Source organism: Lissotriton vulgaris, chromosome 8 (genome assembly GCF_964263255.1).
Source record: "Lissotriton vulgaris chromosome 8, aLisVul1.2, whole genome shotgun sequence".
Lineage (NCBI taxonomy): Eukaryota > Metazoa > Chordata > Amphibia > Caudata > Salamandridae > Lissotriton > Lissotriton vulgaris.
The window spans coordinates 1,533,649,036-1,533,793,214 of record NC_141696.1 but is presented as its reverse complement, the minus strand read 5'-3'; the positions used below and the strand labels follow the sequence as shown (position 1 = coordinate 1,533,793,214).

The 144,179-nt window shown below is 46.2% G+C and overlaps 1 protein-coding gene across 1 annotated transcript; it reads right to left on the bottom strand.

Annotated features, from left to right (window-relative positions):
- Positions 1-37,832: 37,832 nt before the first annotated feature.
- Positions 37,833-143,305, bottom strand: LOC147700299 (uncharacterized). Its single transcript, XM_086935663.1, has 5 exons — positions 143,148-143,305; positions 138,856-138,966; positions 119,436-119,546; positions 49,133-54,986; positions 37,833-40,090 (listed from the first exon to the last, which is right to left on the bottom strand). Exons 1-4 carry the CDS (start codon positions 143,200-143,202, stop codon positions 53,557-53,559), a joined length of 1,707 nt encoding a protein of 568 aa, XP_086791789.1. The 5' UTR covers positions 143,203-143,305; the 3' UTR covers positions 37,833-40,090; positions 49,133-53,556.
- Between the last annotated feature and the right edge of the window lie 874 nt (positions 143,306-144,179).

Genomic DNA, 144,179 nt, shown 5'->3' with positions numbered 1-144,179 from the left:
ATCCTGGGTGCGGCCTCAGGATTTATTAAAGAAAGGACTGCGGATGTGCTGAGTTGACCACCTATTTATGTGCCCCAACATCTGGTGTAAACTTTTAGGGCCTCATTTATGAAAAGTGACGCATCGCTGTGTGAAAACAGCGATGCATCACTTTTCATTGCGCCCTCCTTGTGCCATGCTGGATGCGTCATATTTACAGTATGACGCGTCATTGCGCAAGGAGTTACAGATACGTCAGTATTTCAGAAGTATCTGTAGGCGCAAAAATGACGCATTGCTAGAGTGTGTCACAAAAGTGATGCAACTCCATCAATGGGTCATTTCACCTGGGAAAGTCCCATTTCAAATGTGCCTGCGTCAGTCTTAAGCCTGCTGTGAGGCAGGCGTAAGATATTTGTGCATTTGCAACCTAGAAGTGACGCGGTGTAATCTCCTAGATTTTACTGCGTCACTTCTACGAGGCTTACTTGCGTCAGAACGCCCACCCTGCATACATTATACCTGGCGCAGGTATAATGTAGCTCAGGGGTTTACAAAGTGACACATCTACCTAGATGCGTCACTTTGTAAATATGACGCAACATGGCGCATTTTTTACCCTGCTGGTGTGTCACAAAAAGTCACGCAAGGGCTCAAAAAGAAGTCCCTTAGTTTGTACCCCAAGCAGGGCCCAACCGCTAAAACTGCAATGGCCATAACAGATGACCATATTGCTGCACCACTACCTGCTTCCATGGTAAGTCCATCCTCGGCTTTTGACCAATGGGCTGACGCTTTAAGGAATTCACGTGCACCACTGCACTGTCAATATAAGGGGCCACAACCGCTTATCCTAGACATACCCTTAGAGTAGGGTGGGCGAATATAGCATCACCTCTGTCCAAACCACTGATGTCAAAGCAGTCAGCCTCAATGTGGGAGGCTTGAATCTCACAACTAGGAGGCCCGCGGCACTTTCCTTCCTGGAACAGAGCGGGTGAGAAATCTTCCTGTTCCAAGAGCACACCTGTTGTCGAAAGACAATTGCTGACTAAAACTGAGGTGGGTTCTCTGCCAATGCTTGTCCTCCGGGGCTTCAAGTAAAGAGGGAGTGGCTAGATTATTCTACCAGAACTATAGAGGAGAAGTGCTGTAGCTAAAATCAGGGGCAGGCTCCTGGCCTACCACGTCAAACTGGGCACTCAACACCTCACCATAGCAACTGTTAACGCTCCGAAGGAACACAAAGACACTTTCTCACTGGAGCTTTTAGGAGGTCTTGCAGACCCTGCACTCTAGTGCTGGTGGAAGGCAATCTGAATCTGGTAATAGAAAATGATTTAGACAGTTCTGGCCAAACGGAGGCCTTCTCCAAAAGTCCTGCCTGTTTGCAGGGGTGCGGCCTGGCAGACACCCGACGCCTGCAGCATCCCCACCACAGTAACTACACTTTCTTTCCTACTGCTCACATAACGTCCTAGTGTCGTGATTTCCCTATGTGACCAACTTAGTTTGCCCTTATTTCAGCCTGCTCCAAGCACTAGGCAGCTTTGGCTTTGCATGTTACACACAGCACGGTTGTTTTTGTGCAACACTGTTATTCACTGATGTGGTGTCTGTGCTTTCTGGGTTATTAACACCCCCTTAAAAAGGGGTCAGGAACTCGGTGGTAATTCAAACTAAATTTTGTGCTTGAATATATCACACTCAAATACTCCACTAAGAAAAAGACACTTTATATTTAAAAGTGTTTTAATTCAACCGTCTCATCCTGTTGTTTGGGGAAGGTAAAATAACCAGAGGGAACATCTTTAAAAGAGCCCTAATGCAGGTCACTAACATCGAGGATAATATGAATATTTCTATGAATTGAAGTGTCATTGGCAACCTAACACCCTAAAGACTACTTTACTATGAGAGCATGGAGTAGCTTTACTTGCATCTAGAGTTTCTTGGGATGAAGTGCGCTGGATACCTGTTTACAGAAAGAAGCTGTAATTATCATTCGCCGGGAGAGAGTGTTCCTTTAAAAGGAATACAAGCATCAGCTGGGCTCAGCTTTTCTCCTCTCAGACTCAGCTTGGTATCAGCACTCACAATAGGTCTGTTGCAGCAGTACAGCCCTCTGGGGATCCCCGTCAGGACTCCTGGCATTATCTTGTGTGATAACCTGAGGTGAAGGACCTCTCTATTTAAGTGGCCTCTTTAAAAGACCTTTTATACTGTTGAACACTGATTTTATCTTGAATGGGTATTTGAGGATCTTCAGTGACAGAAGCTGTATGCCTCAATATACTATTCTTAAGATACACTAGTATAAGCCACTATGGTAAAAATACGTCAATTCAAACTATTGGTTTTATTTAAAAAAATGATTTTACGTTTTCAAAGCAATTGCCTATACAGCACTGCGGAAGATGAAGAGACCGGTGTACATCAAAATATATCATTAGGAGCATTCCATTTCTCTCCAGGACCTGCAAAGGGAACTGCTTACCTCCCCCAGCCCCCCATGTAATCCCCAACCACATCAAGTCACTCATCATACATGAATTATAACCTCCACCAGCAGAGCCGGTCCTAGGCCTTCTGAGGCCTTCTGAGGCCCCGGGCGAAAGGGAAGATGTGAGGCCCCTCAAACAATCACTTTTAGTCACATACACTCTCAATACCTGACCCTCTGCATCAGTCTCCGGATTCATTATCTGACCTTCAAATATAGATAACAAGGCTTGTGTCTCTGACTGATGTCATATTGGGTGTTTTGTCAGTCATTGTCTGGATCATTTGACACTTTCACGGGATCTTTGAAAGAACAGGACAGACAGCATCTATGTCAAAAGTAGACGTGCCGGTGATCAGGTAGAGAATGGAGTCTTGACCTGCTCAACTTGGAGTTTGGCCACAGGGTCTTTAGGTCATCTTGTACGTCTGAATATGATGTAGTAGAGTCATATGTATGCAGATATGGTTTATAATTAGGAATCCATCCTCTTGGAAATAAGATATACATTTCTATATCCAACTAGCATTGGCAAACCAAATAGGTATTGGCTTTGCCAATGTTTCTTGTTTACATGTTGCACAACAACATGGCTTAAAGGAAAAGAGAGCGCTATGACATGATCAAAGCTGGCTGCCTCATAGTATGTAAAAAAAACTTTAAGCCAAGTTGCACAGCAGTCTTCCCTGTTGTGCGACATGTAAAGAAAAATTGGCAAAGCCAACAGACCTCACATACGCGAAACCTATTGGCTATGCTAATGCTTGTTTTCCAAACAGGTTTACGGTAAATGCAGCTTCTGCTTCCACAGTGTTCCCATTGTCCACTGCGCATTCGAAGGGCATTGGAGCTGCAGCACCGAATGCTTCTTTTGTGGGCCTCCAACACCCACATAACCTGCAAAGAAATGATTCTGATTGACTGACAAGCTCCCAAAGTTAAACCAGGGTGCGAACCTACTTTGCGATCCCGGGTACCGCTTATAGTTGCTCATCACACACTCAAATTATGGAATTCTGTGCAGAAATATTCTGTTTGCAGATAAAAGCAGGATGCCTCTTTGGTTGTCCTTTGCAGCCAAGGATATGATTCTGCCAGGAAAAGTTCTGAAAGCTCGGTTGTGTTCATGTATATTATTACTTTACATTATAAATCATTATAACATTGGAATGCCGAGGTTCCATTCAAAAGACATTCTAGAGTGTAGGCTGCCTTTCAGCATAGTTCACATTTCAGTGCTGGTTAGTGTCTCGTTAATAAACATAAAAAATGTGGCTTTGTTTGTTTTTGGTTTTTTTGCAAATCTTTTAATTAACTGTGCTCATGGTACCATACATTACAGGACAGTATTCATGTACCATGTGATAGAATAGCAGATTGCAATACAGTGTAAGGCATTTGAAGGCACGAGCCGGGCATTCAACTGTTGAAATCATGACTCAGACACTCCCCCCGGCGCCCTGTATTTCCGCCAAGGCCCCCAGACTTTCATCCATTTCTTAGGGCAACCTCTACTCTTGTAAATAGTTTCCTCGGCTCTCTGGCACCACTCTAGGTCGTGCATCCACTGGTCCCACTGCGGAGGAGCCTGCGCCCCCCAACCACTTGCTATGTCTCTTTTTGCCACCCGGCTGCCAGTGCCAGCCAGATCTCATTATACCTAGACCAGTGTCACCCTTGATCATTAGCAGCAAACACCTGGGCTCTAGCGGGACAGGTGAACCCACAACCCTTGCCATCGTGTCGGCGACCTTAGTCCAGAAGGGCACCATCTCTGGGCACTCCCATAATATGTGGTAGACGATGCCTTCCCCCCGACATCCCCATGCACAGAGGGCCAAACCAACAATTTGGCTTTGTTAATGTTCTTTTAAAAGATGTTATACATCAGTGCGGGCTCCGGTACAACACGGCTTAAAGTCAATGAAGCCAAAGGGCTGTGATACTATCAAGGAAGGGCGCGCCATAGAGCTTTGCTTTCATTTACTTTGACATGTTGATCGGCAACCCTTACTGCGGGGCAGGGGTCAAAGACTATTTTGTTACCTTCAGGTAACTGCATATAAAAATAACACACACGCACATTTAATGAAAGAACACGAGCAAGTTAAAGTAATCCACGTGAAACAGTCTTTTCATTATGAAGCCTCAGTTGGCTAATGGCAATTCGTGCATTTGTGTTAGTGGAGAGTCAGAGAACTGAATCCAGGTTGGCACAGTCGGCATAGTGATTTGTTTACATATAGTGCTACGAGGTCCAGGCCTGTGGCAAAAAAACACTGTGCATATGTAAATCATTATTTATATCTATACATTTTAGTAATATATAATCAGAGTATGCCTATAAACATTTCTATAAGCCTCAATAAAAGAATGCACTTCAGAACTCAGCCGGTAACACCCTTACATTACTTTTCAAAAAGAATAAATCTTTTCCGTTAGAAAGCTTCAAGTGACTCCATCAACTAAATATAGTGTAAATGTCGGGACCCCCTCTATGTATATTTTGGTGACCGGGGAAGAGAGAGGAATACGCTGTATATCACAATTTATCAAAATTCCCCCATGGTCAGATCATAATTTCTTTTCAGGCTTCGCTCTCACAATTTAACCATCAAAGTTCACATTTAGTATAGGAATAACAGTCTCATATTTTTCATTTGAATCTCTTTTATTTCTTTTTTTCAATTTTATCAAAATTATTTAAAACAATTATCTTATTTATCTTTTTTTTAAACGTTTTACAGAATCCTTTTTTTTAAGTTATATAAGTGTAATTCATCAGTTCATTAACATTTGTTACAATCCAAATACTTTATACAATGTAACCTCAGTTATCATCATCTATGCAATCAAATCATGTATTTGTTTGTTCTGAAAAGTGCAAAGTGTAAAGATACGGTAAGATCAACTATACCCCTAACACACATAACAAGTACCTCGCATACATCACATTCATACAGTTTCACACGCTTACAAATTCTAAAACAATCTCTAAGTTTGGAAATAACAAAAGATCTTAAAAGTTTCCTAACGCCAGGTCTACGCGTTTCGGTGGGATATGACCACCTTCCTCAGGACCAGCTTAGAAATCGTTTTATCCTTTCATTCTTCTTTGTGTGCAGGGTATCTTCCAATTAAATCCGTGCAAAGCCTTTACCACACCTTTACGTTAGTGGTCGATGTAAATGATCCCAATATAACACCACTAATATCGCTGCAAGTGTCCTTTATATGGTTCTTCCTTCTGGCTTAGATAATACTACAGTTTGTTCTTGTGGACTCCCACAGAGTATCTTGTCTTTAGCGTTTGAATGGGCCTTTTCTTGTGCTTTTATTTTCGTTTTTTTCGGCAAAGGGGGCGCAGGTTTGGTATATCTTTTGGATTTTGATTTCTGTCCAATCTTAGTGTTTTGTGGACAGGGGCTACCTTTCGAATCTTCTTATGTGTCTCCTTTCATACGTATGGCTTCGTTTTGCTGACTGAATTGTGGCAATCGCTCCTCTGAGATGCGGTCTTCCTTCAATGGATTCTTCCTGCCGATTCTCCCCTTACACGGCCTGCCATCGTGCATTTGTGTTAGTGGAGAGTCAGAGAACTGAATCCAGGTTGGCACAGTCGGCATAGTGATTTGTTTACATATAGTGCTACGAGGTCCAGGCCTGTGGCAAAAAAACACTGTGCATATGTAAATCATTATTTATATCTATACATTTTAGTAATATATAATCAGAGTATGCCTATAAACATTTCTATAAGCCTCAATAAAAGAATGCACTTCAGAACTCAGCCGGTAACACCCTTACATTACTTTTCAAAAAGAATAAATCTTTTCCGTTAGAAAGCTTCAAGTGACTCCATCAACTAAAGCCTATACCTGCTCCCAGGAAGCCGTTACATTTGCTGATGAAACAATTGTACACATTTACATTTATTTCAGGTAGCAGGCACCCTGGTGAGAAGCCTTGTTTCTGCTTGAAATTTCTGATTCTCCGTTAGCTTCACGGCACAGAAACCCACCCCTCCCCCTTTCATTTTTCAGGCACAGGCATCTCCAGGACAGCCTTGACCTTTCAGCTGTGCGTTTTTGTACAAGGGTGAGTCAAGGCGGTGGCATGGAAAATGTCAGCAGAGTTGCTGTTAGACTGATGGGGGGAAACTGTAATTTAAAAAAACAAGCATTAGAAATGCAATCGGGCTCGGATTTATTTGAGTTTGAGCTAATGGCATTGTAAATGCCAATGTATTGTTGCTATGTGTTATGGAGTGTGTTCATGTGGTGTGTACTGCCAGTGATCTCCTTGTGAGTGTGCGAATATTGCACCACTTGCCTGTGATGTCCTTCTTGTGAGTGTGAGAAGCTTGCACTGCTGCTGCCTGTGATGTCGTTCTTGTGAGTGGGAGAAGATTGCACCTCAGATGGCTGTGGTCTCCTTGTGAGTGTATGCACTGTCATCGCTAGCCTGTAGATATGCACTGTCATCGCTGACCTGTAGATATGCTCTGTCATCGCTAGCCTGTAGATATGCGCTGTCATTGCTATCCTGTAGATATGCGCTGTCGTCGCTAGCCTGTAGATATGCATTATCATCACTAGCCTGTAGATATGCACTGTCATCGCTAGCCTGTAGATATGCACTGTCATCGCTAGCCTGTAGATATGCTCTGTCATCGCTAGCTTGTAGATATGCACTGTCATCGCTAGCCTGTAGATATGCTCTGTCATCGCTAGCCTGTAGATATGCACTGTCATCGCTAGCCTGTAGATATGCATTGGCTTCACTAGACTGTAGATATGCACTGTCATCGCTAGCCTGTAGATATGCATTGTCATCGCAAGCCTGTAGATATGCACTGTCATCGCTGGCCTGTAGATATGCACTGTCATCGCTAGCCTGTAGATATGCTCTGTCATCACTAGCCTGTAGATATGCACTGTCATCGCTAGCCTGTAGATATGCATTGGCTTCACTAGCCTGTAGATATGCACTGTCATCGCTAGCCTGTAGATATGCACTGTCATCGCTAGCCTGTAGATATGCACTGTCATCGCTAGCCTGTAGATATGCATTGGCTTCACTAGCCTGTAGATATGCACTGTCATCGCTAGCCTGTAGATATGCTCTGTCATCGCTAGCCTGTAGATATGCGCTGTCATTGCTATCCTGTAGATATGCGCTGTTGTCGCTAGCCTGTAGATATGCATTATCATCGCTAGCCTGTAGATATGCACTGTCATCGCTAGCCTGTAGATATGCACTGTCATCGCTAGCCTGTAGATATGCATTGGCTTCACTAGCCTGTAGATATGCATTGGCTTCACTGGCCTGTAGATATGCACCGTCATCGCTAGCCTGTAGATATGCACTGTCATCGCTAGCCTGTAGATATGCACTGTCATCGCTAGCCTGTAGATATGCATTGGCTTCACTAGCCTGTAGATATGCACAGTCATCGCTAGCCTGTAGATATGCTCTGTCATCGCTAGCCTGTAGATATGCACTGTCATCGCTAGCCTGTAGATATGCATTGGCTTCACTAGCCTGTAGATATGCACTGTCATCGCTAGCCTGTAGATATGCATTGGCTTCACTAGCCTGTAGATATGCGCTGTCATTGCTATCGTGTAGATATGCACTGTCATCGCTAGCCTGTAGATATGCTCTGTCATCGCTAGCCTGTAGATATGCACTGTCATCGCTAGCCTGTAGATATGCATTGGCTTCACTAGCCTGTAGATATGCACTGTCATCGCTAGCCTGTAGATATGCATTGGCTTCACTAGCCTGTAGATATGGGCTGTCATTGCTATCCTGTAGATATGCAATGTCATCGCTAGCCTGTAGATATGCTCTGTCATCGCTAGCCTGTAGATATGCACTGTCATCGCTAGCCTGTGGATATGCATTGTCTTCACTAGCCTGTGGATATGCATTGTCTTCACTAGCCTGTAGATGTGCACTGTCATCGCTAGCCTGTAGATATGCTCTGTCATCGCTAGCCTGTAGATATGCGCTGTCATTGCTATCCTGTAGATATGCGCTGTCGTCGCTAGCATGTAGATATGCATTATCATCGCTAGCCTGTAGATATGCACTGTCATCGCTAGCCTGTAGATATGCACTGTCATCGCTAGCCTGTAGATATGCTCTGTCATCGCTAGCCTGTAGATATGCACTGTCATCGCTAGCCTGTAGATATGCACTGTCATCGCAAGCCTGTAGATATGCATTGGCTTCACTAGCCTGTAGATATGCATTGGCTTCACTAGCCTGTAGATATGCACTGTCATCGCTAGCCTGTAGATATGCATTGGCTTCACTAGCCTGTAGATATGCGCTGTCATTGCTATCCTGTAGATATGGGCTGTCATCGCTAGCCTGTAGATATGCATTATCATCGCTAGCCTGTAGATATGCACTGTCATCGCTAGCCTGTAGATATGCACTGTCATCGCTAGCCTGTAGATATGCGCTGTCATTGCCAGCCTGTAGATATGCTCTGTCATCGCTAGCCTGTAGATATGCATTGGCTTCACAAGCCTGTAGATATGCAATGTCATTGCTAGCCTGTAGATATGCTCTGTCATCGCTAGCCTGTAGATATGCACTGTCATCGCAAGCCTGTAGATATGCATTGGCTTCACTAGCCTGTAGATATGCACTGTCATCGCTAGCCTGTAGATATGCATTGGCTTCACTAGCCTGTAGATATGCGCTGTCTTTGCTATCCTGTAGATATGCACTGTCATCGCTAGCCTGTAGATATGCATTATCATCGCTAGCCTGTAGATATGCACTGTCATCGCTAGCCTGTAGATATGCATTGGCTTCACTAGCCTGTAGATATGCACTTTCACAGCTAGCCTATAGATATGCTCTGTCATCGCTAGCCTGTAGATATGCTCTGTCATCGCTAGCCTGTAGATATGCACTGTCATCGCTAGCCTGTAGACATGCATTGGCTTCACTAGCCTGTAGATATGCACTGTCATCGCTAGCCTGTAGATATGCTCTGTCTTCGCTAGCCTGTAGATATGCGCTGTCATTGCTATCCTGTAGATATGCGCTGTCATCCCTAGCCTGTAGATATGCATTATCATCGCTAGCCTGTAGATATGCACTGTCATCGCTAGCCTGTAGATATGCTCTGTCATCGCTACCCTGTAGATATGCACTGTCATCGCTAGCCTGTAGATATGCTCGGTCATCGCTAGCCTGTAGATATGCACTGTCATCGCTAGCCTGTAGATATGCATTGGCTTCACTAGCCTGTAGATATGCACTGTCATCGCTAGCCTGTAGATATGCTCTGTCATCGCTAGCCTGTAGATATGCGCTGTCATTGCTATCCTGTAGATATGCGTTGTCATCTGTCATCGCTAGCCTGTAGATATGCATTATCATCGCTAGCCTGTAGATATGCACTGTCATCGCTAGCCTGTAGATATGCACTGTCATCGCTAGCCTGTAGATATGCTCTGTCATCGCTAGCCTGTAGATATGCACTGTCATCGCTAGCCTGTAGATATGCATTGGCTTCACTAGCCTGTAGATATGCACTGTCATCGCTAGCCTGTAGATATGCTCTGTCATCGCTAGCCTGTAGATATGCGCTGCCATTGCTATACTGTAGATATGCGCTGTCGTCGCTAGCCTGTAGATATGCATTATCATCGCTAGCCTGTAGATATGCACTGTCATCGCTAGCCTGTAGATATGCTCTTTCATCGCTAGCCTGTAGATATGCTCTGTCATCGCTAGCCTGTAGATATGCATTGGCTTCACTAGCCTGTAGATATGCACTGTCATCGCTAGCCTGTATATATGCATTGGCTTCACTAGCCGGTAGATATGCGCTGTCATTGCTATCCTGTAGATATGCACTGTCATCGCTAGCCTGTAGATATGCTCTGTCATCACTAGCCTGTAGATATGCACTGTCATCGCTAGCCTGTAGATATGCATTGGCTTCACTAGCCTGTAGATATGCACTGTCATCGCTAGCCTGTAGATATGCTCTGTCATCGCTAGCCTGTAGATATGCGCTGTCCTTGCTATCCCGTAGATATGCGCTGTTGTCGCTAGCCTGTAGATATGCATTGTCATTGCTATCCTGTATATATGCACTGTCATCGCTAGCCTGTAGATGTGCTCTGTCATCGCTAGCCTGTAGATATGCACTGTGATCGCTAGCCTGTAGATATGCATTGGCTTCACTAGCCTGTGATATGCACTGTCATCGCTAGCCTGTAGATATGCTCTGTCATCGCTAGCCTGTAGATATGCGCTGTCATTGCTATCCTGTAGATATGCGCTGTCGTCGCTAGCCTGTAGATATGCATTATCATCGCTAGCCTGTAGATATGCACTGTCATCGCTAGCCTGTAGATATGCACTGTCATCGCTAGCCTGTAGATATGCTCTGTCATCGCTAGCCTTTTAGTATGCTCTGTCATCACTAGCCTGTAGATATGCACTGTCATCGCTAGCCTGTAGATATGCATTGGCTTCGCTAGCCTGTATATATGCACTGTCATCGCTAGCCTGTAGATATGCTCTGTCATCGCTAGCCTGTAGATATGCACTGCGATCGCTAGCCTGTAGATATGCATTGGCTTCACTAGCCTGTGATATGCACTGTCATCGCTAGCCTGTAGATATGCTCTGTCATCGCTAGCCTGTAGATATGCTCTGTCATCGCTAGCCTGTAGATATGCTCTGTCATCGCTAGCCTGTAGATATGCACTGTCATCGCTAGCCTGTAGATATGCATTGGCTTCACTAGCCTGTAGATATGCACTGTCATCGCTAGCCTGTAGATATTCTCTGTCATCGCAAGCCTGTAGATATGCGCTGTCATTGCTATCCTGTAGATATGCGCTGTCGTCGCTAGCCTGTAGATATGCATTATCATCGCTAGCCTGTAGATATGCACTGTCATCGCTAGCCTGTAGATATGTACTGTCGTCGCTAGCCTGTAGATATGCATTGGCTTCACTAGCCTGTAGATATGCATTGGCTTCACTAGCCTGTAGATATGCACCGTCATCGCTAGCCTGTAGATATGCACTGTCATCGCTAGCCTGTAGATATGCACTGTCATTGCTATGGCTTCACTAGCCTGTAGATATGCATTGGCTTCACTAGCCTGTAGATATGCACTGTCATCGCTAGCCTGTAGATATGCTCTGTCATCGCTAGCCTGTAGATATGCACTGTCATCGCTAGCCTGTAGATATGCATTGGCTTCACTAGCCTGTAGATATGCACTGTCATCGCTAGCCTGTAGATATGCATTGGCTTCACTAGCCTGTAGATATGCACTGTCATTGCTATCCTGTAGATATGCACTGTCATCGCTAGCCTGTAGATATGCACTGTCATCGCTAGCCTGAAGATATGCATTGGCTTCACTAGCCTGTAGATATGCACTGTCATCGCTAGCCTGTAGATATGCTCTGTCATCGCTAGCCTGTAGATATGCGCTGTCATTGCTATCCTGTAGATATACGCTGTCGTCGCTAGCCTGTAGATATGCATTATCATCGCTAGCCTGTAGATATGCACTGTCATCGCTAGCCTGTAGATATGCTCTGTCATCGCTAGCCTGTAGATATGTTCTGTCATCGCTAGCCTGTAGATATGCACTGTCATCGCTAGCCTGTAGATATGCATTGGCTTCACTAGCCTGTAGATATGCACTGTCATCGCTAGCCTGTATATATGCATTGGCTTCACTAGCCTGTAGATATGCGCTGTCATTGCTATCCTGTAGATATGCACTGTCATCGCTAGCCTGTAGATATGCTCTGTCATCGCTAGCCTGTAGATATGCACTGTCATCGCTAGCCTGTAGATATGCATTGGTTTCACTAGCCTGTAGATATGCACGGTCATCGCTAGCCTGTAGATATGCATTGGCTTCACTAGCCTGTAGATATGCTCTGTCATCGCTAGCCTGTAGATATGCGCTGTCATTGCTATCCTGTAGATATACGCTGTCGTCGCTAGCCTGTAGATATGCATTATCATCGCTAGCCTGTAGATATGCACTGTCATCGCTAGCCTGTAGATATGCTCTGTCATCGCTAGCCTGTAGATATGTTCTGTCATCGCTAGCCTGTAGATATGCACTGTCATCGCTAGCCTGTAGATATGCATTGGCTTCACTAGCCTGTAGATATGCACTGTCATCGCTAGCCTGTATATATGCATTGGCTTCACTAGCCTGTAGATATGCGCTGTCATTGCTATCCTGTAGATATGCACTGTCATCGCTAGCCTGTAGATATGCTCTGTCATCGCTAGCCTGTAGATATGCACTGTCATCGCAAGCCTGTAGATATGCATTGGTTTCACTAGCCTGTAGATATGCACGGTCATCGCTAGCCTGTAGATATGCATTGGCTTCACTAGCCTGTAGATATGTGCTGTCATTGCTATCCTGTAGATATGCCCTTTCATCGCTAGTCGGGCAGTAGTGGTGGTGGTTGTGGTACTGCTAGTAGTGGTAGTACTGGTAGTGGTAGTACTGGTAGTGGTAGTACTGGTGGTGGTGGTACTGGTAGTACTGGTGGTGGTGGTAGTACTGGTGGCTGTAGTAGTGGTATTACTGGTGGTGGTGGTACTGGTAGTGGTAGTACTGTTGGTGGTAGTACTGGTAGTGGTGGTACTAGTGGTGGTGGTACTAGTAGTGGTAGTACTGGTGGTGGTACCGGTAGTGGTACTGCTAGTGGTGGTGGTACTGCTGCCCATAGTACTGGTAGTGGTAGTACTGGTGGTGGTGGTACTGGTGATGGTAGTTCTGGTGGTGGTAGTGGTACTGGTATTGGTAGTACTGGTAGTGGTAGTACTGGTGGTGGTGGTAGTGGTAGTACTGGTGGTAGTGGTAGTACTGGTGGCTGTAGTAGTGGTAGTACTGGTGGCTGTAGTAGTGGTAGTACTGGTGGCTGTAGTAGTGGTAGTAATTGTAGTACTGATGGTGGTAGTACTGGAAGTACTGGTGGTGGTAGTGGTAGTAGTGGTAGTACTGGAGGTGGTAGTACTGGTGGTGGTGGTACTGGTGGTGGTAGTGGTACTGGTATTGGTAGTACTGGTAGTGGTAGTACTGGTTGTCGTGGTACTGTTAGTACTGGTGGTAGTTGTAGTACTGGTGGCTGTAGTACTGGTAGTGCTGGGGGTGGTGGTAGTACTGGTGTTGGTGGTACTGGTGGTGGTGGTAATGGTAATGGTAATGGTAGTACTGGTAGTGGTAGTACTGGTGGTGGTGGTACTGGTAGTACTGGTGGTGGTGTTAGTGGTAGTACTGGTGGTCGTGGTACTGTTAGTACTGGTGGTGGTGGTGCATGTATCAATGAGTCTAATTTTTCCTAATGAAATAGCCATTGGCATTACATGAGACACACAACACATTTGTGAATTCCCATTGTAACCGCGGGAAGGCTCTGTTTTCCATGATTATTGCGTATTCACGTTTTTTCCACAAACTTTACATTAATGATGACTGCATGTTAACTCTGCGAGTCAGGCTCGACAGCACGTGTCACGAAGGTCACTTTTAACCCTCATCATTTATTCAACCAGTAGTCTGCATGTCAGCACTTATTAAAATTCGGAAAACAAAGCTTACAGAACCAGAATCCAAATGTTTTATAATAAAGCGCCTTTAAACCCCGTTTTTTAAACCACAGACACAAATAGTGCAGCGCAGCGTGCGAGGAAAAGAAGGAAATGGCGCCCTTTGGAAATGAGAGTATTCAGGAAACACAAGAACTACAGTGTGGACGAGCATGTATGAGTCATCTTCTGTGAGCCTCGCCTGCTGCCTCTCGTCATTTTACATTGAACGCGCTCACCGCTGTGAACGCGCTCGCATCATCTGGATTGCATTACACGGGCACTCTGACAGCTCCTAATTAAGATTAATCACTCTGCGTGCTCGTTCGCGCACAGAATATGCCATGAAACTAACATCAATGACGGACGAAAAGTCAATATAGCCTATCACGTCAAGGCTACTAAATAGACAGCACAGCGAAGACGAATCACTAGGCAGATGCCATAAAACACTAAGGAATGTGTCTGGCCAGAGCGCTAGAGATACCTTTTTTTTTGTGATGTCCTAAACACAATAGCCTAAAAAAGCCAATCACAGGTCAAAGAACAGGTTACTTTTACATAAACATCACATCACCTGTATCCTTTACACTTGTAATCCTTTCTCACATTCCCTTGTCGTAAGTCTAACAAACCTTTGATGAAACTTTTACTTCCTCTCGAGCGTGTATACATGTTTATTGCCTTCTTATCTGAATCTCTACAGACTGAAGTTAGCTTTCAACCATATCCTCAAGTTCACATTTCCTTTAACTAGGAGAACGAGAAACATGCCTGTGAACTGTGATCATAAACTCTTTAAGGCTTGTGTAAACAAATATTTCAATTTTTCTGGAAGTTGCTGATCTTGCATTCTAATTTCTAGTGAAAGTGAACTCTCACCTACCATACTGCTCTTTAACTACAAATAATTCTGCAGAGCTCTTTACTGATGTCTGTGGCAGTGAGACTTCTTTGTATTTCATTTTCTCCTTAACAAGATGCAGAGCCCCGATCCTCCAGACCCATGGGGCCTCAAAGCAAGGGCTCAGGTGCTATTGGACATTAGAAAGATTTCTGGATAGTGTCAAAGAGATATTGGGGCCCATTTTCTGTTTACAAAGGGACAGAGGCCGCTTCCTCAGAGATGCCTCTGTGGCGATCTTTTTGTTAATGCACCATCACTAGCATTACTGCAACAGGTGCTGTTGCACTGAGGCCAGGGGTGTGAGTTACTGCACCCCAATTATGGCTTACAAAGAAAAAGGGTAGTGGGAGCACCTTTGCTAGTATCATGTATCAGGTCATGCTTCCCGTGCACATATCAGGGACCAAACAAGGTGAAGGGAATTTGGGGTTGACAAGATCTGTTTTCTTTCCATATTCAGACAAAGGGGCAGAGAAAACCTGCTTTGTTACTCAGGTTTAGGAGCAATGGCCCAATGGAGTGGACAGATTAGACAGCCTGCTTTGCTGAGCAACTGTAGTGTTGCAGGTGTAGTGTCACCAAGGTTGAGCAGTTTGAGGGACCAACTAAACTCCAATTCTGGCTGTTCTATTATCTTTCCTTGCTTGCATTAAGGCCCAGTGCACACTTGTCGTGCCAGTGTTGCTTTGAGCCTCAGAGAAACTGCTCAAGTTAGAGGAAAATTGAAGCAGAGGAGGAGGTGGAAGCCCCTGTTTTTAGGTCTCGCCTACCGACACAGCGCCTGTGCTGCATACCTTGGCGAGACCTATTGTCATGGATTTCTTGGCCAATCATTGCACATAAGAAAACAGTAGTTCTGTAACACCACACAGCACCAATCCTCCACAACGTATTGCAATCTTCTACTGGTCATAGTAAGACAGAATAACCCACAAGGTACAAAGTCGACTTAAGATCAAAAGACAACCATATTTGACACACTTTGCACAGCTTGTGTGGTTAACAAACCAAACCTTGTGTGTTTTTGAGACGTAATGGGTTTGCAGATATATTTTTTGTGAGTATCATTTTGCCTGGCCTTTTGAAAGTCAGAAAACATTGCAGTCAGAAATTCAGCATAGTTCAGCAGCAATTCAAAAGTAAGCATGTTGAGATGCACTGCTAATAGACTCACCAACTCCAGCCTACAGTCAAAATCACACCCTTCTTACTTATTTAAGTTATTTATTTAGCAGATAACATTTTGAACAAGTACTAAAGAAAAGTAGTGGTGCACAGAATAGAAGGCAGGTGGGTGGTTGACAATCATTAACTTTAGTTATAGTTAAAGATCATTAGTCTGTAGTGTGAACATAGACAGTAAAGGCACACTACTTGATACATAACGTTAGCTAATATGAAACAATGGACGAAATCTGTACATTTACAATACTTTAAGGTGCTAATTATCTTTTTTCTTCCAGTACCAGGAGATAACTCTTGAGCACTGTTTTAGACCTATTTTGACAGTACAGCAGTCTGCTGACCTACTGTTACCAATTCTTTAACATATACATAGAATGGACTTTGACTCAGCCCAGAGGATTAACTTGTTCACTTTATGCTATTGGAAGTTTGGTGCATCATTCCTCTTCCAGGGTGTGCTTCAACTGAACTTAAGGAGGGACTATTTTAAATCTGAGAAGGACACTTAATCATCACACTGTTTTCATAATAAATTATTTACCTTTTACATGTATTCAAGTTCAAGTTCCGAAATTTGTATAGCGCACTACTCACCCAGAGGGTCTCAAAGCGCTTGAGGGAGGGGGGTACTTTACTTATCGAATATCCAAGTTTTTAGTTGCTTTTTGAAGGAGAGGGGGTTCTGTGTAAGGCGGAGGTGGGTGGGGAGAGAATTCCAGGTTTTGGTCGCTAAGTAGGAAAAGGATCTTCCCCCCCATGGTGGATCTATGGATGCGCGGAATTGCGGCGAGGGCTTGGTTGGACGATCGTAGTTGGCGGGTGGGGGTGTAAAAGGACAGGCGTGTGTTGAGGCATTCGGGTCCTAGGTCGTAGAGGGCTTTGTGTGCGTGGGTGAGGAGACGGAACGTTATTCTCTTGTTGACGGGGAGCCAGTGGAGGTCTTTCAGGTGACCGGAAATGTGAGCTTGGCGGGGGATGTCTAGTATGAGTCTGGCTGAGGCGTTTTGGATGCGTTGGAGTTTTTTCTGTAGTTTGGCTGTGGTTCCGGCGTAGAGGGTGTTTCCGTAATCCAGTCGGCTTGTGACCAGCGCGTGGGTGACCGTTTTTCTTGTTTCGGTGGGGATCCAACGGAAGATTTTTTTGAGCATGCATAGGATGTTGAAGCATGATGATGAGACGGCGTTGACTTGTCTGGTCATCGAGAGGGAGGAGTCCAGGATGAAGCCCAGGTTACGTGCGTGGTCCGTAGGTATGGGTGCGGTACCCAGGGCCGGTGGCCACCATGAGTCGTCCCAGGCAGAGGGGGATGAACCTAAGATGAGGACTTCCGTTTTGTCCGAGTTCAGTTTTAAACGGCTGTTCTTCATCCACTCGGCTACTTCTTTCATTCCTTCGTGTAAGTTGGTTTTGGCGGTGTTTGGGTCTTTGGTGAGGGAGAGGATCAGCTGGGTGTCTGCGTAGGAGATGATGTTGAGGTTGTGTTGGCGCGCGATGGATGCGAGGGGACTCATGTATACGGTGAAGAGGGTGGCACTGAGTGATGATCCTTGTGGTACGTCGCAGATCTAAAAGGGGGAGGCGGACACTCTGGGTTCTTCCGGCGAGGAACGAGATGATCCAGTCCAATGCTTTTCCTTGAATTCCGACGTTGCTGAGGCGTTGTATGAGGGTGCTATGACAAACGTCGAAGGCTGCGGTGAGGTCAAGTAGGATGAGGGCAACTGTTTCTCCGTTGTCCAGTAGTGTTCGAATGTCGTCTGTTGCTGCGATGAGGGCGGTTTCGGTGCTGTGTTTGGCTCGGAAGCCGGACTGTGAGGGGTCGAGGGATTTGTTGGATTCGAGGAAGGCGGCGAGCTGACTGTTGATGGCTTTCTCAATGACTTTGGCAGGGAATGGGAGGAGCGAGATGGGGCGGTAGTTCTTAAGTTCAGTGGGATCTGCTGTGGGTTTCTTCAGAAGGGCGCTGAGTTCAGCATGTTTCCAGCTTTCCGGGAAGGTAGCGGAGTTGAGGGAGCAGTTGATGACGTCTCGGAGATGGGGTGCGATAATGGAGTCTGCTTTGTTGAAAATGTGGTGGGGACATGGTATGGTTGGCGATCCTGAGTGGATGGAGTTCATCAGGCGGATAGTGTCTTCGGTGGTTATTGGGTTCCAGGCGCAAACGTTGTTAGAGGGGGGTTTTGGTTCGGAGGTGGTTGGAGAGGACTGGTCTCCGGACTGGTTTTCAAAGCTGTTTAATAGGCACCAGGAACCAGAAACAAACCTTAAAGAAAAAGCAATATTCCCGACCCAGCGAGTTCGAAGTTAAAGAGTGACAAAGAGCAGTTGTTAGACAAAGGGGTGAGAACAAATTCCCTGACAGGGCAACACAACACCTCCACATGGCACTGCGGTCACACCACACTGGACTACGTGGTGGCACTGCACTGAACAATATGGCACAGCAACAGACAACAAGACATCACAATAAACAACATAATGCAACATTAGAAAACATAACGTAACACTGTGCAGTACCACAGTCGGCACCGTGGCGGCTCAACAGAGGACTACACAACAGCACAATACAAGATAACATGGTGCTATGCTGTACAACATGACACCAGAGCAGATACAATGCCATCACCCTAGATAGACTGATACCACACTACACAAAACTAGACAACATGGCAGCATAGCAACAATGTCAACACCAGAGATCGACGGCTGTAGTGAATCTTATGACGAATCTTGCATGGAATCCTAGACTGAGAATATTTGCTGAGGTCTAATGCTGCAACTACGATGTAAATAAATAGTATTGCCTGTGTAGTGGGCAGTAGTAAACTACTCTTCTCAATTGTTTTACAAGAAAATTGAGACTCCTGGAACGTCACTTCTTTACCATCCAGGAACACTGGGATCATACTACTGATAATACTCCTTCAGCACCAACTGTGGAGGTGCGATCACACTTTGGACGATCGGATTTGATTAGTCCTTCTCCATGCCCTGACGAAATTCCCAAGGCACTAAAGGGATTGAAACGCGTTGGCTGTGCCTGTGTATTTTAAGAGAAAATAAAGAACCCATTAAAGAAAGAACAGAAGACTCACAAAATCTATGAACTCTTTATACTATTGAACTCTCTGTACTATTGACTTCACTGAGTGCACCTCTCAATTTTCTTGTAAAACTATTTTGATGGACATCCCTGGCGGCGAATGGTGAGAGTGGTTGCACCATTAGAAAATTGGAAACCGAAGAAGTTGATGTGCTAAACCTTGGTCTGCTGCTGTGTGCTTTGGTTTATTGTATTACTCTTCTCAATTGAACTGCGCTGGTGTAATGTTACATAATTTATCTCTGGCTGAAGCAGTTTGAAACTATGTCTGCACTGCGTGGACCAGGAGGGCACGGAGATGGAGGGGTGTGCATAACGAAGGAGGCAGAGGGGGGGGGGGGGGGGGGGGGAGAAGGGCAGGGACTAAAGAGGAAAGAAGGGGTGGTGTAGGAGGAGAGAATGCGTGATGAAGTAGGGTTGTGGCACATCAGGTGAAGGAGCCAGGAAAGCTATTTGTTCAAAGTCAAGCATCTACAAGGAGAAACGTCCTGCCCACACAGCGCCAGCAGCAACTGAATCATGGGTGTTCTAGAGCACCTCAAACTAGATGGAAACTCTAGATGAAGAACTCTTAGACTCACAATGTATTAAATGGAAGAGCATGCCACGCAGGTCATTACAGAATGACTACAGTGTGAAATGAAAGCACAAGAGCTGTATTTTTCTTTACCACTCAAGTGGTATTGCGTATGCATAATCAAGCCTCTGCTACTGTAGTGAAATGAAGCAGACCTCTCTTACTTCGGGCAAGATAACAAAGCTGCAGAAGAGAAGTGCATTTAGGCTGCGGTTAATCTGCTGCTCGCAGGGTGTCTCGGCTGCAGATGCCAAGCTCTGTAGGGGTGGGCACCACAACCACGGCGGCTGCAGCAGCTCAAGGTGTGCGCTGAATGACTTGAGCAGTGAACGGACTCGCAAGAGGCTCTGGAGGGACGGGACAGATTAACACCCTGTGTGTCCTCCCTGTAACCAATCCCAGTGCCAAGCAGACAAGTGGAAAAGAAAGTGACATTTTATTGTCTGTGTGCAGCGTAGGCTTGGCTCAGAAGGAGCTGCTGTGAATGAATTCTGCCAGTAGCTTGGACTGCGGCTTCTCTTTAACAAAGTGACGTATGCGAAATCTGTGGACCCCAGGACACAGTAGCACGGGGGCCCGCTGTTGGAGATGTAAACTCAAAGTAACTTTCTTTCTGGGTTTCATTTTGGTGTAACTAGCAGTCGAACTCCACAAAGCAAAGTAGGAGAATTATTACCTTGAGTACAATGAGGGCTGGGTGACAAAGGTTACACTCAGTATAAATGGTCTGATTATAAAATTGCAAAATGTGTGTGTTTAAATGTTTACAGTGCTTTCAGTATGCTGAAATTATGCGGACTATACCTACTGAAATGCGTTTCATAGGTTTCCATTAAAAGGACAAATCCTAAGTAGCCTTTAGTTTTGTCGATTAACAAAATGCATACATTTACATTTCTTTCAGGAGGAGGGGCCCCGGAGAGAAAGTGTTGTATTAACACATTCAAGATAAGATAAACTTCTTTATTCCAATCACATGAAACAGGTGTGTCTCTTCCAGCAGCAGTAACAGTACTGACTGGAGTACAACAGCACCTGGCACATTGCAATATATTCCATTACTGTGGCAACCTTACAACACATTCTAATACATCATAAGTTCTAATAAGGAATGCAGATATAACACATCCCCTCTTTATAAAGAATTAGATACAGAAATATGATGAGGCAAACATGCAAAACTTACCACCACATTCCCCTATGGAGAAAGAACAATAACAACACTAAAAAAATTAATTGAGAAAATGAATAATTAACCTGTTCGATGCTGATGACGGAACCGCTCCGTCATCAGCTGCGGTTGGGCTGTGCTGATGACGGAGCGGTTCTGTCATGGCCCGGCCGCCGCGCCTGCGCGGCGCTGATTTTGCGCCTGCGCGGCGCATTCTATTGAGCGGGGCGGGCCATGACGGAACCACTCTGTCACGAGCACAGCTCAACCGCGGCTGGTGACGGAGCGGTACTGTCACCAGCATGCTGCTGCCCCGCCCTGTTAGCGCTGTGGCGGAAAAGCCGCAGCAGCAAAAGAGTTAAGAACAACTTTAATAATCATCTTACAACAAAATCCTTCAATCAGGTGGGTAAATTCCTTTTTCTTCCACTCCTCCCATCTACATCTTCAGTTCTTTTATTTTCAAAATCATGTATAACTGCAGGTGTATTAGGATTCTGGTGACTGGGACCACTGATATCAGTGTACCAAAGAGGATCAGTAACGGACTTGTTTTTATTCTCCACCCCAATTGACTTTTTTTACATAACACAACTCTTTTTAAACTCCACACTTTGCCATTTGCTAAACAAACTGCAGTCTTAAAAACTTCAATAACTCTTTCTGGTTCATAAAATTTGCTCAGACCATTCTTTACCATCATATTTTTTTTAAATTCTTACCCAATCACCAACTTTTACATCAACCATTTTTACATTATTGCAGGAATTATAATATTCCTTGCTCATTTGTTTGATTTTCTACAAGTTTTTTGTACCACTTCTGGAGCCCATTCAAAAACAGTACTATAATTTAGCCAATTTGGATTAAATTTAGTCTAGGAGATCTACCTCTCATCATTATGAAAGGAGACAAACCAATAATGTCATTTTTTGGTTATTCTGTACAGCTTTCTTTACCACTAACTTCCAATCAGTTCCATCAGTAACATCGCCCTGAATTGCTCCTTTCAACACTCTGTTAAATTGCTCAACAGTGCCGTTCCCACTTGGATTATAAAGTGCAGTTGTTTTGTGTTTTAAACCAATCCTGGAAAAATACATTTTTGCTGATGAGGAAGTGAATTGCACCCCATGATCACTTAAAAGGGTGATGGGAATACCTCCAGATAAGAAAATACTATCTAAAAACTCTAAAACAGTGTCTGTGTCTGCTTTACTTACATTATCAATAAATGGCCATTTGGTAAACAAATCCATTAAGACAACTATGTACTCATGAGACTCACCCACAGGACCCATAATGTCAATTGCAACATTTTCCCAAGGTTGATTTGGAATTTCTACATTAGACATGGGAGGTCTCAATGTGTGAAAAGTTTTATCTGAAGAGGAACAGACAGAACAGTTATCTACAAATGTTTCCACTACCTTATCTATAGAAGGCCACCAAAACGAATCTTTGACTATATTCTTTGTTCTCACTATCCAAAAATGTCCTTCCTGACATAAATTTAAAATCCAGTTTCTCATACCTTCAGGTGGAATTACTCTACAACCTCTATAAACTACATCATTATCTATTGAAAGTTCAGATCTTCCCAAAATGCTTTATATTCTTTAGTTAGGTATTCTTTTCAAGGCCATCCTTCGGACATGTATTTGATAATTCCTAATAGGACTTAGTCTTGAGAATGTTTCTCACTTCAATTCTTATGCTCAGTGGCAGCAGTGCCAGAATCATGTACCAATGCAACTTTATAATCACTCCAGGAATCATCTTCACACATTTCTAAAGGATTAAGTAACCTTGATAGACAATCAGCAATTAAATTCTCTTTGCCTGGAACATAAACAATTTTATATATATAATCTTTCATCCTCATTGACATTCTCGCTAATCTAGCAGATGAAGATGAAATGCCTTCTGTGGAGAGTAATTTAATTTGTGGTTTGTGATCACTGCAAATGACTACAGGTTTTCCCCAAATAAATGCTCTAAAGTGATCAAGTGCCCATGCACAAGCTAAAACCTCTTGTTCGATTATAGGATATTTTTCATCTGTAGGTGAAATGGATCTAGATGCAAATAGAATGATCCTTTCTTTTCCTTGGGCATTCTTTTGAGAAAGGACTGCTCCTAACTCCTTATTGCTAGCATCTACAGTGATGTAACTATCTAAATTAGGGTCAAAACGTGATAAATGCGGTACTTTCTTTAAGAACTCTTTAAAATATTTGAATGCTCCTTCACATAGGGAATCCCAACAAAATTTGACATGTTTTTTAAGAAGTTGTCTTATGTTGAAAACTTTTCCAGCAAAGTTAGGAATACATTTTGCGGAGTATTCTGCCATTCCTAGGAAGGATCTTACTTCATCCTTACTAGTGGGTGACGGAAGACTTGTGATCGCATCAATTAGGGATGGTTTAGGTTTAACACCTTCTTCGCTAATAATATAACCTAGGTACTGTACATTCCTTTCTGCAAATTTACATTTGCTCAATTCAACAGTCAAACCCTTTTCATTTTGTAATCTCTCATCATGCTGACATTTTCTCCAAAACTAAAATGTCATCCTGGAAGAATAATACACCCTTTTCTTTGCCTAATAAATTATGCATGTCTTTGCAAAACGGCTGCGGCCGAAGCTAGACCAAATGGCATGCATTTGTATTGGAAATAGCCAAAGGGTGCAATAAAAGTCGTGATTTTCCTTGACTATTCTGATAGCAAAATTTGGTGGTATGCATTTGAGAGATCAATGGTTGAAAACCATGAACTTCCCCTAAGAGAAGAAACCATTTCTGCTATTTTAGGCAAAGGAAAACGATCAATCAAAATATTATTATTAACATAGCGTAAATCAACACACAAGCGGATTTTTCCATTCCTCCGTTGGGCTACTAGAACTGGAGAAATCCAATCTGAACTCTCTATAGGTTCAATCACATCCATGTTTTTTAGTCTTTCTAGTTCCTTGGAGACTTCATCTCGTATAAGTATAGGTACCATCCTCATTTTAGGTATTTTAGGATTTGCATCCTGTTTTAGAACAATGTCATGTTTGAAACATTCCAATGTACCCAATTGTTCTTTAAAAACATTAGGACATTTCTTTGTCAAATTTTTCCTCATTGAAATCCCTTCATCCATGAGTAATATTTTTTCGACGCTATTATTGTCTAAAATAATATGTAGGTTCCCTTGGTTATGCCAACCTAATACTGATGGTCCGTTCTTAGCTACGTACAATTTTCCTCTTGCACGTTTGCCTTTAAATGCAAAACCTACCACCACATTACCCTAGTGAGAAAGATAAAAAACAAAATTGAGAAAATGAATAGTTAAGAACAATAATTTACACTTCAATAATCATCCTACAGCAAAATCCTTCAACCAGGTGGGTAAATTCCTTTTTCTCCCACTCCTCCCATCTACATCTTCAGTTCTTTTATTTTCAAAATCATGTACAACTGCAGGTGTATTAGGATTCTGGTGACTGGGTCCGCTAATATGAGGCACGCCTGCCTTTAAATGCAAAAGAAAGCCATCTGTAACCGATGATATCTATTCTATCACCAGTAAAACTTTCTGGATTCATATCAGAAGGTGATAAGTATTCTCCAATTTTTCCTTTGAATTTTTCTCTCCATACCTCTTCATTTACGCTAGTAAATGGTGAGCCAGAATCTGCATACATTTTTATCCTAACGCCACCAATGGACATGTTGCATTCGTGTTTTCCTTTAGTATTCTTATCATCAATATTGAGTACCAGTCTTTTCAGAGAGGTTTAAAACACTTCCATTTTTATCATTATCCTTTTCCTCCTCACTACTGCTAGGACTTTGAATATCATGAACACATTTCACTTTGAAATTCTTTTTACGGCAAATCTTAGGATAATGTCCAACCACACCACAATTCATGCACTTTTGTCTGATAGCAGGGCATGACTTACTGTATGCTAAATGGCCTTTACTACCACAGCGGTAGCATTTCCAATCAGATTTATTATTTTTCCAATCTATGTTGCTTGTTTTCCCCTTTTGCTCATATTTCTTTTTATGATCAAATTTGCGGTCACATACTTTGCACAATGAATCTTCTTTCTCTGGGTGTAATTCATTTGCACATATTCCAGACATCTCTGCTTTTCGCACTATATTGACAACCTCTTTCAGAGGTGGGTCCCCATTAATCCATAAAAAATCTTGAATGGTATTGTTATTACTATGCATCAACAATTTATCTCTTATAAAATCGTCGTGGTTAGTGCCAAATTTGCAATCAATGGCAAGTTTTTTTTAGTTCCGCACCTTAATAGTCTACTGCCTTTCCTTTGAGTTGAATACGTTGAAAAAACGTGTACCTAGTAATGCCTATGCAAACCTTATGTGTGAAATACTTGTCTAAATCTTGTAAAGCAATTAAGAATGCATTAGAGTCACCAGTAACAACAATTTTGGGCATCCTGTTATAAGTCTTCAAACCTATTGGTCCGAAGGAAGGAGGATTCTTTTCTTTTGTTCAGCAGACAGCTTTTTATTTTCATCTATTTATTTATTTATTTAAGCTTATACCGCGCACAGCTACCCACATTCTTGCGGACCTTCTGTCATGGTATGTGCCTACTCGGCCCCTGAGATCCTTGGGTCATGCACTTACTGTGGTTCCCCGATACAGGCTGTGTCGGGTTGGCGGCCGTTCCTTCCGGGTCAGAGCAGCCGAGCTCTGGAACTCCCTTCCTGTAGAGTTGCGACTGTTAGATGATCTGCTAGTCTTTCGTAAAGCCTTGAAAACCGTTTTGTTTTAATAAATTCACTTTTCTCCCTTTTGTTCTGTTTCCTGTGGTGTTGCATTTTTACCTGCCATGCGCCTGGACGCCCCTTAGCTGGGGCAGCAGTGCGCATTACAAATGTATGTAACATAACATAACATAACAATGGGTTTCCCGGCGCTAGGGATAGACTGTAGAAGAAGGAGGCAGTTTCACCTAGCTTGAGCCATAGCAGACTATTGGGCACGTTGAGTAAAAAGCAATGTCTTCAAAGCCTTACGGAAGCGGAGCAAATTGGTCTTTAGTTTTAGAGCCAGTGGGAGGGAGTTCCAATATTTGGGGCCCAGAGTAGAAAAGGAACGACCTCCCATTTTTGTCAGCTTCCATCTTGGCATTGTGAAGTTTCCCATGTCCGATGACCTGAGTGGACGTAGGGGTCGATAGGGTGTTATCAACCTTTGGAGGTAGGCTGGGGCACTGCCCTGCTTGACCTTGAACATATAGCATAGTGCCTTAAATTTAATACGTTCAGGGATGCTCAAACAATGAAGGTCACGTAAGGCGGCCTTGGCTGAAGTGCGTCTGGGGATGTTTTTTAGCAGGCGCGCAGCCGCATTTTGCACAACCTGCAATACTTGTAAGGTGGCTTTATCTGCGCCCAAGTAAAGAATGTTGCCATAGTCCAGGCGAGATGTTACAAGCGCCTGGACTACGGTTTTGCGGGAGGAGAGTGGAAGCATCCACAGGATCTTATGGAGCCACCGCAGCGTTGAAAAGCAGATGGCCGCAACCTTTGTGGCCTGTTGTCTCATGGTTAACCTGTCGTCAATAATGACACCCAGGTTACGAACTGCGGTGGAAGGAGTTGGCGCAGTACCCAGTTCGATGGGCCAATGGCGGGGACCCCAGAGATGTTTATTCCGACCCAGGATGACCACCTCAGTCTTCTCCCCGTTCAGTTTGAGACAGTTTCTCCGCATCCAGTCGGCCACAAGGGTGAGGCCTGACTTGAGTGCGGAGATGTTGTTCTCGTCTCTCCCTGATAGGGAGAAGACAATCTGGGTGTCATCTGCGTAGGAAAACAGGGTTAGCCCAGCCTGTTCAACAATGGATGCCAAGGGTTTAACGTAAATATTAAATAATAAAGGACTAAGGATTGAGCCTTGGGGAACGCCGCGGGTAGATGGACAAATGGTGGAAGCTGCTTTAGGAGAGAAAACTTGAAAACTTCGGTCATTAAGGAAGGACACCAGCCAGGCCAAGGCCTGGCCACCCACACCTAGAGACTTCAGAGAGTCAATGAGGATGGAATGTGACACGGTGTCGAACGCTGCGCTCAAATCCAGCAGGATGAGCGCCATGGTGTTACCTTGGTCGACACCGTGCCTCAGACTCTCCGTTACCCCCAGGAGCGCTGTCTCAGTTGAGTGCCTAGGCCGGAAACCCGACTGAGAAGGATGGAGAAAAGCGGTGTTTTCGACCAGTTTAGAAAGCTGGGAATTTATATGTCTCTCCAATATCTTCGAAAAGATTGGCAACAGAGATATCGGGCGAAAGTTGGCAGGGTTGGAAGAATCAGCACCCGATTTTTGTAGTAAAGGTATCACCATGGCATGTTTCCAAGGTTGGGGGACCTGGGCCTCGCTCAAAGAAGTGTTCAGTAATTTAATAAAAATGGGGTGAGTAAGGGGATCCAGTTGTTTTAATATTTTGGCCGGGAGCACATCCAGTGGGGAACCAGATCGCACACTGTTTAGACAGGACACAAAAGAAGTGGCGTCTAGAGGCTGCCAGGTAGTGATTGCTGCATCAGTGGTGGTATTCACCAATTCCTGGACCGTTTTAGGGGTGGTGAAAGTGGTCTCTGGAGGTGGAGAGAAATGATCGTAAATAAGATCCACTTTGTTTATAAAATAATCCGCTAAGGACTGACACTGGATGGCATCAAGAGCCGGAGGAGGGGGAGAGGAATTTACACCGGTCAGTTTCTTCACGACGGAGAATAACACCTTAGGACAGTTTTGTGCATCAGTCACTGTTTTTGTAGTGTAGTTTGCTTTAGCAGTTTTGCAGCTGTTATGGTACTTTTTTAAGGCTTCTTTATATATGATTTTACATGAAGGAGAGTAGCCTTTTCTCCATTTACGCTCCAAGGTCTTGCATTGTGAGCGAAGACTCTTGAGTTGTTCCGAGTACCATGGGGCTGGAGGATGATGTGAAACTGTGGGCTTTGACGTCATTGGTAGCGCCCGATTTACAGCATTGGTTAGCCAGAGTTCAGTAGCACTGTTGAGAGCAGTAACTGGTGCGTCAATAGACGGGAGTGTTTTAATCAGTGATTTATTGAGTTCTGGAATGCTAACCTTCCCCCAATTCCGAGATGGCCTCGGTTTTACTGTCGCAGATCTTATTGCTGTTTCAGCCATGTCTAAGGAAAAAGGGACAGCTGAGTGATCGGACCAGGTAATTTGTAGAGCTTCACGGGAACAGTCTAGGGGCAAATTGGAAAAAATGGGATCAAGTAAGTGTCCAGCACAATGTGTAGGACCTGTATTGTGTAATTGAAGGTTAAATGCTTCCAGGGTAGAGAGAAGCTGATTCCTATGGGGGCATTCATTATCATCTAGATGTATGTTTAGGTCTCCTAAAATAGTAAAATTAGACGCTTTGAGCATAACTGGGGCTAAGAGGTCCGGTAATGAAGTTATCCAAGGACTAGCTGTCCCTGGGGGACGATATACCAATAGACCTGACAGCGTAAATTGAGGAGTTATGAACAGTTGAAATAGAGCTGACTCACAGTCTTTTTGGGTGGCATCAACCAATTTACAAGTATATATGATCTTGAAGATAATAGCAATTCCACCCCCCCTGCCGGAATTTCTATCCTGGCGAAGAATAGCATAATTGGAGGGAATGGCATCTGCAATATCCGGACCTGAGCAGTCCCTGAGCCAAGTCTCGGTCAGGAATATTGCATCAGGTTGATGTTCAACAAGAAAGTCATGTATATTGTATCTATGTTGTGGCAGGGATCTACAGTTTATACTCCAGAAACGTAGCGGGGGTCGAGGGGAGACTATCCTGGGGCTTACCTGTCTATTTCGTCTACCATGGTAACACAGGGATCTACACATGGTAGGGGTTTTTAATGAGAAGTTGCAGTAAGGACAGCGAAACTTAGTAGGGGGAAATGGGTAGATGGAACAGTTATTATTAGGGGAACCACGTAGTGCATATAGCTCATTAAAGGAGTATGCGAAAACCATGATGGAAATAATGGCTTTGCTCACCAAAAGAAGAGTATGCCAGAGCCCAGAGCCCGGCCTAGCGCGGACGGGCGCAGACGGGTTGGACTCTGGCGTGACTCCGGCGGGCATCCGGCGCGTCCGCAACGCGTCCGCTTACGCGGAGAGGCCCTTCCCTTTTTAAAGCTATCTGGAGCGCGTCACGGCGCAGCCCGACCCAATATGGCCGCTGTCCTGCCCTCGCCTCCCCGGGACCAACTCTCAGCGTCAATACTCAGCTGAGAGTGGCCCAGACAGCAGAGGGAGGTGAGGAGACAATTCCAGATGCAAGCGCTAAATTAAAATTCATCTATTGCTGCAATATAATTTTAAAAATATTCTTCCCACTCTGACCATTTTATTGTAGGTTCACTGTCAGGAACCCAAAAATTGTGGGGAGGATTGATGGTAAAGTTTTGTTGGGCCATTGTATGTGTTCTTTTTCAACTTGCTAATAGAAATCTATTAAATATTCTTCTCTTCTAATTGTTCTTGCCAAAGAGATATACATCGAATATATAATAATTGTAATAAAAATGATAAAAGCTTCCCACCTGTTTCCTGTGATAAATGTAGTTGTTCATTCCGTTAAATTTCCTCTTCTCCGAATGCTGTAAACGTCGTTAATCTGAAACGCTGTATTTCCTTTGAAATTGACTGAAAATTGCAAACAAAATGGCCCCTGTATCGGGTCACGTTGCGTGACCTTGCAGTCAGGTATGTAGCATCCACGCGTCATTTGAATACTCTAGTGTTCAGCGAACGCTCAGGATGACTCGCGTCATTGCATGTATTCGTTAGGATGCAAGACGCGCAAGTCTTCCGAATCCTGCACTCCATTAAAAGATGCAGGATTACCCAACTTCTAACGGTACAACAGACACAGCGAATCGACAATCCCACGCTGTTAAACAAAAAATAACAAGGTAAAAACAATCTTTAATCGTTTAAGGTTTTACCTGACAAAGTTTCTTCTTTTTTCAAAGGTAGAACTCCTTTTTTTCCGGTATCTTGAAAACAAATTGTCAATTTCCTTAAACGTTGTTATTGCTTCAAAATAAAGCTTGTAGGGAGTTAACACAGAAGTGAAGTCAGGGTTCAATCCTCCAGTCCGTCGCTACAAATTGTTGTATTAATAGATTCAAGATGTGTGTCTCTTCCAGCAGCAGTAACAGTACTGACTGGAATACATCACCTGGCAACATTGCAATACATTCCATTACTGTGGCAACCTTACAACACACTATAATACATCATAAGTTCTAATAAGGAATGCCGATATATCAGAAAGCTCACTCTTTCTTTATCTGCCTATCAAGTCACTTATTTACAGCAGAAGAGAGCCTTCTTCTCCCCTTTAAACCAGCTGCAACTACACCGTTTGGGATGGTGAAATATCGAGTGTTTAGCATTTTCAATGTTTCCCAAGGCACACAGGAAGGCGGCTGCAGCATAAGGCGCACTGATAAGGGTACTTCAACATGCGGTGTGGCTGGGGGGTCTAAAAGGCAATGCAGGTACACAGGATCACCAACAAAGGTGTGGTGGAGTGGATGCCTGCTTGTGCCCCAGGGGCACTGTAAAGTGCACACTACAAAGGAATATGGAAGACACACGTCGCAGGCTGGAAATTGAAAGACAGGGACTGTGTGCGTGTTGCTGCTCGTTCACGAGGCAATACTCCATGGGAGTAAACTTTTTAAAAAAGGTGGGACATGCAACAGCCATTAGCCATTTGGAGGCTGGGATTTTTAGCCGACACAGGAAAAAAGCCAATCCAGAGAGTGGGAGGAGTCAGACCTCACAAAGTATATATAACTGATTGCCTACAGCGCAAGTGCTGTTTAGGCTTGAACGAAAAAGGGTCAGTTTTCAGCAGAAAAATCTGATGTGCTGATGTTGCATTTTAGTCCCTTTCCTGTCATAGTCTCTAGGCCTACCCACACAAGTGAGGTACCATTTGTGTTGGGAGACTTGAGGGAATGCTGCGTGGTAGGAAATATATGGCTCCCCACAGATTCCAGATGTTTTCTTCACAGAAATGTGAGAACATGTGTGTTTTTAGCAAAAGGATTCTGGGTGTGGAAACCTGTTACCAGCCATGCAAATCACCCCGCCCTGAACTCTCACTGGTATCTAGTTAAAAAAAATGTGCTGGTTTGCCAGGTTTCCCAAGGTGCCAGATGAGCTAAGGCCCAACATCCACAACTACCCACAAAGCAAAGAAAAAAAGTGTCTGTTTGAAGCGGAAAAATGTTACGAGTACATGTAGAGTTTTGGGCCCTTTTCTGTTGCAGTCACTAGGTCTACCACACAAGTGAAGTACAATTTTTGTCAGAAGACACTATAGTAAAACAGTTGTTATTACCAATTGGATTTCTGTACATTTATGCCGTACAATTGTAAGTCAGTGAGTACGAAAGAAGACATTGTGAAAAAACTGCCCTCTAAATCATATGCTTGTATGGGTACCCACAACTTCAGAGATACCCGCCAACCACATAACCTCTGCCCATAAACTCCATATCTGATGCAAGATTCAGAAATACAAAGGTTTCCTTCATACCCATTTTAACATACGAATTGTGGTATAGTTAGTACACAATGAAAAACCATTGTACGGTGCAGTTCAGTACGGAGCTGGACTGGCCGTAACAGGCACCAGGCGTTTTCCCAGTGGGCCGGAAGGGTAGGAGCCAGTTTTGTTACTGGGGGTCGGTTTTGTAGCACAGCATGATACAATATCAGCCCCCTGTAACAAAAGCAGCAGCAGTGCTTCTCACTAGCACCCCTCCTCCCAAGGGCCGGTCTGACTGTTTTGACGGGGCTGGTTTTTGTTCCCAGTCCGGCCCGGTTCAGTTGTTGGCTCTAGGTACCTCGGGTTCATGGAGAGCCTACAAACCCTATACATTCCGGTGACCAGAAGGGTCAAGTGGACGTAACGATATATTGGTTTTGTAAATGACCAATCATGACAATAAGTTACAGATAAAAACTTTGTCACAAATGGCTGTTTTTTCCTACTCATTTTCCATATTTTAGTTTATTTGGGAACACCTTGAGGGATCCACAAAAATGACCCATTGCTGAATTCAGGATTGTGTCTATGTTTAAAAACTGTATAGCTTCCTGGAATCACCCATGCGATTCCACCACAAATTGAAAGTAGGTTGAAAGCACAAAATGTATGAAACCTGGGCTACCACTTAGAAAAATGCTTGATAAAGCTCTGTTTGTTCCTGAAAACTGGGACGATGGTGATTTTAGCACAGCAAATCTTTTGTTGATGCAGATACGAAGCAATTTTTCATATTCCCCCACCCCAAGTTGCTATTTTTTTGCACCCTTAGAAGTCCCATAATGCTGGGTAAACAGGAGTCAAATTTGGTGTGGATACCTTACATGGATACAAATATATGGAGGTGTAAGCGTGAAGTATTCCAAATAACAAAAAGGGCTTAGCTGTTCCTTCGAAGGTCAGTTATAAACGATCAAAGGAGGTTTTGGTCTAGTCGTAAAATACCTGGGTTTATAACCCAGTGTCTCAATTGTGAAGACCTTTACCACTCACCTTTGGGCAAAGTAAATGGTTTCTTGCAGTCTTCAAACAATTTCTCACACCTTTTTCTTTTTTTATTTGGTTTCTACTCACTCATTTGTACTGCATCTATCACTGTGTACAGCTAGTTAGATATAGGTGGTACAGAGACAGATCTGCAAATATTATGGGAATGTAGTTATTGTTTTATCAACTAGTTTTCATGGTTAATTACTACAGTGGAAGTAACTGGGCAAACTTGTATGTGCGCTTTAAAAAAAAAAGAATTTTGTTCTTCTATGTGGATTATTTGATTTAGAAAATGTGTCTTCTGAATAAGGAAAAGTTACTAACTGCAATCCTAGTTCTCTTTCGAGGGAATCCTCAATAAAGTTGGAGGCACTGAATATTCTCACCCACAAGAGAGAACGCAAAGCACTTTTTATAAATGTACATAAAAACTTTCCTTTGGAAAATCCATTATCTTAAAATTAAACACACATTTAAGTAAACAATCCACAACTATATTACTCAGATTGTGTTTCTGGTTTCTTAACAAATAAACCAGTTAAAATCTAAAGCCCACACAAAGTGAAAACTGACACCCACTCAAGATCTCCTAGGCGTTTATGCTCAAGGCGGAGAAAATATTCTTCCATCAGATCGAGATCCTCAAGGTCTCATCAAACCACTCCCTCTTCGAATCTGTACTCACCCACTTTGACAGATTCTACTCAAGAATCATATATCATCCACAAGAATCTCTCTTGTGGATGATATAAAGGCCTTCTAGGAAGTACTTTTTATGTCAGTCAATACTCTTTATTTCAGCCATTTGCCAAATAAGAAAGGTGTAAATGAAAACATTAAAAGTACAAGATGTGTGTAGCTATGTACAATATACAAAGCGATTAACAATGGGCCACAACCATCAATTAAGAACATTAAAAATATAATTAGATAAAATCAGTAAAACATTGACCCAGATTCTATATACACAAAAGTGACACTGCATATTAAAGAAGAACATTGATTTTCAATAGGCTAAAACCAGATCCAACAACACCAGTGTTCTCAGCAGTATAGTACATCAGAGTTAGACTATTAATTGAAATAGCAGCCAAGCCACCCTTCCTCCATGATGGGATCTCCTACCGGTAGGTTGAGCGTCTGAGTCTTCAGAGCCCCCTGAGGACTCTGAAAATGTGATTGGTTGGTTCCTCTTGAACCGTCCCCAAGTGGTCTGTCTCTTTTGGGCTGAGATAGTGGTGCAATAGTCTTCTCTAAGGTACGGATAGGCTTTTTCTTTCGTAAAGTTTTGCATATTTTTCGTGACTTTGTCTACCTTTTTCTTTAGTTCATGTGTGTTAAACTCGTCTATGGTTTTATTGAGTTTATCAAGAAGTGCTTTGGTGTCTGCTACACCGTCCCCTCCTAAAAGTTCTTGTTCTAAGTCTTCTATTTCTTTCAATTCTGCTTTAGCGTGTTCTACGGCAGTCTCTACTCCCAGCACCATCCAGTGGCGGGAGCAAGTTGTGGAAATATGACTAAACTCTCCTTTAAATTTGGTGTCCTCTCTGGAAACACCTGGTATATTACTCACTTGTAATCCTTGAGGTATGATTCCATAAGATGTGGTCTTAAAGTACACACTAGACTGAAGTAATGTGGGTTAACATTCAACGTCAGTGTCCTGACACCAGATGTGCAAAAGACCATGTGTGTCACAGTAGCAATGTCCTACACGATTCTTCCTTATGATTCTTATGTATTTGTGTACGCTATATGTATAATAATTTGACATTGTATATGATAAATATCTTGTGTATGGCTACGCCACAACACGATTCCATCTATGAATGTTTACTCATTATGCTATATTACTGTTATTAATTTGCTGATTTTATTTTTGTGTTATAACTAGAATGACAATAGAAAAAAATTACATAGGTTATTTACATGCCTTCACTTCGCCTTCACTTCGCATGCAGCTGGAACTATTCCACCAGCACTGACAACTCCATATATAGGCATAGAAAATAGGTCTGGAATGCATCTTAGACCCTACATATTGTGGGTAAACATTATCTTTTGAGGCAAGTAACAAATTGCATCCAATAAACATAGAGAACTCCCGGTCATGGCATTACATGCCGTCATTTTAAACACCAGTTTTTTATTTAACCTTCTCCTTTCATTTTTTTACACATCCAAGACACCTTCAAGTTGTGCCAGACAATACCCTCAGAAGTGTACAACGTAATATCTCGCCCTCGAGATCTATTCTTGAAGGATAGAATCATCCTTTAGCCCGGTCTGCCCGCATGCGCCACCCATGGCCAGCAGAGCATGCATGTGGACTGTAAATCAAGACCAGAGAGAAGCGAACAGTCTTATAATTTCTCGAGCAGACAGACGAGTGCAGTTCTCATTGATATCACTGGCGAAATTTTTCCGCTGCAGATTGATTCTGAACCCCGCATTGGACTACCTGAAATATATTCAATACCGGTAAGAGATGTGAATGTATTATCCAGGGCTCTTTTCCATCGGTATGGAAAAAGGCTATTGTGAAGCCTCTACTCAAGAAGCCGTCCCTCGATCCGGCACTTTTGAAAAACTTTAGACCGATCTCCCTTCTGCCTGCCCCCGCCAAGATGCTTGAGGCGCATCTTAATTTTCATCTGTCCTCCTTCCTTGAGTCATCCGGATACCTTGACAACACGCAACACGGTTTTAGAAAACACCACAGTACCGAGTCCGCCCTCACCTATGTAGTCGATAATATCCGACGCAAAGTGGACTCTGGTCTCACCACGGTATTGGTTTTGTTGGACCTCACGGCCGCGTTTGACACCCTATCCCCGGCCATTCTTACATCTCGGCTTAGGGAAGCTGGTGTCACGGGGTCGGCCCTGAGTCTGCTCAACTCCTTCCTGTTGGAAAAAGAACAGAGAGGGATGCTTGGGAACCACCTCTCCCCTGCTAAGTCTTTGCAGTGTGGGGTGCCACAAGGGTCGGCTTTAAGTCCGACCCTGTTTAACATCTATGTGGCTCACCTGGCAAGACTAGTAAGATCGCAGGGGATGGAGGTGGTGTCCTACGCAGACGACACCCAGATAATGGTGTCACTGGCTCACTCCTCCGTCAGGTCATCGGCTGCCAGTTTCAGGGTATGCATGCAGTATGTGGCAGACTGGATGACTATAAATTCCCTGAAACTGAACGGCGAAAAGACGGAGGTGTTGATTTTTGGGAAGGACCAAGATGCCTGGTCTGATGAGTGGTGGCCATCTTCTCTTGGAATCTGCCCCACTCCCTCCCAATCTGCCAGGAATCTGGGTGTAATATTCGACACCTCGCTCTCTATGACCCTTCAAGCCAACAGAACCGTGGCCACTTGCTGGGGTGTGATTAGGATACTCAATAAAATCCGTGGGTATCTCTCCCCCCAGGCTCGTAAACAGGTTGCAGTTGCCTTGGTAGGATCAAGGTTAGATTATTGCAATTCTCTGTACACGGAAGCCAATAAAAGTCTTGTTCACCGACTGCAGATTGTGCAGAATGCTGCAGCTCGGTTTGTCCTGGCTCTCCCTAAATCCTCCTCCGCCACTGCAGCCAGGAAGGAACTTCATTGGCTCCCTGTCCACCACAGAATTTCTTTCAAAATTCTGTGCTTGGTCTACAGAGCTCTGGCAGAAGGCCCCTCGAGCGCCATTGGCCCCCTTCTCACACGCTACGTCCCTACACGAGATCTTCGCTCTTCGGGACTTTGTCAACTGGCTGTTCCTCGTGTTAAATTAGCCAGATGGGGAGCCAGAGATTTTTCCGTGGTTGCCCCGAAGCTCTGGAATTCTACCCCTATCCAAATAAAAACCCTTCCCTCAATTGAGACATTTAAAAAGGCTCTTAAAACCTGCCTTTTTAAGAGGGCATACCAATGAGAAAAGGCTGTAGAATGGGGGATCTTGCTGTCATATTTGATTTAGGCGCCTTGACGCCCATTGGGCTAAGTTTGCGCATAAGAAGACTCGGTTCATTCGTTCATTCATTCATGTGTTTGTAGGCCCCCTTCCTGACACAAGCTGGATTCTGGCACAATTACTTATGAATACTTCCTGTTATTTTAGGATTCTACAACGAAAAAAGGATCGACGTTTACCGCAGTAAACCAAAGGCCCCCCCAATTATCTCAGGCCACGACTAACCACGCGGTAAGAGAGACTTTAAGTAATTAACATTTTCCTTGCTACAATACCTTCTAACAGTGACACACGCCCTTCTGTTGCTACTTGGCACAATCCTCTCATATATATTCCTAATGTAAATAATCATTTTAGCCTTTAACCATACAGTGGCCGGCTCGGCCCTATGTGAATATCCTCTACTACCCTTCAATCCCAATAGGTGCTCATCAAACTGTCAGTCATCCACCCGTATGACAACGTTTTTTGTTCAGAAATTCTGGTAGAGTCTGTCCTTCGCTTACATTGCTTCCCATTGAAACATTGATTATCATGTTTCAGGTGAGGAACTGATGAGACCCCACATTGTTAGCTGGGTCGAAACGTAGTCGACAACTTGAAGCAAACCAATTCTCAGTTCCTACTATTATACTAGGAGGCTGCTAACATTTATTGTGTATCCACTGAATGGTTGTTTTTGTAACAACATTGAAACCTTGTTTTTATGTCACAAAAAGTCCCAATCCATACTGACAGGTTTCACTTGGGATACTTCGCACTGAAATTCTATAACAAATGTGAAGTTATATAAAAAATACCTTGTTTCTCTACACACTCTGTATTACATGTCATTTTTTTCTCTGACATCTATGTACCCCCACTTTACTGCGATTGTGCCGATATATATATATTGTAATATCAATCATTGAGTGTCCACAGGAACCTCTGTTTTTTTGTTTAACTCTTTCTTTCCGGTTACAAGCCTTTGCAGTGGTAGGGATGTGTTTTAATCTAATCAAATCATTAAAAATAAATTTGATCTCATCCCCACGCTGCAAAGAAAACGGTGGCAGTAGCCCTGGCCTATTTAGACTGGATTACTGCAACAGGTTATATGCCGGGCCAAACAAGCAGGTCTTAAATAAGTTACAGATGGTTCAAAATGCACCTGCACAACTGGTCTTAAACTGCTGGTGTGTTAGTTGGCCGGAAAACCCTGCACTGGTCGTCGATCCACAAGAGAATTTTATTCAAGCTTCTTATAATCACTTTCAGGGAAACAGGACCCTCATACTTGACCGCTAAATTTATACCCTATGTCACTGTTAGAACACTCAGATCCTCCTCAGCTAATTTATTTAAACCCCCAATATTTAAACTCCAATCTAGAGGTGGCAAGTCCGTCTCAGTCTAGGTAAAAGAGCATTGAACACCTTGCCTGCACAACTAAGACTCTTGGAATCAGAGATGCTCCTCAGGAAAGCACTTAAGACCTGGATCTTTACAGCTCCAGACTCCCTCTGTCGCTCTTTGGTGAAATCCAAAACGATCTGAACCTTCTGCTCACCCCCGTATAGTGCCAAGAAGCTCCTGACAGAGTGACTGTGCACTTTATAAATGCACAAATCAATCAAGAAGTGTGTTTCCGGTGGCTTGAGTAAGCCTATTTTCCAGTTGATCTATCTTTAACAACCGATGGTTGTGTTAAGAGCGTAATGTGATATTGGTGGTGTGGGTCCTATTAAAAGAGCGGGTACCGTTTTCATTTTCTATATCCCCAGCCTATCAGGCTACGTTACCCACAAATTCCCCCATCTTCTTTCAGACTGCCTTTAAAAAAGGTCATGCTTTTGATTTTTTCACATATATTAACAGTAGTAATTTTCTGAAATTAAAACGTCTTTCTTCCTTAAGATAAAATAAATGCAGTCTTGCAAATTTAGTCTGCAGATAGGCCACTTAAATTCTATTTACTTATAAAAATGTGAGACTCTGGCAACTACTGGTAGCAAAGTAGACAAAGGTGAAACAGGTCTTGGGTTGCTTGTATTTCAGTTCAGAAAGAACCCGGTATGGCATTTTGGGTTGGACTGTTCCTATTGGAGCCAGGTCAAGAGAGGTTTGCATATGGCCGAGTCAAATCGGAGGGGGCTTGGTGGGAAAATGAATGACGGGTTTGAATTATACCCTGAGCAATTACCAGCGGCTATTGCCTGCATCCTCCCATCACCTTTTGTGTGTTTGATGTACCGTCCCAGGTGGCCAAGGGTATGCCCAGACATGGGCCCCTTGTGCACTGTGCCACTGGAACCAAACTACACATGACTGAAGAACCCCAATCAGGGCAAAACTGGCCTTGGGTCGCTTGTGTTCTGGTTCAGAAACTACCTGATTTGGCAGTTATGGCTAGACTGTTCCTAATAGAGCAGGGTCAGGACTGATTTACATATGGTTGGGCCTAATCAGAGAAGGCATGGTGGACAAAAGAACAATGGATTGGAATGCTACTCAGAGGGATTGTAAACATCCTCCTATTACCTTTTTTTGTGTTTGGTTTAGGGTAGACAAAACAAACCTACAACGGCTAAATAGCTACCCAAGATCACAAAGGGAGTCCAATAAAAAAAGCAATCCAAAGGGGAAGCTTTGCAAAAAGGAAAAGAAAGGAAAATAACAGGCACTCAATAGGCTATGCTGCATTCTAAATAATGAACACCCATGAAATGTAAGACATGCATGTAACAACATTAACAATGGGAATATTAGTTGGCTTCCCTACTTCATTGAGTCTTTTGCTCTATCAGACGCATGGAGGGCATTCCATCCCGAAGAAATGCAGTACACCCTTTTCTCCGGCGCCTACCGTAGCTCCTCTCAAATCGATTATCTCCTCCTGCCGGCCTCTCACCTACTCTACTTGTAAGAGGTCCGCCACCTGGCTCGCGGTATCTCTGACCACTCTCTCCTATGGACCAGAATAGTGCTGGGGGATCAGCGGATCGACATGGTAGCACCCATCAATCCCGGGTATCTATGACGAACCTCGGTCCGAGCGGACCTGCAAACAGGGATGGACTGTTACTTTCAGGAGAACCTTGGCTCAGTCGACTCTCCTCAGACGCTCTTGGAAGCATTTAAATCTGTTGTTAGAGGAATGGCTCTCTCACTCCTATCGGGAGTCAAGAAAGAAAACGCCAGGGAACTCGAGGAAGTGGAGAGGGAGGTTCTGAGCCTAGAGGCTGAAGTTGGGAGCGGGGATTCCCTGGAATTAGAGCAACCTCCTGCGCCTAAAAACAGATGAGTACAAAACTAAAGTCACAGATCGCGTCAAGTCCTGGGTAAGTGAAAGAGAATGTAGGGTATATGAATGGGGAGAGAAGGCTGGGAAACGTATTGCCTGGCTGGATAAAAAGGAAAAAGCTAACCGCCTGGTGCCGGAGCTTATCTCAGACTCGGGTGCAGAGATTACAGACCTGTTAGACCTAGGGAATCCTAGACTACATAGGGTAGCCTGGCACAGAGGGGGACAGCTAACCTCTAATGCTTTGGTGAAGTACTTACAGAACCCACTCACAGTAACTCAATGTCTTACCACTAAAAATAAAGGACGCCACTCCACTTTTAGAAAAATACGAATGTTTTATAAAAGAAAGCTATGGTTTCTTGTTTGGTTCTGCAATAACGTTTCACCTCTTCACATGCAATATTTCTGCATTGATGCACTTTCACATTCGCAATTTTTACATTACTTCCATTGAATACATTTGCCCCCACGTCTTTCAGATTGGTAGGTATCAAAATTCCACTGTTAGCTTTACTTCAGAATATTTGATCACAATATTCAGTTGGTAAATAACTGAATGACACTCTCCTGTAAATGAATCAAGGACTACATTACAATAGGACTGTAAGGCAATAATGGCTGGAAGGAACAGTTGTTCAAAAAGAGGACCTTACTGAAGTATTGGTAACTGGATTAGGCAGCTGGACATCTGAAAGGAGACAGGGTAGTTAATACCTCAATACATTTAACCCCCTAGACTCCTCTAAGCACTCAGGGGTACTGGGATAGTTTTTACTCCTACTCCTTCTCAATGGGAGCTTCCCCCTGCCACTCATGTCATACACTGCACCACAGCCCGTTCCTGTTCTCCTATAATGCCTGCCCGCCCTATTGCCCCAGTTCTAGAGTCCCGTTTGGATGCGTGCAGCCCACACACTAGGGGGAAGCGCCTCTGAGGGAAGCTCGATCTGTGTTCCCACACGGCGCCGGGAAGCGTTACTTTTCACCGCCCCCCCCCACCAGAGAACTCTTCCCAGCTTACTTCAGGGAGCGGTCAGCTTCGGTTTAGTTCTCTTGTCGGAACCTTCTTCGTCGTTTCCGACGCACCTTCCACGACTGCTCACTGGGCTGGGAAGAAGTCCGAAGGGCTCCAGCGACGTTCTTCCGCCCGGCTCCTCTCACTCCCGACTCCGCCCCCGTCCAACCTCTTGGGCGTCCGTCGTCTTCTTCAGTTGCCGCCGCCGGCCTCCTCACACAGGGCTCCGCCTCCTCCTGCAATCTCCCTGCCTCTTCCGGCGCTTCCACTGATTCCTCCGGACAACAACACGGGTCAGCTGGGCTCTTCCTCCTCTGCCGATCTCGCGTCAGGGTATGCACTCGGCGCCAGCGTCACCTTCAGGTAGGAACAACAGCTGGTTCCGCCGCTTTTCTTGTCAAGGTGGATGTCGGACTCGAGTGCTGCAGTCGTGACTGTTCTTACTCCTTGCCTCCTGAATTCTGGGCCAGTCAGCTTGACACTGTGTCCAAGTTCGCCCCCTCTGCACACGTCCTTCAGGGTGGGACTGACAGGTCACTGGAAAGCCACACTACAAGAGTCACAGTTATTCACAGAACTCCCCACATAGTCCCTGGTTTCTGAATATGGTCGCTGTGACAGTGGGGTTTGGTCAGCCTAGGAGGGGGCACTTCCCAGTAGAGCGACAGTCGGCCCCAAAGGTCGATCTTGTTACTACTAGTACGCTATCCTCCTCCTCAAGTGTCCTCTCTCCGCACTAGTCACTCCTAATATTGAACAAAATGGCTGCTGGTCACTGGCCTTTTATAGGCTGGCCTCAGACCCCTGGAATCTACTAGATGGTTCTGGAACCTTCCTCATGTTAGCCTATGGGTCTGCCTTCCTTAGATGTCCGTTATGGCAGTTGGTGGACACCATTTTAGGTTTCCGAGTGTCCCTAGATTTCCAGAAGCTTGACTAGGCCTCACAGACAATGAAGGGAAAGATGGCGACATAATCAAGGAACACCTAGCCCCCTGACAATACTGAAAAATCCTGGTGAACATAAAAAATATAGAAACATAGGGAGGCTAAGGGTGACAAAAATAAATAATATTGGTTAGAACACCCCCAGATGCAGACAGGTCTAACACGCGTCCCCCCCAGCTGAAAGTGGGGAGAGCTACCCAATCCCTTTGGAGTTCTCATCACTAAGGCGGAAATACCTAGATAGACCGTCTGCGTTGGCGTGATCCATTCCAGGCCGATGTTCCACCCGAAAGTCCATTCCCTGTAGGGAGATGGACCACCTTAACAACTTGGGATTCTCCCCCTTCATTTGCATCAGCCAACGAAGGGGCCGGTGGTCGGTCTGAACCAGGAAGTGCGAGCCAAACAAGTATGGACGCAGCTTCTTCAGAGCTCAAACCACCGCAAAGGCTTCTCGCTCAATGGTACTCCACCTCTGTTCCCTGGGGAGTAGTCTCATAGACAGGAAAACCACGGGTTGATCCAAGCCCTCATCATTTAGTTGCGATAACACTGCCCCAATGCCATGTTCTGACGCATCTGTTTGGACAATGAATTCTCTTGAAAAATCAGGGGCCTTGAGTATTGGAGCAGTACACAATGCTTGTTTTAATGTCATGAAGGCTCGTTGGCAAGCCTCCGTCCAGACTACCCGTCGGGGTTGTTTCTTAGAGGTGAGTTCAGTGAGGGGTGCCACAATGGTGCCATACCCCTTCACGAAGCGACGGTAGTATCCAGTGAGGCCCAGGAAGGCTCGGACCTCAGTTTGAGTCTTGGGGGGCTCCCAGGCCATGATAGCCTCAATCTTCGCCTGGAGGGGCTGCACCGACCCTCTGCCCACCAAGTGGCCTAGGTACACCACCGACCCCTGCCCGATCTGACCCTTGCTGGCCTTGATTGTCAAGCCAGCCTGTTGCAGGGCATGAAGAACAGCTTGCAAATGTTGCAAATGGTCCCCCCAGCTGCTACTGAAGACAGCAATGTCGTCCAGGTAAGCAGCAGAAAAAGCTTCCATACCAGAAAGGACCTTGTTCACCAGCCGCTGAAAAGTGGCAGGGGCGTTCTTGAGCCCGAAGGGCATCACACAGAACTGGTAGTGTCCCTGAGGCGTGGAGAAGGCTGACCTTTCCTTCGCTCCATCAGTAAGGGAAATCTGCCAGTACCCTGAAGTAAGGTCAAAGGTACTCAAGTATTGGGCAGCTCCCAGCCGGTCGATGAGTTCATCCGCCCTTGGGATCGGATGAGCATCAGTCTTTGTTACTGAATTTAGTCCTCGGTAGTCCACACAGAATCTAAATTTGGGTGTGGTGCCCGGCGGGGCAGCTTTTGGTACCAAAACCACCGGACTGGACCAAGGGTTACTAGAAGGTTCAATCACTCCTAGCTCCAGCATCTTAGAGACTTCACCCTTGATGCTGGCCTTCACCTTGTCCGACAGCCGGTAGATCTTAGACTTCACAGGTGGGCTGTCGCCTGTGTCCACATCATGGGTACACAGGGGGGTTCTACCCGGGACAAGGGAGAACAGTGAAGAAAATTGCTCCAGGACTTGGCAACAATCTCTCTGCTGTTCAGGAGTCAGGGATGGTGAGAGAATCACTCCCTCCACCGACCCATCCTTTTCTTGAGACGAGAGAAGATCGGGGAGAGGTTCGCTTTCCTCTTCCTCTGCTCCATCGGTCACCATCAATAAGACAACCTCGGGCCTCTCATGGTGTGGCTTGAGGCGATTGGCATGCAGCACCCGGTGGGGCTGTCTCGGGGTCTTAAGGTCCACCAAGTAAGTGGCCTTACCCTTTTTCTCCAATACCTCAACGGGGCCTGTCCAACGATCCTGGAGGGCATTTAGCTCTCCAGGTTCCATCACCCACACTTTTTGTCCAGGCTCCAGTTCCACTGGGTGAGCATTGTGGTCATACCACTCCTTCATAACTGCTTGGCTGGCTTCCAAGTTGTCAGAAGCTTGCTTCCACAACTTGGCCATTTGGCTCCGGAAGGCCAGCATGTAGCTCACCACGTCCTGGGGAAGCTTCCTGGGAGTCTTTTCCCATCCATCCTTCACCAGACTGAGAGGACCGCGTACAGGGTGCCCATACAGAAGTTCAAAGGGGCTGAAGCCCACTCCCTTCTGTGGCACTTCCCTGTAGGAAAACAAGAGACAGGGAAGGAGGACGTCCCATTTCCTCCGCAGGCTCTCAGGCAGACTTCTTATCATGCCTTTCAAGGTTTTATTAAACCTTTCCACAAGACCATTGGTCTGTGGGTGGTAAGGAGTGGTAAACCGATAGGTAACACCACACTCCTTCCACATGGCCCGCATATAAGCTGATAGGAAGTTGGTCCCCCTGTCGGACACAACCTCCTTGGGGAAACCCACTCGGGTGAAGATCCCTATCAGGGTCCTCGCCACTGCAGGTGCAGTGATGGTCCTCAGAGGAATTGCTTCTGGGTACCGTGTGGCATGATCCACTAGAACCAGGATGAACCTGTGACCAGCTGAAGTTGGTGGATCCAATGGGCCTACAATGTCGATGGCCACCCTGTCAAAGGGGGTGCTTACAACAGGAAGGGGTTCCAGGGGAGCTTGTAGCTTCACCCCTGTTTTCCCACTGGCTTGGCAAGACACACATGTCCGACAATAGGTATCAGACGCCACTCTCATCCGAGGCCAGTAAAAGTGGGGGACAACCCGGGCAAAGGTCTTGTCCTGTCCCAAGTGTCCTGCCAATGGTATCTCGTGAGCCAGTTCTAAAAGAAAGGCTCTAAAACATTGAGGGACCACCAAGGCCCTGGATGAACCATGTCCAGGTGCCTTGGGCTCACTGTAGAGGAGTCCTTCCTCCCAGTAAATCTGGTAGTTCCCTACAATGTTCCCTGCTGCCTGGGCTTTGGCCTGTTGCCGCAGCCCCTCAAGAGTAGGACACTCCTTCTGAGCTTTGCAGGATTCCTCCCTGGAAGGACCTCCCTCCACATGCCACTCAGCGGGGATGGGTAGGTTCTCCAAGGAAGCAACATCCTCCTCCATGGACTCCAGATCCACCTCCGCAGGTGGCCTATCTATCTCAAGGGGTAGTGATGTTGAGGCAGGTCCCTCCTGCCTTCTGTCCTTCTCTTCTCTGGCAGCGGGCTGGGCCATTGTTCCAGGCTCCAGCGTAAGCGAACTACCCCTCCGGGTATCGCGGACCTTGTGCTGACACAGGCCCAGTCAGGTGTACCCAGCATCTCAGAATGAGTCTGGTATTCCACCCCCCTCCAAGCATTGTGCTCCATATCATTTCCTAACAGGCAATCAACAGGCACGGCAGGGCTTACGGCAACTCGAAGTGAGCCTGCAACCCCTCCCCACTCAAAGGGTACTTCGGCCACGGGATAGTGGCCTAATCTGCCATCACAGCGGGATGGAGTATAGTTGGGATGACCTGCTCTGGAGACACCAGTTGACTCCTCACCATAGTCATACTGGCTCCTGTGTCTCTCAGAGCCTCCCCTCTACGGCCGTTGATGGTGACCCACTGCTCATACTCGGTAGTATTGGAAGGAAATTGGGTCTTTGGCACCATCTCCTTATCACCCAGGGACACTAAAGTGACATCCACCCGCTCCCCTCCGTTACCCAAAGGCATCTCTTCCCCGAGCACTACACTAGTTGTTCCCGGGGCTTTTCCTCCAGTGGGAGGGGGTGGTCTTTTTGGGCATCTCACGTCTCCTTTATAGTGTCCCACACCACCACACTCGAAGCAATGAACAACCCTTGGCTGCTGACTTTGGCCAGGATTAGGGTTGCGGGGTGGGTTAACCTTAGGGATGAATCCTCTGCCCCTTCCTTGAGAAGTATTTTGTGGACCTTTTGAGAACTCCCTCTTATTTTCTCCCCCCCTCTTTCTTCTGGGGGGTGCCCTGTCCAGACTTCTGGGAATCCCCTCCAGTCCCCTTCGAGGACACCCGGGTACTAGCCCAGATGTCCGCCTCCTCAGCAAGCTTCCTGGGGCTGGTCAGCTTGCTGTCCACCAGGTGTTGACGCAGCTCGGGAAAACATTTCTCGAGTAGGTGTTCCTTGAGTATGAGGTCATATAAACCTTCATAGTCCCCTACTTCGCTGCCTTTCACCCAACCCTCCAAGGCCTTCCTGGCGTAATCAAGAAAATCCACCCAATTCTGTGTGCCTAGTTTGTGGCTACTCCTGAATTTCTGCCTATACCTCTCAGGAGTTAGTCCAAACTTCCTTATCAGCGCCACTTTCATTGTAGGGTAGTGGGTTTGCTCATCCTGCTCCAGGGCCAACAAGGCATCCCTGCCAGCAGGTGGCATGTACTTATATAGCCCACCCCCCCAGTGGGTTTCCAAGGTCCCAGGGGCCCTTAAGGAGACCTCATAGGCGGCTAGCCACTTGGCAATATCATCACCGGGGGTGTAGCTAGCAATGACATCCTTGGGTAAGTAGGGTCTGGGTTCTCTGGTGATCTCTTTGTTCTCGCTGCCACCATTGTTTGGATTGGGGGATCTTAAGGTTAAGGCTTGAAGGTCTAACTCTTTTATTGTTCGTTCGTGGGCCAACCTCCTGTCCTCCCTCTCCATTTCCATCCTAGCTAAATCCAATTTTAGTCTCCTCTCTTCCCTCCTGTCTTCTAGCTCGGCGTCAGTAAAACTCCTCACCGAGACGCTGCTGCCCTCCCTCGAAAGTGTCCTGGGACCTGTCAGCAGATTTCCCCCTTCCAGCTTGGTACAGCATTGCAGTCTCAAGGACAGTGTCCCTATCACTCTCTTCTGTGTCCTATTCCTCCACTATATGAGCTTCCACCCATGCCCTTATGCTTGTCAGTAACTCGCTTTTCTTGGCACCTTTTTTGAAGAATACCCCCTGTTGTTGACACCACTCTTTAAGTTGGGTCACAGTGTAGGACTCTAGCTCTTCAAGGTTTAATTCCATTCTTCAAATATAGGATTAAATGAGCACTCAGGAGAGAACTAAGAAGCGTGATCTGAGGATAACCTCCACCCACCACCAGGAGTAAATTTGGAAAATCAAAATATAAATTTGGGAGACCACTTGGAGAAAACTCCAGGTGTAGGCCCGTGGTAATCACTGCGTTACTACTAAGTGAGTGTAAGTACAAATCCGATATCCCACCGCTGAAACACCAATTATGTTAGACCTAGGGAATAATAGACTACATAGGGTAGCGTGGCACAGAGGGGGACAGCTAACCTCTAAGGCTTTGGTGAAGTACTTACAGAACCCACTCACAGTAGCTCAATGTCTTACCACTAAAAATAAAGGACGCCACACCACTTTTAGAAAAATACGAATGTTTTATAAAATAAAGCTATGGTTTCTTGTTTGGTTCTGCAATAACGTTTCACCTCTTCACATGCAATATTTCTGCATTGATGCACTTTCACATTCGCAATTTTTACATTACTTCCATTGAATACATTTGCCCCCACCTCTTTCTGATTGGTAGGTATCAAAATTCCACTGTTAGCTTTACTTCAGAATATTTGATCACAATATACAGTTGGTAAATAACTGAATGACACTCTCCTGTAAATGAATCAAGGACTACATTACAATAGGACTGTAAGGCAATAATGGCTGGAAGGAACAGTTGTTCAACAAGAGGACCTTACTGAAGTATTGGTAACTGGATTAGGCAGCTGGACATCTGAAAGGAGACAGGGTAGTTAATACCTCAATACATTTAACCCCCTAGACTCCTCTAAGCACTCAGGGGTACTGGGATAGTTTTTACTCCTACTCCTTCTCAATGGGAGCTTCCCCCTGCCACTCATGTCATACACTGCACCACAGCCCGTTCCTGTTCTCCTAGAATGCCTGCCCGCCCTATTGCCCCAGTTCTAGAGTCCCGTTTGGACGTTTCACTGCTTGACAAGTAATTCGTTTTAATGTGTCCCAGTTCCAGTCTACAGCGGCGCACTTTCGTGAGGAGTTCGATGCGTGCAGCCCACACACTAGGGGGAAGCGCCTCTGAGGGAAGCTCGATCTGTGTTCCCACACGGCGCCGGGAAGCGTTACTTTTCACCGCCCCCCTCCCCCCCCCCCCCCCCCACCCCCCACCAGAGAACTCTTCCCAGCTTACTTCAGGGAGCGGTCAGCTTCGGTTTAGTTCTCTTGTCGGAACCTTCTTTGTTGTTTCCGACGCACCTTCCACGACTGCTCACTGGGCTGGGAAGAAGTCCGAAGGGCTCCAGCGACGTTCTTCCGCCCGGCTCCTCTCACTCCCGACTCCGCCCCTGTCCAACCTCTTGGGCGTCCGTCGTCTTCTTCAGTTGCCGCCGCCGGCCTCCTCCCACAGGGCTCCGCCTCCTCCTGCAATCTCCCTGCCTCTTCCGGCGCTTCCACGGATTCCTCCGGACAACAACACGGGTCAGCTGGGCTCTTCCTCCTCTGCCGATCTCGCGTCAGGGTATGCACTCGGCGGCAGCGTCACCTTCAGGTAGGAACAACAGCTGGTTCTGCCGCTTTTCTTGTTAAGGTGGATGTCGGACTCGAGTGCTGCAGTCGCGACTGTTCTTACTCCTTGCCTCCTGAATTCTGGGCCAGCCAGCTTGACACTGTGTCCAAGTTCACCCCCTCTGCACACGTCCTTCAGGGTGGGACTGACAGGTCACTGGAATGCCACACTACAAGAGTCACAGTTATTCACAGAACTCGCCACAGAGTCCCTGGTTTCTGAATATGGTCGCTGTGACAGTGGGGTTTGGTCAGCCTAGGAGGGGGCACTTCCCAGTAGAGCAACAGCCGGCCCCAAAGGTCGATCTTGTTACTACTAGTGCGCTATCCTCCTCCTCCTCAAGTCGCCTCTCTCCGCACTGGTCACTCCTAATATTGAACAAAATGGCTGCTGGTCACTGGCCTTTTATAGGCTGGCCTCAGACCCCTGGAAGCTACTAGATGGTTCTGGAACCTTCCTCATGTTAGCCTATGGGTCTGCCTTCCTTAGATGTCCGTTATGGTAGTTGGTGGACACCATTTTAGGTTTCTCAGTGTCCCTAATTTCCAGAAGCTTGACTAGGCCTCACAGACAATGAAGGGAAAGATGGCGACATAATCAAGGAACACCTAGCCCCCTGACAACACTGAAAAATCCTGGTGAACATAAAAAATATAGAAACATAGGGAGGCTAAGGGTGACAAAAATAAATAATATCGGTTAAAACACCCCCAGATGCAGACAGGTCTAACAAGACCCAATTCACATTTCAAGTGAGTTTGCTGCGCATTACTCCAATGTGTATCGGACAGGAACGTCACGGTCGGAGGCGGACTCGTCCGAACTCCTCTGGGATATCAAACTCTCGGCCCTATCTGAGGATGACCGAAGCTACTAAGAAAGTGATATAACCAAAGAAGAGATTGCGCAAGCGATCGGGGCTCTCAAACCGGGGAAGGCGATGGGGCCCAACAGATTGCCCATTGGGCTCTATAAGCTGCGCCCAGACAAACTGGCCTCGCACCTGAAAGCCATGTTCGAAGATAGTGGAGAGGCGGGGGAGCTGCCACCTGACCAGAGGCTGGCGTCTATTGTAGTTATCCCTAAGGACAGCAAACCAAAAGACAGGTGTGCCTCTTATAGACCTATCTCTTTACTCCATGCCGAGCCTAAAATACTCGCCAAACTCCTGGCCAACCGACTGTCAACGAGTTATTAGTTCCCTGGTACACCCAGATCAATCGGGCTTCATGCCCCGCCGTAACACGGCGCTGAACTTAAGACGAGTACAAGGAGTGATTGAGCGGGGCAAAACGATCCAAGAAAGTTTGGTAATCCTGTCCTAAGATGCATCTATGGCATTTGATACTCTCGAATGGCCTTATCTATTTGCTGTACTTCTAAAGTTGGGATTTGGCCCATAATTTATATCTTGGGTTTGGCTCCTCTACTCTGCACCTGTCGCGCAAGTGTTGGTTAACAACAAAAGATCTGAGCCATTTACACTCGGTTGAGGCACCAGATAGGGGTGTCCGCTATCGCCCCTACTTTTCGTCCTGTCTTTGAAGCCCTTGGCGGCTTGGATCCGGAGCGAGCTGGCCGTACGCGGTATGACATGGTCGGCAGAATGGGAGGATTGTATCTCCCTCTACGCAGACGACATCCTCCTCTATTTGACCTCGCCCGCAAAGTCCCTCCTGATGTGTTTTAGATATCTTCACATCCTTTGGTAGGTATTCGGCTATTCTATAAATTGGAATAAATTGCTTTTATATACCCTATCAGGCATGACCCAGTCTCTCCCCAGGGAGAGTCCAATAAAGGTAGTGTCAGATGGATTCCGTTACTCGGGGATTTTTATAACCACAGACCCAGGGCTACGCTATGAGAAGAACTTGCTCCACCCACTGCAGCGTCTTTGACGCGACGTCGCACACTGGAAAGAGCTCCCTCCTTCTCTCGCTGCTTGGCCGAGCAGCGCTTTTTAAGATGATGTCCCTGCCTCGCGTCCTCTATGCACTGCAAAACTACCCTGTTCCGGCCCCGGCGCGATATTTCAAACAGATTGAAGATCTCCAGCGACAACTACTTTGGGACAGAAGACCAAGAATAGCGCTTTCCAAACTAACCCTAAACTGGTACGAAGGAGGCATCAGTCTCCCAGACATTAGGAAATATCACTGGGCAGCCCATCTCGCAGCCATCAACCAGGGTACGTATCGTGCTCCGGGTGACCCAGGTTATGCCATGGACAAATGGCAGCTACCGGGCGGGATGTACAATAGAGCCTTGTATGCTAATCCTAGGAAGCTTCTCCTTACTGGGCCCACCTCCCATTCGGTCAGAGTATGGCACGAAGTCAACAAAAGCCTGGGTTGGAGTCTGAGACTTACCCTAGCAACACCCCTGTGGGACTCGGAGCTACTTGGCAGTCTGCATGGCTCCAAGGGATTTGATAAATGGGACCTCATAGGTATTTCCCGGGTGGGCGACCTCAGGGTAAAGGGTAAAATACTAAGTTTCAGCAAGTTAAAACAGCAATGCGAACTAGTAGACTCAGAATTCTTCCGATACTTACAAATCCGACATGCGTTAACCACTGCAATCACTGGGTACTCCCCCCACCCTGACTTCTCCCCCCAGGAGGATAGGTTATTGGATGGGCTGTTGCCACAGAAGGCAATCTCATTGACCTACATAAAACTGGTGAACAAAATGCCCGATCCCCTGGACAAGCTCCGGGAGTCGTTTGGAGGCGGATGGTCTCCTGTTGGAAGACGAAGAGTGGAGAGAAGCAGTGGCCTCCCCTCGAGAGGTCGCGATCTCTGTGCAACTCCGTTTGGTACAGTTGAAAATCCCACACAGGGTATACATCACGGGACCGTAGATGGACCGCATGTGGTGGGGTGACAGCACACACTGCAGGTGAGGCTGTGGACAAGTGGCCACATTTATGCACATCCTTTGGGAATGCGAGAAAATTTAAAGGTAATGGAGGGGATAAACGGGATCCTGAGTGAGGTTTTGCACAAATCTGTCCGTCCCGAGGCCAAACGATGTCTCCTAAATGTCTGGGAACCCGCTGACCTGGGAGGGGCGGAGAAGCTGTGGGTCACACTAGGAGCTGCGGAAGCCAAAAGAGACATAGCTCAATTATAGAGAGGACTGGTACCCCCTACTGTTGTAACATGGAAGCAAAACATGAGAAAACAGTCTATGTCGCAAGAGGGTGCCCCAAAAATGGTCCAGAGTCTGGGCTAAGTGGAACGCCTATAGAGAAGAGATTTGTGTTGCACCAACTGCTCCCCTTGGCAATGTAACTATCACCTTGAATATCCTATCCATCCCAAATATTGTCTACTGTATTTGTTCTATGTCCCCTGTGAAAAAATGTGCATAATCATGCCATATCTTAACTACTGATGATTTTTTAGACTGTTTGTCCATTTATTAAAATCAATAAAAATGTTTTTTTTTTTAAAACAATGGGAATGTGAGGTAAAGCACTCAGGAGCTCCACACTGTAAGACTGAAGCTCAATATGGTCCTCACCCACAAATGCTAATATATATAGAAACTGACTGAAAACACCCTAATATAGGATAAACATGTAAAAGCATGGTCTGAGGAGCAAATACCAACTGGATGTTATAAAAAAAAATAAGAAAGAAAACAGTGGAAAAGAAACACTGCCTAGGTTATGAGCTGCACCCATAAATGCTGGTGGTCAAACAGGAATACACAGCCACAATAGACCAGGAACTAGAGAGGAGTGTTTAACAAAAGAAAATTAAAATAAAATAAAACCCCCAAAAAAAGAGGGTAAAAATTGAACTCTAGACAATATGGAAGTAAACACCAGATAAAGGAAACTGGAATCTAAGCTGGTAGGGGAAAGAACGAAGCAAACTAGAAACTGGAACTAAGGTAAAGAAAGGCAAGGATTGGGTAAAAAATGGAACCACAGAAGGAGCAAATGTTCAAGCATCGAACAACATGGTGCTAGCTCAGGAATCCGGAATGAAGCAAGCAAGCAAGCACTGACAGGTGATAGTTCAGGATAAGACAAGGCTTAGGATTCTTCCGGAAACAAACAGAAAAGGTTTGACTACTCTGACTCTATGACCTGCACTTCTTCACACCCACTGAGCCATGTAACCTATCTGGCTCACACATTACAAAACAACAAAGGCATGGGTACCATTTCTCATAAACCAAGTTACTGCAAAATATCACAAATAATATATCAACTTTGTATTATAATTCATCTTCAGATACCATCTAAAAACCCCCTGAGGACAAATATCAACCTCCATAAATCTTGTGACCCATCCAATTGATTTAAAAAAATGGATCCTTAATCTAGTCCTTCATTGTTTTTGTTTACCTATCAGAACACAACTTTTAGAACAGGGTCTAAATTGGAAGTTCCTGTTTTTGGACGTTTTTTGTTTCAACTGATGTGACAGTACAAGCTCTATAATCATGAGCTGAAATGTAGGTGCCAGTGTCTTTAGGAAGTAGCCAGGCTCTATAGTCAAGGGTAAAGATGAAGAGCTAACGGTGCCAGAGTGTTTTACAGGGAGCTAATACGCGTTTCATGGTGCGCTGCTCCTTCCTCAGAGCTTACTTCTTAACGACCTCAGAACATGAGGAATACTATCTATACAGGCTTGTCCCTTTTACATGACAAATTCTATTCTAATTGGATCTAATATTAAAGATGAACGTTTGGTCACCTGAGGTGATCCTTGTTATTATGATGCGGCTATAGGACTGTCAATAAAGCTACCTTGATATTTTAGACCCAATGCTTGCAAAGTGCCTCCCCGTTTGTTGAGGTGAAGGTGGGAAAGAGAAGGTGGGAACTGCAGTTGAGATGACTGGCCTACTTTTTAGGCTTTAACTGGTGCTTCTGAAAACTTATATTCTTGTGGAATCTTTTGCCACATGCGGTGCAGTGATAGGGTCTCTCTTCTGTATGTAATCTTTGATGTGTTAAGAGAGCCCCTAGTAGTAAAGCTTTTTTTTGCAACTAGTAGTTTTCTCTCCTGTATGTGTTCTCAGGTGCTTTTGAAGATGGAACGTGAGAGTGAAGCTCTTCTCACACTCAGGGCAGTGAAAGGGCTTCTCTCCTGTGTGAATTATGTGTCAAGTTATAAGATGGCAACAATGGGACCCCTAGCCATGATGTGCTTTAAGATGCTTCTGAAGGTATGACTTTTGAGTAAAGCTCTTCTCACACTTGGTGCAGTCAAAGGCCCTTATATCTGTGTGAGTTCTTTCATGGCCTAGAAGATTTGACTTTGTAGTGAAGTTTTTCTTACACATTGTGCAGTGGTAGGGCCTTTCTCCAGTGTGGGTTCTTTCATGGTATATAAGAGTTGACAATTGACTAAAGCTTTTCTCACACTCACTGCAGTGATGGGGCCTCTCTCCCGTGTGTGTTCGTAGGTGTCTTCGTAGAGCTGGCTTGCGATTAAAGTTCTTCTCACACTCAGTACAGTGATAGGGCCTCTCACCAGTGTGTGCTTGAAGGTGCATTTTTAGAGCTGGCTTGCGAGTAAAGCTCTTTTCACACTCAGTGCAGTGAAAGGGCTTCTCCCCAGTGTGAATTCTTTGATGAGTTAGAAGTTGTGACTCTTTAGTGAAGCTTTTCTCACACATCGTGCAACGATAGGATCCCTCACCGTGGTTTGCATAAAGGTGGTTCTGAAGGTATGACTTTTGAGTAAAGCTCTTCTCACACTTGTTGCAGTCAAAGGCCCTTATCTCTATGTGAGTTTTTTCATGGCTTAGAAGATTTGACTTTGCAGTGAATTTTTTCTTACACATCGTGCAGTGGTAGGGCCTCTCTCCAGTGTGCGATCTTTCATGGTATAGAAGAGTTGACTTTGTAATGAAGTTTTTCTCACACATTGTGCAGTGGTAGGGCCTTTCTCCAGTGTGGCTTCTTTCATGGTCTAGAAGAATTGAAAATCGAGTAAAGCTTTTCCCACACTCACTGCAGCGATGAGGCTTCTCTCCTGTGTGTGTGCGGAGGTGCTTTTGTAGATCAGCCTTACGAGCAAAGCTTTTCTGACACTCAGTGCAGTGAAATGGCCTCACACCAGTGTGGATACTTTGGTGAATTAAGAGATGTTGCTTTCTACTAAAGCTCTGTTCACACTCAGAGCAGTGAAAGGGTTTGACACCTGTGTGAATTCTTTGGTGAGTTAAAAGAAGGTCCCCTCGAGTAAAGCTTTTCTCACACTCAGAGCAGTGATAGGGCCTGATTTGTGTGTGGATTCTTTGGTGAATTAAAAGATGATGCTTTTGAATAAAGCTCTTCTCACATACGGTGCACTGAAAAGGTCTCACTTCTGTATGTAACCTTTCATGTCTTAAGAGACTTTGCTTTTCAGAAAAGCTCTTTTCACACTCTGAACAGGGAAACAATATCTGCTCTGAATGGATTCCTTGATACACCACAGGGAATGTTTTCTTGTTAAATCTCTTTTCATCCTGAGTACAGATCAAAGGTTTGTCAATTTGGTGGACAGTTTGGTGTTCTTCAAGGGAGTTTGGAACAGGCTCTTTCCCATTCATATCTTTTGTTTCGGATTTGTTGCCTGCAGAATGAAGAGAAGGAAAAATATAAATAGCTAATTATTCTAAAAAATAAAAAGCACACAATGTTACATTTTACAGTTAAACAGTCTTAATACAGGAAGACAAAAACGTTAACTATAACAGTTCTCTATCAAATGTAGTTTCATTAAATTCATTGGAGTTAATAGTCCTCAGTCATAAGATCAATGAACAACTTTCAAAATAGAAACATTCTGCAAATCAGGGAAATTGAAAAGTAAAGGAAAAGGCAACATTTGCTTTACATATTTTACATTTTAATAAATCTAAATATTTACAAATATTAAAACTCCTTTAGCAGCTGAAAAGGCACTTAACGTAGCACTCAGAGACAAAACTGCTCTGTCACTTTAAGGTCCCTAAAGCAGAACAGGGACAGTGATTCCCTCAGTTCATTTTGACAGTCTAAATAATCTTACAAGAGAATAGAAAATTCCCTTTGGGTGGCTCCTCCAAACAGGTGGAATGGTTGTTTTTGAATCTAAGGGAACTATCATTCACAGAGAATTAGTGTTAAAGGTAACAAATCTTTTCTTCTGTTCAAGGGATCCTCAAACACTAAACAGAAAAGCAAGCTCATCATATCCTAAATAGAATTTAAGTCAAAATAGCAAGAGCATCTGTTGCATGCAAATGAACAGCTGAAAAGCTCTAGAGGTAGTTCTGTATCAAAGATATCAGTATCTTGAATTTGACAGAGGTTTCTTAACATGGATTATATATACACTAGAAATGGGCACCTCCACATAAACTTTAATGTACAAACAAAATAATACATGCGCATAGAGGTTTTGTTAGAGTTGCAAGCCTCAAAGACAGAACATTTTACTAATCCATCCATCAATACATGAAGAGGAATCCTTTTTCTTGAATTAGATGAATACAAGGAAATAAATAGTCTACCTCAACTAGAGAAGTAGAAACTTGATGACAGCCCGAAAATGAGCGCAACAAAAACATTCCGCAACACTAAGAGCCAGTGAAGCTCAGTGTGAATCTTATAACACAGGGACTCTAGCACCATTGTAAACAATAATGGTATATGTGGAAATACAGTTTTTTTAGTAATGGACGAAAGCCCCTTCATTTTGTATTTTCCAGCAACCATTTTGTGTTAGTCTTTTCTAGCCTGCCACCTCAGCACATATAGTGTGGCCGCTTCATCTGCACAAGGAAATGTTGATACATCAAATGACCCCAGAGCACATATTTGTACTTTACTTCATAGCACGCAAGTAGAGCAGGGTACATTGCCAAAAGGTCAATCCAATCATTGTTTAACTTTCCTATTAAACTAATGCCATATGTTTTACAGCTAACAAAAGACTGCTGATGGTAACAAATTATTGTTGACACAAGAGATGTAACCTTTTGTTCCATATTCGGATGACTAATCAAGTGAGCGCCTGCCTCTGTAACCACAGGCCTGTCTATATTTATAATTGGCACAAGTTATGCATAGTTCTGCTGTATATCTTGTACCACGAGATTACTGATGACTGATGGGATTTATCTTTATATTTGTGTTCTTCATGCCATGTATACATATTTCCAGAGTTACTGGTCCTGACTAGTACGTAAGATTGTCCTGGGACCATTAATCATCCTTGGCAGTTGCTGATTTGTCATATCCATTACCACCTATGCTTGTTCCAGCACAAGCATATATAAGGCTGTCCTTGACTGTGTAAGTGGTCCACTTCTCTCATAACCACATGGAGCTGTGAGGTGGTGTACCCGCTCGAGCGCAATAAATCTTTTTATGTTTCAGCTACCTCAGACTGCTGGTCTTCCTTTATGAGCATACCTGGGCGAGGTAGAAGAAAATCCACTTCGACATATGATTCACCAATAAGCAAGCTTCTCACTGGCAGACTTCCCAAAATTAGGAGAGAGACTGGCAGAAAGAGTTGACACCAGCAGTCCTTTAGCCCTAACCTACAATCCCAGACACAACATAAGAAGCATCTCAGTTGGTTCTACATCAATATCAGGGACTCAGTAGAACTCCAGACAGCTCTACTAGAAACTGAATCAGATGCAATTATGGCCAATAAACCAGAGCTACCTAAGTAGGTTCTTCCTTCTAAGGTCGCCTTTACGGACGACTCATCTGCTCACTCCAAAAAAGCTCAGGCGAGGCAAATTGAGGAATCTATTGGCATTCAAATAAATGGACTTGAAGTGGGAGCTTAGAATCTTTAGAATATTGGGTTTGTGCAACCATTAGGCATAAGCTTGTCATAGGGAGTTCCACTGGACACAGTAGAGGAAGACGGAAATCAGCCCCCAAACATTTGAGTCGCTTCTTTGCCATACTAGAAGAAGTGTTGATAGAGCTACAATCAACCCAGTTGGAGGGCGAAAGATATGAAAAAGTTTCAGCAGTATGAAGGAACAGATGATTGGGCTATGTGCTAAAATTGAAGAAAAGGAACAGCAATTGTCAAGACTGTGAGGATAAAATCCACAATACTACTAAATTAATTTAGTAACTGGAAATGGAACTAGCATTGCTCAATGAACAAGACCATCTGTAGAATCGCTACAGATGTTCCAAAATGCGTATTCAAGTACCAGAATGCAATGAAGATGTTGTGATCTCTATTCCATTCCTTGAGGGTTTATTAAAATTCGTATGTACTGCTAGCATACAAGCAAAACACAACATGTGTCATTACATACTAATGGAGTTACCCTTAAAGCTGAAGGACCTGGCTATAGTGCAATACATACAATAAAAATGGTCCAAACGGACAATCCAATAGTTTCCTTTTAAATTAACTTTATTTTGTTTTGAACAAAATTGCAGCAATTATACATTGACAGAGGTCGAAGGCAAGTGATCGTTTACTACAGATAGTACTTTTACAATCGGAATGGAGAAGTGAGACAATCCGGATAGGTTAACTCAATTAACATGTACAATCACAATACAATTGCAACAGTCCACAAGAAATGGATAGATATCATTTCTCCGAAGGGAAGAGTAGACACAGAAATACATCACAAAAAGAAATGCAAACTGGATGCAAAACATTCAGATTATATATGAAATCGATGATATTCATACAATATTTACAAATGGTTTCTCCATTCAGGACAACAAAGTTATCAGAAAAAGTGCACATGTACAGATTAAAGGGAAAAAAAAGAGAAGGGGAAAGACCCATAACATAATCAATCTTTTTAAAACAGAGCCTGTCCATATATCCAATTAAACAGTTTGATTGTGTTCCACTCTTAAGAGGTATTTGCTTGAGTCAATTTTGCCTCATTATAGACAGTGTATTCAAACCAGGCAGTAGAAGCAAGGAATGTCGACGTTTTGACCCGAAAAAAGGGAAAGAGGCCCGTGAGGGCATTAACCATGAGTCTTCATCAGGACATGGTATACAATAAAAAGGGGAGCAACCAGGAGTCATATAACCTCAGTATGAGGACTGATGAATGAATTAGAGCAAAAGGCAGCCGAATCCTCGTCTAGAGGGAAGCCTCTCCTATCTCTTACATACCGAGTCTCCTAAGTACTGGAAAGCGGCCTTAAGTACATAAATCTTGGTCCGTAGAAACAACCAGAACTCCTCTGCAATATCAAATAAAGTAATAACCTTATTAATATGTGTAACGGTGCCTCTTGTTGGGATAAACCCATGTTGGTTTATTGAGACAAGAGGTGTGATGACCTTCGATAAGCGATTCGCTATCATTTTCGAATGTATCTTGCTATCGCAATTAAGCAAAGATATTGGGCGGTAGGATCCAGGTAATTCAGGAGGCTTCGCCTTTTTAATAAATACAACAATTGAAGCTTCGTTCCAAGTATGTGGAGCCTTCCCAATTTGTGCCATTCTAAAAGTCTCCAACATGACCTTTTTCAATGGTTCAAAAAAGCACTTGTATACTTCTCCGGGAATAAAATTCGGGCCTGCCGCCTTTCCATTCCATATACTTTTAACTGCCGCCTCTAATTCCTCCATAGAGAAGGGACTATCTAAGAATTCTATCTCGCTATCAGATAATTTATTGATCATGCCCTCTTCCGGCACCGGGCCCACTGCTAAATTTGACTGGTGAGTGTATAATTCAGCGTAAAACTGCTGAAATATATACAATATTTCCCCCGGCTCCTCATGAACCACCCCCAACTGATCCTGTAGCTTGGGGATCATACGAGAAGTCGCTTTCATTTTTAATCTTAAAGCCAGCGATCGACCAATTGCCTCCCCGTATTCATGAGTGTGTCGTCTATTTACTAGATATTTATGCCCTATCTCTTCACTCCATACCCCAGTTATACCAGCCAGACATAGTGCTACTCTTCCCTCGGCCTCAGATACATTCAGTGAATTATCCTTCTTCCCAATTTCCTTGATCAATTCTTCTTCCGCTATCCTTAAGCAATTATAAAGATCTCGCATTTGAGAGCGTAGTTTATTTTGATGATACAGCCCATAACTCACCGTCTCCCCTCTAAAGCAAGCCTTGAATGTGTCCCATATCGTCTCAATGTTAGCCGAGCCTAAATTGGTGTTCATAAATTCTGATATCCATTTATTCATATATGCTCTGTACTGTTCATCAAGGCAAAGCTTTCTATCGTACGTAAAACTCCTAGACTGATTTGTCTCTTTTACTATGGGGCACTCGATTAAAATTGGGGAGTGGTCCGATGATACCCTAGGGAATATTTGCATCTTTGTCCCATAATGCATAGATGTGGGGATCAGAAAATAGTCCAAACGGACAATTTGTTTGTGCGGAGAGGAATAATAAGTGTACCCTGGAAGTGTCGGATGATTTTTGCTCCAAATATCTATCAAACCATGATCACTAACCAAGTTGTATAGAGCTTTAAAAACTTGTGGTTTGCGACCCTTATAGTTCTCTGGACCAGCAGCTAACTCCCTAGTATTTAAGTTGATATTCAAATCCCCACATACAATTAAAGGGGATCTCCAATTCGCAAGTTCCATATTTAACCATCCCAAAACCTCCCCCTCGTCCATATTAGACCCATAAATTGAGCAAATTGTAAATTGTCCACCCCCCACCTTTAATTCCGATATTACCCATCTGCCCCACTTATCCGTCAAGTTACGAGCTGAAGTGCACAAACTCGGTCTGGAAAGAATCTAGCGCTGATATTACTTGACGCTGAGAAAGCGTTTGATCGTGTGGAGTGGTTATATTTATGGGAAGTGATGAAAAGAATGGGATTTGGAAAGGCTTTCTTAACAACAATACAGGTTCTATATTAGTCACCTAATGCAAGAATAGCTGCTATGGGCCTGAAATCTGAAAAGATTATTATAACTAGAGGGACACGACAAGGTTGTCCGTGTTCCCCACTGCTTTTTGCTTTATTTATAAATCCTTTTATTACTAATCTGTTAAACTCACCTCACATTAAACCATTTATTGTTAAAGAAATTACATAGTCAGTATTCGCATATGCTGATGACATTGCGATAACTACAGTTGACCCTGGGGAGGCAAAAGAGGAGATTGAACAATTAGCTAGAGAGTTTGGTGCCATTTTGGCTATAAATTAAACTCAGCAAAAACTCAAGTTCTGTGTACAAATAACATACAATTCAACGATCCAAGGGCAACAGATGAGGTAACATATTTAGGTACAAAAATTAAAACCCAAATGCAAGAGATAGTCGACAGCAATTGGGAAGAGACAACACAACAAGTAAAGCAATCATTAGAGAGGTGGGGCGGCTGCAATTATCTATAATTGGTAGAGGGAACATTATCAAAATGAATGTTCTCGCTAAGATATTGTATTTATTTTGCAGTATTCCCTTGGAATTTCCATTGAAGTATATACAACAACTTCAGTCCATGTGCTTGAAATTTTTTTGGGCTCCGGGGAAAACCCGGCGTGCTATGAAATGGCTGATGCTACCCAAGGAAAGGGGAAGGCAAGGGTTACCGGATTTTCTATTTTATTATTATATCTGTTTTTTGCAAAGAATGAGACTCATGCTGACAGGGGAACCAACTGAGGAAGAAGCGGAAGCTCCTTCGATATTTTTCTTGTTATTAGGAGAACATGCAAAGGGGTGTTTATTAAAGGATTTGGAGGGGAACTATTACAAAACGCACACGCTTTAAGGTATTGGAATCGGCCTTTAAAGTATGGAAAAGCGTACGGAGACTTATGAACTTTGGTAGAGTTACACATTACACCCCCTTTAGTGCGGATAAATTACTCCCTTCCGTGTTTTTGGACAGAGTGGCAAAGGACTGGTCAAAAAAAGGGATATGTAAAATTGGTGAGCTATATGATACTAACGCAATATTTGTTACATATGGAAATCTAGTTGAAAAATATAAGTTGTCCCAATCCTCTTTTTTTAAATATCTCCAAATTTGAGATTTTTGTTTAAAAAAGCAAATTAAACCTTCTCCCAATAAACTAGTCGAGGGAATTAGTGTCAAGAAAAGGATAGGCTCACTATATTTAATCTTGATGGAGTTTAGAACTGATGACATGCAAAAATACAATACGTACTGGCAGAATCAGCTAGGAGAATTAGAATTGGACATTCAAGATACCATATGTATGGCTAAGGAGGTATGTCTGGCTGCTAACTTAAAGGCTCGAATATACAAGTCATTGTTTAGGCTATACTACACTCCTAAGCGTATGGCTACCTGGGGTAACAAATATGATGGTAAATGTTTCCGCTGTGGCGGGGCGGATGCTGATATGCTGCACATTTTCTTTCATTGACTTAAGCTATCGCATTTCCTGACCAGTATGGAAACATTTATAGCTAAGGTTTTGCATAATCCGCTTAAGATTTCTCCGGCGCTTATGTTACTGGGAATAGGACAAAATGTTTGTAATGATAATGTATTAAGTAAGCATAAATATTTTTTATTCATTGCCATGACCGTAGCGCGCTTGTGTATTGCAACTGAATGGCTTCAGCCTGAGGCCCCTACGTTTGAATTTTGGAGAGCCAAGTTTTATAATATTTTTGAATTGGAATGAAGTTTATATGCTTTGAAGGGGGTAAGGAAGAAACTGTCAAGCCCGCCCTGGTGTCAACACGCTGTGCCCCACTGCCAGGAATAAGACTCAAAGAATTTCCGTGGTATTACCGTTCCTGTGGTTGCAGAAATTCATTGAGGCAAGAACGGTATACCCGGCAGGTCAAGGCAGCGCTGTGCCGCTTTAGCGCAAGGTTAGCGTTCTAGCCTTTCACAATTCGAGCGGCCATTTTGTGCGCTCCATCCCTGAGTACTGCGCACTTCAACCGTCATACTGAAGCGAGCGGCAGCATTCTGGAGAGTCTCCTCAGATTCTCATTCTGGTTGCCGTTCTTTTGGACTTTGTCATTCCGAAGAGGATTCGATTTTGTCAGCTCCTCACAGCCTGTTTCGGGTCATTCCGGAGTCGCAGCTTTTGTCCTGCTTTGACCCTCCTCCACAGCAGTTGTGAGGTAAGCCGCTACGGACGGCTCCTAGCGGATGATCCTTCAGTTTTGGTTTTCCTCGACCAAGTACGTCACATATATTGCTCATTGGATTAAAGACTTTGTGGAACTGGTTGCTGAGTCAGTTCTCGTCAGTATCATACCAGTTCAGTTCCTTCAGGTTCTCCGTCAGCGGCCAGCACTTGAACTCTTCATGTGAGCATACCTTTGAACTCTGGTGCTAAGAGTCATATGAGACTTGTTTGCTCGATTCACTAGAGCGTTCAACTAATCACCTCAGAGACTTTAAGAATTGTTCTTGCGGACCTTCAGTTGGGATTGCTCATATCCATCAGGTGTATCCACTTCATCCTAGAACTGTATCCAGTCGGAGAAGTGTTTAGGGGTTATAATATATGCGCATATAGGTTATACCCTTATCCACACACACACCAAGTAATGTCCTGGCATTTGCAGAGTAAGACGTCATTCTCCATTGTCATCTGAGTCAACCAAGGAGAGCAGCTCAATCCACACTCTTATCAGGTGGTACAGCTCGAAACAATGATATCGTAGAAGAGTAAAGTTGCTTGAACTGTGTATTGTGAATGGTGAATTCCACTCCTTGAAGGGACGTATTAATTTGTGGTTACTTTGCAGGTATCCTCAACTCAACCAAACCTAGACGACACCAGGGTGTGGCAGCCTCTCTTGTTTGTCACCCACTTCCCCTTTCCCTTTCGTTCCTGGGCTCAGAGGAATCTGGGTGCAGGGGCAATTGGGAGTTGGGAACTTATCTTCTGAAGACCCTCGCTTGATCGCCCCCACAGACCATAGGAGTTCAGGTTAGTCCTCTTGACAGAAACGCACTGGTATGTTAATCTGGGGTGCTCTCAAAGAATATTTGGAGTAATGCTGAGTTTATCAGTTTCTAACTTCAATGTTTTGATATTGTTTATATGTGTCATTTTACTTTACACATGTTGTTTTTTTTTTCCTTTTTTCTTCTTTTGTACTTCTTCCTTCTCTTTTTTTTAGCTGGCAATTGTATTAACCGTATGAATTCAATCTGTATTGTTACCGGCATGACTGTGGAAATAAAAAAATTATAATAAATAAATAAATAAAAAAGAAACAAACAGAACTAATCTATTTAGTTGAAGGTTGGAGAGTTCCTCTTGAATGAATCAATGGACTGGCTAAGTAACAAAGGCTTTGTAACGACCTGAGTGTCATTATGTTCTTGCCTAAGGGTTCTAGAGCTTCTACTCTGTAAAAGCGTTTTTAAGAATTCTCACAGGGCAGTTGCTGGCGCTGTGTGGATAGGACGTTGTGAATTATCATCTTGAAATATTATTTAAATAAATATATATATTATCTATCTGCATTCAGTGTACCTACTTCATTACACTGGCGACGATCCTGAGCCGAACCCTCAGCTGCGATGAATCCTCAGCTGCGTTGTTTCCTGATCTACGCTGTCAAGACACCCTAACACACTTGGATCAACAAAACAAGGTACTGTGATCTGTTTTGTTTTGCCTACAATCCCTCCAGCCAATACCTCTTGAATTCCTGCATTTCATCGCTTTCACAAGGAATTCGTGAGCGCGTTTTTCTCTACTACCACTGCTCTGAGCTTAAAGTAGTTTATTACTGTTCGAGACTTAAAGAAGCATAGACCACTTTCTTCTTACGTCTATTTTGGGTTTAACATTTTTGGGCATGTTATTATCATAATCAAAGCCAACGGAACTGATGGATTACTTTCCAATAATTTGCTTACCTCGTGCCGAACGGAAGTCAGCCTTACTTTTACACTGCTTGGGCTCCAAAGGTCAAGAAGTTTTCGAACATTTATCTGACCTTCATGACTCAGAATCCAACAATCTCAACGAATTTGAAATCTGTTTGTTGAAACTTGACAAACATCATCTTCCCAAGGTCAGCACTATCTTAGAACGTTATCATTTTGGGAAACGATTACATGAGCCTAAAGATCTGTTAAAGTTTATGTTACTCACATACGCAAATTGGCGTCCACCTGTAAGTTTGAAGCGGCACTTGAAGAACGCATACGTGACAAGTTTATACGAGGCTGTGAAATAGAAAAGCTGATGGATGAACTGTGACAAAAGGACGACCCTACACTTGATGAAGTTCTTTTGATTGCTAAACGCATTGAACATTCCCTTGCTTGTGTGGAAGTCATAAAAAAAGAAAATGGCAACCTTAACACAAATAATGATAACGTGCATGTAGTAACTATTACTAAGACACTTAAACAAAAAGAATCCCAATCCAAGACTTATAAACAAAATGATTCACAAGCTTCTGGGTCTAACAAATATTTTACTGGAAAGTGTTACCGCTGTGACAGTCCTAGCCATATAGCCAATGACAAGTCGTGTCCTGCCTTGTATGCCAAGTGATCAAAATGTGGTAGGGTGGGTCACCTAGCACAAGGGTGCAGAGTGTTTAAGTTCAAGAAGAACAAGCAAGTGAAAGAAGTGTGGATTCAGAATGAGTCTGACTACAACCAAGAAGAATTACATTGTGGAGAAGTCTTGACTCAAGCTTCTTCTCTGAAGGTCTACAAAAATCCAATTGAGTCTGTTGAAATTAATGGCCATCCAGTCAAAATGCTCTTTGACTCCGGGGCTAAGATAACTCTGATACCAAAGTGTTTTTATGACTCTACCTTATTAGGTAAGGTGAAAGTATTTAAACCCGACATTAGGCCTCTTGCTTATGGTGGCCAACTTATCAAGTTGTTTAGATATATTTGGAGGGCCACATAGAATACAAAAATAAATTGACTGCGGGGAAAATTTACATCTCATCCAGGGGCAAAAGCTTGATTAGTTGGATTCACCAAGCTGATCTGGGAGTCATGCTATTTCATGGTGGAGATCCTTGCATCGTTTTGAAGGAAAACCTGTGTTCACCATCTTTCGATTCTTCTAGTACAACTGAACTATCCAAAGTTGTTCAAGTCAATGATCTACGGAGTGAATTTGAAAAAGTTTTCAGCGAAAAACTAGGTTGTTTGTCAGGATATAAGCATAAGATTTTGTTGAAACCTGGGGCTGTCCCAGTAGCTTGCAAAGTACGTGGTGTACCTTTAGCAATGTAGAGAGTCCATGGAGAAGGAACTGCAGAAGTTACTTGACAAAGGAATCATTGTCAAGACTGAAGCTAGTGAATGGTTGGCCCCCGTTGTGCTTGCATGCAAGGCCTCTGGGGAGGTGGGGCTTTGTGCGGACTTGCGCGCGCTCAATCGTTCTGTTGTAGCTGATAAATATCCTCTCCCAAACATTGCAGAAATGCTGACACAATTAGATGGAGCTGCGGTCTTCTCCGCTTTGGACCTTACAGTCGCATACCACCAGATTAGGATTCACCCAGACTCAATGAACCTCACTGCATTTATAACGCTGTTTGGCAGTTTCAAATTTACAAGACTTCCTTTTGGTCTCAATTCTGCAGCCTCTGTGTTCCAGAGAGCTTTGGAAGATGTTTTACAAGGGTTATCTGGCGTAAAAATTTACCAGGGCGATATTCTGGTATATGGTTCTTCACAAGAGTTTTTTTTTTTTTTTTAAGCCTTTTTTTTTTTTTGAAGCCTTTATTAGATGTTAAAGCAGTATATACTACACACAGCCTTCGCCTACAACCTGAGATCTCAGGCCGGCAGCCTCGTAAAGATAGGGGGGAGGGAGGGTAAGGAGAGGCACATACTGAACACAACATGACAGGATGATTAGACACAGCATGTCGCCTACAACCTTTTAGGGCCGGCCGCGTGAGAAATGAAGCACAGTCCGGTAGAGCATAAGACATAGCAGTAGGAGAAGGCAGATCGTATACAAGGAGAGTGCAAATGAGGCTTCTTTTGTCATTTTTCCCCCCAAAAAACATAGAACTGGGAACAATCCCACCTGTTATGTACCACCATACCTTGTATGTGGATCAGAGGATATAGGAGTGTGGCACCACAGAATACAGAAAAAAGAATACAGAGGTGGTCTCCGCCAGAATAAGTGTGGTCCTCACCCTGGGAATGCTATTGGCTAACACGGGATAGGAGGGGAAGAGAGGAGGAGGGGGGAGGGGAGGTGGGGGGGGGACATCACATCTCTAAGTCTGCGAGTTCAGTAGAGTGCCAAGGTCATGTGTGTAACGCTACGTGTAACATGGTGGTGTCGCGAGTAACGGGGCGCCGCATTGGTAGGGGTCAGGCTGCGGAGCTGGGCATTGAGTATAGGAGGACTATCTATGAAGAGGAGGCGTAGGAGTACCGTGGGACAGGGAGGGGGGGGGGGAACGGGACAGGGCGCAGGGTACAGGCAGGCTCGGACTCCGGAGCGCACTCCCAGGAGGGAGGAAAGAAGGGGAGAGGGCTGTGCAGTAGAAGTACGGTAGGGGCAAGGAGCAGGCCAGGGACAGGGGGAAGGGGAAGAGCACTTCAAGTATCAGGTTGGTCTTCGCTCTGGTGACGGAGCAGATAGGCAGTGAGGGGCCCCCATATATCCTTGGGGCGTGATTTGTGCGGTAAGAGGTCAGAATAGTTGTGCAGGTGATCCTGCCAGGTAGACATCATATGGAGCCAGACCTTGAATTTGGGAGCTCGTCCTCTGCCCCAACTACAGGCAACCTGGCGTTTAGCCAACAGAAGGCCTAGTCCAAAAAAGAAATTCGTGAGCCTTCAGTGCCAGGACCGCGTGCCCCAGCAAGGCAGTTTTTGGACAGGGCTCCATACCGATCCCAACCATATCAGATAGAGCTCTGAAAATGGCACTCCAATATTCCGCCACTGCAGGGCAGGTCCACGCCAGGTGGAAGAAGTCAGCCCCTTCCGCTCCGCAACGGAGGCAGCGGTCGTTATTTCGGAGGCCAAGACGGAACAGTTTGGAAGGAGTGAAATAAGTACAGTGCAAGAATTTAAAGTGGATTAAGCGCAAACGAGTATTACCGGTTACTGCGGTGGTGTGCGTGCAGCTTTCCTCCCATTGGTCGTCAGAGAGCGGTGCGTCAAGGTCCCCGTCCCACTCGCTGCGGGCCTTGAGCGGGGGAGGCGATGGAGCAGGCTGAGCATGTTTATAAAGCTTGGATACCACGTGCTTAGGGGTGTCGGTTTGTAAAAGCGAATGTAAGGGGGGGGGGAGGGGGTTTCCGGCTCTTCAGGAAAGTTCGGGAGGACTGCTGTGACATTCTGCCTTAAACGGACATAAAGGAATGTGTCCATGACAGTGGGGGGGGTTTCCCCAAAAAACTGCGCCGAGGAGCGGAACTGCCCCTGGAGGAAAAGATCCCCCCAGGTATGAATAGCTAGCCTCTTGAGGAACCTGCGCCCTATCTCCTCCCCGTCTATGCTCAGTCTAGGGTCGTGAGCTAGGGGCATGCAGGGTGAGTATAGAAAGGTAACCTCCATATGAGCCGCAATACGACGCCGGGCCTGGACAGTGTGTAGGAGAGTAGGGTCTGCAATCCTATGATCACCCAGATTTTTTGCTTTTGTTTCACTGGTTTACGACTTTCTCTGGCTGTGGCCCTGCCAATCAGACCCACAGCCTGGCTGTTCTCTCTCTAAATTACAACATGTACCCTAGGTGCATTTACCAATTGGTACTGGGCCACCTTATCAGACCCTGTAACTCAGGGCATAGGTGTACCCAGGGCCTACCAGGGGCTGAAGCATGTATTATGCCACCCCTGGCTGGCCTCCTAAATTTGACACAACTGGCTGCATGACAGCTGGGGCAAAGTCGTGTAATCACCCTTTGCTATAGATATAGTATACCTATATCTAACCCTAGAAATGGACACACAGATTCCTATCAGTCACTCCTATGGCAGGCCTTGACAATCCTGAAGACAGAGTGCTTGGAATCGTGTGAAATGGTGCTCTGGCATGAGCTGAGCCCGTTTGCAGCTTGCGGAACCAAGTCCTAATAGCTGTTCCATGATAACGCATACCATATACTCTTAAGTGCATTATAATCCTCGCGGTTAAATGCTATCTTTGGTATTGCTTTATCAAAACATGTCGAGTAAGGTGTCATACGAATTGGAATACTAACCCCTCGCCAATTCTGGCGACGGGGTTAGCATTCCACCCTTCTAGAGGGACACGACATGTATGCAACTGTGAACCCCGGTTAAAGTTAAACGAAGCCTCAGCTCCACAAAATGGATGCTGCCACCACAGACACGAGTCTGACCTCCTGCTGCTGGGAGTCCTTCCAGCGAAGAGAGCCTGGACAAAGGGTTTCCTGTCCGGGGCGGTGCTAGCACCATCCCAGACAGGGTTTTGTGTATCCTGGGTAGGCAGGGCTTTACAGGAAGGTGACTGCTGAGTGGCACCCCGGTGCTCACTACGCATAGGCCGGTCAGAACCAGTTCCAGGGGCACACCAGCCCCTGGCCTGGGGAAAGTCCGGCATGGGAGAGGGGTGTAACCACCCCCCTCCTAGTCCCACCCATAGGCAGGACCTAGTCACCGGGTCAGCCCCTTTTCTTAGTATAAAGATAGGAGCGGGCCCCCTGTTCAAATTAGATCATCTTTGGAATCAAGACACGACTTTCTATTAAAGGACTTCAAGATTTCTTCTTCAAGATTCTCCCTTGTGACTAAGGAGTAGTCACCCTGCATCAGCGGGCACCATCTTAAGAAACACTGCGGTCTGCTGCAAGTCCTTCCTCCGGAATCCGACTTCCCTGGCACCTCTGACCTCTACTCACCTCTACAGCCAAGCTGAGAACCGTGAGTGCGACGAGACCTCGAGGGACCGGCCATCTTCAAGACTGCACAACATCTTTCCAGCACGACCGCCGAGGGATCCTCTGGTGAGTGCTTTGGGGTCCGAGAAGCCCCGACCCTGAGCAGCTCCAGCACCGAAGTTCAGCCTCCCAGCATCTCCACGATCTGCGTGGGGCCCTTCTGCTTTTCGCTGCTCACCGCGTTGTTTGGCTACTAGCCCGCTGGCTTGTGGCCTTCTTAACAACGCCCGACGACATCACTGCTGCTGGTCAGGTTGCTCCAGACTGGCCCTTCCTCCCTTCCAAAAGAGGAGCACCCCGGACCCTCCTGGTCCACTCAAGACGCCATTTTAGGTCCACCGCGTGGGCTTGAATTAGCCAAGGCTTTGTTGCCCAATCCTGGGTGCAGCAACGCCGACAGCTTCAACCATCGTGGGACAGCTCGCTCCACCATCCTGGTCGCCGACAACGCCTCCTGGTCCGTGTGATCTGCAGAGCCCAGCGTCGCCCACTCACCTAGTCGAGGTGACTACCATCCGGTGCACTCCTGGTGCCACCTGACTACTGGCTAGTAGTCTCGAACTTGGTCCCCTCTGCTTTCAGGTATCGTCCATCTTCAAGATCCAGGCTTGGATCACTTCGAACTCTCTTCACTGGTCGCCTGCCAGCATCTTTCTTCCAGGCTCCTGGTCCGTCTACGATGATTCCCGACGTCTTTTGAGACCTATGCAGCTGCAGCCCCTGGGCTAGGTAACTTCGGCATTTCGGTGCCCCAGCATAGCCTCACTATCCAAGGGTCAGAATCCACTTTCGTTTTCCTCCTACCAGGTCGGGTTCGCCCGAGAACACTAACTTTCTGAAATCTAGCTACCATAGACTTTGTCCTGCATCCCGCGTGAGAGTGCACACTCTGCACCCGAGTCCCCTAGGCCTCCTAGAAGTAATCTGAAGATTCTATAGTCAAGACCTAGCGATTCCAAAGCCTATTAGTACTGTACTTACCTGCTAGTAATTTCGCATTCCACTTTCAGAGTATATGGTTTTCCGTGCCCCTCGGGCATTTGTATATACTGTGCTAACTTAAGTATTTTCGTAAGAGTTTTGTTTTGTGCTTAGTACCCTGTCCTCATAAAGAGTACAGGGCTGTTGTGATTCTAATAAATACACTGTTTATTTTCATAACACTTGTGTGGTGTCCTTTCACTTGGTATTCAAGGGGTATATGTGATGGTATAACAGCTGGCTTAACACGCCCTCTCGAGTCTTTAGCCTTAGACTGCTCGTATCCACGCTACTAGGATAGCTGGTCTATAAGGTTGACTTACAACCAATCATCAATAAGGGTTGTCTGGACGGATACATAGTGTTCACTAGAATAGTGAGCACTGCATATCAGGCCAACTTCTCACACAGTGCAGTCCACAGTAGTAGGGTCCCGGTCGGTCGCACTCGAGTCGGTATAAAGGTATCCTGATGGTTGAACGGGACGCATATAACCATCCTCCACGGCTAGATGGGCCATGAAGGGAGGGGGATGTAGCCAGTATGCCACAAAGTGAGCCTGGGCACAGTCATAGTACCTCCGAAAGTCAGGAACATCAAACCCGCCTTGGTGATAGGGTAACTTCAGCGTCTTTAAACTGATCCTAGCCTGTTTGCCACCCCATATCAGTCTCAACAGTTGGGAATCAAGGGCACGAAAGAAGTGGGAGCCTGGGCTATAAGGAATATTGATGAATAGGTAGAGCAACTTAGGAAGGACAACCATTTGTATTAGGGAAATGCGTCCTGCCATCGAGAGTGGGAGATGGATCCATTTAGTAATGTTGTCCGTGATTTTGTCCAGGGCAGTGCCATAGTTAGCCCTAATGAGGGCCTCGCGATTACGGGAGACCACTACACCGAGGTACTTGAGTTCCTCGGATTCCCATATCAGAGGATAGTCCAGAGGGAATCGTGCGGTCTTATCGGTTAAGGGGAAGAGGGCAGACTTTGACCAGTTAATCTGAACTCCCGAGATAGCACGGAACGTAGTTATTTCCCGTAGCAGGGGGTTAAGGTTGTCTTGTGGCTTGTCAATATGGAGGGTGATGTCATCTGCATATAATGCGACTAGGAGCTGCCATTCCGGGTATATCAGAGAGCGATGGTTATGATGCTGTCGGAGTTTGGCGGCAAGCGGCTCAATGGCTATCGCGAATAGGACGGGGGAGAGGGGGCAACCTTGTCTGGTGCCTCTACGGATGGGAAAGGAGGCAGATCGTGCTCCATTGAGGAGAACGGAAGCGCGCGGCTCACCGTAAAGCAACTTAATCCAGTCGAGGAAGTTGTAGGGGATCCCCATGCGTTCAAGGAGGGCAAATAGGTAGTCCCACTCAAGGGAGTCGAACGCCTTAGTGGCGTCGAGAAATACCGCCGCAGCTTCGCATCTGGGGTTAATGTCTTGTAGGGCGGCCTGAAGGGTGCGTAAATTGTGCGAGGTCGCTCTATTGGGAACAAAACCCGCCTGGTCAGGAAGGACCAGGAGCTCCATTAGCAGGTTGAGGCGGGATGATAGTACCTTCGCTAGGATTTTGACATCCGTATTAAGTAGCGAGAGGGGCCTATAGGAGTCGCAGTGTTCAGGAGGCTTGCCTGGCTTCAATTGGGAAGTGATGAGTGCTTCAGGCATGGACGAGGGCAAAAGGCCACCCTCAAGGGAGGCATAATAAACCTGCTGGAGTATAGGGGCAAGGATATGAATATATGCTTTGTAGAAATCGACCGGTAGGCCATCGGATCCCGGCGATTTGCCCGACTTCATGGACATGATGGCGTCCTTAATTTCATCCACTTCGAGTATGTGGTGTAGGAATTTTTGTTGGGAAGGGCCAAGCCAGGCTATAGCAGTATCATCTAGGTAGGGACTCAGGTCAATAGGAACCGACCTATGAGAGGTGTAAAGAGAGGAATAATGTTTGGTAAGAATGCGGAGTTGCTCGGGCAGGTCTCGTTACGGAGTTTGGTGCTCATCCAACAGAGTGGTGACCTAGCCATTGTACCTATGGGGGCGTACAGCAGAGGCAAGTGCCCTACCGGGCCGATCTCCCTCCCCAAAGACCCGCGCTGTATGTTGCTTGCTGAGAAATTTGCACTCCCTATCCGCCGCCTCAGTATATTCGTTCAGTTTGTCACGAAGGAGAGCATTAGAAGAGTGGCCCCGGGACTCGCTCGCACTAGTGCGCTCTAGCTCCCGCAATTCGGATTCAAGTTTGCGAAGTTCCCCCCGTATGGATTTGAGTACACCACCCCCTTTAGAGATACACCACCCACGGACAGTGACCTTGAAGGCCTCCCACACCACAGTGAGGTCAGATACCGACCCTACATTCCGGTCGAAGAAATCTTGAATGTCTCGTTCAAGGTCAGCCCTGAAAGCGGAATCAGTAAGATGTGAGGGGTTGAGGCGCTAGCTGAGATACGGGGAAGTCTCAAGGGGGATGCGCAGTGAAATGAGGACCGGGGAGTGGTCCGAGAATGTCCTTGAGAGGTGTATGGCTTTGATCAGCCAGGGGGAAAGGCCCAATGACAAGAACACATAGTCTAACCGCGCCCATGTGGAGTGTATTGCCGAGTGGTGAGTGCCCTGCTTAAGGGAAGGGTGTAGGTGTCGCCAAGAATCAATGAGGGAGTGATCGGTAAGCAAGGAAGAGAGGACGCGTTGAGTATGAGAGTAGTGCGCCGTTTGTGGGTGAGAGCGGTCCATGCACGGCCTGACGACGGCATTAAAGTCACCACCTAGTATCACGTGACCTATACCTAGGGTCTGAATTTTTCCCCATAATGTGAGCAGCGATGAGGTGTCATCGACGTTGGGGCCATAGTAGCAGGCAAAAAGGACCGAATGGGAGTGTAGAGTCCCCCAGACCATGCAGTATCTCCCCCCGGGGTCCGCCTCCGTCTCTACCTGATGGGGATTGTGAAAGAGATGAGTTTTACCTCGGAAAGTCACTTTCAATCTGGCGGGGTAGAGCATAGCATAGGGAATCTCCTGCGCCTGGAGCATCTTTTTAACCGTTGCGTATTTACGTCTTGCTTCCTGAACAGTGGAGGTGAAATCCGGGAAGAAGGACAGGGTGGTGTTGCAGTAGTGTACAGTTCCCACCTCCCTCGCTCTTCGCAACACAGAGTCTCTGTCCCTATAATTCAGGAAGCGCACAATGATGGGGCGCAGAGTTGCTCCAGGAGGCGGGCGGGCTGCCAGGGATCTTTGGGTCCGCTCAACAATGAAATGTGACGAGAAGGATTCCCCACCGAAGAGTTCGACGAGCATGTTCTCCACGAAGGTCTCCATTTTACCTGTGTTGGTGGTTTCAGCAAAGCCCAGGATGCGGACATTATTGCGCCGAGACCGCGCTTCCAAGTCCTCGTTCTTGTCAGAAATGAGTTTGATCGGTCTATCCATTTGAGTGACCTGTTTACTTGTTGAGGTGGCGCCATCCTCCAGGACGGAAATTCTATCCTCCGTTTCCTTAATGCGGGTGTCGTGCTGCTCAAGCTTAGAGACGACGCTGTCCATGCGAGTGTTGATGTTGTCAATCTTGGCGTCAATCGTGGAGAGACTCTGCTTCAGACCCAGCAACAGCGTCTTCCAGTCTTCCTCTGGAGGCTCCTGGGAGGTCGGACCCCCGTCAGGCTCCGGAATCGATTTGGGAGTCTTTTTGGATTCAAAAGGAATCTTGGATTGCCTGGCGTCGTTGCAACCCATGACACCTCTGGGCGCCCGCGTTGATGAAGGGGAGACGGACGCCAGGTCGCATGGAGGACCGGGGCGAAAGCGCAGGCAGTGCCCCACCGGCCGAGAGCTCGCTAGCAGCGGAGAGGCAACGTGCGAGGAGGCCACAGGAAGAAAGCCAGATGATACTGCCACAGGATATTCAGCAACAATGGGCTGGCGGCACCGCGGACCAACGTCCCACTCAGTGACCCAGTTCAGGCAGACAGTTCAGCAAATTCATCCAGTGCACTGGTTTTATAGGTGAGAATGCAGGCAGTAAGGCAATAGATTGTGCAGCTGCAGCGGGGGGGGGGGGACGGGGGTGGGTAGGTAGAGAGAGCAGAGCCCCGGGTTGTAGGTTGGAGTTCTGAGTGAGGGTGATTGGAAACCTGCCATTGAAAGTGATCCCGTCATTATTGAGGTCTGCAAATTAGTGATTAAAGGTTCTGAGAGTGGCATTAAGAGTTAGAAAGTTCATGACGCACATTCCAAAACCTATGTGTCTCCTCATTCAGTTTCTTCTGGGTTACTTTGGAAAGGTACTAAACTTGTTCCACCCCTCTCTATTAGATCTAAGATTGCACAACAGGCACATCGAGGTCTTCAGGGTGTCTCTAAGACAAAAGAAAGAATTTGTTTACACTTTTGGTGGCCCGGAATTGATCTCTTAGTTGAGCGTATGGTGAGAGACTGCGCAGAGTGTAATGCCTCTGATAAGATCTATAAAACTAGAATCCAACCCATGGTTGTACATGAGGCTCCTGTTCGATGTTGGCAAGAGGTTGCAGTAGATCTTTTGGGCCCCATTTCTAGTAGCTAGGGCCAGTCATATGTTCTTGTTCTAATGGACATGTTTTCTAGGTGGCCGGAGATTAAGATAACTAGCAGTATCGAAACTAAGGATGTCACTAAATTTCTTGATGAGTTCTTCTCTCAAGAGGGTTTCCCCGACTGCCTCCTTACCGACAATAGAGTTCAACTGGTCTCCGGAGAAATGAAGGAATTTTTGTCTGAGAATGGGATAAAAGACAAACGGTGCGCACTCTACCATCCCGAGATTACTGGGATGGTGTAAAGGTTTAACCGGGTGTTAAAAGAATCTATTCAACTAGCCAGAACTCAAATTAGAGACTGAAAGTCTGGAATGGCGGAACGTGTAAATGCATATCGTCTCACCCCTCATTCCACCACAATCAAAGTCCCGTTTGAGCTTTTTCGTGGGCGGAAGCCCAACACCTTGATGTTCCAAGCATGGATGAGAAACAAAAGTGAGACTGTTGATGTGTGTCCTGCTCCAGGTTCTAGCCTAGTTTAACAAAAACACTACGGTGGAGGAGGACCTGGGGGAAGTTTAAAAACCAAGCTCTGGATACAATCCCCATAGGAACCTGTAAACAACAAAAGGTACCAGAGGGTCTCAAGAGATGTGCCCAGAAGTATAGTATAGTATATTTTTTCTTGGTTTCTTCTTCTCTCACTCACTTTTTCCTGCACTGCACACCCCAGTCCCATGTCTCTGGCCACTCATTAACATCGAGTGGCACACCACACTGTCGGTGCCTATACCTTCTGAGGAACCCCCTCACCACCGGGTTGACCTCTGACTGTGGCACCGATCTTCTCAGACGGGTGGTTCGGATAAAATCCCAAATGATGAAGGGCGGATCTGTATGGTGACTGATGGGTATTTTCCTCATCCTTTGAGAGCCTTCTGTGCCGCATCTTTTTAGAGTCTTGGGTGTTTGGTTGGCTTCTCTATACTTCTGGGCACATCTCTAGCCTAGTTTATCCTGACATGTCCTGATGCGGAGAAAATGTTTAAAGATTTTGAGGAGGAAAGAGTATTTTGTCACAAGACATGCCGCCACTCACACTTGTGTGAAAGTAGGAGACAGGGTGCCTGTACGTCTTCCTCAGAGGTGTGTGGGTTTCTCCAAGTTCTCTTCCCCATATGTAGTAAAAAAAAAATTCCAGAATGCTGTGCGTCTATCTCTAGGTTGAGACATCAAGGCCGAAAACGGAGTTGGGGCGGCTACTATTGCTTTGATTCGCAAGTGTGGCGCATCATTCGGACCATAGATCCACCCATATGCGTGCGCCCGGTAATATAATTCTAAATCCGGAGCATGCAGACCGCCCTCCTCGTAGGGCCGAATGAGTATATCCCATGCCACTCTGGGCTGCTTCCCAGCCCATGCAAGTCTCAGAACTAGTGAGTGGAGTTGTCGGAAGAAAGCCCCCGACAGCACCATCGGTATGTTGTTGAAGAGAAACAGGAAGCGAGGCAGCACTATCATTTTCAACAGGGATATGCGGCCCTTTAAGGACAAAGGTAGCTTGATCCATTTGCTCACATCGTCTTCCAACTTGGAGACAGCTATCCCGTAATTTTCCCTGAGAACCACCTCAGGGTCTGTGTGCAGACGGATACCCAGGTATCGGACCGAATCAGTGGTCCACTGGATAGGATACTCCGGGTCTACTCATCGGGTGGCTGGGGTGAGCGGGAACAGGATTGTCTTGCTCCAGTTCACATGTATCCCTGAAAGCGAGCTGAACAGCACCACATCTCGCAGCACCGTCGAGAGGGTATCCTCTGGTTTTCTAACATATAGCAAGGTGACGTCCGCGTATGTGGACACTATCAGATTGTACGTGGGGAAACAGATACCTCGGTGGCTATGATATTCACGCAGGGCGCAAGCCAAGGGCTCCGCTAATAATGCGTACAGGAGGGGTAAAAGGGGGCAGCCCTGTCTGGTGCCGCGACCCACAGAAAAAGGTACAGTGGTCAAAGACCCTATTCTGACTTGCGCAGTGGGGGAGGTATAGAGCTTATTTATTAGTTGCATGAAAAGTTCTCCCACTCTCATACAGTGCAGTACCAATCGAAGAAAAGGCCATTCGATGGAGTCGAAGGCCTTTTCCATATCTAGGAAGACTGCCACTGCTGGTACATCCTGGCGTGTGTGTTGGAATGCCGCAAACACAGTGCTTAAGTTGTAGGTTAGGTTACGATTAGGTACAAAACCCGCCTGCTCTGGGGCCACCAGGGCAGTAATTAGGGGGCTCAGTCGGTTCGCAATAATTTTTGCAAAGATTTTCGCATCCACGTTCAGTAACGATAACGGCCTATAAGAGGCGCAATCCTCAGGAGGCTTTCCGGGCTTGAGGATAGCCACTATAATAGCTTCCCTCATTGTGGGGGGCATTTCTGCTGCTTCCGCAATCTGCTAAACCAGCGTCAGTAGGCGGGGTATCAGCAGGTCTGAGTAGGTTTTATAAAAGGAAGCTGGAAAGCCGTCGCTGCCCGGGGGCACTGCTCGCTTTCATCGATGACAAGGCCCACACAATCTCCTCCCTCTCAAAGGGTCGTGCCAAGAACGCAGGGTGCCATGGCAAATGAATATGTGTCAGGTAATCTAGGATACGTTCCTCTGTGGCTGGGCCTCTAGAAGCGTAACGCACTGCATACTATTCTCTAAATCGGACTGCTATCTGCTCCTCCGGTATCAAATCCCCATCTGTGGGGAGCGTAGTGCAGGAGTCAACGCACCACGTCTTCTTTGCTTCGCTATATTCGCCAGTACCGCTCCTGGGTGTTCCCCCTCCCCGTACGATTTAGCAACTGCGTATTTCCCCAAATGCTTTACCTCAGCATCCGCTTCCTCATGATATTCCCGTAACGTTTGGGCGAGGTCCTGGACCAGTTCAGCTCCCGAGTCGTGCAGTCTACGCTCTTTGATCTCCCATAGTCTATTTTCTAGTAAGGACAGGCGGCCACAAATAGATTTTTGCACCCCTGCATGTTTGGATATAGCCACACCTCGTAAATAGGCCTTGAACGCCTCCCAGACTGTCAAGAAGAAGTCCACTGAGCCTACATTGTTGTCAAATAATTCCTCTATGGCAGTGGCTAATTCTTCCTGGAATGCATCATCCAGTAGGGAATAAGGGGGGAGTCGCTAGGAAAAGGGTGGCGGTTTTCCTGTCATAGTTCTAAGCGTGAAAAGCACTGGCGAATGGTCTGAGTAAGTGCGGGGCAACGTCTTGAGGAGATGGGATGTGATCAACCAATAATCAATTTGAGTGTGGATGTCATGCGGTGCAGAGTAGTGCGTGTAACCCCCCTGTGTCGGGTGTCTAGTGCGCCATAAGTCCTGCCGTCCAAGTCTTATAATTTCAGCATTTAAGACTCCTGCTGAAGCTGACCGGTGCCGGTCCGGCCCATCAGATCTGTCTAACATTGGCTGTCTTACCATGTTAAAATCTCCCCCCCATACTACATGATCCCCACATAGGTCACGTACCTTCCCAGCTAATGTTAGGTACAGTCGTAATTAGGTCCATAAGAGTTGACAATATGTAAAGAAATTCCTTTCCCCTTACATTCCGTAATGACATATCGGCCCTCGCCATCCATAGCAAGTGGTCCACAGAATTACACACTATAGATAAAACAAGAAATGCATTTCATTCATTAAATACCATTCAGGGTCTGAATACTGAGTGGTCATTTGGTAATTTTCCCTCTTTCTGATTATTTTTTTAAATAAAATATATTTATTGAATTTTCAAGACATAGCTTAAACCCAAATAACAAAACATGCTGTGCAATACAAACGGCTCCAACTCCCTGGTCAATTGTCTGTACCTGGAGCTTAAAGTAATCCCACCAAGGACCCCATATTGTTAGATGCGTTTAAGGCAGCCGTGCGCTGCATATACCAGCCACTCCATTTTGGAACACCAGTCCATAGCCCTACTGCCAGCCCTGCAAGTATGGAACAGAAGCTGTTTTCCAATGTGGGATATATCCCTTTTACCAAGTAGCGTCTCCCAGTCCCACAAGATCTCTCTCAGGGCGCCTCCCACCTGGTCCTTTAACAACCCCAAGAGGCAAATCCGTGGTGTGCATTTAATTGGCCTTCCCAACACCCCTGACAACATTCCCAGGAGGCGGAACCAGTACCTGTGTATGATGTGGCATGATAAGTCTGCCCCTTCTGCTCCACATCTATGACATGAAGACGATCGAAGCTTGCCCGCCCTCCATAACCTTAGCAGTGTCAGATATGTAGCATGGAGAATTTTCACCCGAATCCTCCGGGCTGGGATGATATGGCTAATTCCCTCAAGGCCATAAGTGCTTCCCTCCATTCCCTGTCTTCCAAAGACCGACCTGGGAATTCCATCAGGGACAGAGGTTGACAAACAAATCCGTAAAGTTGGTGGCCAAGGAGCTGTACATTTGAGAGGCCCCACCCTGCCCTAGAGGAGCCATAAGAACCTTACCATACAGGGAACTCAATTCAGGGACCACCTCCAGGGAGAGCTGGTGGAATAACAAAGCGGGGCAAAGCTGCAAGAATCTAGAAAACTGAGTGTGGTGCAGTTGGAAGTCGGCCTGCAAATTCTAGAAGAACCACGTATGTGAACCATGCCACATATCACCTAAATGTGAGATCCCGATCAGGTCCCATCTCCCAAACCTCTCAGAGCCAACCACTTGAAGAAGCAGAGTACCCCTCCAGAGGGGGGTCTGGAGTGTGACCATATGCTTCCAGCAGGCCCATTTCACGGCTGCCCGCCACACCCTGAAAATTACCTTGGTTAGGTCTAGGAGAGTGGGGGACCGTTTACCCATACATACAGTCCACGATCACACCCATGACATAAGCGCCATTTCCAGTAGTTATGCTGGATCTTCCGGACCGCCATAAAGCCAGTCATTAAGGACTACAAGCTGAGAGTCCCAATAATAGATGTGTAGGTCGGCTACAAACAGGCTGCCGTCAAAGGTAGAATTGTACGCATTTACCAAAGGCGATTTGGATGACCTGATGGGCCCATAAAGAGTGCTGCACCGCAGCCTTTTTTAAACGAAACTAAAACCCAAAATGCTGTGGTGAAAGTTCTACCAAATATATAAAAAATGTGGCAGCACTATCATCTTAAACAATCCTTCCCATGATATTGAGGAGGAGAGAAGACTGCTGTTCCAGGTCCTTGTACAAATGTGTCACCGGGGCATCAGGTTCAAGAACTAGACAAGACTGGGAAGAAGTGAGATGTAAAAGACAAGAAAGATGAAGATTAGCCGACAGACCAGTACATAGGCCCGCCAATTGTGACCCTGCAGGGAGCCTGCCAGAGGGAATAACAAGAACTTAGAACGGTTGACCAATAAACTAGAGGCTTGGACATAAAGGTCAAGCATATGTAGCATTCTAGGGTAAGGCGGCTCGAGTTTATTCAAGATGAGCAGTACTTCGTCGACATAAAGCGCAATACGATACTCCTCGACCCCCACTCCCCCACCGGAACTCCTGTAGCTGTGCTTCACAACTACCCACGTCGCCAGAGGCTCAATCACAAAGGCAAAGAGGAGGAGGAACAGGGACAACCCTGTTTGGCCCCCCTCTCAGTAGGGAATGGTCACATAAGGGAGCCATTCACCAGGATTCTGGCCGGGGAGCCTGCATATAGAGTCTGGACATAGGCAATAAAGTGAGGGCCCAATGTCCATTCAAACCAGAACGTCAAAAAGAAAATCCTAGTTCAGGGAATAAAAAGCTTTCTCAAAATCTATAAGGAGGAGAGCATTTGGTCCGGACAGTAAATAACGGTAGGTCACAACCACTTGTACTCTGTGGATACAGTGCCGGGTATCCCGCTGTGGCATAAGCTTGCACTGATCGGGGTGGACAGGAGTAGACAGTTAGCCAGCACTTTGGCATAGATTTTAAGTTCAGAATTGATAAGCGAGATTGGGCGATAGGAAGCACACTTTATGAGGGACTTCCCTGCCTTGTGCAGGACCACTATGGTCGCTTCGTTCAGTTCTGCCAAGAAATGGCCATTGGATATCGTGCCACTGCAGAGAGCCAACAAATGGGATATTTAGGCTGACCGACAATTCTTATAGTACTGGGAAGCCATAGGTACCCAGCGTCTTGCAAGAGCTCATGGCAGACATGGCAGCAGACACCTCCTCGAGGGTCAACGGTTCATCCAGGTCCAAAGCATCCACCGTCGCACGACAGCATAGCAGCAGGTCTGCAATCATGGGGTGGGGTGGACTCATGTAGTGGCCAGAAGTAGGGAGCACATAATGCACAGTAATAGTCTGCAAAAGCTGCCGTGATGCCCCATGTCTCGGTTACCAATCCCCATTCTAAGGCACGAATGCTAGGATTCACCCTATCCCCAGGCCCCGAAAAGCCAGCCAGTACAGGATTTTGCCCGACTTGTCTCCCCACTGCTTGGTGAAGCCATTCAACATTGTCTGGCCTCTTCAAGGCAGAGCTGCTGCAATAAGAGTCTATCCAGCGCGAGCTGTCATGACTCACCAGCATCTGCAGCAGACTAGGCCTCCATCTGTGTTATGCGAATCTCCAGATACTCGATCTGCAATAACTTCTTCTGATCTTAATTGCATAAGTGCATACGTACGACCCCCCTTCATAAATGCCTTGCCAACGCCCCAAAGTGTCACTGGGGAATCCACCAAGCTGCATATTTCACACTAAAAAGGTGTCTATCTCCTGTGAGAGGTAGTCCACTGCAGCACAGTCCATGAGGCGCCACACAGGACACTGCCCCTGGGCTTTGAACCCAGGTAGACAGTAATTGGGGCATGGTCTGATATACCTCTAGGAGGATCTCTGAGCCCTTAAGGAGCAAATCAGTAGCAGGCATAAATACTCAATCAATACAGGAGCTAGTCTTATGCGCTGAAGAGGTATGAATGTATGTTCGTGTATGGGGGTGCCAGGTACACCAGACGTCGCAAAGGGCCAGGCAAGAAGCCTAGTCCACAAAGAGGAGGCCACGATCGAGGCCCCAGACCAGGCCCTCAAACTCTTCAGTCGGGGGACATTGTCATGTTAAAGTCCCCACCCACAATGGTGATCCCCTGAGGAAAGCCAGTCAAAACCTGTTTCCCCACATCCAATGTAGGAGCAGACAATTGGCAGGGGACAAACAATAAACAAACTGTGGCCTCTCCATTAAGTATCCACTCAACAGCGACATAACTTGCAGAAGGGTCTGAGAAGCTACGGGTAACAACCATGGGGAGATGTTTGTGAAGAAGAATAGCTATGCCACATGAACCCCTGGCTAGGAAGGGACATCAGATGCCAAAAAGGTGCGTTTCTTGAAGAAAAAACACCTCATTTGAGTGACGTTTAGCAATCGCCGGACTGGGAACCACAACTGGCCCTGGCAAAGTGCTCGGTCGGCCCCCCTTCCCCACTCGGGGCGTTCGGAGGTGCCGCCGAGCTCTTTGCCAGGACCGGTTTTCGGCCGATTTTGGTACAGGGCCGATTTTGCAGTTATGCTGCAAAAACGGCCCTGTAACAAAACGGCCACCACCCGTGCGGCGCACCGGGGGATTGCCCGGTGCCCGCTATTGCCAGTCCGGCCCTGCGTTTAGCAAACCCCAAGATCGCACTCCGCTTGATGCGCCGTTAAGACTGATGACATTCTATGTCATTCATTTAAGGGCCTTCCGGTTTCAGGGAGGGCACCAGGATCCAGATAAGTCCCAGAAGAGCAACCATTGGAGAAGAGGCACCAATGGATCGCAGCCTGCCTGGAACAAAATAAAAAACACATGCACAGCCTAATGGGCTGAACCACCCCGAACATACCCCTCAACCACCTCACCCCACCCTTCCACCCTAGAAGCATCCGTCCCCCAACTATAGAAACTACTATCAAAAGCAAACCAAGTTCTGGAGTAACGAAAACCACATCCAGCCCCCCATAGTGATACTCATGAAGAAGGATATAGGGGCTCATGCATCAAGCTAATTTGCGATCGCAAATGTTGCCAATCGCAAAACAAAACTGTTTGTGTTCGCAAATTAGCCATTCCCAATGCATGAAACAACATTTCGGGAAAAAATGTAAATCGCATAAATAGGAAATCGCGAAATTTGCGAGCAAAATTTTTGCGTTTCCTTATTTGCGATCATCAATTTAGCAAATACTTATTTGCAAATCGCAAATAAGGAATCGGAAAGCCATGAGTGAAAAATCGCAAATAGCAATTTTGGTGAAATTCGCTATTTTGCAGTGCTATTTTCAGAATACCACAGGCAGGTGTTAACCAGGTGTAATAATTCCCTACAAGTGATAAACATTAGCAAACTATTTAAACAGACCCAGGAGGCCTAAGGATCTTTCACAATGGCAGAGCTCAACATTATGGGGAGGAGGATGAGGCTCCATGCAGCAGCTCAACGAAGAAGGAGAATACAGGAGCGTATTTTTCTGAGTGCGCATCACATTGTGTATACGCTAAATGGTACCATGATCCTTGACCTAATAGCATAATTGGATACCCTACTGCGGCACCAGGCTCGTAGGACCAATGCCATTCCCACTCATGTGCAGGTCCTATGTTGCCTGCACCCACTTGCATCAGGCAGTTCTCAGTGTGTAGTAGTGTTAAATTCAGTAAAATAAAGATGAAGGGTCCTTGTTGTAATGTTCATGTAGTATATTTATTCTTGAGATTAGATAGAAGGTACAGCATTCAAGCAGGAATGTAATATGGTAAGAAACCCCACCGGGAGCAGATAACTTCCTGCTCAGCCTCAAGGTAACTGATAAATCCCTTGAATAGCAACAGGTAGAATCATGGATGACATCACAGAGACATGACATAGACAAGCAGACACTAACACTAAGGAGGGACAAAGAGAGAGGAAGAGCAGGATATAACACACCTCCCTCCTTTAATTGAAAAAAATGAATACGATGAAACAGAAGGCAGAAGCAGAAAGGCAGGAGAAAGAAAGAACATAAATGCACAAGAAATAAACACCCTCTTCAACATGATGGAAATAAGAGTATCAAAGGGGAGCAGGTACAAAGGTTGTACAAGCACCGTAAGCTAACAAAATAATGTAAGCTTAAATGAAATGAAAACTGAACATCTCAATACAATGAGCAAAGTACCGTGGATAGAAAATGAAATATCAACTCCTCAAATTCGAATATTTTCTATTCCTCTAAAATAAAACACAATAAAAATGAGCCCAACTCCTCAAAGTAAACACATGAACTCCTCTAAACATAGAGCACAGTAAAAGTGGTCCATGAGAAAACAGCTCTTCACAGAAAATGCACAACTTCTCTATCAATAGAATAAAACTGCTCTAAAATAAAGCACAATTAAAATGAGCTCAACTTCTCAAAGTAAATACATGAACTCCTCTAAACATAGAGCACAGTAAAAGTGGTTCATGACAAAACGGCTCTTCACAGAAAATGCAATACCCTTCACTATCAATAGAATAAAACTGAGCCCATGCAGCTCCTCACAGTAAGTAACAGAAAATCACCAATAAAACTGAGCCCTGCGGCTCCTGACAGTAAATAGATGAACTCCTCTAACCATAGAGCACTATAAGTGGTTCATCTGAAATGACAATAAAATTGAGCCCCTATGGCTTCTAATAGCAAGCGCATGAACACCTCTAACAGTAGAGCACCATAAAGTGGTTCATAACAGAAATAAACATCAAAATTGAGCATCACTCTATCTCATCATCACTAAGAATGAAAACAAACTGGAGCACCTCAACATAGTTGAGCACATAAATGACCCCAATAAGCATAACGCCTACAAATCATCACCAAAATGAAAGCAAATGAGCACCTCAACAAAGGTTGAGCACAAACGTGGCTCCAGTAAAGTAGGCAATAATAGAATAAATTATTTCAAAATGTATCACTTGCAAATCCACACAGAAAAGAACATGTAACAGCATACATACATAACCTAGAAACAGAATTCTAAGCATTGAGCATATAAATAGATATTTAGCACACCACAGTACTTAGAAGAAATGCACTCAAGGGTAAATTACAGCGCTAACTACACATTGCATAAATTAGGAAATATGCAAAATTGTTCACAACATCTTAAACATAACAAATCAAAATAATAAAAGTAGTCACCGTTGTCATTTGAATGAAGGGAAACACAAAAAGCTCTGTAGAAATGTCCATGGGAAAATGTAAAGAAAATCAAACAGTACCTTGTTGGAGAACACCATTTTTTTTTCAAGGGAAATACATAAATAAATAAATCATGAAACAGCAAACACCGGTGAGCGATCTCTCACCCGGGTTACAGATCCAAACGTAGTGTAATGTCAGAAATTAATGGTGTGCAGATCAAGTTCCAATTCTCGAAGTCAGGCATGTAGACAGACTCCCAAATGGTGTAGAGCCAAGCGCTGGCATGTGAATTCCAGCACAGTTTGCAGAGTATGCTCAGGACGCGATTGGCAGAAATAGGCATCAGGTCTCAGCGTAGGCCACACGGCAAGCCAAATAATAAAGTAGAATAGCCGTCTCTTCACTCAAACTGCCAGTGCACATCCTCCAAGGTACTGAAACATGGAGTTAACACAGATTGATGCAGGCAGACTTTAATTTTAATTGCAGGTTGTAACGGTCCCAGTTAGTAGCGCTTTTGTAAACAGGAGACCTTTAAACAGCAGGTTGGCACAAGTTGCGCAGGCAATAAACTGAAGTCACAAAGTGAGCTGACAATCTTTTAAACAGCAGATTCCAGAAATAGCACAGGCACACTTTCATTTAAACAGGAGGTTGCAGAAGTTGCACAGGCACACCTAGGACAGACAGCAGCAGCAACGTTACTCACGTAAAACGCTGACTCACTAGATGAAAACAGGGAGACCTTTAAGTTTGCTCTAGTGCCAGATGATTAAGTAGTAGTATTACTTCAGCAAAGGTTATTCCAATGCTCTGGGTTGAGGCTGTCAGTTGGATTCAGACAGCGGTGGGGTACCCAGAAGCAGGAAAGTAACTTTAATTGTTTCTCTTCTTGTCTTTGGTTGCAATGATGTCCTTTTTAAATTCAATGAAGTCCTTTTTCTTTTAAATGGGGCCTTTTTTACCTCGTCGCCAGTGTTAAATTCAGTAAAATAAAGATGAAGGGTCCTTGTTGTAATGTTCATGTAGTATATTTATTCTTGAGATTAGATAGAAGGTACAGCATTCAAGTAGGAATGTAATATGGTAAGAAACCCCACCGGGAGCAGTTAACTTCCTGCTCAGCCTCAAGGTAACTGATAAATCCCTTGATTAGCAACAGGTAGAATCATGGATGACATCACAGAGACATGACATAGACAAGCAGACACTAACACTAAGGAGGGACAAAGAGAGAGGAAGAGCAGGATATAACAAGTAGCTGTAGGGGTGTCACAAAGCTCCTTGTCACGTTTTTAAATGAATTCCTGAACGCCATGATGACAAGGATCCACATCCCCATTAGCTTCCCCACAACCACACAAAAATTGCTCAAGACTAAACTGAACTTCTATCCGGTAGCCCGGTGTACCCAAGTAATAGGTAGCATAGATTGTACGCATGTTGCCATTTGTCCACTAGCAGTGAATGAATACATTTTTAGGAACCATAAATCATATCATTCACTTAATATCCAAGTAGTCTGCAATGCAAACAATATCATAACAGACATTGTGGCTCAATACCCTGGAAGCACACAAAACTCCTATATATTTCGACACAGTGGCATACACACTCGTCTGCTCAGGAGTGATTTTGGGGAAGGACATCTACTTGGTAAACGTATATAATGATTGCTCTCACACAATGGCCAAATGGCAATGCATAACTGTCACTAACGGTTTGCTCACTACCCTGTAGGTGACGGCGAATACGCCGTGCGCAACTACATATTGACACCATGCCTCAGCCCAACCACTCCAAATGAGCAGCGGGATAATGCAGCGCATATCGCCACACGAAGTCTCATCGAGCGCACATTTGAGCTGATAAAAAGTCGCTTTCGCTGCTTCCACAAGAGTGGCGGAGCGTTGCAGTACTGGCCCGGGAGCTGCTCCAGAATTGTGGCTGCATGTGCCATTTTGCACAATTTCGCTACCAGGAGAGGCATACCCCTGGAACTGTCAGACAGCGAGCCTGAGGTGGACAACCATCTAGTGCCACAACTACGACCAGCAGCTGGGGCAGGCTTAGCAGAAGGAGACGTGCAGAAATTACACAACATTATTTTTGCGGTGGTTAATGGTAAGACATGACACAGCATGTTTGAACTGTACTGCATGTATTTGCATTTAACTATGTGGTTGTGTTAAAGCACACATACCAGGCGCTAATTAGCACAGTGATTGTAAACAACATAAACAACAATACCTCATCATCAGACTTATATGACAGTCACTACTATGGCATTGTCAATGGTTACATCACCATCTGTGAGTTAGTCTGGCAAGGCCACACTATTTTTTTCGACCAAGTACTCCCAAGCGCCTTTCACTGGCCTCATTCTCGACCCTCATGGAGGCTTTGGAAGGTGTTGTGCTCCTAGTAGTGTGCCTCCTGCATGGAGTGACTGGCACCAACAGACTACTGAGGCTGGACGCCTCCTCATTCCCCTCTTCTCAGTTACATTGCTGCTGTCAGCATTAGCAATCTGGAATTGCTCTACAACATTAGTATTCTGGACCAGCGCCCTAGCCACATCCCCATGACAATGGCTCATTTCGAGCTGCATGGCCACAGACCGACGGAACAGCAGTGCTGTATTGTTGCTCAGGCAGTTCTTAGGTTTGTGTGGCCATCTAGGCGCAATAATAATTGGTGAGGCCTTCTTCTTTGCGACACCTGGTCCTACTGCATCACCCTGCTTAGCTCCTGCATGGCCTCATTGGACTGCCTATTGCCTTCCACCACTGCTGTTGTCAGCTCTTTCACACAGATTCTCATTACTGCCATGTTTTTAGCCATTTTGCTGAGTTGTGCCTGCATCGATCTCATGTGTTTTGCCTGCAGGCGCTGCACCCTCAGCATCTGGCTCTCCAGCCCACCCCGGACATTTGGACTTTTGTCCTCCCGTGATTACATCAGTGCCCTTGATCTACTCCTGGTTTGTACTACGCCGGACCTGTGACTTGGGTGTTTATGTGGCTGTACCTCGAGGCTGGCTTGTCTGCGGAGCAGGTTCACTCTCCTCCTCAAGTTCCATATGCTACAGTTGTGGGACTGGGGACCTGCGTCTAGTGGGGAGTCTCACGGCAGTCCTTTGAAAGCCCCAGGGAGGGAGGGCATGAAGTAAAGGTGAAGCGAAGGAGAGAAACCAGAGCCACTCTTCACCAGTCGAGCTCCGTCACCTCGGCAGTCACAGGCAGTCGTGCAGTCTCACTCAATACAGCCCCGGAAGTCTCCGGCTTCGGCCAGCATGAGGCAGCAACTGTTGGGGAACTCCTGGTGCACGACTAATTAAGCCGCCAGATTAGAAGGCAGAGTTCAGCCACCACTGGTATGCCCCAGACCCACCACAGATCACAACGGCTTCAGGGCGAAACAGACCGTGTCCTTAGGTCCCAGAGCTTACTCGAAGGCAGGCCGGAACCACAGGGAGCAGACAATTATCGCCAGCAGCAGGATGAAGATGGAGTCTTATCTGGAGAGCATACAGCTAATGGTGGGACGTCTGCCATCTTGCAAGATCAGGCCATGCCCCAATTTCTGATTATTAGCCATATCTTGTGATTGTGATGGAATAGAATGAGGTGGTGCTGGTAATTATTGTGGCAAAAATATTTGAGTAGGTTGAAAGAAATACCCTGGTGAAGAACCTATGCTGGGCGTTGCCTGATATTGCAGGTATGGTTGACATTTGCCTAGGAGTAGAAGCTTAAGCGTGCGTTTGGGAAAAATCGATAATAATCTGTTACAATCATTTTTAGATCTCCAACCTTTGCTAATGGCAGTTGCGTCACCTTTCCCTGCTGATCTTAGATAGCTTGTTATGAGGGACCCATACCATATTGCCATCCATCATTGTCTTCCTCATATTTAACAAAACACTGGTAGGTGTGTTCCCTTTTACTTGAAGTTCAAACCCCTCCTTCTCTGATATTCTACATTCCACTGAGTTGGGCTATGAGCTGGGCCAAATGTGGCTTCTACATTCGATTCTCTTAGTCAAAAAGGTGTCACAGGGGAAATATGTTTTGGTAATAGAGTACCTACGATGCTCATCCGAAATAAATGTTAATCTGGATTATTTCACAGTGGCTAGTATATCTTCTTTTTATAATGTCACTGACTTTTGTTGATGGTGTAATGACCTTAAAAGTTGTGTTGGTCATGGCTATAGGATATGTAACTGAAGATGTGGTAAGTGTAGTCATGATGATGTTATCCTGACAGATGTAGACCATATATAGGGTCTTCATGTGGGTCTTCAGAGTGAAGTATCTTTTTACCACAGTTCCCACATGGCCTGCAAAGGTTCTTCTTGGTAGCTTTAGACATATTCTGATCTGTAAACTCCTTGAAAATTGTGATAATTCACACACATGTCCCAAGGGACTCCCTTCTCACATAATGTGAAGTACAAATCTGGCCTGCATAGCCTGGGTGAGGAGAGGTGAATAGTGTGCTTTGCGGATAGGCTGATTTTGGGTGTTTTCTAATGATTTACAATTAAAAAAATATTTAGTCGCTGCGAGATTTACAACCTTAGAATATCGGACAGCTGCCAGTTCAGATCTTGAAATCTGTAAAAAGCTATTTTTTAAACATTAAAATGTTTTTGCTTTCACCAAACAGAGTCAATGGCTTATCCATTTCACAGGATGGAACTTACTGGGAGAATAATTGTGAGCACAAAGACAGTAGTGATACCAATTGCGTGAGCAACTGGGACATGTTCAAGACCCCTACAAGAGGGATGGAGTTAGCCGTGGCAACACAAGTCAACAGGCTGCTGGAGGACAGACTGACAAGGGAACAGACTGAACTTTAAAGGGCAAATAAATCTGAGTATGTTCTAGCCACCTGTAAGCAGACTGCAGAGGTAAAGGCATTGTTAAATGTGCTGTGCTCTGACAGAACTGAACTAGTTTCTCTCAAATTGAAGCAAGCAATGTAAGAAAGGGCAATAACGCTGACAAGATATTTCCAATGAGACTGAAAGCCAAAGTGCTAAGTCACATATAACCAGACTGACAACCCAAAAGAGGTGGGGGGAGAGCGTGGGAAGAGTTGTGGTCAACAATGAAATGGTCTGAAGTGAAATGCTCCACTCATTCTTCAAATGCTTGTACAATTTGGAGTCTGAATCCAAATTAAGTCACCGCATACCATCCCCATTCTAGGCTCCCTGCGCTAGAACTAGCAATTGAACAAATTCAAAGTCCTCAAGGTTTTCTCCACCACCTCCTTTTATTCCGGATGTGTAATTTTCCAGCCAGTCTCAGTGGATTGTTCTGAAACACTCATAACAGCCATGGGCTGAACAGATGGTATTTAAGTAAATATGGGGACTTAGTGTTCTCACACAGTATGTCTCCAATGAATCAACAATGGCACTAGTGGTGCTACGCACGCTCAACAGAGTATCAGGTGGAAAATTGAGGCCCGCAAGAAGACAAAAACAAGAGCAAACATGAGCGAACATCCCCATACTTATTTCCATCCATAACTGGAAACTGGGTAAAGCAGTAACTCATCCCTGTACATAGTTAATAACGCAGTTTATTTATTTAAAAGGTTTTATATAGCGCTGCTGGACCCAAGAGTATCAGAGCGCTTTACATGCAGGTAACATATCATGACAAAATAAACAATGTGCAGTTTCCTAGCATAGGATAAGAAATAGCAATCAAATGAGAGATGGAGGCAAAGAAAGAGAGAACTATTAAGGGGACGATGAGTGTTGAGAATTAAGCGATAGATGAGAGTGTAGAGAGGGGGAGAGAGAAAAAAATAAAGTGGGAGGGGGGTGGGTCGAGCAGAGAACAAGAAAAGAGTGAGCAAAGTCAGGTTAAGTGACAATTAGGTACCCCAATATTTGTTGAGAAGAAGTATTTAGAGTCTTTTTTTGAAGAGAGGGTAGGAGGGGTTGCAGGGGAGATCCTTGGGTAGAGAGTTCCAAATCGTGGGAGCATTACCAGAGAATGCACAAGCTTGAGTCTTTTTACATTTAAGTCTGGGAGGGATTAGGACAAGGGAGTTAGTGCTCCTCAGGGATCTGGAGCACCCTGCTTTTTGTAGTTTGTCTGAAAGGTAAGAGGGGGTGTTTTGGTGAAGAGCTTTGTGAGTGATACATGCAATCTTGTAAGTGGATCTCCCTTCTATTGGGAGCCAGTTGAGATTTTTGAGGACAGGATAGATTTGGTCAAATCTTTTACAGCCAGAGAAAAGTCTGGCAGCGAGGTTGAGAACCGATTTGAGCGGTGCAAGGTAGACTTTAGGGGTGCCAGCGAGTGTGGCGTTACCGTAGTCAATCATGGAAAGGACAAGTGATTGGACAATGATTTTGAGTCATCAGCTGGAATAAAAGGTTTAATATTTTTGAGGTGGTGCAGGGTGAAGAGGGAACCTTTAGCTGCATTTTTAATATGGGGGATGAGATTAAGATTCTGATCTACGCAGATGCCTAGGGATTTGACAGAATTAGAGGTGGAAAGGAAGCAATTAAGTGCTTTGATGTCAGTGATCCAGAGTTGGATAGGAAGGGAGTTGTTTTTAGGAGTGAAGAGGATGATTTCCTTTTTTTCAGGATTCAATTTGAGATGATTAAGATGGAACCAGGTTTGGACTTTATTCAGGGTATCATTGAGGTGAAGAATGTCATTGTGGGATTTGATCTTGTAGTAAAGTTGGGTATCATCAGCATATAGGTGGTAACTGATTTTAACCTGTTTGAGAATGAGGGTGAGTGGTTCGATGAATAGATTGAATAGGTTGGGTAAAGGATAGAACCTTGTGGGACCCCAAGTGAGATCGGTTAAGGTTTGGAGAGGCAGTGATTGAGCTTAATTTGTTGGGAACAGTTTTGAAGGAATGAGGAGAACCATTTGAGTACAGTGCCCTCAAAACCAAAGCGATCTTTTACAGTATTAAGAAGGGTGTGATGGTGGACAGTATCAAATGCAACCGAAATGTCCAAGAGGATGAGTAGTGAGGATTCACCTTTATCTAACGACCGATGGATGTCATCTGTAATATTGAGCATAGCAGTTTCGGTGCTGCATCCCTTTCTAAAACCAGATTGAAAAACGTCAAGGAGCTTGAAGGAGATTATATGGTTATCTAATTGAGACAAGACATTTTTCAAGGGCTTTAGAGAGGAAGGGAAGGTTTGAGATAGGGCGAAGATTGTTAAAGTCATTAGGGTCAGCAGAGGTGTTTTTGAGAATGGGGGAGATTTGGCCTAACTGAAGGGAGGCAGGAACACAGCCAGTGGAAAAAGAGGAGTTGACAATATTGGTCCATATTGGGGCAATGGTGTATTTGAGTTCTTGGACCAAATGGGCGGGAAGAGGATCTTTGGTATGAGAGGATGGTTTGAGTTTAGAAATGATGTTGATGATAGTGGTTTCTGATACTGTACAGAATTCACTCCAGGAAGCATTGTTTTTAGCATGTTGGCTAATATGCGTGGAGTCATGTTGTGGGGGAGCAGGGAGGGGTTGAGATGGATCGTGGAACGGCATAAAGGAGGATAAAGGTGTAGTAGGAATGATCGGGGGTGTTGGCCGAGGGGAGATTGGAGTGAGAGACGGGGGGGAAGAGAAGGATAGTTTGATTGTGTTGATTGGAAAAACAAGATAATTAGGAACAATTTTCACTGGCGGACAAGACCTGACACCAGACAGTAATGACTATATGTGAACAACGTGCATGGTACAAAAATATATAAATTTTATTTTATTGAGAAAGTTTCTTTATAGTTAAAATGCAAACATTTTTTTGTGTTTTTCTGTATATATGTCTCCTATGTACATGCGATGATCAATCTACACATACAATGTACTATACAATTTCGCTCATTGCAGAGTTCAGTAAATTTCAAGACATTTCATTATTTGGAGACTATATAGAAACTGCTGAACAAGCTGATCGTTGCAATCTAAAAACATGGCTAAATGTAACAACTCGATTGTGTTGACTTTATTTGATAAGAAGCTGGCGATTTCTTTGCATCTTTTCTCAGTGGCAGTTATTTTCGGAGGGCCGGAGGAAGTTTGTTTTTTAACGATGTTAAAGAGTTCTCTGGGACGGTTTCTAGCCTGATCAAGTTGTCACCGGAGGAAAGAGGCTTTTTCAATGAAAATGTGTTTTTTGTATTTGGCTCTGGCAATTCTAAGGAGAATCAGATTACCAGAGGTGGGATGATTCCTCCAGGCACGTTCCAATTGCCTTGTCTTTCATTGTTAAGATCGGACTTAAACCATGATTTGGGAGGGATTTTTGTTGTTGTTTGAGTTTGATTAGGGCAATTTGGTTGAGGGCTTCAAGAATGGAATTAATATCATGTTTGGTTAGGTCATTAGTGTTGTGAGAGAGAGGGGGGAGAAGTAAGCAAGTTTTGATTAAGGATTCCAATTCGCCAGGTGGAAAAAGGTGAAGATTACGAGTGGGTTTCATAGGTAGACTGCCAATGGGGGTGGGGCGAGTGATGGAGCTATTCAAGGTGAAGAGGATGAGGTGGTGATCAGACCAGTCAACGGGAAGGATCCTAGAGAGCGAGGCCAGATCCTTGTTAGTCGAGATAGCATCCAGGGTGGCACCTTTGTTGTGATTTGGGGATTGGCAGAGTTGAGTCAGGTCAGTGATGTCCATGGTGTCTTTGAAAAGGCAGACAGCAGGGTCTTCGTTATTATTCCAGTGGATGTTGTAGTCGCCAAGAAAGAGATTCTTGGAGTGGGAGAGCGAGAACTGAATAATAAGATCAGACCTCTCCTCAGTAAAAGCGATACAATTTCCAGGGGGGTGATAAATAGTGTGTAATCGAATGGAGGAGGAGCCAGGACAGAGGTACTCGAAAGTGGAAGGGTCTTGTAGATGGACTTGCGAGAGATTAAGTTCATCTTTAAAGATAAGGGCAAGGCTACCTCCTATTTGATCGATTCTATCAAATAGGTTTCTAGAATGGTTTCTGCAATCTCCGTTGCGTGGCAGGAGGCAGATCGGCAGTTAATCAACATGCAACAGAGGGGAGTGGGGTCAGACAAATGGGTAGGGGGACAGGGGGGAATAGTTCTAAGATGTTGTGGGGGTCTGGGTGATACCAGAAGAAGGGGGAATCTACTTATTCCTAAGAGAATTGGGATAGCAGACTGATGGTTAGGGGGAATAGTGGATGAGGATGGTGAGGTAGAGACAAGGGAGTTAGTAGAAAAGTTAACTTCCAAGGGCATTGGGCAAGGGTCATGTAGTGGAGGGGAGGACATGTTGGTAGTGCAAGGTGGCACGTTATTGGTAACTACAGCGGGTTTGGATGGGGTGGAGTAGTTAAGAGGGAGGTGTGAGCAAGGTGGGGTGCTGTTGTTGGTAACAACGCTAGGCGGGCTGCTGGTAGGAGAAGTGGGAGGAATGTTGATGTGCCACGATGAGATGTATTGTGAGGGGACCGATGTATGGGCGTGTTCAGAGGAGAGGGATTTTGCAAGTAGTGAGACCTCAGTTCTGAGGGAGGCAAGTTCTAAAGCAAGGGACGACAGGAGAAGTACAACGTTCAGGAGCGATTGTGTGAGAAGTGAGGATGGAGTGGATCAGTAGTTTTAAGGAAGCTAGAAGAGTTAGAGTTATCAAGGAGAGAGGGATTGTGGGGAGGGAGGAGGGGAAAACCTGGGGGGAGGAGTGGGGAATTATAGTGTGGGGGAGGATCATTTTTGGGGAGAGTAGGGATACATGGGATAGATGTAGGTAAGGCCTTCGTTTTAGGTAGACAGTTAGGACATTGCGGTGGAGAGATAGAAGGGTTGGCGTATCTGGTATATTGTTGGATGAGAGAGAGATGAAGGGAGTGTGAGAAAGAGGAATTGGTGGCGGAGACGTGAGGGCTGTTGAGGGGGTATGAGGGGCAGTTATGGGAGGAAGGAGAGGATATGAGTGTCAGTGTTACCAAGGATTGTACAAGTATCTTCTCTTTCTTCCTTTAAAATCGTTCAAAAAAACCACGCAGCAGCACATTGAAGAATGAAGCATATTCATAATGATGAATTGTAAAAACATGTTTTAAACTACTCTAACATGTTCTCCTTTTAAAACCCCAGCACTCAGCGTTAGGGTTAGTAAAGCCATCTTAGGGGTGACTTATTAATATTTCAAAAGAAAGAAGCCTGTCGAAATGGTTTATTTTGACAGGCGGGATTGCAGTTTTAAAACTGCAATAGCCAGGCTACAATGGTAGGACTGCGATCAGACAGTCACTGTCACTGTCACTGTAGCCGTATGAGCATGTGGGTGCTGCAGCCTGTAGGCATTTAATTTACATGCCCTGGTAATATATACCAGCATTTGTAAAGGGCACATCTACCTCCGGAGAGGTGTCCCGGCGCTGGGGGCTATCAGGAAGATTAAGCAAGCTATTGCCCAGAGTCACATGGTGCTGGGCTAACCTGCCGCCGGCGATCAAACCATGAACCCCGTGGTCCAGAGTCGGGCACCCCGGCAGTTGCGTCACACCTCTTCCTGGTAGGTACAATATAATAGAGATCTCAAGGTAAGTTAAATATGCCAATTAGGTGCTTTACAAATTGTCAGGTTTTAGGGGGTCCGAACATATGCTTTGGGGCCTACATACAGTAAACACGGCAAAAAGCTAACAAAAAGTGGGAGAAAACATAAACGGGCAGTTTTCTACAGCACCAATTTCTAAACAAATTACTGGAAAAGGCAGTGAGTGGATGGTCTGCATCAATAGGGATAGTACTTGCAAATTACACATGAAAGCACTTAAAATCAGCATGAACGGGGGACATGGAATATTTATTTTGTAAGCGAAAAGATTCGACTCTTAAAAAAAAATGTATTGTCATGCAGCCCTATACCTTCACCTTGATAAAACCAGAAGACCTTACAAAAGGCAGTGCGACAGTTAGAGGTGGCCATATACTCTTTTTCATGCATCTTAGTTGGCATCTCTGTGGTGTAGGTGGAGGGACTGTGCCCAAAGTAAGCTTTTATTCATAAACCAGAATAAAAACTAGAGAATACTTATGTACCTTTCTAAAGCATGGAACTTTAATGATCTATTGCAGCCATGGAAATGCAACCATTTTCAAACCTCTGCAATACCTTTTTTAAAGTTCAATATGAAAAGCTCATTCACTACTTTATTTAGGTTTTATCTATTCTTCTAACAATCATTTGAAGTCTTTTGTTGTCTGTCCTTGATTCTTTATGTAGATCGTTTACACAAATTCACAGAATCACATAAGCAGTGACAGGGCTGGTGATCCAGATACTTTACTGGAGACCTTCCTCTATATTTTCAGAGAGCCATCTCGTTCTTTCTTCTGACAACGACTCTCTCTATGTGTTGCTGGGTTGGTCTGAGATCTTATGGTTTCTGGTAGATGAACTTGGTGAAAAGACTTCAGTTCCTCCTGTGCTGCCTCATGTATCTTACTACTATAGCTACGTCAGCTCATCTAGACCAGTGACCTATTATTAATGTAAAATCAGTGTCACTCCAACTTGAGATCTAACCTCATTGGTCTCTGACTATTGTGATTGATTCCATATTTCAGTGATCTGATGTAGAAAGAGCCTACCTGATGTGCAGAGGGTGTTTTTAAATTCCTTCGTGTACTGATCAGCTGTGGGGTAGGCCTCTTCTTTGATGCTCTGTGAGATCATTACAGAGGAAAACTCTTCTGGAAATAATATAAACAAAAAAGACTTATTTCCGTCAGTGACAAGAGGATGGTTTTTCTTTGACCTCTTTCACCTCTCAACTCGCCTCAGTGCATCACTGATTCCGTATGCTGTACAAATTATTGAATTGTTCACAGATATTCATGAACAGTAGAATGGAGTAGCAAGTTACTCCAAGATCAAATGGGTGACTTAGACAACAGAAAGAACATTGCAAACAAGTTGTAGAGAAAAGCCTGGCACATTCATGCATCAGGCCTGGAGTCTGAAGCCAGAAAATAATGGGTAGCAAAGTGTGGACAGCTCTCCCTGTGGTACCTTTATAAATTTCTACAATGGGGACATTGCTAAACAGAGCAGCAGTGATCACTTTCCTGATTGTAAAGTGGGCCACTGGTTTATCTGGCAATGATCTAAAGGTCTTCATATAGCAATAACAATACAAGAGACCACTCACCTAGATAGAATCTGTTTGGAGGAGGCTAGTCCTGTGTACACAACTCCATAATTTAAACAAAGATGTATTCCCCATGGATGACTTTAGACTTTTCTAGGTACTACCATAAGGTGCATAAAGACAAAATGGTTCCCTATAGAGAAGGCACAGAACCTCCCTCCCTTTACCCTTCTTCCCAAACGGTGGCCCTTCCAGACCCTTTGTAGCCAGAATCCTGAATCATGCAACTGAGAGTGGCTCAGACTGGATGCACTGTACAACATGATATTGAGAAGATCATGCTTTTTCTGGACTAAAGGTGGGCAGTCCAGTAGCAATGCAGATTCTTTACGTAGGTCAAAAATAAACTAAAAGCAATGGTGTTACCCTAAGTGTGAGAAGTTGGCCCGATATGCAGCGTTCGCTATTCTAGCGACCGCTATGTATCGTTCCAAACGACCCTTATGGTGATTGGTTGTAAGTCAACCTAAAGACCAGCTATCCTAGTAGCGTGGATACGAGCAGTCTAAGGCTAAAGACTCGAGAGGGCGTGTTAAGCCAGCTGTTTACCACACATGTACCCCTTGAACACCAAGTGAAAGGACACCACACAAGTGTTATGAAAATAAACAGGATATTTATTAAGATTCACAACAGCCCTGTACTCTTTATGAGGACAGGGTACTAAGCACAAACCAAATCTCTTAGGAAAATACTTCAAGTGCACAATTAAAACAAGTGTCCGAGGACACGGAAAGTTTAGTGGTCTCGGGCGGACCCGATAAGGCAAGTCGGAAGCGAGGGACTCGGGACCCTAGAGTAAGGAGGCTATGCAGGCACCGAAATGCCGAAGTTACCTAGCCACGAGGGCTGCGGCTGCACAAGTCTTACAGGCGTCGGGGGTCTTCGCTGACGAGCCAGGAGCCGGAAGAAAAGGAGTTGCTGGCCGGCGACCAGTGATGAATAGTTCGTAGAGATCCAAGCCTGGATCAGAGATCGATGATACCTGAAAGCAGAGGGGACCAAGTTCGTACTACTAGCCAGTAGTCAGGGGGTACCAGGAGGGCACCGGTTGGCCGTCACCTCGACCAGGTGAGTGGGCGACACTAGGCTCTGCAGTCTCACGGACCAGGAGGCGTTGTCGGCGACCAGGATGGAGGTGCGAGCTGTCCCACGAAGGATGATGCTGTCGGCGTCGCTGGGCCCAGGATTGGGGCAACAAGCCTTGGCAGATCTCAGGGCCACGTGGTAGGCCTAAGATGGCGTCTTGAATGGACCAGGAGGGTCCTGGGTGCTCCTCTCGGAAAAGGGAGCAAGGGCCGGTCTGGAGCAACCAGGCCAGCAGTGTTGTTTGTCGGTTGTCGTCAAGGAGGGCACAAGCCAGCGGCTAGTGACCAGACAACGTGCTGGGCAGCGAGCAGAAGGGCCCCACGCAGATCGTGGAGATGCTGGGAGACTGCACTTCGGTGCTGGAGCTGCTCAGGGTCGGGGCTTCTCGGACCCCAGAGCACTCACCAGAGAATTGCTTCGATGGTCGTGCTGGTTAAGAAAGCGTGCAGGTTTTGATGATGGCCGGTCCCTCGAGGTCTCGTCGCACCCACAGATCACAGCTGAGCTGATGACGTGGGTAGAGGTCAGAGGTACCAGGGAAGCCGGTTCTCGTAGAGCTGGGTCGTCGGATCCTTGAGGAAGGACTTGCAGCAAACCGCAGAGTTCTTAGATGGTGCCTGCAGATGCAGGGTGACTACTCCTTAGTCACAAGGGAGAAATCTTGAGAAGAGCCTCGAAGTCCTTTCGTAGAAAGTATTCTTGATTCAAAGATGATCTAATTTGGAAGGGTCCCCGCTCCGGCCTTTATCCTAAAGAAAGGGGTGGGTACATGACTAGGTCCTGCCCTAAGGGTGGGACCAGGAAGGGGGGTAGTTACACCCCTCTCCCCTGCCGGACTTTCCCCAGGCCAGGGCTGGTGCCCCTGGAACTGGTTCTGACCGGCAGATGCGTAGTGAGCACCGGGGTGCCACTCCGCAGTCACCTTCTCGCAAAAGCCCTACCTACCCAGAATACACAAACCCTGTCTGGGACGGTGCGAACACCGCCCTCGACAGGAAACCCTTTGTCCAAGCGCTCCTCGCTGGAAGGACTCCCAGCAGCAGGAGGTCAGACTCGTGTCTGTGGTGGCAGCATCCATTTTGTGGAGCTGAGGCTTTAGTTAACTTTAACCGGGGTTCACAGTTACGTACATGTCGTGTCCCTCTAGAAGGGCGGAATGCTAACCTCGTCGCCAGAGTTGGTGAGAGGGCAGCATCCCGATTCGTATGACACCTTACTCGACATGTCTTGATAACGCGACACCGAAGTTACCGATGTGGTACGCGTTATCATGGAACAGCCATTGGGTCTTGATTCCGCAAGCTGCAACCGGGCTCGGCTCGGGCCAGAACCTAGTTCACACGAGCCCACGCACTCTGCCTTCAGGATTGTCAAGGCCTGCCATAGGAGTGACTGATAGGAACTCGGGTGTCCATTGTATGGTTAGATATAGAGCTACTATACCTAAAGCAAAGGGTGATTACACGACTTTGCCCCAGCTGTCGTGCAGCCAGTTGTGTCAGATTTAGGAGGCCAGCCAGGGGTGGCATAATACATGCTGCAGCCCCTGGCGGCCCTGGGTACACCTATGCCCTGCGTTACGGGGTCTGATAAGGTGGCCCAGTACCAATTGGTAAATGCACCTAGGGTACATGTCGTAATTTAGAAAGAGAACAGCCAGGCTGTGGGTCTGATTAACAGGCCCACAGCCAGAGAAAGTCGTAAACCAGTGAAACAAAAGCAAAAAATCTGGGTGATCATAGGATTGCAGACCCTACTCTCCTACACTAAGCACTCGTGTTCCTGACCACAAATTGAGGGTCAGCTTTAACGACAAAGCCATAGGCTTGGGTAAAAGAACATGAAGTTATCTATTGAAATGGCGAGCGATCCAACCGGTTCTTTAGAGGCAGTGGATTCTCTTGGGTCCCCTAGAGCACTGCGACAGCAATCCCGCAAGGGATGTTTTAATCATCCTGGACAACTTCACAAGAGTCAACGCAAGGAAGTGAGGTGTCCCGGGGGCTCAGGGAGGTTTGGAGGTTCGACCACTGGTGCGGGAGAGGCCGGCTCAAAGAGAAACACTGGGGCTTTGATTAAGGGTTTTAAGGAGGGCTTTATTGTTATATACGTTTTCTTCATGAAAAGGTAATGAGTCTCTAGTCTCTTGTTATCGCTGAATGCCGCGGTGCCTTCTGGACGTGGAAGTCTTTGTCTTGATACGTCTCAATAGCAGGATCCCACGTGGTACCGGAAAGAAAAGGAAATCAAGAGAAGGCGGATTACTGCCTGCACTCTGGGTAGAAATACACAAGGACCGGGAGTGAAGGAAACGCAAAACCCCGTGAAGTGCTCCAGTTATCTACGGGAGTGACGGAAGGTGCTCGTGCTCAGGGAAGGGTTTGGTTGCAGGAAGTGTCACACCGGGGGCTGTCTCCGCCTCCCAACCCAACCCGCGACCCGGCCCCTCTCTAAGCCACGCTCCTCCCGTGGGCGCGTGGCAGGGCGACTCGTCCGACCGTTGGCCTCCTGGCTTGTCGTTTCCGTCTGCTTCTCTTCCTTGACCTGGTTCCGCGCTGCTCTCCTCATCGATCTCCTCCGTGGGGGAAACGCCGTCCGTCTTCGATGCCGTGCTTCCTGCTTTTGTCGTCACTAGGGGCGTGACTCCACAATCCCAGCCGTCGGCCTTAAAGGAGCCGTATACGTTCACCCCTGATGGCCATTCCGTTTCTGGGTCTCCGTCTTCTTCATGCCACGTAGAAGTCTGCGGCTGTTGAGACAAGACGCAAGGTGAAAGGGGGGTGGCGCACCACCAGTCTTTATATTCAGGTGTCTCTTGACAGTCAATCCCGTGACACACCTCCCCCCCTGGCATCTCCCGATCGGGGAGAGGGAACACCCGGGACAAAAAGTCTGCATTTGCATTGTCTTTTCCTTTGCGATGTTGCACAGTAAATGCATAGGGCTGTAAGGACAGAAACCATCGTAACACCCGGGGGTTGTGGCTACTATTTTGGTGCATCCACTTCAGGGGAGCGTGGTCTGTATGTAGAACGAAGGGCTTGCCCTCCAGGTAGTACTTTAATTTGTCAATTGCCCATTTAATTGCCAAGGCCTCCTTTTCGATGGTAGAGTATCGGCACTCCCTGGGAAACAATTTCCTACTGACGTATAGGATCGGATGTTCAATGCCTTCTTTGACTTGTGATAGTACAGCACCTATCCCCTGATTAGAAGCGTCCGTGGATAACATAAATGGTTTGCTGTGATCCGGCGAGATTAAAACAGGAGCCGTTGTCATCGTGGACTTTAGAAGGTGAAAAGCCTGTGAGGCCTCTCTCGATGGGTTACTAAATTCCTTGGCTTTGGCGTCTTTGCGGAGCAGATTGGTTAAGGGGGCTGCCAATTCTGCAAAGCCTGGAATAAAGCGCCTGTAATAACCCACTAGGCCAAGAAAGGCTCTAAGGTCTCTTTTGTTATTGGGGAATGGAACTGCTGCTATCGCTCTTACTTTTTCGCTTTGGGGAGCGATGGTTCCTTCACCCAACACATAGCCCAGGTATTTCACACTTTGAAAAGCTGCTCGCGATTTTTTTGCGTTGATGTGGAGTCCTGCTGTTTGTAGGGCTTCCAGAATGGTTTGTAAGTGTCTCAGATGTTCCTCCCAGTTCTGACTGTAAATGACTATGTCATCCAAGTAGGCTGAACTAAAGTGCGAAAAGGGATGTAAGACTTTGTTCATCAGGCGCTGAAATGTTGCCGGAGCGCCGTGTAATCCGAAAGGCAGAACGGTGAACTCAAAAGCACCTTCATCCGTTACAAAAGCTGTTTTCTTTCTGTCCTCCTCCCGAAGGGGGACCTGCCAATACCCCTTCGTTAGGTCAATGGTGGTGATATATTTAGCGTCTCCAATTTTTTTCAATCAAGTCATCAACTCGAGGAATTGGATACGTATCAAAATACGAGACAGCATTTAATGCTCGAAAGTCCATACTAAATCTTTTAGTGCCATCAGGTTTAGGAATTAGAACAATCGGGGAAGATCAAGGACTCTGTGAAGGGCGTATGACGCCCAAGTCGAGCATGTCCTGCACTTCTTTCCGTACAATCTCTTTCCTTGCTGCGGGAATTCGATAGGGTCTTTGTTTTACCACTTCCCCAGGAAGGGTGTCGATGCAGTGCTCTGCTAACTCAGTCCTTCCTGGTAAGTCGGAAAATATTGCTGTATACGGGGTTAGAGTCTCTGTTAACTCTTGTTTTTCCTGGGGAGTCAGCTCTGGGTTCACCACCAACTGTTCTAGAGTAGAGATATGTCGGGCATCCATCTGCCCTACGAATTGTCCCATCCGGGGTAGGGGTCCCAACCACTCTTTCAAGAGATTGATATGGTAGATTTGTGATTTGTGAGGGGTTAACCGGAGTCTATAGGTAGTGTTTCCGATTTTTTCAGTGATCTGATATGGGCCTTGCCACTCATGCTTGTTCTTAGTACTGATGGAAGGCAGTAGCACTAGAGCCCATTTTCCTACCTCCAGTGATCTTAATCTTTTACCCTTGTCATAGGATTTCTTGTACCTCTCATGTTGATGCTCCATGGAGGTATAGGCGAGTTCTCTTAATTTACCAAGTCTGGTTCGGAGCTGAGAGGTGTATTCCAACATGGATTTTTGCTCCTGGGACGTTTCGTTTTCCCACATCTCTTTAGTGATGTCTAGGAGACTCCGGGGCATCCTACCATACAGTAGCTCAAACGATGAGCATCCTAGGCTGCTTTGCTTTTGGGCTCTTATCACATAAAGGGCGATAGGTAGGAGCCGATCCCAGGCGGGCCCTTCAGCCGTCAGCATTTTTTTTAGTGTTTGCTTCAGAGTCTGGTTGTATCTTTCCACCAAACCATCGGTTTGTGGATGATACACCGAGGTTTTCAAATGTTTTATGTCCAGCGAGGCACACACTTCCTTCATTAATTTTGAGGTGAAGGGAGTCCCTTGGTCGGTCAATACTTCTTTAGGAAAACCTACCCTGGTGAAAAGTTCCACAAATTTTTCAGCGATGGCAGCTGTGGTAGTGTTCTTTAAGGGAAAAGCCTCAACAAACCGAGTGGCATAGTCCACGATTACCAATTCATATAGAAAGCCTCTCCCAGTCTTTGGTAGGGGCCCTATCAGGTCCATGCCCACTCGCTCGAAGGGGATACCAATTATGGGCATCCGTTGTAGGGGGGCAGCCGGAGGGCGCTGTGTGTTTCTTCGTTGACAGACCTCGCACCGGGCACAGAATTCTTGAACATCTTTGTAGATACCCGGCCAATAGAAGTTTCGCAGGATACAGTCAGTGGTTTTTTCCTTGCCGGCATGTCCTGCCATCAAGTGGGCATGTGCAAAGAATAACACTTGTTCTCTAAAAGACTGGGGAACCAATAGCTGCATCTCTGCTTCTTGGTTGGCTTGTCTATATAACAAGTAGTTTTTGATCAAAAAGCGGGGAAATCTTGGAGAGGTCTGATCATCTGAGTTATGGGCCGCTTCCCAGGCGTGGAAAAGGGATCTATCTTCAGCCAGAGCAAATCTGAAGCTGCGATCAATAACCCAGGGTTCGGGGGATAGGTAGGATGGGATATTCACCCCATTCCTGGCTGTGGAAAGGTGTTCCTTAAATAGGGACAGGAATTCTGGATTGTCGGTCCCCAGGATCATATCTTCAGGCAGGGAATCAACTACCCCCACGCTAACAGTACAGGGGTCTCTATCCTGCGGTGTGAGTGTGATGGAGGCCACGGGGTAAGGCTTCACGTCCCCATGGACGCACCTGATATACACGGGACTCTTATGATTCATCTGACCCGGGGTAACGAACCTTGACTGTACCACAGATTGCCTACACCCTGAGTCTAACAATGCTTTTAATTGGAACCCATTCATCCTTATACTCACGTAAAACGTGCTGCCCATTTCGGCGGAATACATCACAGTCCGGGGCAGATACCCCACTTCCATGGGTTCCTCATGACTCTTCCTTTTTGGACACATCCTGGCGATGTGGCCCCACTCGCCACATTCGAAACACTGTGGTCCTTTTGTCGGAGGAACCATCATACCGGGTGGTCTGAATGGTCGGGGAGCCTCTAGTACTGGTTTCGGCCTTTTGTCCGTTTTGTTGGTAGGAGTACCTTTGGAGGTCTTTTCTGGCTCCCACGGAATAGACTTGGGTTGGGCCCTTGCATATTGTGAGGCCATCTCAATGGCTTGTTCTACTGTCAGGCCTACATGCTGTTTGAGCCAACGCTGGGTCGCATATGGTAACGCCTCCATAAACTGCTCTACATAGATTTTATTCAGTATCTCTTCCTTTGTACACACATCGGGGCGAAGCCATTTGTCCGCCGCCATTTTTAACCTGAAGAACAGTGTTTTCGGGTTTTCCCCAGGAACCCCTTTCTCTTTTCGGAAGCGGACTCTATAGGCCTCCTGGTCCAAGCCTAAATGATCCAGTATGACCATTTTAATAGTTGCATATGGGGTTGTCCCCAGGGGATTCGCTGCTTGATATGCAGATTGGGCTTCGGCGGTAAGGAGAGGGGCGAGAAAGAACGGCCATTTTTCTTCGGGCCAGCTCATTGCCCGAGCCGCTCTTTCAAAGTTTACCAAAAAAGCGTCAGGATCCTCACCGGGTACATATTTTTGAAGGGCCATTCCTGACGGATGTGGAGTGTGTACACGTCCTTCGCCCGTGGCCGCCTGTTGGACAGAGGGTATGGGAATGGACTTAAGGCCCTCTACGTGTGCGGTCATGGTTTTAGTAAAAAGTTCTCGGTCCGCTTGAGCAATGGACAGCTGGTTCTCCACGGCCCATTCTAACTTCTCCTGCCCCTTTATGAGGTGTTCGATCAGGGTCTCCATCTTGGTCTCACTGATGGATGGTGAAGTAGATCCCACTTCTGACACCAAATGTCCCGGGGGCTCAGGGAGGTTTGGAGGTTCGACCACTGGTGCGGGAGAGGCCGGCTCAAAGAGAAACACTGGGGCTTTGATTAAGGGTTTTAAGGAGGGCTTTATTGTTATATACGTTTTCTTCATGAAAAGGTAATGAGTCTCTAGTCTCTTGTTATCGCTGAATGCCGCGGTGCCTTCTGGACGTGGAAGTCTTTGTCTTGATACGTCTCAATAGCAGGATCCCACGTGGTACCGGAAAGAAAAGGAAATCAAGAGAAGGCGGATTACTGCCTGCACTCTGGGTAGAAATACACAAGGACCGGGAGTGAAGGAAACGCAAAACCCCGTGAAGTGCTCCAGTTATCTACGGGAGTGACGGAAGGTGCTCGTGCTCAGGGAAGGGTTTGGTTGCAGGAAGTGTCACACCGGGGGCTGTCTCCACCTCCCAACCCAACCCGCGACCCGGCCCCGTACCTCTCTAAGCCACGCTCCTCCCGTGGGCGCGTGGCAGGGCGACTCGTCCGACCGTTGGCCTCCTGGCTTGTCGTTTCCGTCTGCTTCTCTTCCTTGACCTGGTTCCGCGCTGCTTTCCTCATCGATCTCCTCCGCGGGGGAAACGCCGTCCGTCTTCGATGCCGTGCTTCCTGCTTTTGTCGTCACTAGGGGCGTGACTCCACAATCCCAGCCGTCGGCCTTAAAGGAGCCGTATACGTTCACCGCTGATGGCCATTCCGTTTCTGGGTCTCCGTCTTCCTCATGCCACGTAGAAGTCTGCGGCTGTTGAGACAAGACGCAAGGTGAAAGGGGGGTGGCGCACCACCAGTCTTTATATTCAGGTGTCTCTTGACAGTCAGACCCGTGACATGAGGTTAAATACACTTTTGTACAAGACTATGTGGCTCAAAGTAACCCTCAATTCTGACTTTTGAAGCCACGGTACTGGGACTCATCACTTATCTCAGGAGAGGCTTGTGTGATTCAGTCCTTCTCCATTCACAATCAATGTCCGAGTTCGACTGCGTGAACTTGCAGTACTTATCCCCTGCTCAACCTTAACTTTCATGTAAAACACCCTGGGCACGTACTTTATGAAAAGGTAGATGGTGGTTTGACCTATTTTATCCCCCCATTGCATTATTAGTTATTTCTTAATGGGTCGACAGATGCTTCAAGTGCATAAGTATAAAGTAATGGTAGTAAAGGCAGCATGCCGAACATATAAAAATGAACTTTAAAATATCACCGCTAGTGAACCGCTAATTAGGAAGTCCACTCCCATGTACATCTTACTCCATGTCAACAAGGGGAAATGGCTTTCTTTATGTCAAAGGTGAAAGCTCAGTCGCTCTTAACTCTTAGATGCGACGGCAGCAGCTCGGACGGCGGCGCGCTTCTTGGGGATGAGAGGTGCTCTTCTTCGATGCGGTGCAGTGCGACAGTTCCAGCGGCGACACCCTCCTTTGGAGTTGTGACGCCAGGCACAGCTACGGCCACACGCTCCAACCTAGTTGAGAGATTCTTCTCCTGATGCGATGCAGTGCGACAGCTTCAGCGGCGACACCCTCCTTCGGAGTTGCGACGGCAGGCCCAGCGACGGCGACACAGTACTTGTTGAGTCGCACTTCCAGCTCCTTGCGACATGCAGTTCCTCAGAAAGCCCAAAACAGCAGCAGGCACTTCTAAAAGAACTCTAGGAAGCTGGGGGGTGAAGTCTGTTGTCCCCGAGTCTTCAGCAGGAGGCAAGCTCTTTTCCAAGCCCTTGGAGATCCTTCACAAGTTGAAAGCAAAGTACACAAAGTTCCTTTCTCCTTCCTTTGGCAGTAAGGCAACCACTGCAGGCTAATCCCCCAAGCAGCACTTCAGCTTGGGAACAGTCTCTCCTCAGTTTCATCAGCAGGTTCCTCTCCTCAGTAAAGGTTTCTTCTTGTAGCCCAAAGTGATCTAATTTCATGGGATCAGGGTTCCAATATTTAAACTACAAAATCCTTTGTTCTCTGAGGGGAGAAGGGCCTTTTCCCTGTCCAAACCAGTTCTGAAGCACTCCGTTTACCAGACTTCTCCTTTCCTTTCACAGTGCAGGGCAGGCACATTAGACGCCCCACAGGAGGTGGAGCCAGCATTGTGGAAGGCAAGTACAGTCCTGGAGCACTTTGTTTACAGGACTCCTTCTCATCTTTCAGTGTGCAGGGCAGAGACATCAGCCGCTCCCCAGGGGGTGGAGCCAGCATTGTGGGAGGCAGGCACAGCCCTATTCAAGGTTCAGTTGCAACTCCTCCCTCCCATCTAGATGCAGATCTTTCTATTCACCACTGGATGACTCAGCCTGTCTCTTGGAATCCCTCAGGCCTGTCACAAAACCAGACAAAGGAATACACAACCTAGCAGAGGCTGGTTTGAATGGTTAGACAAGCAAATACCTACTTTCTAAAAGTCTTATTTGCAATCACAGAATATTAAAATAAACTTTACTAAACAATGTATTTTAATATTCTGAGTTCAGGCATACTAAATTCGAATAAACATGTAATAATCTAACAACCCATTCTGGCCTATGGAGAACAGGTAGCCTTGCAATATTGAAAAACGAAAATGGCTGTAATTCACTATTATGACATGCCAAACACATCAGGTCTTGTCCTACCTTATACTTACAATGCACCCTGGCCTTGGGCCTACCTTAGGGGTGACTGATATGAAGAAAAAGGAAGGTATAGGGACTGGCAAGTGGGTGCACTTGCCCAGTCAGCCTGAAAGTAACCGACATGCAAGCAAGCTCTGCAATGGCAGACCTTAGACACATTTTACAGGGCTGCTTCTGTGGGTGGCACAACCAGTGCTGCAGGCCCACCAGCAGCATTTGGATTACACGCCCTGGGCACACTCAGTGCACTGTACGAGGATCTGACAAGTAAACCAAATATCAAATCATGGAATCCCTAATCAATACGTCAATTTACAACAGGGAGCACTTGCACTGTGAAACTGGACAGCAGTGGCACAGTGCCCAAAGCATCTAATACCAGCAGAAATACATGAGGCAACAGCAAAAATGGAAGGGAGACCAACGTCAATGGTGCCAGGTCTAACACTTGTCCCCTCCAGCTGAAAAGTTGGGAGAACTACCCTAAATCCTGGGAGTTCTCTTCACTAAGGCGGAAAAATCTGGACAGACCATCAGCGTTGGTGTGTTCTGTACCAGGGCGGTGTTCCTCTGTAAAGTCCATACCCTGTAGGGAAATGGACCACCTCAACAACTTTGGATTCTCATCCCTCATCTGCATACACCATCTGAGGGGCCTGTGGTCTGTCTGAACGAGTCCCAAACAGGTATGGTCTCAGCTTCTTCAGAGCCCAGACCACAGCAAATGCCTCACGCTCAATAGCACTCCACCTCTGTTCCCGTGGAAGTAACCTTCTACTGATAAGGGCTACAGGTTGATCTAGGCCTTCCTCATTCATCTGTGACATAACAGCCCCCACACCATGCTCTGAAGCGTCTGTTTCAACGATAAACTCTCTAGAGAAGTTGGGTGCCAGGAGCACGGGCGCTGTGCACATGGCGGCTTTCAGGGCCTCAAAAGCTTTCCGACAGGTGTCAGTAAAGATTACCTTCTTGGGCTGCTTCCTGGAAGTCAGCTCTGTCAAGGGGGCAACAATGTTGCCATACACCTTAACAAACCTCCTGTAGTACCCTGTGAGACATAAGAAGTCTCTCACCTCTGTCTGGGTTTTTGGCGGTTCCCAAGCCAGGATGGTGTCAACCTTGGGTTGTAGGGGCGCCACCTGGCCGCTCCCAACTTGGTGTCCGAATACACCACAGAGCCCTGCCCGATCTGGCACTTACTCGCCTTGATCACGAGGCCTGCCCTCCGCAGTACCAACAACACTTCCCAGAGGTGGCGCAGATGTTCCTTCCAACTGGCACTGAACACTGCAATGTCATCCAGGTAGGTGGCACTGAATTCCTCCAGTTCAACCAACACCTGGTTGACCAACCTCTGAAAGGTGGCAGGGGCATTCTTCATCCCAAAAGGCATAACACGGAACTGGGAATGCCCATCTGGTGTGGAGAATGCGGACCTCTCCTTTACCCCATCAGTCAAGGCGATCTGCCAGTACCCAGGCGTTAAATCAAACGTCTGAGGTACCGTGCAGCCCCTAGCCGATCAATGAGCTCATCAGCTCTGGGGATGGGGTGCGCGTCAGTCTTCGTGACTGAATTGAGCCCTCTGTAGTCCACACAGAACCGGAGTTTGGGTGTGGCACCCGGTGCTGCAGCCTTCGGGACCAAGACCACTGGGCTGGCCCAAGGACTGCTAGAGGACTCAATTACCCCTAGCACAAGTATCTTTGAGACCTCCTCTTGGATGCAAGCCCTCACCCTGTCAATTACCCTGTAAAACTTGTGCTTCACAGGTAAGCTGTCTCCTGTGTCCACATCATGGACACACCAATCTGTGACACCAGAAACCAGGGAGAACAGATCAGAAAACTGTCCCAGCAACTGGCGGCAGTCATTCGGTTGCTCAGTGGTCAGGGTGGAAGAGAGGTTAACACCATCCACTGACCCATCTTGCTCTGAGGCGGACAGGAGGTCAGGAAGAGGCTCAGTCTCCTCCTCCATTCCACTTCAGACCTCCCTAAGTGGGGCTTAACGCGGTTGACATGTGGGACCCTCAAGGGGTTCCTAGGAGACCGCAAGTCCACCAAGTAGGTAACTGGACTCTTGCGCTCCACAACCTCAAATCGTTCAGTCCACTTACCTTGGAGCGCGCAAGGCTCCACTGGGGCCATGATCCACAATTTCTGGCCAGGTTGAAGCTCTACCAGAGTGGCATTCTGGTCATACCAGCACTTCATCTCCTCCTGGCTGGCTTCCAGATTCGCCTCATCGAGTTGCCTGAAACGCCTAGTCTGGTTCCTGAAGGCCAATGTAGCTATATGCATCTTGGGGAGGTTTCCTGGGAGATTGCTCCCAGCCTTCTTTGCCCAGACTCAGAGGTCCTCTGACTGGGTGTCCATAGAGAAGCTCAAGGGGACTGAACCCTAGAGATTTCTGTGGCACCTCACGGTATGCAAACAATAGGCATGGTAAGAGGACGTCCCACTTACGCCTCATGGGTTCCTCAAGACCCATAATCATGCCCTTTAGGGTTCGGTTGAACCGGTCAACCAACCCATTTCCTTGGGGGTGGTAAGGAGTGGTGAACTTATAAGTCACACCACACTCCTGCCACAGGGACTTCATATACTTGGAAATGAAGTTGGTCCCCCGCTCAGACACTACCTCACGAGGGAATCCCTTTCATGAGAAAATGCGACAGTTCCGGCGGCAACACCCTCCTTCGGAATTGCGACGGCAGGCCCAGCGACGGCTTTTACACTTTTACTTAATCAAGTCAGAAACATCTAACTGTACATACCAGAATGTCGCTTACCTAGTTACTCGTGTGGTGGCACCATCCCAATCTTAAGGACCCGCTGTGCAGCCTCTAAAATATCCCCAGGCTTAGGTTGAAGCCGCATACAGCCCTGGTAAGCATACTGCAGGTTCACCACAGTTTTTATTTCCCCCACAACAGGATCTTGATGGGCTGTTATAAATAATACGCTCTCCTCCTTCCTTCCTTCCCCCCTTTAGATTGGGATGGTGCCACCACACGAGTAACTAGGTAAGCGACATTCTGGTATGTACAGTTAGATGTTTCTGACTTGATTAAGTAAAAGTGTCTGACAGTTGTCCTGTCTATGTGTCTAGTGTACCAAGTGGGATCTGTGTCAGCAGGAGGCAAGCTCTTTTCCAAGCCCTTGGAGATCCTTCACAAGTTGAAAGCAAAGTACACAAAGTTACTTTCTCCTTCCTTTGGCAGTGAGGCAACCACTGCAGGCCAATCCCCCAAGCAACACTTCAGCTTGGGAATAGTCTCTCCTCAGTTTCTTCAGGTTCCTCTCCTCAGAAAAGGTTTTTTCTTGTAGTCCAATGTGATCTAATTTCATCAGGGTCCCACTATTTATACCCCAAAATCCTTTGTTCTCTGAGGGGAGAGGGTCCTTTCCCCGTCCAAACCAGTTCTGAAGCACTCTGTTTACCAGACTTCTCCTTTCCTTTCACAGTGCAGAGCAGGCACATCAGACGCCCCACAGGAGGTCAAGCCAGCATTGTGGAAGGCAAGTACAATCCTGGAGCACTTTGTTTACAGGACTCCCTCTCTTCTTTCAGTGTGCAGGGCAGAGACATCAGCCGCTCCCCAGGGGGTGGAGCCAGCATTGTGGGAGGCAGGCACAGCCCTATTGAAGGTCCAGTTGCAACTCCTCCCTGCCATCTAGATGCAGATCTCTCTATTCACCACCAGCCTGTCTCTTGGAACCCCCCAGCCTGGTCACTTACAAAACCAGACAAAGGAATACACAACCTAGCAGAGGCAGGTAAGAATGGTTGGACAAGCAAATACCTACTTTCTAAAAGTGTTATTTGCAAACACAGAATATTAAAATAAACTTTACTAAAAGATGTATTTCATTATTCCGAGTTCAGGCATACTAAACTCGAATTTCTACCATGTTCCCTGAGTCTGTTAGGATTATTAATCTAACAGCCCATTCTGGCCTATGGAGAACAGATAGCCTTGCAATAGTGAAAAACTGAAATAGCTGTAATTCACTACTAGGACATGCCACACACATCAGGTCTTGTCCTACCTTATACTTACAATGCTCCCTGGCTTTGGGCCTACCATAGGGGTGACTGATACTAAGAAAAGAGAAGGTTTAGGGACTGGCAAGTGGGTGCACTTGCCCAGTCAGCATGACAGTACTAGACTGCACGCAGGCTCTGCCATGGCAGACCCTAGACACATTTTACAGGGCTGCTTCTGTGGGTGGCACAACCAGAACTGCAGGACCACCAGCAGCATTTGGATTACACGCCCTGGGCACACTCAGTGCACTGTACTAGGGTCTGACAAGTAAACCAAATATCCAATCATTGAATCCCTAAACAATACGTCAATTTACAACAGGGAGCACTTGCACTGTGACACTGGACAGCAGTGGCACAGTGCCCAGAGCATCTAACACCAGCAAAACTACATGAGGCAACAGCAAAAATGGAAGGGAGACCCACGCCAATGGTGCCAGGTCTAACATGTTTCATTTACACGCTGCGCACCACATGGACTACAACCAGAGACGAATCACCAAGGGAAATAGTCCCCCTGGCTGCACTATCATTCCCCGTTGAATCCAGACTCCTGCTGACTTTAAACAGCGCCCTATAGATGTAGGGTCGGGGCGTAAACATGTTTATGTTTACGCATTTGACCGGCGCGTGGGTGCGAAGAGAGATCACTCCCACCAGCCGCTGCCACCCCTAGCTGCATCCCGGGGATGCTGGACTCGGAGCAGGTGGAGAGGGTGCTTAGGCAGCCGAAGGGCTCAGATGTAGGTGGAAACTGTAAAGCACACGCATGAATCAAAGCTGCGTCTTCTGAGCCCTCCAAAAATATAAATTCACAGAAGAGAGGAAATGGGAAAGAAAGAAATATGTGTAACTGAAAGCATACAGGCAAGAGCGCACACAAGCACAAGAGGATAACATAGATGAAAAGACACAACTCACCTTGATAGGGGGTGTTGGATGTGGTCAAAGAGGAGGAGGAAGGAGGTTTGATTTTAGCAGAGGTTGGTGGTGGTATTCTGGATACATCGGTTACAGTGGCACGTGATTTCTAAATATATGACCAGAATTACTTTGTGATGAGGTTTAATTAAAATTATACAGGACTTCTGGATTTGCTCAACTGTGAAAATTCGAACTTAAAAGTGTTACACAAGTACTTTTTAGAGCAACTTATGAGTATGGTTCCTCCTGAAGTTGTCTGTTTACGTATATTTACGCGTGTTCTTCAAACTTTTATTTATTTGTTAATTGCTGTGACTAGATGTAGAGTACATGTACAGAAGAAGTGGGTGTGCTGGCAAGGCCACGCATTAAAACCATATTTAATATGGTTATAAGTCACGCACACAAATACTTGGAGAATGCATCGTTGTGCGTATATTTACGCACGTTCTTCAAGCAATTATTTATTTGTTAATTGCTGTGTCTAGATGTAGAGTACGTGTACTGAAGCAGTGGGCAAGGCCACGCATTAAAACCATATTTAATCTATACTAATATAATAAAGAGAGAGCCCAAACCTTTGAGGCGGGTAATCTCCGGAACCACAGCACCAATCACAACACCCAATACAGCAGCGTTGGAAAGGGCAGTTGCAGCAGAAGGAATTAGGCTATGCAGACGCCCACCATATACATTTAAAAAGGTAAAAGAACTGTGCCAGCAAAGTATTCCCTTGTGGGCGTGTCTGCATTGTGCTGTGGGCGTGTGCTGGGGGCGTGACAAACGCTGGGGGTGTGTGGTACGTTCCGCCCTTCATGCCATGTCTCATATCGTGTGCAGGGGGCGTGGGCGTGTGTGGGGCGCAGGATTACAAACAAAAAAAGCGAGGGTTGTGTCCAATATTTCATTGTTATTTCTTCCCAGGTTCTGTACATTCCAGCTCCGGGTGTCCACCCTGCTCCCTTTAAATACCCATGCACCCCATAATCATAACCCACCCTTATTCCTTGAAATACCCCAACACCCTTAAACACTAACCCATCTTAACCCTATAAATATACCCTGTACCCCAAAACCCAAACCTATCCCTAAACCCTCAAAATACCCCTGTACCCCAAAACCCAAACCTAGCCCTGAACCCTATAAATACCCCTGTACCTCAAAACCCAAACCTACCCCTGAACCCTAAAAATACCCCTGTACCCCCAAACCTACCCCATAACCCTTAAAATACCCCTGTACCCCAATACCCAAACCTACCCCTGAACCCTAAAAATCCCCCTGTACCCCCAAACCTACCCCTGAACCCTTAAAATACCCCTGTACCCCAATACCCAAACCTACCCCTGAACCCTAAAAATACCCCTGTACCCCAAAACCCAAACCTAGCCCTGAACCATAAAAATAACCCTGTACCCCAAAACCCAAACCTACCCCTGAACCCTAAAATACCCATGTACCCCAAAACCCAAACCTAGCCCTGAACCCTAAAAATACCCCTGTACCCCAAAACCTAAACCTAGCCCTGAACCCTTAAAATACCCCTGTACCCCAAAACCCAAACCTACCCCTTAACCCTAAAGATACCCCAAAACCCAAACCTAACCCTGAAAATACCCATGTACCCCAAAACCCATACCTATCCCTATCCCTAAACCCTAACACTGCCCCTGTACCCCATAACCCATACCTATCCCTAAACCCTAAAACTACCCCTGTACCCCATAACCCAAAACTATATCTGAACCCTTAAAATACCCAAACACCCCAAAACATATACCTCAGTACCCCAAAACATATACCACTATACCCATACTTACCATATCCAAACATTAAAAAAAACATGCTTTTACCATTCATGCATTTACAACGAATTTCGTTGTAAATGTATGCGTGGTAAAAGCATATAAAATGTAATGCCATGCGTTATAATGGCATTGCGGAGTCATGGTACTTTCGTAATGAAAGTATGCGGAGTGATGGTATGCGGAAAGAAAGTTGCGGAATAATGGGTGTTTACCCTCCCCGGTAAGTACATTGGTGGCACGGCGGCCCACATCTCCAGCAACATACTCATATTTTTTCACCACCGATTTGAAAAATGCACAGGTCCCTCTCATTGATGGCCAGCACCGACATACACTTTTAGACACCCCTCCCGCCACAAGTTCTAGAATTGCGAACTTTAGAGCTGGGGAGCTACGTTTGAATCTTGGCATCAGCTCAACATCCTGTGATTCCAGGCAAATCGCTTTGTCTCCCCGTGCCCACGTAGACATATATACAATGATTGCATTTGATGGAAGCAACCATTTGGGATGTATAACTTAAATAATTCTGAATCAAATTCTAGAATGATATGTAAATAGATAAACAATGTATTTTGTTTTATAAAATATTGAGAGCTTAGGGTGTTATATTTTGATAACTGCTTATTTCCTAAGTATAGGATACTTAGATGTTTTTTTAATGGCATCTTTGTTATTTTTAGGGTCTCCCAAGATATGATTTTTTATGTCCTGAGGATGGTCTCGGAAACGCAAGAATAGAGACCGAAACGTCGACGATTGCTTTTTCTACCGGATAATAAATTAGATTGTAAATAGGTAGAAAAGCTTTTGCAATTGTTGTATAGAGAATTTTTATAGATCAATTTATTTGTATGTTCTCTTACAACGTTGTTTATCTATCATGTACCCTTGTAACAAATATTAAATCTGAATACTCTTTCATATACACCCTTTCTCTTGCTCTCTTTTGTCTCAAAAAGATCACTGTTCAGTGACAAACAGAAATTAACTTAAAAAGACATTTGTCACAGTTGTTGTGCATTAACGGCATCAAATATACCAGGTCGTACAATTGTAGATATTTAAAATAATATTCGAAACATTAAGACAATTAAAACCCTTGAAGGTTCAATTACCATAACATATCTATTGCCCAAACCCTCAAGGGTATATTGGGTTGCTCACTTTTGTGTACCATGTTTATGAAAGAGCACCGGGCAGGGACATTTCCTTCTTCAACTTCTTAATGTGGTAAGCAAAACATGGGATCTGTAGGAACCTGGTTAGGTATATAATACACAAGAATAATGGTTCCCTCACAGGAAGCAAACAACCTTCACTTCCTAGGCAATAGTAATATTACGTGTAATAGTAGAAACAAAAAGCAACATTTGTGTAGTAAGTATCCATATATTATGGATGCACAAGCCTGTGCCAAATGCGGCTAACTACATTCAAGTATTGAATTGTAATTGCATTTATATAGCGCTTACTACCCCTGACGAGGTGTCAAAACGCGTTTTCGGCGAATAGCACGCCACTCCGGAACCCATAAAGGATTAGTGGTGAGTTAGTGTAGTGAAGTATGAAAGTAATTTGAGTGGTGGATATGTTCATCAGTTATTTGGATTCAGAAGGATAGTGGAGGGATAGAAGAGGGAAAAAGGTTTGCATTTATATAGCGCTTGATACCCCTGATGAGGTGTTGAAGTGTTTTTCCAGCAAGTAGCACACTACTCCGGAGCCCATAAAGGAATAGTGATGAATTCCTATAGTAAAATATTAAATTAATTTGAATGGCAGACAAGTTAGTCTGTTGAAAAGGATAGTGGAGGGATAGAAGAGGGAAGGATTTAGACTTTTTGTTTGTTTGTTTTGGAGCTCATAGCAGTAGGAGGAGTCTTGGTAGACAATGACAATACTTCACAGACAAGTTTCGTACAGACAAGTTTTGACAAAATAGCAGTAGGTGCTCCTTGTGAACGGCACAGTATTTAGTGAATGGTGAAAAATAGAGAGCAAAAATGTGAAGTGTCAAATAAACCAAACATTAAATTGACTAAAATGGCTTACATTTTCATAACAGGATGCCAGGATCCCAAATGACCCAGTCATTTTCGCTTGTAGGAAAAGTTAATTAAAGTAAACACATTTATGGTGAAGGTTCAACCCCTAAGCATCAAATTGTAATGGATTCTTCATCGGGACCAAATAGGTAGACACCTCATGGCCAATGTCATTAATAGCAGAACCAATCAGGGAAAAAAAGAAATTGTAGATCAGTCATTGAAATGCAGTCAACAAAAGGTTGCCTATATATATATATATATATATATATATATATATATATATATATATATATATATATATATATTTATATGCAGTAACTCGGTTACACAAGATCATATAGTTTATGTATGTTGACGGCACTGAAATCTAAATGGACCTTGTGAACAGCTCTGCAGCGACTGTATCAATCCATTATTAATATAGTTCAGCACTATATATGAATCCCCACTGACCACCAGAGTAATTTAACGCCATTCAAATGGGACATTTCTGGCTGTCAAATGGGCAGTAAAGCTGGGGTGCGAATGAATGAAAGAATTTTGAAAGTGCACAGCTACGCAACAGAGTGTCCCAGTGCTACAAATGTACAGGCAAACATGCAAACTAGCCCAGGAAAGGAGATAAAAGAGGTAGATTTTGAGAGATTTCCTTAAATAATGATTTGTGGGAAATGGCACTAAGTGATAGCATGGAACCAGTTTCTGCTTCGCTGGCAAATACCAAGAATGAAATCCCGCCGGTCCAGGCCAAACGAAATCTGGGTACCTCTACAGCAGTGTCGTAGTGGAGCAGAGCACAGGGACTGGAGTGTTCACTGTTTATATATCTATCTCTTCTGTTCGATCACCATTGTTTGGAAAGACTAAGAATTGGCAATAAGGATTAAAGCAGATCCTTTGTAAGTGTTAAGCGCCCAACAAACCTCAGTAGGAGAAGTAACTGGAATTTTACACTACCTGAGTATTTATTATACACATACTAATACTGAGGAGGTTATACAATTCCACAGGATTTCACTGGGCAGATTTGTTGTGTGTGACTTATTTACAGGGTTGTGGACCCACAGGAGTATGACTGGGCACCATGTTATGTTAATGTATCTACATTTCAGCTGGTGTCTTTATGAAAGCGTATTGGAAACAGAAGTGTTTAAGCCTGCTTTCTACGCCGTCAATGAATTAAATGCACAAACAGTGAGCATGTTAGCCGACTGTGTACAAAAAAATTTAAAAACGAATAAAATGCCACATGTCAGGAGGTCACCTATGCTCAAACAGGTGTCTGAATTGTTGAATTCATTTTTTAAATAAAACATATGTAAATCAATAGCCACATAGTGACATAGTGAGAGGAACACCTTCGAGAAGAAAATAGATTAACACTAAAAACATTAAAATATAAGAAGATAAAAAACAAGATAGAGGTGGTAAAAAAAGAAATCAAGATTCAGCAATATCCACAGACATTAATCTCAACCACAAATTAACCTCTACTCCAAAAGTGCCTCTTTGTAAATTATTGGACAATAAAGTAGTACTGAGCCCAATAATGACTAATTAACTTTCCCAACGGGTCTGCTTCTGGTGTATCAAATGAAAGATGAACTTGCACTGGGGGAGTGTGTTGAAAGTTATCATGTGCTGTAAAAAAATGCAGACATAATTAGAACGTGATTTGTACAATAGGTACAAAGCTTGGGTTAAACATGCCGGGACACATTTCAGTGCTATTCTTATTAGTAGGTCAAAGCAGTGTTTGATGACAGAGCTCCTGTATGTTCAGCAATCAAAGATTGGGATCCCTTGGATGAAGGCCATCTTTGTTACTAAAGATGTGCTCAGCCAGCTTCTAAACTTCAGACTTGCACTGGACCAGTACACACAAAAGTGAATAATGTGCTTCTCGTGAACCATGGCCTCAACTTCAACTGTAACGACTACCGTATTATATACCTCCCAACTCCTACGATCAACTGTATTTATATATATTTATAGAATAATTTTTTTATGTAACAAATGCTATTGATTTTACAAGAGAAACACTGCTCAAAAGGCCGACAAATCAGGAAACTGGAAACATAATGTAGAAAAAAAGTAGAAACAAAAACAAATGCCTGCACTGTTTGCCCCACCCACATTCTTGCAAAATGAAACATAGTATGCCAGGAAACAAAACCACGCTGTCGTTGAAAGTGTCTCTTTAGATATGGTTAGCCTGGCAATTCACGTGGTTTCGAATGTAGTGCACAGAGTCCCTGCCAACCAGGTTCCCTGTGCCAGTGCCTCTTCCCTAAAACCATCCACTATTGGTACTTCTGCCCACTGTAAGTCCCTAGTAAATGGTACCCTGGGTACCTAGTGCCTGGGAGCTGAAGAGGGCCAGTAGGGAACCCTGAATAGGACCCTGCCACGGCCTCAACTTCAACTGTAATGACTACCAGATTATATACCTCCTACGATCAACGGTATTTATAGAATGAAGCATCCAGTTTATATGAGCTGTGGCGGGGTTAGTGATCTTGATGTACTGCTCGAAACATCCATGTCGTTGGGCTCCCATCCAACCTTTCTTTTCCTGCCAACTCCTAACTTTTTCCAATGCTGGGTCATATTGGGTCTTGTTACAATTTCTCTTACTGTGAACTTCAGCCCTAATGGTGTCATAATATTGGTTAATATATGTATAACCGGTGACTGCCAGCTTCGTTGTAGAAGTGACCTGTTAATGATCCTAATGGAATCATCACTCCAAATGGACCCTTTTGAGCTTTACAATAGATTCCATATTCCTACAATATAATGTGTGTAGAAATAGATGACTTACCATCTGGAGTATAGACCTTTTTGAATTCCACTTGGTTCTGATCAGAAATCTCATAGTCCCCTTCCTCTTTTTTGATGCTGCCGGAGTTCATTTCTATTGTGAACCCTCGTCCTGTAGTAACAGATATATGAAAGAGTGGTGTCAGCCATAAGCGCTGCAGATGCAATTCTGCATCTGTCACCTCCTGCATGCCTCATCAATTTCTGCATCCATTTCATATGATGTATGGAAAATTCAAGCACGCACAGGCACATACAGCTCAAGCAAAATCACAATGGCAGTTCTAAGTTGAAAATAGAACTGTTTCTATCTAGCGTCCTGATGACAGTATTGGTCACTCCTGTTTTGCATTCAACAAATGTTATTGATTTTACAAGACAAACACAGCTCAAAAGGCCGACAAATGAGGAAGCTGAAAACATAATGTAGATAAAAAAGGTGAAACAAAAAGCAATTCCTGCAGTTTGCCCCACACACATTCTTGCAAAATGAAACATAGTATGCCAGAATACCAAATCACCCTGTCTTGAGAAAGTGTCTCTTTTGACATGGCTAGCCTGGCAATTGGTGTGGTTTCGATTGTAGTGCACAGGTTCCCTGGCAACCAGGGACCCTGTGCCAGTGTTTCTTCCCTAAAGCTATCCACTATTTGTACTTCTGCCCCTGTAAGTTCCTAGTAAATGGTACCCTGGGTACCTAGGGCCTGGGAGCTGAAGAGGGCCCCCTCAATAGGACCATGCCACTGCCCTAACAGCTTGCATGCCCTGGTGAGGAGAAAAACGACAAAGTCGACATGGCACCATACATGGGGGCCATGCCAGTCAGCATTGCCTGACGCTATAGGTAAGTCACCCCTCTAGCAGGCCTTACAGCCCTAAGGCAAGGTGCAATATACCACAGGCAAGGCCATTTCTGCATGAGTAGATATGCCCCTACAATACTTAAGTCAATTCTTAAGTATTGTAATTGCCAGGGAAGCCATAAGGAGTACATGGGCTGGAAACTTGGCAACTAGAGTTACCCAGCACCATGATGGCTTCACTGAAACCAGGAGTGTTTGGTACCAAACAACTCTTTGTAATTAATCCACTGATGCCAGTGTGAGATTTATTACACCATGAACTCAGGGGGCACCTCAGAGGTGGCCCCTGAAAACCTACTGACCCTGGTGTGACCAATGACTGGCTTTAAGCAGCCTGCCACACACTGACATGTTTCTGGACCTCTGGGTGGAGAGCCTCTGCTCTCCGGGACCAGAAACAATGCACATCCTGGGCGGAGGTGTTACGCCTCCATCCCAAGGATAGGCCCATGTCTTGAATTGGAAGCTTCAAAGGCCTGCCACCTTGGTAGTGCGACCCCCAGCCTCTGCTGCTAGCAGAAGATGAAAAACTTTAAAAAAACAAGGTGGTGAGCCCACCTTTGCCAACTCCACCCCTTGCTGGAGAAGGCAATGCTAAACACACTTTTCAGTCCCCTCATCTTAAAGAGGAGGGGTCTCTTCCAATCAGGGCTAGGATTATGCCCCTCCAACAGCAGGGTGGCATAATTGAGGATGTAGTCCCCCAGGTAAGGTGGCCATTGACCCTCCCTGCTACGCCCCCTAAATCCCTCAGACGTTGAAAGTAGATCTGCAACGACCTAAGAAGATAGAAGACATCCCAAAAGCCAACCCTGCAGAAAAGCCTGAAGACAATGCCTGCCTCTGCTCCAGTTCTACCAGCTTGACTCCAGCTTCAAAGTGCCTGCAACCAAAAGCTGACCTGTCTTGCAGGCAGTGACCTCTGAAAAGCCTGGAAGGACTGTTGCCTTTGAAAAATAATCGACTCTCCCGTGAACAGCGGACCTGTCAAGAAGAAATCAACTCTTAGGACTCCTGTGCCATCTGGAACCGTGAGTCCTGCCCACTCTGCACCCGATACCTATGTCCAACCGATCCAAGGAAGGTCCCCCAGCAACTAGAACCTCGAATCTAGCATTGTTTGACCTCCACAACGGCGCCTGCATTGTGAATCTGAAGGGTTCCCCCAACCGTGACCAACCATGTAGGAAGAAACCAGACAGACAAAGGCACCCTTGCACCAGCAGCCCCTAGCTTTGGAGAGCTTGCCCAGCGGTGCCCCTATGACCACTAATATCCCACCTTACCTGTGGCGTAGCTGGGTTTTCTGCCTGCACACTCCGGTTCAACGCCTGCAGCCTGTTTTCCAAAAGAAGAATCTCCATAGGATTGCATTGGGTGCCCGACACTGAAATTGCACCCTGCACCCATCCGTCTCGGTGCCACTGGTGGTGTATATTTGGTACTGCTTTGTGCCCCCCCCCCCCCCCCGACTGGAACTGTAAGTTGTGCACTTAACCTGTTTAACCGCATTATTGTTTTCCTCCATAGCATAACGTTGAACTGTTCAGAAATGGCACTAATGCCCTCATTACGATGGCAGTCGGATGAGCGTCGGACTGCCATCGTATCAGGACTTGCCCCAATTGTAGGGATTTTACCAGGCACATGCATCAACCTGTTTTGCGAGCGCAAACGGTGCGATTCGCAAAAATCACCCGTTTGTGCCCGCAAAAAGGGCTTTTGCGATGCATCAAGGTGTGAGGCACTCGCAATTTAAGAAATCGCAATTTATTGAGATTTCTTACATTGCGATTGCATTTAAGGAATCACAATATGCGATTCCTTAAATGCAACGCATGTACCCCTTAGAAAAAGAGAATTTGCTATTTGGGGTTGCAAAATACATAGAAATTACTCTAGTCTGTATTTTGCAAAAACCTTGAAAAATGCACTAAAGTAAATTTTTCAAGGCTTTAGGTTACACACAGACACACTTGCCCTTGGGGAGTGTGTGCAGAACACGGGTGCACATCACAATTTCAGGTGTGCAACAGGGTGTCATTTTGACACCTTTGCACCCTTGAAATTGCATGAGCAATTTGCGAGTACCTACTGGTACTCGCAAATTGGGTATGCAATTTCCCATTTATTTCTATGGGCCTGTAGGCCCATAGGACAGAATGGGAAGCCATTCCTTAATTGCGACTCGCAATTAAGAAATGTTTAGAAATCGCTATTTTAATAGCGATTTCTACATGCATAGGCTTTTGAGAGTCACTAATTGCGATTCCTCAATAATCGCAGTTAAGGACTCGCAAAAGCCTACTTTGATGCATGTGCCCCTACGCTCCTTGAGCTGGTCAGAACCATTGGTCAGTCCCTCTGCGCTGCAACGGACCGCATCATTATGTGGCGGTCGGACCGCAGCCTCCGATGTTGGACGGACCCGATCTGCCCGGCATCATAATCAGGCCCTAAGTGGCGACTTTTAAAAGTGAAAAGTATTTTAAATTAAAAATGTACTTACATTATTGCGAACATCTTGGTCCTAAAATAAAGTACAAACAAAGCTTATTTTTGTAAAATTGGTGTGGATTCCCTTTTTGAGTCATGAGTCATTTATTGGTCATTTGTGTGCAATAAATGTCTTATACTCCTCTGTGTTAGACCGAAGGCTGCTCCCCAACAATTGCACTAATAGAGCACTTTGGGTTTTACATGTAGCCCTGTACACTTTTGGGGAACCTCCTGGTCCCACTTTAACCCGCAAATAAACTAATTTCATCATTACCCAGTTGTTATTCAGAACAAACGGGTTCTAACACAATCCCCTTGTAATCTGCTCACGCCAGCCAGACTTTGAGTGCTTTTAGGACAGTCCTGGGCCCTATTCACTGCCACCTCCAAACCCATAAAGTGATCAAGACCACCTTTCCACACCGCCATGGACTGGGGAGCCGTTGTCTTCCACTCTTTTGCTATGCCTTGCTTCGCCAGAGTCAGGCCAAGGAGAACTTATATTGATCACCCCCCCAATGCACCCGTGATGTGAAGGAGTTAGTTTCTGGTCCATCGGGACAGTCCAATTCAAGGCCCCACCCAAACAAGATGTCCCCCCACGCCAAAAGCGATCTAGAGCAGGGCAGCCTGAGACCGTATGTAAAAAGGTGCCCTCCCCCATTCAAAGCAGAGAAAGGTTGGAGAGGCGACCAGCCTCATTTGCCACAGCCAGTGACGGGCAAAATAAACCCTATGAATAAAATTAATCTGGGTCAGTCTAAGTCAGGCCGCGATACCCACAGTCACCCACAGCCTCAGTCCAATCCTCGTCCTCTAATGCATCTACATCGGCCTTCCATGCCCGGAGAGCTGTGAATGTATCCGAACAGTTAGAAATTAGCTCCTGGTAAACTCGAGCAATCTTGCAGTCGCCCAGATCGCCCACAGGCAGCTTGCCCTCTATGGGTTGAATTAGAGACGGTAAGACAAAGCAACATGGTATAGAGTTAAGGCGTGGAGGAGCTGCAGATACTGATGAAAATGGCTAAAATGGAGTTGATATTCTCTGCCTGCAATGTCTGAAAGGATTTAAGGATCATCCTGCTCATGAATTTGTGAGTGCAGATCCCAATCAGATCCCACCTTCTGAAACCCTCCAACGCAGCCCCTTGCGGCAGTCAACGACCCTGCCACAGTGGTGTCCACTTTGTCAGTCTCCCCTACCCATCGGAGGAAACGCCGCCACTGAGTCAAAGCTAATCTAATCACCGGAGGAAGAACATTCCAGTTGCCTCCCCCTCATAGATGAGGAGCGTTCCCCCATCCATTTTTCAGACGTAAAAGAAGGGTTGATGGGCACATCATACCACCAATCATTAATGACCAGAAGAGGCAACACCTGATAATATGACTCAATATCAGCCGCAGCAATAACCCCTCAGTAAGTAGATTAACAACACTTATCAAGGGCAAAACAGAGGGTGCAGATCTCCCAGAAAAAACTATTGAGAGTGGAGTTGACGGAGCAGAACCATTGTTGCAAAATAGAATACAGAAAATTCTGCAATTGATATAGAAATTGGGGGAACAATACCATTTTGAAAATTACAGACCTATCGGATAAGGACAGAGGCAAAACTGACAAAACTCCTATAACTTCTTCTAAGCAAGCCAGAACAGGGTCAAAGTTACGTTTTACAAATCCACCCACGGTCATCCCCAATCCAGACGCCCAACCAAGGTCCTGTGGGCAGACACCAACTGAGAACACAACAGATTTAGATATGTTAAGATAGAGTTCAGAGGATTCACCAAAGATGCACATGATTTGTAAGATATGATGCCCCGAGGACGCAGGAGTGGTCAAAAAGAATAGGACATCATTAACATATATCGCTATTTGATCAGAGGATCATGCCCCCCACTCAAAACCATGGACCTGAGCATCCATACTCACCCACACCGACAAGGGATCCATGGCAAGAGCGAACAGCAGGGGGCTCAGGCACCTCCCACCGAAATTGGGAAAGAGTCCAAACTAGGCCCGGCCACCCGCACCATAGCTGTCAAATCAGCGTATTGAAGTCTGAGATAAGATTGAAATCATGGACTAAAAGTCAGGTGGTGAAGAAGTGCCAGGAAATAGACCCAACTGACTGAGTTGAACGCCTGGTAAATATCAGCAAAAAAAGAACGCTGTGAGCCCCTCCAACCTATAAACACAGAATATTGTGCCGGGTAGCATAATGGGGAGTAAAGCCGGGATGATCAGGATGAACTTAATCTGGAATGAAGCAGGTCAACCGCGACTTCAAGAGGATCTTCACCTCAAAATTTAAGAGGGAGATGGGCAACAAGAGGAATGATCATCCACTGGGCAGCCAGGCAAAGGGAACAACACTATCTCCGCTTGGTGCCAGTCGAGGGGGAAGAGCAGCACACTCACCAGCCAACTGAATCACCCCCAGCATGAGTTCCTGGAATTTTAGCACAAAGGCCTTCCCACAGAATAGCCACGCCAGGTCTGAGAGCTCCTCCCCTGTGAGCATACCGTCTAGGAGGTTGCAATTCAAAAGAGTTCTAAGTCACCAGGGGCTAGATGTAGCTAAATAGTATTTACCGATTCGTAAATACGGAATTTTACCGATTCGGTATTTACGAATTGGTAAATGCTATGTAGTTAATAATTCGGTAAAAATGTCCGAATTGTTAAGATTCGGTATTTACCGAATCGGTATTTACCGATTCGGTAATTGCCATTCATTCCTATGGGCCTCCAATGAATGTCAATTACTGAATCGGTAAATACTGATTCGGTAAAAGGAGGAAAACATTAAGGGTGGCAGGGTGTCACTTTCACACCCTGTTGCACCCCTCAAATGTTTATGGGTGCACATGTTGCAGACATACATGCCTTAAGGGCATGTATGTCTGCAACATGGCAATGAAGCAATTTGCATTAAATTGCTTTTTGTTTTTTTTTCGTTATTTACCACCAACTTGTAGTTGGTGGTAAATTACGAATCCTAACATGGGATAAGCAATCATTTAAGTGCTCCCTACATTAGGAATTCGGTAATTTACCGAATCGGTATTTAAGAAATCGGTAATTTACAGATTCCTTAAATTACCGATTCGGTAAATTACCGAATCCTTAATTTCGGCCCCCTACATAAGAAAAGCCTATTACCAGTCGGTAACGGCCGAAATTCGTTAATTGCCGTTACCGACCGGTAATGGGCCACCTACATCCGGCCCAAAGTCCTCTATCTGTTTCCGAGCCAAGACTTGCCGTCGAGCGTAGATAGCCTGAAAATGGGGAGTGAAACTGCAGGCCATTACCCAGGGGTCAGTGAGTAGAGTGCCTGTTAAAGAGGAATGGAGAGGGTGTTGAGACCCCTGACAATCTAAGGAGCATGTTGCTCGACTTGTCACCCCATCAATGTATGCGGCTCTGGGCCGCCTGCCAAAACTATTAAGCCTTTCACAAGAGGGTCTGTTGGTAGTGGGGTTGCAGTAGATCCAGTTGTCTACGTACCTGCTGCCCATCCCCCAGTCGACCCTATCCGTGCCTCAATATCCACCATCTCCTGAGCCAGAGGTCGCAGCTCCCCAGTAAAGAAACTAATATTTACCCCCCCACAGTGTGGGTTTCATAGCCTCCCCCAGCATTCCCTGGGATGGCACCGAACCAGTATTAAATGCAAAATGTTCCTCTATGGAGCGCCCAATGCAGAGTCTACAATCTGGATTCTGTACGTGCCAAGGTGACAAGCACTAACAGAACGCCGGGCACTGACGGTCCACACAGAGTCGGATGATTACCATGTGCTGAGAAGAAAAAAGTATAGCCCCCCTAAAGTGGATTGTGTGACCTCCAAACATCGATCAAACCTACGGCAGACACAAAGGAAAGCAGAGGGAGTTTTACCAGATGCAGGGGAAGGTCCGTGAGAACGCCTCTGATCCAGCAAATGGTCTACGACACCATTCCAATCGCCCCCCCCATCACTGTGAGCCCCTCCAGAAACACACTTCCCACCCTGGTAATCGAGTCAATAAGAGACTGGCCAAGGGGAAGAGAGGTATATACAGAGAAATGTGAGAAGTTTCACATACAACGTACCTGTCACAGCCCTATACAGACCCTGGTGGTCTACCAAGGTCTTAATAAGTTGAAATGGAGTATGATTCCTGATCAAAATACAAATGCCTGTGGATCCCTTCGTGAACCCAGAGTGATACATCTGAGTGTAACTGAAGCAGGCAAGACAAGGGACTTCGCTGCCCAAGAGATGGGTCTCCTGGAGTAATAGAACATCCTCCCCCCTCTTTTAGCGTGCTTCAAAAGGGAATCATCAACAGTAGGGCCACTAAAAACGCACTAGGGCAGAATGTTAGGCAGGCAAGGTCGGCAAAGGGAGAGGTCCCAATCAACCACCCCACCTCCATAATTCAGAAAACAGGAAGTAGCTGTCGCGAGGCTGGCCCCCAACAGGGGATCCCGCCGGGCCGGTCTCTGTGGATCCCCAAAACCAACACCAATGTCATGAAGAAAGCATAGAGATAGCCCACCGTGGGTTCCTCACCATCTACCGGGGCCCCCTCCATCCTGTTGGCAGGTCCCCCATGTGGGGCAAGACCCATTGCATTTCTTTGTTGGGGTGTTGGCTGGTTGATTAAGTCTGTCTCCTCAGAATCCATGCGTGCGGGAGTGTGCGGCTTCAACTGAATTTGTACATCGATCCCTGAAAGACCTCCTTGGATGTCCTGAAGAAGAGAGTCTGTGAAAGGTAAATGATCTTTAACTTAGCCGGATATAATACTATATACTGGATGTTGAGGTCACAAAGCAGTTGTTTCACTTTCAAGAAGGAGTGCCATTGTAGTTGCACCATCCTGGTATTATCACAGAATATCAGGTTAGTGTGTGATTGGTATGAGAGCTTATCTTGGAAACTAGGCATGCTTGAGAATAGCATCTTTGTCTAGATAATTAAGGAGCTTTGCGATAACAGGACGAAGCCTGGCCCCTGTTGGAGGACATCATACTAATGCCCATTGAGCCCGCTCGATAACAGGGCCTCTGAAGGCATCAATGAGCAGAGCCATTGGTCTAGAAAAAGTTCTATCGACGGGCCCTCACAGACCCTCAGGGAAAGCCCACAAACTGCAAATTGTTACAGCAAGCCCTGCCTTCAGCATACTCCAACGTCACCGCCAGCTCAGTGGTCAATGCAGTATCGTCAATCAATCACTCCAGGGTTTATAAAGCACGCTACTCACCCGTGAGGGTCTCAAGGCGCTGGGAGAGGGGGAGAGGTGTAGCTCCAGATCAGTCGAAGAGCCAGGTCTTGAGGCTCTTCCTGAAGGTGTGCAGAGTGACAGAGCGTCTGATGTTGACTGGAAGGTCGTTCCAGGTCTTTGCTGCGATGTAGAGGCTCTTCCAACTGCTCTGGTTCTGCGGATGCGCAGGGTCTCTGCCAAGGCAAGGTCGGCAGAGCGGAGGTTCCTTTTGGGTACGTGGAAAGAGTCTCTTTCGTTGAGGTATTTGGGTCCGATGTTGTGGAGGGATTTGTAGGTGTGGGTGAGTAGCTTGAAGGTTACTCTCTTCTCAATGGGGAGCCAGTGGAGGTCCCATAGGTGCTGGGTTATGTGCTTGTGTCGTGGGGTTCCGAGGACGAGTCTGGCTGCGGTGTTCTGGATGGTTTGGAGCTTGTGTAGAGGGGTTTTGTTGATTCCGGCGTAGAGGGAGTTACCGTAGTCCAGTGTGCTGGTTATGAGTGCGTGGGTTACTGTCTTTTTGCATTCGGGGGGATCCACTTGAAGGTCTTGCAGAGGATGCAGAGGGAGTTGAAGCAGGTGGAGGCGACGGCATTGATCTGGGGAGTCATGGTGTGTGTGGAGTCTAGAATGATGTTGAGGTTTCGAGCATGGTCTGAGGGAGTGGGTGGGTTTCCGAGGGCAGAAGACCACCACGTGTTGTCCCAGGCGGTGGAGGAAGGTCCAAGGACGAGGACCTCTGTTTTCTCCGAATTGAGCTTAAGGCAGCTGTAGTTCATCCAGGCACCACCTCGTAGTTTCTGGCGAAAAATCGCTGGTGTAGGAATTGGGTCTGCAAGCAGGGGTGTCCAGTCAAGCTTATAACTTGCAGCATCGGTGGAGAACGCTGCAAAAGTCTTACCCTGGGGCTCGGCAGCAAGATGGCACCCACCCGCATCCAGCCTTGACTTCTAGGCGGCGGAATCCTGATCACCGGGCCACACAAATTCCAGCACTGAGCTTACCTGGTGACTATCTCGGACTCAGGGTAGACAAGGCGGAGCCCACGCGTTTGATGCCACAGATCAGAGCTGACGCGCCATACCGCGGAGGGGACCGAGAGCAGCCAGTGGACATTTGGCGCGTCTTCACCCCAGTGACACCACCCTCAAGATTGGAGGCTGTACGCGACTGCAGGGCCGGACATTGTCGAATGTAGCGGACGGAATCTGGGCGTCGGAGCATGAAGGCCTCCTCCTCAACTCGCCAGACCCAGGGGTCTGTCCTACACCGCCACAGGTGAGAAGCAAAGACATTTATCCTCCTTCGTTGGCTCTGACCCTGCAGCCCCCCGTACCCGCCGCAACAACCGGGGGACAAGACCACTGGTGCCTGACCCTAAAATGGCGGCCACCAGAGTGGCTTAGACTCAGCTAACAGGCCGTCACCACGCCACTACTGTGCCCACAAACATAGCGAATAGAAGCCAGGACCACCCTTGAGGTCAGCAGTAACAACCACGCTGCCAGAGAGGTGCGTACCCACCAGCCACCAACACTACTACCCCGGGGAGACAGAGACCCCCGAATGCTCTGGACTGACACTTTAGTGGCTGCGTGCCCCAGAAGACATGCGCAAGGCAATGGGTTACGGGTCCGACAGAGTGTGATTGCCGCAATGGGAACCTACTGCGAGCGTGACTGGTGGCGCGACAGAGCTAGCACCACTGGGGCGGGAGTGACCTGGGGGCGCATTCCGCCCCATATATCAAGCGGACAATAAGAGGCGCAATCAGATTGTGAGGAGACGCCAAACCGTTCGCACCACCGGCAACGCAGGTCAAGAAGGACTTAACCTCAATAGATGGGGAAGCCCAGAGCCACACAGTAGACAACGGTCCCAGAAACTGCGCCGGAGAACCAGCCACACACAAATACACTGACCAAAGCCGTCCACGACCAAACCAGAGTCTCTATGGAGGAACGACTCCGCACTCTCACCACAGACATAAGTCTTCTCCGGGATGACCATAAGAAACTGGCCGACAAGGTGAAGGAAGGAGAAAAGTTCCTCGCCGACTTGCAGCCCACCGTGAATACCCACGGTCCTGGGCTGCCCAACCACCGTGGAGGAGCGCATGGATGATTTGGAAGGCCGCTCGCGAACGTGCAACATCCGCGTTCTGGGCCTTCCGGAAGGAGTCAAGGGGTCGCACCCAATTGCTTACATGGAAGCCTGGGTCAAATCTTTTACCCCAACCGCGGACCGAACCGCTTTCTTCTCAATCGAGCGAGCCCACCGGGTCCCAGCCAGCAAACCACCGCCCGGAACCCCACCTCGGCCGATGCTTGCTAAATTTTTGTACTTTCAGGACCGCGACGCGGTACTGCATGCCGTCAGACGCACCGGCCCTCTACAGGTGGAAAACAAACACGTCATGATCTTTCCTGACTACGCACGGGCAGTGCAGAAACAATGATCGTCCTTTCTGGAGGTCGGCACTACCCACTTCTTCTCAAGCGCAGCAGACGCGTGTGAGTGGGCAGACCACCATTGCACACAGGGCCCCGCGGGAGAGGACACAAAGAGCACCACGCAACAGGAGGCGCAACTTGCAGCTAACACAAACGCAGATGCGGCGGGGACGGAAAGGGATTACGGAGCACCACATTGTAGAATCACCGGACCTGGAGCAAATCATGCAGGAATGGCGCAGGGCCTTGCAGGCTGTGACAGAGCTAGGGACCACCCCGCCCGATGAGGACTTTGAAGGGGCCCCTCACCTTTTCTCTTCGGAAGAGGAAGATGATAGTAATGAGACTCAATCCACGGCAGACTCCATCACATTGCCCCGGGTCACTCCACAAACTGCCGATAACCTGCGCTAATGGAAATGCTAGAGGATAACCGGACGTTTCCGATGTGACTAGGCGGACATGGGCTTCCGCACCCAAACGGAACACGCCCGCACCATACATCAAGACTTGCATGATGAACCACAATCCAGACGACGAACATTGATCCTTCGATTGCCCTGATGGGACCCCGCCTCGCGAGCACGGGCTACCACCCCCATGTATTGACTGCTTACTCTCTAGTTCTATGAGAGTTGGTTTGGGCGTATAGGCTCCGCCGATAGGCCCCAGGTATTGGGAAAGTTTCACCACCTGGTTCCTTGTTTTACTGACCCGGTTTACTCTAACCCTTTACCCCGTAGGGAGCACATACACCAGGGCATCCAGCACACCTGGGTGGATGACACCGTCCTCCATGTCTGACGACCACAGGGCTAGAACACCGCTAGACTCCATGGCCCCACCGCCCTCCATCACCCTACAGGGCAGGGGTAACAATCACCAGACACCCAAATGCAGAGTGCGGATGTTAGTTTTCTAACCTTAAACGCACGGGTCTTCACACGCCACGCAAGGGGTACACAACGTATGCATACATTAAGTGCCAGCGTTCGCACATTGCATTCCTGCAGGAGACACAACTCACAGCGCCAGAAATCAGCAAGCTACGGGCCCGATGGTGCGGACCCATATGTGCCACATCATACTCGGCGTACGCGCGAGGTGTGCTGATCTGGGTCCGCCCGGGCACCTATTTTCAGGAGCTTCGTAGGGTAGTGGACAAAGAGGGTAGGTATGCACTGTTAGAGGGGCTGTTAGATGGGCAGTCCGTTCTCTTGGGTAGCATATATGCTCCAAATATTGAACAGGACAGGTTCTGGGAGTCACTTACAGGGATTCTGGCCCAATTCGCATCTCTCCCATGGATCCTAGGGGGCGACTAAAACTGCGCGATCAATATTGCACTATACAGATTTCACCCGCCGCCGCCACACTCTCCCGCCCGAAAGCAGACAGAGCGGTTTCAACGCTGGGTCAGCCATTGGGCCTTAGCTGACGCGTGGATAGCGCACCACCCCCTAACGAGCCTTCACTCGTTCCACTCCTTTACCTACGGATCGGATCGGAAAGGTTCTTATGCTCCCCGTCACTGATTCCCAAAGTCCAACACTCGACTACTTAGGTCGTGTAATCTCCAACCACGACGCTCATACCCTACGCCTGCAATGGCAGCCCCCTCACCCTCCGATACCCACGTGGCGCCTCCTACGGGACTGTTTGACGGACCAGGTGTTAAAATACGACCATGAACAAAGCATACAAGACTTCTTCACTCACAACACAGGGACTGCCACATCCAGACTAGTGGAATGGGATGCATTCAAGATAGTGGCATCAAACAAATAGTGGGGTAAAGCGCACACTAGAACAAACACTCATTACTACTGAACTGAAGTTAGCAACCCTCACGAAATAGGAAGATGCTAACGCCGCCATGGCAGACTTACGTAAATATAACTTTAGGGCCTACGCCACTCGGATGCACAAGGATAGGGATAAAACGGGCACACTCCTAGCATGGCTTGTAAAACAGGACCCAGACATAAAACCCATCACTGAGGTAATAGATCCCTCGGGTAACCTAGTGTGCTCCCAAATGGACATTTTAAGTGCTTTCCAGCAATATTATACCACGATTTATCGCGCCCCACACATCTCGTACAGGAGGCAATCAGCCACTTTCTAGACCCGCTACTGATCCCACACATCTGACACAGAGAAAACCACACTAGACGCCAAAATTACACCGACAGATGTCACACGCGCGATTCGTGTGCTAGCAAGGAACAAGGCACCGGGACTGGACAGTTAACCTTTGGAATACTACAGCACTTTCTCCACTCTGCTGGTCCCTCGTCTCGCGGAAATGCTATCAGCGGAACTCGAAAAGAGGGAGCTGCCAAGTTCTCTTTGCGAGTCGGTCATAGCGACGTTCCTCAAACCACAACAATCATCCTCCTACCGCCCCATCACACTTCTAGCTGCCGACTGTAAAATACTGGGGAAAATCCTGGCAAATAGGTATGAACAAATTCTGCAAACCCTAGTCCACCCGGATCAGTGTGGGTTTGTTCTTGGCAGAAATACATCCCAAAACATACAGCTTTTGTTCCATGTTCAGGATCAGGTGGGAGATGCGCACCCTCACATTCTCGATTCTAGATCTTGAGAAGGCCTTTGATACTCTCACATGACCATACCTTTTCACCGTCTTGCGACGGGCAGGAATAGGCCTAACTCTCCTAAAGTACACACAGCTTCTCTACACCAAACTCACATAGCGGATCAGAATAGTCATACACATCTCGTCCCCATTCAAGGTGGAGAGAGGTACGAGACAGGGTTGCCCACTGTCGCCCCTGATCTTCGCCCTGGCAGTGGACAAGAACCTTTGGCGATACGGCTACGTCAGGAGGGAAACCGCATGAGGCATCCCCATAGTGGATACCGTCCATTACGTATCCCTCTACGCAGACGACCTTCTTCTGTATGTTCGAGATATCACCGCGGACCACACACCCATCTGGACAACTCTGACGGAGTTTGCGGAGGCGTACGGACTCAAGGTAAACTGTAACAAATCCACAATCTACCCGTTACACCCGATCCTTGAGCCACAGGAGGTGAGGGTAGGTGCGTAGGTGAGGAGTATATGCGCCCCCCGATATCTCGGTGTGCGCCTATAGCACTCCCCAGTGACATTTATGAGGGCAATCATCGGAAAGTGTTGGCCAGCATCAGATCGTCGGTGGGCTTCTGGAAGGGCCTTCCGTTGGCCCTGATAGGCCGGGTAGCTATAGCCAAGATGATCACTGTTCCCCAGCTATTGTACTACTTCACGAACTTGCCAGTCATTCCGCCTAAGCCCTTTTTTCGGGACCTAGACTCGCTTCTCCGCTCACTTCTCTGGGGAGCAAACAGACTTTGGATGGCTCTCCCTAAACTGCAACTGCCCACCACGCAAGGGGGTCTTGGTGCTCCGGCCTTCGAATCGTATTTCCTGGTGGCACAGCTCCAATGGCTGTCGTACTGGACGGCGGGTAGGCATACCGGGGAAACATATATGACGTGGGGCCCGGTCCCTGCTCCAGAGCTCTGCCGTCTGCTGCTTCCAGGCACCAAACCACGGCGGACGTATCGGCTGCAAGCGTCAGTGGCTCGTTGGTGTATGCAAAGAGTTCACCGCATGTCTGCAGAGACTCCACACTACTCCCCTCGACTGCCGCTGGTCGGCTGGCCCAAACAAGAGACATACTTTACAACCACCATAATCTGTGCATGGACGGAGCGTGAGATAACTCAGGCGGAAGAGCTATTCACAGATGGACAGCTCAGTCTTTATGAATGGCTCATGGAAGAATATGATCTCCCCCCAAACAGTTTTTAACCCACCGACAGCTCATAGAGGGTTATCGTCCACACTCTGACCTTTCTGCTGGCGAAACAACTACACATCCGGCCATCCACACTGTAGGAGAGTAGAGTCTGCTTCCTATGGTCACCCCCACTTTTTGCTGTGATGTACTGTTTTTTCGACTTTAGATTGGCTGTGGTCCTGCTAATCAGGCCCACAGCCTAGCTGTTCTCTCTCTAAATTGATACCATGTACTTTAGGTATATACCAGATTGGTTACTGGGTCACCCTTGTGAGTCCCTGTATAGTGTACCATAGGTGCACCCAAGGCCTACCAGGGGCTGCAGCATGTATTGTGCCACTCCTGGTTGGGCTTCCAAACTGAAACCACAGGTCTGCTCACACAGCCTGGGTAAGGTGGTGTAATCACCCCTAACTTAGATATAGTATATCTATATCTACCTTATATATAGACACATAATAGCCTATAAGTCACTTGTATGGCAGGCCTTAACAATCCTGAAGGCAGAGTGCTTGGTGTTATGTGAGAGGGTTCCCTGGCATGAGCTGAGCTCCTCTGAAGCTTTCGGAACCATCTCCTTATAGCTCTTCTATGATATAGCCATACCATATACTCTTAAGTGCATTTTAATCCTCGCAGTGAATACTAACTTTGGTTTGGCTTTATCAAAACTTGTCGTGTAAGGTGTCAAACACTTTGGAATACTACCCCCCTGCCAGTCCTGGCGGCGGGGGTAGCATTCCACCCTTCTAGAGGGAGAAGACATGTAGTTACTGGTAAACCCGAATAAAGGTAAACAGAGCCTCAGCATCACAAAATGGATGCTGCTGCCACAGACACGATCCTTCCCTATTGCTGCTGGACCAAACTCCGACAGGGGAGGCCTGGACAATAGGTTTCCTGCCCAGGGAGGTGCTAGCACCTCCACAGACAGGACTTACTGTATTGGGGCAGGGAGGGCTGCATTCAGTGAATGCTTTCCAGACAATGCCTGGGGCACACAAGGTGCTCCATGCATTTCCCAGTTCAAACCGGTTGCTGGGGCGTGGTGCCCCAGCTCTGGCTCGAAACTGGACAAAGGGGAAGAGGTGTAACCACCCCCCTCCCCAGGTCCACCCATAGGAGGTACCGTAGACATAGTCCAGCCCCTAAACTTAGTATAAGTATAGGAACCCAATCCCTAGGACTTTAGATTACCCTGGATGAAACTTTGAAACATACAACCTAGACCTTCGACATTCCAGTTCAACTGGAAGACGCAAGACATCTCCCTTGTAGTCAAGGAGTGACCACCCTGTGCAAACAGGCACCATCAGCAACTTTGCCGGTCTGCATTGTCGAGGCTCCCGCCGGAACCCGCCGACTCTGCAACACAGGACACGGACTTCCAGACATATCTGACGCTGCTTGACGATCCCAGCAAAGCTGAGTCTCGTGGTGGACACGAGAGACGTGGGACCGGAAATCCTGGACATCCTGCATTTTGCTAACTGCATCGACTCCTGAGGTAACTCGCAGTTGTGCATTGGGGTACGAGAAGCCCCAGACCCGAGCACCATTGCACCGAAGCTCAAGCCTCCACATTCCACGAGTGTCCCGTGGGGCCCACTCCTCCATTTCAGCTTGACACGCCTTCCCAGTTCCTAGTCCGTTGGCTAGTGAGCCCCCTGAAGACTTACTTTTGAATTTAACTTGCTTTCCTGGTTATTCCAGGCTTTCTCCAGCTTCCCTACAGAGGAGAAGCACCACAGACCTTGCTGGTCTGCACCGAAGCCAATCTCCATAGCTTGTGTGGGTTGCGTTTGCCAAGGCTTGTTGGGTCCAATCCAGATACCGACACCGCAGTCAACCAGATCCTTCGTGGGACAGCTCGAATCCAGCTCCTGGTCATCGACGATGCCTCCTGGTCCTCGTGGCTGAAGAGACAAGCTTCACTTCTTCACCTGAAATCAACCAACATCACCTGGTTCTTTCCTGGTTCCTTCCTGGTCACTGGCAAGTTATCCAGACTCTGTCCCTTCTGCTTTCAGGTTCTACAGATCTTCGATCCACCCGGACACTTTTCCTCTAGTCGCCTGCAGCACTTCTTTGCAGATCTCCATTGAAAACGACGACGAAACCCGACACCAAAAGGCACCTATGCACCCGGCTTCCCTGGGTGAGTGAAACACGAGTACTCCGGTGCTCCCGTGGGTCTTGACTCTCGAAGTGCCTAGTCTAAAGGGGTTTCATCGTAGTCCATCCAGAAGTGTCCTTAAATTGTAACTTTGTAACTTGTTCGTTTCCCATAGAAAGTCAATGGTAAGTTGTGGCTGTGTTTAGACACTGCACGCGTCTCCCGTGGGCTTCCTACTTCCTAACCTTTGATTGTTTAGAGTAGCCACAGCGATTGCCTAGGCCCTAGGCTTACTTTCGATCTCAGACGTGGTTCTTATACAACTATTTTAGTATATGGTTTGGGAGGTCCCTGGGGCAAAACATATACTGTGCAACTTATCATAAGCTAATTAAGTATCTTATATTGTACTTTTACCTCTGACCTCATAAAGAGTGCAGAGGAGTTGTGTTTAGAATAAATACATATATATCTGATATATACCTTGTGTGGTGTACTTTCATTTGGTATTCAAGGGATTATAAATGGTAAAACAACTGGCTCAATACGCTCTCTGAAGTCTTAGCCTGATGACTGCTGGTCCATGCTACCCTTAGGATAGTTTTCTATAAGGTTGACTTTACAGCCACCATCAAGAAGGTCGATTAGACTGGTGCAAGGTGCCAACTAGAACTAGTGGAGATCAAATGCCAGGCTAACTTCTCACACACACCATCTTATATATGGGTGTAGGCCGACACCTGGTTACATGGCTGTATAAGGCCATTAGAGAACTTGTAAACAAACCACTGCAAGCTCTTCGGGCCAGCGGGGAGGACGAAATTGGGCGATAATTACATGACATGAAGTGGGGAAAAGCGCTGGAATTCCCTAGGAAATTGTCTAGAAATGCATGTTTTAAAAATATACACTTTATATCCTGCATAAAGCGTATCAAACACCGGGGTGTCTGCAGCGCTTCTACCCAGACACCCACATTCCCTGCCCCAGATGTCGCTCTCCAGACACGCATTTCCAGCACATGTTCTGGAGTTGTCCTTGACACACTTACAGAACTCACATGACTCACGGATCTGCACACGTGGGAAGCAGTTGTGCTAGGAATATTCCGAAAACCAAAAACACATTAGGTGCAAGTCCGCTTCGCATCCCTAGCCACACTCCTAGCCAAAAGAAGTATAGCCATGAACTGGCGAGCTGCATTAGGCCCCCCAATAGAGGCATGGGTGGGAGCGTACTCAGGGGCGAAAGCAGAGGAGGAGACACTGAGGGAGGAGGAAGCGAAGGGTCTACGAAAACATCCCATATCATTGGAGAGGGCCATGCTATCCCACCAGTTTGAACAATCACACTTGCGCACCGATTCAAAAGCCTCTCAACACGACCCTGCGAACTTGGCAGCACAAACCTCACAAAGAAGCACGCATGCCACTGCCCCCACTACCCCGTGATGTATGAGTACCCCGCTACACGCTACACTGTATACTTCACCAGGCGACGTTGTCCAACAGATAGCCCTTAAACAACGTTAGGTCACACCATCAGCCTGTACAAACATGACCAAGACGCCATCCACAAAGCCCACGCCCTGACTCCCCCCCTCCCCACCCCCCCCCCCCCCCCCCCAGTTTATTCTCGCCAGATCCCACTGACATCACGTTACAGAGAGGACAAGTGGACTGCAACTACAAGTGTCTCCGCCTAGAACAATATGAATGCTCTTTGGTTGAACAACAGCATCACGGTTGCTACAAAAGTCCATAATATGATGTAACATGCTTCTTTTATTGCAAAAATATTAATAAAAATATTTCACACAAAAAAAAAATCACTTTCTTGGTCACATAATTCCGATACTTTTGCTGAATAGTTTGGTTCTTCTTCCAACAATCCCGGCAGTCCTAACAATGGTAAAGGTCTGTAGAGTGATTTCATACTATGATTATATTGAAAGCAATACTTCATAGAGAACTGCAAAATATTTCCCATATTTCAGTTACCTGTGAAATAAGGGCTTTTAATATCAATGCATTTTTGTGTGCACTGAAATGAATATTATATAAATGTTATATAAGTCAAAAATGAAAGAAGCAGCAGTTCCAACGAGCGTCTGTCCATAATTTATGTGATAGGAATTACACTGACCTTGTTGGTGGGAAGCACAGCTTTTTAATTTTTGAATTCGTGAAATGTTTCAGTATGCGTTTCCCCGCAACCTGGTACTAAGGCTTGGATTAAGAACACAACACACGCAATCTATTTATAGCCCCTGTATGCCAGCTTGACTGTAGCTGTGACCTGTTATTGATCCGAAAGGCATCATCACTCTGAATTAACCCTTTGGAGTTTCACCATAGATTCCATAATCCTACAATATAATATATATATAGAAAAATAGATGGCTTACCGGTTGCAGTATAGGAATTTGTAAACTTCTCTTGGTTCTGATCAGCTATCGCATAGGTCCCTCCCTCTTCTTTGATGCGGTCAGAGATCATTTCTTTTGGGAACTCTTCTCCTGTAGTAACAGAAATATGAAAGAGTGGTGTAATAGCTTGACATAAGAGCTGCATATGGGGCCCTAAACATCTCGCTTCCTGCATGCCTCATCAATTTCTGCATCTATTTCATATGATGTATGGAAAATTCAAGCATTCACAGGCATACAGCTCAAGCAATATCACAATGGCAGTTGTAGGTTGAAAACAGACCTGTTTCTATCCAGCATCCTGATGACAATATTGATCACTTGTGTTTCACATTTTTTAAACAGATTTTACAAGAACTACACAGCTCAGAATGCCAACAAATCAGGAAACTGAAAATATAATGTGAAAATAAAATGAGAAACAAAAGCAAATAGCTGCACAGTTCGCACCACCCACACCCACGTTCTTGCAAAATCAAACATCGTATGCCTGAAAACCAAATTGCCTAGTCCATTCCCTCCCGATTCCAACTTAACCTGCAAATAAATACATTTATTCATTCACCAGTTGTTGTACAGAGTAGACAGGTTTTAACACAATGCCACATTAATCTGCCCCAGCATACCAGATCTTTGAGTGCTTTTGCGGACACCCCGAGCCCTATACACTGCCACCACCAAATATACAGTGATCCAGACCACCCTTCCGCACCGCGAAGGACAGGGAGCTGTGGGCTTCCAATCAATCAATCAATCAAGTTACTTGTAAAGCGCAATAACTCATCTGTAATGGTCTCAAGGCGCTAAGGGAGTAGGGGGGAGTGGCAACAGCTGGCATGCCTGAGGTGCTGTGGGTCAGTCAAAGAGCAAGGTCTTAAGGTCCTTCCTGAGCTGAGGTAGTGAAGGTGATAGCCGAACTATTTTGCCTGATGCCCGATGGAGCTACCTGGTTTAGCTATAGGGGAGATGGGCCGTTTATTCCCTACCCAGTCGGTCTTTAGACAGACTTCCTTTCGTCTCAACGGTTGTTTCTTTCCTTATCCTCACTTTCCCTCCTCCCCTACGCCCCACTACTTTCTGTCTCCTTTCTCTCCTCCCCAAATTGTATTGCTGATTGTTTGATTTAATGTTTACTTGTTAATCTTTTTCTGGTATATTGTTGAACCACATTGTTGCACTTCCTTTCGTCTCTCCTGTCGTCTCCTACCGCATCCTCCCTCTATTTATGTCTCCCCCTCCCTCCTCCCTCAATGTTTTGAGACTGAACTATTTTGTCTGATGCCCGATGGAGCTACTTGATTTAGCTATAGGGGAGATGGGCCGTGGATTCCCTCCTTGGTCGTCACCTACCCAGTCGGTCTTTAGGCAAACTTCTTTTCGTCTCTCCTTATTGTCTCTTCCCTAGCTCCTATCCTCTCTCCCCTGAATCTCTCCCTTTGCCTGCTACTCTGCCTACTCCAGAGGTCTTCAATCTGTGGGGCGCGACCCCCAGGGGGGTCGTGGAGTCCTGGGAAGGGGGTCGCAGATTCTGTTGGAGCGTGCAGCAGTTCCTGGCGTCAGGCTGATTGAGGCCGGGTGATCACGGTGGAGGCCTAATTCACGCCTCATTAACAAGTAAAGGTCTTCTGAAGACCTGTGAAGTACTCGGGTGTGCCTTTCTGTGTGTCCCAAAGCTGTTTCAGCCGGGCTCACTTACACGTGCTGGGGAGTGGGGGGGGGGTGTCTGGGGGAGGAGGCTGTAGCCCTTTGAGTTCAATCAATGGACTTAGCTGTGGGGTTTATTTTTATTTTTAACGTTTTATATAGCGCTAGCTTAACCCGTAGGTATCAGAGCGCTTTACAAACACACATAGCAAACAGCAGAAGGACATTACAGTCATTGGTTCAAGTCCCACATACCTGGCGCCTGTGCAGGAGAAATGTGCCTGAAACTGTTCTTCACCGTGAGGTGTTTATACAGCCTGTCTGAGACCCCCCCCCCCCCCCAAGCAGGGAAGCACAGAGATGCCCTCCCATGAGAGAGGAAGAAGGAAGACGACACTGAGAGATACTGACCCCACCCCCATGAGAGAGGCACAGAAAAGGTGGGTGGATGAAGGATGAATGTATGTGTGGATGGAAGGATGAAGGGTGGGTGGATGGATGGATGGATGGATGGATGGAAGGAAGGATGAAGGATGGATGGGTGGATGTAAGGATGAATAGATGGATGTGTGAAAAGGTGGGTGGATGAATGATGAGTGGATGGATGTAAAGATGAAAGGGTAGATGGATGGATGAAGGATGAATGGATGGATGTGTGAAAAGGTGGGTGGATGAATGATGAGTGGATGGATGTAAAGATGAAAGGGTGGATGGATGGATGAAGGATGGATGGATGTGTGAAAAGGTGGGTGGATGGATGGATGAAAGGGTGGATGGATGAAGGATGTATGTATGGATGGATGTGTGAAAAGGTGGGGGATGAATGATGGGTGGATGGATGGATGGATGGATGGATGAAAGGGTAGGTGGATGGATGAAGGATGGATGAAAGGGTGGATGGATGAAGGATGTATGTATGGATGGAAGGACAAAAAGGTAGATGGATGAAGGATGGATGTATGGGTGGATAAAAGGTTGCATGGATGAATGATGGATGCATGGATGGATGTGTGAAAAGGTGGAGGGGATGAATGATGGGTGGATGGATGGATGAAAGGGTGGGTGGATGAAGGATGGATGTATGGATGAAAGGGTGGATGGATGTATGGATGGAATAATGAAAGGGTGGATGGATGAAGGATGGATAGGTGAAATGGTGGATGTATGGATGGAAGGATGAAAGGGTGGATGGATGAAGGATGGATGTATGGAAGGATGGGTAAAAGGTTGCATGGATGAATGATGGATGGATGGATGTGTGAAAAGGTGGGTGGATGAATAGATGGGTGGATAGGTAAAGGATGGGCGTATGGATGGAAGGATGAAAGCGTGGATGGATGTGTGAAAGTGTGGGTGGATGAATGATGGATGGATGGATGTGATGAGGTCTAACAGGCGCATTTATGGTTGTCGATAGTTGTTGATGATGAGGAGTACCAGTTTCTAGAATCTTTTGTCGTAAGGGGGTCCTTACGCCTAAAAAGGTTTTACAAGGGGGTCTCGGCATCCAAAAGTTTGAAGACCTCTGGCCTACTCCCTGTCCTTTGTGCCCTTTGACTAAGCACTCCTTCTCCCCTTGTTGGGGAAAGATCCAATATTTATACTCTGGAGTCTCAGCGAACCCGCTGAGTGAGTCCACTGCACCAAGGGAGCCACTCACACTTGAGGTATGGTATGGCACATCTTGCCAAAGCACTTGTTCTCCCCTTTTTGGGGAAGGATCCAGTATGTAGGCCTTGGAGTCTCAGAGAACCCTCTGAGAGAGACCACTACGTAAAGGGAGCCTCTCGCAATAGAAATAGGGAAGGGATACCACTTCCCCTGGGATCACAGCTTACTGGACTTTGGACCTTGCCTTGACTCGTCTACCGGTTTGTGTCCCCGTCACCCTTCCCCTCCTCTCCCCATGCTGTGTCTCTCACCCTCTCCTCCTCTTTCCCGCCTTCATTATCGGTCTACTTCCCCTGCTCCAACCCCCTCCCATGAATCTCTCACCTTGCCTGCTTTTCCCCTTACGTATTTGTGCTTATTGTTTATTTCGACCTTACAAGGAACTATGTTACCATGCTCTAAGAACTGTGTAACCTTTGTAACGATGTAACCTGTAACTATGATCTGATGCTCAAGTAAAGCGCTCTGATACCTCCGGGTCTAGCCAGCGCTATATAAAACTTTTAAAATAAAATAAATAAATTATCTTAATATGTGTTTGTGCCCGATTTAGGGTTCAGCGTATTTGCTGTTATTTTTGGTACTTGATTTGTGCCAATACAATTATTGTTACACAAAAAAGGATGTGTTTTAGCAAGTAGGAAGGTGATTTGTAGATTCTATGGAGACCTGGGGACCTGTGCCATCAAACTGCATGACCAGGATGCTGTCTTTTTGTGCAAGTTCAGTGTTTGTTGTAATAAAGCACCTGCTGCCTCATTTAGGCTATTCGATGACGCCTGGTTCACCGGAGAGGAAAAATACCCTTTACAGCGATATATTCAGCTATTATCAGTCTTTCAGCTTGGTTTTACTTAGCTGCAATAATTGCATCTTGTGTATATTTCTACCGTATGTGTACAACACGCTCCAATAAAGTTGTAAAAGAGCAAGAGGCTGTGCACACCATTACTCACCCCTTTTCTGCCCTTCCTTGGGTTTACTCTGCTGTAAATGCAGGGACGGCTCCATGCCTGAGCAGCTGCCTCTCCACTCCCTCTGGAAACACCCCGGAAAGAAAAGAACAGCAGGAAGCAAACCGCTTCCGGGATACCCGGGAGGAGAAAGGAAACAGGTCTAACACGCATGCGTCCAATAAAGACACTCTGGGTGAGCGCGCGCCGTGGGCAACCCTCAACAGCGCATGCTGTATGTAAACACGTCTGAAACCCTCAATAGCGCATGCGCAGAGCGAGATCACGCCCTCCACGTGTTACGTAACGTGCGTGTGTGTGAGTGGCTTGCGTGCACCGGCAATGCATGATTGAAGGCGATTTACACTGAGTAACCTGCTTGCATACCCGTACCCACTCCCATAGCTGCCAAGGTTCCAGATTGGCACGTGTGACATTTCCACAATTTGGGTGCAATTATGAGTGACATTTCATTCAAGGACTAGGAGTGACACTTTCTCACAAGCAAAGTCAAGCAATGAGGATGAGGGAAACCTATCATATATGTACTATAGCACATAAACAGGTAAGAGCTGTCAGGCAGACGTCAATCACAGAGAGAGAATCATTGAGAGAAGCACTCCAGAGACAGGGAGTTCAGTTACCTGCAGGTCTGTGGACTCATGCTGGGTGATAAAATATGATGTGCACTGTTTTAAATAGTTTCTTGTGCATGTATTCACCGAGAATTACCTTTCAAATTATATTGCTAAACGATTCTAATGCAGGTACGATTTCCAGTGCTACATGATTGTAAATGCAAAAGCAGAAGAGCTAATAAAATATAACACAGACCTTGATTTTAACGAATTTAAGAAACAGTCACTGTACTTGGGACTTCTATCCAGGAAAAACACCAACCTTTCCCTCTCAAAGCAGCAGATTGGTTCCGGGCTCCTATATCTTGTTTAAACAATGCTGGCTCTGCAGGCTCTGTAATTGCAACTCTGCGGCTGCCCGAGGCCACGCTGTGGCCATTAGTAGGGCGGCCCCTTA

Coding starts and splice junctions, on each gene's coding strand:
- LOC147700299 (XM_086935663.1), bottom strand. CDS start 143,202: ATGGAGCCGTCCCTGCATTTACAGCAGAGTAAACCCAAGGAAGGGCAG. Junction 138,967..143,147: donor CAAGGAAGGGCAGAAAAGGG/GTGAGTAATGGT, acceptor CTGTTACTACAG/GAGAAGAGTTCCCAAAAGAA. Junction 54,987..119,435: donor AAAGGTCTATACTCCAGATG/GTAAGTCATCTA, acceptor TTCATTCTGCAG/GCAACAAATCCGAAACAAAA.